At 37.4% G+C, this 125794-nt stretch overlaps 13 protein-coding genes and 2 long non-coding RNA genes across 21 annotated transcripts; 4 read left to right on the forward strand and 11 right to left on the reverse strand.

The window, feature by feature from the left end:
- Positions 7432-18002, forward strand: LOC18773306 (suppressor of RPS4-RLD 1). The gene is made up of 24 exons (XM_007208059.2): positions 7432-8152; positions 8268-8377; positions 9130-9788; positions 9911-9955; positions 10176-10277; positions 10363-10443; positions 10623-10689; positions 11003-11103; positions 11222-11329; positions 11673-11743; positions 11860-11916; positions 12318-12426; positions 12506-12586; positions 12890-12976; positions 13565-13771; positions 14710-15047; positions 15216-15302; positions 15394-15493; positions 15697-15788; positions 15875-15913; positions 16044-16134; positions 17035-17132; positions 17231-17540; positions 17802-18002. Exons 1-24 carry the CDS (start codon positions 8031-8033, stop codon positions 17805-17807), a joined length of 3168 nt encoding a protein of 1055 aa, XP_007208121.2. The 5' UTR covers positions 7432-8030; the 3' UTR covers positions 17808-18002.
- LOC18775004 lies at positions 18589-21801 on the reverse strand. The gene is made up of 2 exons (XM_020565375.1): positions 19868-21801; positions 18589-19431 (listed from the first exon to the last, which is right to left on the reverse strand). Exons 1-2 carry the CDS (start codon positions 21588-21590, stop codon positions 19376-19378), a joined length of 1779 nt encoding a protein of 592 aa, XP_020420964.1. The 5' UTR covers positions 21591-21801; the 3' UTR covers positions 18589-19375.
- Positions 26387-28074, forward strand: LOC18774421 (lysine-rich arabinogalactan protein 18). Its single transcript, XM_007205798.2, has 2 exons — positions 26387-27055; positions 27762-28074. Exons 1-2 carry the CDS (start codon positions 26465-26467, stop codon positions 27834-27836), a joined length of 666 nt encoding a protein of 221 aa, XP_007205860.1. The 5' UTR covers positions 26387-26464; the 3' UTR covers positions 27837-28074.
- On the forward strand, positions 30402-36662 carry LOC18772802. Of its 4 annotated transcripts, none has more exons than XR_002272101.1 (12): positions 30402-30507; positions 31125-31191; positions 31322-31575; positions 31961-32294; positions 32395-33027; positions 33599-34039; positions 34121-34315; positions 34392-34448; positions 34597-34659; positions 34743-34840; positions 35010-35925; positions 36028-36662. XR_002272101.1 is itself a non-coding variant. In XM_007206573.2 (11 exons), the coding sequence occupies exons 1-10, from the start codon at positions 30482-30484 to the stop codon at positions 34824-34826; spliced, it is 2154 nt and encodes a 717-aa protein (XP_007206635.2). In that variant the 5' UTR covers positions 30402-30481; the 3' UTR covers positions 34827-34840; positions 35010-36662. The 4 variants fall into 4 exon arrangements, 1 of the variants encoding a protein (XP_007206635.2); XR_002272100.1 differs by having other exon boundaries at positions 35010-35226; positions 35602-36662; XR_002272102.1 differs by having other exon boundaries at positions 35010-35226; positions 36229-36662.
- LOC18773550 (U-box domain-containing protein 4) lies at positions 35041-36303 on the reverse strand. Its single transcript, XM_020566314.1, has 2 exons — positions 35387-36303; positions 35041-35306 (listed from the first exon to the last, which is right to left on the reverse strand). Exons 1-2 carry the CDS (start codon positions 36275-36277, stop codon positions 35274-35276), a joined length of 924 nt encoding a protein of 307 aa, XP_020421903.1. The 5' UTR covers positions 36278-36303; the 3' UTR covers positions 35041-35273.
- On the reverse strand, positions 39157-46469 carry LOC18773704 (U-box domain-containing protein 4). 4 transcript variants are annotated; one of them, XM_020565631.1, is made up of 6 exons: positions 46187-46469; positions 44375-44427; positions 42994-43274; positions 41996-42112; positions 39637-41700; positions 39157-39540 (listed from the first exon to the last, which is right to left on the reverse strand). In XM_020565631.1, exons 3-6 carry the CDS (start codon positions 43267-43269, stop codon positions 39481-39483), a joined length of 2517 nt encoding a protein of 838 aa, XP_020421220.1. In that variant the 5' UTR covers positions 43270-43274; positions 44375-44427; positions 46187-46469; the 3' UTR covers positions 39157-39480. The 4 variants fall into 4 exon arrangements, with proteins under 4 accessions (XP_020421220.1, XP_020421218.1, XP_020421221.1 ...); XM_020565629.1 differs by having other exon boundaries at positions 44241-44427; XM_020565632.1 differs by lacking the exon at positions 44375-44427.
- Positions 48276-53295, reverse strand: LOC18775218 (aspartic proteinase CDR1). Its single transcript, XM_007208262.2, has 12 exons — positions 52833-53295; positions 52580-52700; positions 51751-52178; positions 51483-51639; positions 51003-51085; positions 50703-50799; positions 50464-50536; positions 50142-50348; positions 49552-49676; positions 49272-49373; positions 49089-49186; positions 48276-48763 (listed from the first exon to the last, which is right to left on the reverse strand). The coding sequence occupies exons 1-12, from the start codon at positions 53108-53110 to the stop codon at positions 48595-48597; spliced, it is 1938 nt and encodes a 645-aa protein (XP_007208324.1). The 5' UTR covers positions 53111-53295; the 3' UTR covers positions 48276-48594.
- LOC18775206 (FRIGIDA-like protein 3) lies at positions 53738-57218 on the reverse strand. The gene is made up of 4 exons (XM_007204925.2): positions 56976-57218; positions 54961-56023; positions 54575-54744; positions 53738-54482 (listed from the first exon to the last, which is right to left on the reverse strand). The coding sequence occupies exons 2-4, from the start codon at positions 56000-56002 to the stop codon at positions 53973-53975; spliced, it is 1722 nt and encodes a 573-aa protein (XP_007204987.1). The 5' UTR covers positions 56003-56023; positions 56976-57218; the 3' UTR covers positions 53738-53972.
- Positions 58517-62365, reverse strand: LOC18771988 (metal transporter Nramp3). The gene is made up of 4 exons (XM_007205001.2): positions 61372-62365; positions 60626-60762; positions 59808-60460; positions 58517-59083 (listed from the first exon to the last, which is right to left on the reverse strand). The coding sequence occupies exons 1-4, from the start codon at positions 61896-61898 to the stop codon at positions 58877-58879; spliced, it is 1524 nt and encodes a 507-aa protein (XP_007205063.1). The 5' UTR covers positions 61899-62365; the 3' UTR covers positions 58517-58876.
- Positions 66949-68844, reverse strand: LOC18772063 (E3 ubiquitin-protein ligase NEURL1B). The gene is made up of 5 exons (XM_020565399.1): positions 68463-68844; positions 68044-68179; positions 67881-67950; positions 67467-67791; positions 66949-67375 (listed from the first exon to the last, which is right to left on the reverse strand). The coding sequence occupies exons 2-5, from the start codon at positions 68128-68130 to the stop codon at positions 67291-67293; spliced, it is 567 nt and encodes a 188-aa protein (XP_020420988.1). The 5' UTR covers positions 68131-68179; positions 68463-68844; the 3' UTR covers positions 66949-67290.
- On the reverse strand, positions 74945-77588 carry LOC18773652 (probable indole-3-acetic acid-amido synthetase GH3.1). Its single transcript, XM_007208245.2, has 3 exons — positions 77189-77588; positions 76972-77073; positions 74945-76761 (listed from the first exon to the last, which is right to left on the reverse strand). Exons 1-3 carry the CDS (start codon positions 77512-77514, stop codon positions 75384-75386), a joined length of 1806 nt encoding a protein of 601 aa, XP_007208307.1. The 5' UTR covers positions 77515-77588; the 3' UTR covers positions 74945-75383.
- LOC109949927 lies at positions 84709-86824 on the forward strand. Its single transcript, XM_020566879.1, has 2 exons — positions 84709-85464; positions 85690-86824. Exons 1-2 carry the CDS (start codon positions 85452-85454, stop codon positions 86247-86249), a joined length of 573 nt encoding a protein of 190 aa, XP_020422468.1. The 5' UTR covers positions 84709-85451; the 3' UTR covers positions 86250-86824.
- LOC109949900 lies at positions 89711-92020 on the reverse strand. Its single transcript, XR_002272223.1, has 5 exons — positions 91746-92020; positions 90521-90690; positions 90222-90438; positions 89980-90120; positions 89711-89834 (listed from the first exon to the last, which is right to left on the reverse strand). It is a non-coding gene; the product is annotated as an uncharacterized LOC109949900 (long non-coding RNA).
- LOC18775189 (zinc finger protein 7) lies at positions 93459-94466 on the reverse strand. The gene has a single exon (XM_007206546.2). It carries the CDS (start codon positions 94268-94270, stop codon positions 93695-93697), a length of 576 nt encoding a protein of 191 aa, XP_007206608.2. The 5' UTR covers positions 94271-94466; the 3' UTR covers positions 93459-93694.
- LOC18773523 lies at positions 97802-99304 on the reverse strand. The gene is made up of 2 exons (XR_002271917.1): positions 98931-99304; positions 97802-98146 (listed from the first exon to the last, which is right to left on the reverse strand). It is a non-coding gene; the product is annotated as an uncharacterized LOC18773523 (long non-coding RNA).

A 125794-nucleotide genomic window follows, 5' to 3' on the forward strand; every position in this document is an offset into this window, starting at 1 on the left:
AACAAGAAGCTGCATACACAATAGTTATCAAAGGCAGGTGACGTTGCTACTGTTTTTCTTAAAGAAAACAACCTTTTTTGTGTTTTTTTCATTCTTTCTAAACACATGGGAGAAAAGTGTTGTTTCATTTTTATTTATTTTAATATTGAAAGAGTTTTTCTATTTAAACTCCATATTTTTTTTGTTCATCCCAACAATTAAATCATTAAGCTCTTAAGTTTTATTACTGTGTAAAAATACAAAAAAAGTCATCCAACTTAATACTTAATAGTACATCTATACACACATTTCACACACTTAGAATAAACATCTATGAGAGCACTGCCAGAAATTACGTCCAAACAGTACCCATATTTGGTGACCAGGCCATGGATTTGCTTGCTTAATTCCAATGTAAATAAATCAGTCGAGACATCAAGAAGGCTGACGAATGTCAAGAGACTTGGGTGGAGCAATCTAAGCCTCATCTTATTGAAAAGATCCAGCGCTTTAGACATTTTATCACGTCTTCAGTAACCTTCAATCATTGCATTGTAAGAGACCACATTATGATCAGCCATTGAATCGTGTAGTTGTAAGAGGTTGACTAATGCTCGCCTTTTAGTTTGGAGGTTTTGGGTTGGAAGACATGGGCCTTGTTGTGACTGAAGAACAGGGCAAGCAAAGGTGGAGAAGTTGAGGGTCTGTGTCTTTGTGATCTTCTTCTGGCAATGTCTTAGGTGCAGTGCAAAGTTTCTCTCATATCATAGGAGAGGATGCTCTATTCAAATTGTATGTGTTTCCTTTCTTTTATAATATTGGTACATGACAAAGGGATGGCTGATTGTAGTTTGCACCCAAGTTATACTTTGATCTGTATTATTGGTTGACAACATTGTGATTACTGGTTAACATAGTTTACTCAACAAATTTTTTTTATTATTATTTATTTATTTTTGCTTTTTGTCTTTTTTTTTTTTTTTTTTTTTAACAAGCGATATTGAGGAAAGGGAGATTTTAATATGGGACCTTGAGTGCAAGGCAAGAGTAACTGCTTCTAACCACTTGAGCTAGCTACAAATTTGGTAGGATGTATTTGCTGGCATTGCTCTCATAGATGTTATCCAACTTAATAATAAAAAAATAATGCTGCTACACATTTGACAACAGTGTTTTTATCTCTTTAAGTAATGTGAGGTTGAGGTGAACTTAGAGTGGTGAAGGGTACGATAACGGGGTGTGGGGTGTGAGGTTGATGAGTTTTTTTAATTTTTTTTATGCTGGGTGTGTATTTAGGGGTAGTTTGGGAAGATAGTGGGGTTTTCTTAGAAATTGTGAAAATTTGAATTAAAAGTTAGGGTGAACTTAGGGCCAGTTTGGCATTGCTGTGCTGTGAAAATAATCGCTGTCAGATTTGCTGTGAGAGAAATCAGTTGTGAGAGAAAGCAGTTTAGCGTTTGGTAAACTTTTTGTTATAAGTGTTGTTTGTACAATAATCAGCTTTTGAGTGTTTGGTAAATTTTTTTGTAAAAGTGCTATGAGCTGTGTATAATGACTAAAAAGGGCATTATATTGAAATGACTTTTCTGTTAAAGTGTTTGGTAAAAGGAAAAGCACTTTCACTTTAACGTATATAATTTTTTTGTATTAAATATGTTTCCATCACACCGTAAAAATTATTTTAATTATAAAATAAATAAAGTATTCAATTAAAAATAAATATATTGTCAATAATATGGTCATAACAAAAATTAAAGTAGTCATAAACAAGCAATCATATACATTTCTAACCAGATGAACTCATTAAACTTGCGGCTATATGATTTCTCAATGCCTCCATTTCTTGTGTTACAGGACCATCTTCTTGTTGTGCATCAACCTCTCTCTCTCAATCTCTTCATCTTGAGTACCATTTAGGTCATCTTCACTTTCATCAAAATGACAATCACGTTTCGCATGTCTTCTTATATAGTTATGAAGTGTCATGGTTGCAATAACTATTTTGACTTGTTTTGCAAAAGGATAACTAGGCATGTCGCGTAAAATACTCCATCTCTTTTTGCATACTCTAAAAGTGCGTTCAATAACATTTCTCAGGGAAGAGTGTGTATGATTGAATACCTCTTTATGACCCATCGGTTGAACACCCCTACGAAAATAAGGAAGATGATATCTTTCACCTTTATATGGTCCTAAGTAGCCTCTCATTTGTGAGTATCCCGCATCTACTAGATAAAATTTTTCTAAAAAAAATTTAATAGATTATTCGCAATGTAAAAAAATTTAAATATAAATTATATGAATTTCTTTTTCTTTAGATAGAAATAGTACTATTTGGAGGTTTAGGAAAATTTAAACTTTGATAACGTAAAGCCGATAGAAATATCCTTGTGTCATGGGCCGTGCCTTCCCATCCGGCACATGCAAATATAAATTGCATGCAGCCATCACATTTTGGGTAGGTATCCCCTTTCTACCAATAAATAGTATTTTATTAGAAGGAGATACTACAGCTTGCACATAAATACCATCTATAACACCAATACAATCCTATAAGTGATAAAAAGACAAACATAATATTAATTATAACATTATAAAACATAGACAAATATTTAATAGTAGATGCAATAGTTACCTTGAAATGAGGCATATATCTAGAATCATGTAGGATTTCCTTTGGAGTGTTGTTAAACGCATTTTCCAATGGTTTAATTACATCCACAGCTAAACGACATACAACATCAAGTAAGATACTAAAATATCTGCTCACAGTCTCACCAGAATGTTGAAAGCGATCTTGTGCTTGCCTATTTGCAGATCCATGTCCTAAGATGTTCAAGAACATCCCTAACATCTCAACAGCACTCATTCTTCTTGAACCCTTTAATCCATAATTGTTTTGCAATTCATCACACAATCTTGTAAATACATCTTTATCCATCCTAAACATATTATGGCAACGACTTTCATTTCCTTGTAACACTCCCATCGACCAAATATTCCCTGTTTGATGGTCATTCATACAAGGGGTCTTATGAATATATTTCACGTAATAAAGTTCAATAAGACGAGCAGTGACATATATAATTTGGTTGATCTCCTTCTCATCTTCTAGAATGGACATGTTCTAAAATAACCTGCAAATGTGTTTATTTACTTCAAATATCATTTTCACTGTGCATGCATGTTTAAAATATCACTAACAAATTCAAATAAATGATCATCCAGCATTAATTCAAATATCAATCACAAATTCAAATAAATTAACAACATAACAACGAAACATAAATTAAAGCTACTAAACTATCAAATTCTAGTCTTTAGCTAACTCATGATTAAGAAATTGAAGTTTGAGGTCAGGATCTTCCATGACAACAAACATCTCTCTCTTCTCTTGAGCACAAAACAATTTAGTTGCAAACCACCACAACTTGTTACCACGCTCTGCCCCAGGTAAAGTTGCAACATCTTTCATCACTTCAGCAATACTAGTTCCTTGTGAAACTATATTAGCCATTGATGTTCCAGTACTCCTACTCTCAACCACCTAAACAAGACGTTCAATTTGTAGTGATAATTTTGCAGCACCTCCTATTTTTCCCCCTCCTTTACCTTTCTTCTCATTATTATCTTGAATTTCAAGTGATTGATTAGTTCTCTTTTTTGGCACATTGTTTGTAGTTTGAGTGGTTTTAATTGGAACAGACTCATTCGAATCACCGTTAACTTCAAGTTGGTTGACATCATCATCACTTTCAATTGGAAGTACACCAGATAAAGGTGCCCAAGAATGATTACCAGTGGCTGTGACATTCAAAAACATCATATCTAACTTCTCCTCAATCTCAGGACTAATACCCTCAAATAGGAATCTTGCATATTTGGGTTCTGCCTGCATTATGACATATACAAATATTATAATGAATTTTTAAACATAGTTAAAAAAACATGGATATTTATACAATATTAAAAATAAGAACAAAAAATTAAAATACCTTAATTTTATCTTGCCACCATTCCTCAGATGCATCAACGGTATTCTTAGCGACATTCCACCCAAGACCAGTTTCCTTCCCTTTTAGATCTTTCCATAATTTCCATTCTTTTTTTAGTAAATCCCACTTGTTTTTCAATTGTAATTTTTCATACGGTCTTCCTATCTATTTACTAATATTTGTAACCAACCTTGCCCATCCAACCTTATTAAAGTGAGTACCGGGACGATTGCCTAGATCCACCTCCTTGATACAAAGGTCAATGAAGATGACTATAGTTTGAGCATTTCACAATGCTGACAATTTTCGAGATCCACTTGCAACATTTTCAGTTGTGGTGAAGTTACTATTCTTCTTTGACATCTTATTGCAACAAAGACATTATATATAAGCACAAAAGAAAATAATAGGAATACAAGCAAATTACAAAACAAACCAAACTAGCCACAACTCAAATGCAGTGCATAGATGTTTATCTAATCTAAACAATGCATAGATGGTTCAAACTAGCAAAAAGATAAAATTAAGGAGAACTATGAATACAACTTTGCTAATAAAAATTAAAGAGGAAAGTTTCATACTGTGAAATAGGTAGGAATTTTCGGAATCACAATCTTGAATTGCTCAGGAGATAGACCCTATCACATAATTAAAGTAAAAATTGGGTAAACCAAAATGTCAAAAGTAATCTTACAATAAACTACCAAGTAAATGTATTCCAGCAATAAAAGTTTCCAAAACAGTGACCACATTTTGGAAAGCAGACTCTGTGTGAAACGACCCAGTGATATAAATTATAATCCAAAAGTCTCATACTCTCCTTCAATCATTTTGTTTTTTAGGATACGAAATACAGAGTATTTCATAAATATCCAAATTTTTATTTACATTGCTTGTGGAAACTAGGCCCTTAAAACAAGAAACAACACCAAACAAAGTCACTACCATTTTAGGATTTAGGGTTGAAAGTCACTATGATTTGAAATGCCTACAAAAATGTCCAAAGTTGAACTATACGCCTCAAGTAATCCCAGCCCCAAACTACCACTTACTATTCAAAGGCTTTGTCATTCAACTCTACAAAATAAACCAAAAGGTTGCCATCACAATAAAATTTCATCACACAGCTTTCTTCCCCCCCTCAGACACACATGAAAATAAAACAAGCTTTCCTCAAAAGTTTCAACGATATGATCAAAGCACATTAACTATTAATGACCCAAATATCTTTCAATCAAATATTATATATATCATATAGGGAAATGTTTGGGATAGAAATATTTCAATTGTTCAGGCTTGCGAAGCTGATATTCAGCAGGAAAGTTTGTATGGACCCCTACATTAACTAAGGTACATGAATTAGTTTGGAAATACCAAAACTCTTCTATAATTAACAGTACCAGAAATAGAAAGCCTCTTGAATTGGCAACACTTCACTTTCTTTATCTCTATCTCCAAACTAATAAAAAGAATTCACCTAACCAACTTGCAACTCAATAAGATACTAAATAACAGTGGCTCACTACTGATATAAAAATTCATCTAGAACCCAAAATTCCAAACTGAAAACATAACCAATGAATCAATAATAGTTTTCCAGGATACAAAGATTAGGAAGAGAAACAAAACAAGACCATAACAAAATCTATCATATTAACACAAATGCAAGCATTTCAAGTACAGTGAAATATAAAAATATTTAAAACCACCGAGAGGTTCTTTAGAGCTTTATGCTTTGAAGGTTATTACCAAGATAATATAGAAAATTCCAAGTAAAAATTAGAGCTTTATGCTTTGGAGGTTTGACCCCCTCGAAATCTATTTGCCCAAATAGAGAGAAACAGCAAGAGAAAGAGTGAGTAAGTGAGGAAAGCTGTGATATTTTTTGCAAGTGAGACAAACAGTAACAGAGCAAGCGAGATAAATAGTAATAGAGCAACAGACAAAGACAACAGGGATGTTTTTCCAAGTGCGTTTTTGCTGTTGGTTTTCTATATCACGTATTGGCATGAGAATGACATTTTTCCATTTGGGAAGATAGTTAAAACCCTAGAAATTAAAGCGAAAGAGGGACGATTGAAATTGAAATTGAAAAGAAATAAACATAATATGCATCTCTTACCTGAGTCTTGTGGCTCAGCAGTGCGCTTCAATTGATCCAACAAGAAAAAACTGTAGGCAGAATGGAAGAGAAGGAGAGGAGTGGGCCCTGTGAAGAGATTGTGAGAAGAAGCAACGTGATGTGAGGGAAGGAGGAAGAGAGAGCGTGAAAATAGATTGGGGTATTTTCGAAAGTTTGTAAAGTTCATTAAAACCCAACACTTCTCAAATCTGATTACCGTATAATCAGAAAATGAAAGCAGGTCATTAGCTGCTTTTATTTATTGCTTTCTCTCACAACAATTTTTAACAATAAGTGATTTTCTTATAGGTTACCAAACGGGTTGGGCTTCCCGAAATTTTTTAAAAATCACTTATTACCTCAAATAAGCAATGTCAAACGGGTACTTAGAATATGGGGTGAACAAAGAGAAGTGCAGAGTTTAAATAGAAAAATTATATTTTAATTAGGGGAATGCTAGCAACCTTCTTTTTTGGACATTCTCTATTTTCCTAATGACATGTGTCACTTTACTTACACTTAAAGCAATGTCATTAATACTTGAGACAAGCTAGCTTTTGTTTTCCAAACTTATCCTTATTAAATATATAACTTTCATGTTTCCTCTAATTTATCCTTTAACTTTTTTATAATTTTCTTACTACTTTGTTAAAAAATTAATTTAAAAGTGATATATCATATATTGATGAAGAACCACGCGTGTGGTGAAAATTTCAAATTCACATGGAAACAAACATGTATGAACATGCCTTGGTCTTGGATGTATGTTGATGTTGAATTCCCTAGAATGATGTAGGTGTTCCAAGAATTGTTTTAGGTCCGCCACCCAGAACTAATTTTTAGGTTGTTTCCTGCTGTATTTTTTTTTAATAAATTTTTTTTGTTAAAAGACTAATCCTATGGCAATTGAATTGATTGTAAGTTTGATTTTGATTTTGATTTTGATTTTGATTTTTTTTTAAATTGTCGTTTTTTTTTCTTATATAATTTTTAACAAGATGATAAGAAATCCTAAAAAATCACAGGAATAATGCCAACAAAATTCAGCCCAAAAATCACAACATTAGTAAGCAAATTCCCGCGTAAAGAAGAGTACTTGATAGAGCTGTGTTACCATTTGGAATTTGGAAAAGTGATCAACTGCTTAACAAGAAGCTACATACACAACAGTTATCAAAGACAGTGACGTTGCTACTGTTTTTCTAAAAGAAAACAACCTTTTTTGTGTTTTTTTTTCTTCTTTCTAAAACATGGGAGAAAAGTGTTGTTTTATTTTATTTTGGTATAGAGGGTTGGGTTGGGCATTTATATTTGCTTTTTTAATTTTTATTATTTAATTATGCCTCTGGTCTGGACCGTAGTTTTGGCTACTTGTTTACTTATGCTTTCATTGCTATATAGTATATTTAGTTGAAATTGAATTCGAACGGGCCGGGCTCGTGAGTATGCCCTTACCCCCCCGGCTCGGGCCAATTTAAGTCTGTTGCGACTCGACTCAATGTGCCAAAAATCTTTAACTGAGCCCGATTCATACATGGGCACTGTGCTTAGCCCGATTGATGCCGGTCCAGCCCGTTGTACACCAATTTTCTTTGACAAACCAAAATTAAAAGAAAAAAGAAAAAAGAAAAAAGGAAGACAAAATGTCAAATAAAGTACTAAAGCTCAACCAATCATGTCAAATCGTGGAACACGTGCGACCCGCACGTATGAACACATACAAGACATCCAGTGACTCACAGCCGTTCCTCTCCTCGCTGCCCCTTTCTCAGTTTTCAACTTCACTTTTTTCCCTATTTCCCTTTTACTCGTATCCCTCTTTAATCCCCACCACTTTCCTCTTGCTAGAGCCGTTGAAGCAAAGAAAGGAACAAACACGAACACAGACCGCGCCTTCCCGATCCATCCGACTCAACTCGCTCCGGTGACTCAGAATGGCCGCAGCTGTCTCCGAGAGAGCGGAGCTCGCCAAGCTCTGCAGCTCACGCAACTGGTCCAAGGCCATCCGCGTCCTGGACTCGCTCCTCTCCCAGTCTTCTTCCATCCAAGACATCTGGTCCGTACACCTCTATCTCACTCGCGCACTCTCTCATTCAATTCCCGCTGATCTTCAATTTCTTAATCGAATTTGATTCTGATCGATTTTGTGGCTCTCAATGTTGGTGTTGCAGCAACAGAGCCTTCTGTTACAGCCAATTGGAGCTACACAAGCATGTGATTAAGGACTGCGATAGGGCGCTTCAGCTTGACCCCGCGCTTCTTCAGGCTTACATCCTCAAAGGTTTTTCTTCGATCATTTTATCGAATTTGAACTATTATTTGACTTGGAAGAATTTATTTCCTTTTTCTTGGAAATTTTGGATAATTTAAGTAGTTAGGTGATAATGATAGCTCAATTATGAAAATGTTAAGCTCCTCGTAATTAGCTGATAATGAAAGGTGCGCAGTTAGTTAGACATTTCGGATAGATTTTATGCAGTCTTAATTTTTATTTTAGGTGTACGGCAAATGTGAATAAGTGACTGGTAGTCGAGGCTGAGTGAAAATCTCATAGAATTTGTGAGCAAGATATTAAAGAAGAGGTTCATTGTTTAGATGAGTTGCAGTGTGGTTTGTATCGGCCCTTGTATTTTGGAGAATTTTTTTTTTCCGTAATCTAAAAGTTACTTATCAATGATTTAATGAACGTTCTGTGGAAAAATTTTAAAGGGGAAGTACACTTATTGAAGAATTTGATAATATAATTACATTTTTGTTTGGGATGGAATAGTATATCTTCTTTGCTATGAGGAAGTGAAAAAAAAAATACTGAAATGGCACAGTACTGATTGAGCTAAAAATTCATTTTGTTGAAATCATATTGCTCTTTCGGATGTATGCACAATTGTGCACTCTCAGGGAGCACTTATTTGACACTTTCTATGATTCGATGTCTTAAATTTTTTAAAATACTTGTATACAATGAATCATTACATGAAGTACTGTTGGAGCTCCGCCATTCTTGCGATCTTAGACTTGATCTTTGTCCTCTAGGTTGTGCATTATCTGCTTTGGGAAGGAAAGAGGATGCTCTTTTGGTTTTGGAGCAAGGCTATGAACATGCCTTGCGTCAGTCTGCAGATCTGAAGCAGTTGCTAGAACTGGAAGACCTTGTAAGAACTGCAAAAGAGGAGAGAAGTATTGGATATGAGACTCATGCAAAACAGTCGGCATCATCTATGTTTGCATCTGAATCAAGATCACATGTTAATGGGAAGTCAAGTGAGACTCATGAGAATCACAATAAATTGAGTGATCAATCTGAATTATGCAGTGAATCAACAGTTACCTCTGAGGTCCATAGCAACTCTAATGGTAATTTGGACGTACCCAATGGAATAGGTGATATAGCCGCAGCGAGTAAGAAGTTTGATAGCCAAATGAATGGGAATCATGATAATCGTGATAAATTGGGTTATGACTCTGAATCATGCAATGACTTAAGTGATACATGCAGTAAATTACCAATGATTTGTAGCAAATCAAGTGATGTGACAGAAACTCCTCCCACACCCCCAAAGTTAAGTAGTAAATCTGATATACGCCATGAAATTAGTGATGACTCCAAGAGAAATAAAAAGTTCTGCGTTGCTAGACTTTCAAAGTCCAAGTCAATAAGTGTGGATTTTCGACTATCAAGAGGTATAGCAGAGGTATGTTATAATTCCTTTATTTGGTAATCATCTTTCTGTTTGAGCACAGTTATTGTTTCTGTTGAATTGCCAGTGTTTTGAACCTTATATTCTCTTCAATGTGTGATGTACCTTTTTTACAGGTTAATGAAGGGAAGTATGCTCATGCCATATCTATATTTGATCAGGTAAGTTTCAGTCCATGTGAATCCTGAAAAATTTCTGGCTATTGGAATTTTCCTTCCCATCGTTATTTTTCCTTGTGTTTCTTTCATCTTCATTTTTATTATTTTCCTCTTTTCATTTCTGGTTTGTCGATGGGTAACAACATGTCTTGGGGGTCGTAGTTTTACGGGGCCTTTAGCAAGTTTTATGAGCATTTGCATTGTTTTATAATTATATGCACAGATATTGAAAGAAGATCCTAACTATCCAGAGGCACTGATAGGGAGAGGGACAGCCTATGCATTCCAACGAGAACTTGAGGCTGCAATAGCTGATTTTACTAAGGTATTTGATGAACTAATATTTTGACAGGAGAATAAAAAATGGTTTGGTTCTACGTGCAAGTAGTTGATCTGTTTATATTTTTCAGGCCATGGAATCAAATCCATTAGCGTGTGAGGCATGGAAACGGAGAGGGCAAGCACGAGCTGCCCTGGGAGAATTTGTTGAGGTGTTATTTCTACCTTAATTTTTTCATGTAAATGTATTCTATGTAAAATAAAGTAATGAATATTTGGTTGTGGTTTTACACTGTTCCTCCAACTTAATTAATGGTAAAAGAAGTTATTGTTACTTGTTATGACACAAGAACTGACATGTACATGCATATATTAAACTCTTGTGATCCAGGCCATTGAAGATCTGTCGAAGGCATTGGAGTTTGAACCAAATTCAGCCGATATTTTACATGAAAGGGGTAACTAGCTCAAACCCAATCATTACATTTCAGCATTCAGGTTCAAATGTTCAAATGCCTTCATTTTTTAAGATAAAAAGATGTTGTTTTAGAGTGTATCTGCATCTATTTACAGATTGTCAGGCTTAGGTGCTGTTAACATGTTAAAACAGATGTAGGTGAACAATTTTCTAGAGAGATCAATAGCTGTAGAAGCTTGACATTGTATTATTGAGACTGCAATGTTTCTTCAGTTATATATTTTTATTAATAGCCCTAAACGACGACTTCTGTCAATAGGCACGTAACAACAGTAGCATTGTCATTTTTGCAGGAATTGCCAATTTCAAGTTCAAGGACTTTTACAATGCCGTTGAAGACCTAACTGCATGTGTGAAACTTGATAAGGATAACACATCTGCATACACATACTTGGTGAGTCTTCAAGATTTGTGTTTCTGTTGATTCTGTTGTCTGGTATTTGTTCTTGCAGCTTACCCTGGAATAATCTTGCACTATTGAGTATTGACTGAACTGATATTGGCTTCCCTAGGGTTTGGCATTATCCTCAATTGGTGAATATAAAAAAGCTGAGGAGGCACATTTGAAAGCAATTCAACTGGATCAGAATTTCCTTGAGGCATGGGTGCAGCTAACCCAGGTATCCATGAGCAAATACTTTGTTTACCAAGGCCAGATGAATTTCCATCATTGTTCATGCCTAGTTCATTATATTGCATATCCTTAATAAGAATGGCAACATCACTAGTGAAAACCAGAATCTCATGGAATCAATATGGGATTTTATCTCTGTTAAATGGCATAGGTATAGTAATAATGTAATACACTAGAATCTGAGGATAGGCTCATAACTAAAGCTTGGTAGCAGTTTATTAGTTCACTCTTAACTACTCATATAGAGTGAATAGGACTTGCCATTTTGGTTGATACAAATCGAGTGTTTTATAACAAGTATTGCTCTTCTGGCATGTGGGTTTTTGCAGTTCTATCAAGATATGGCTAACCCTACCAAGGCTTTAAAATGTCTGCAGCAAGCTCTACAAATTGATGGGAGGTGAGCATTTTGTGTCTGAACTAAGCCATCCATGTTTCTAAAGTTTATGTTGATCCTGATATAACTCAGCAAGAGTGCTAATGCTGGAGATATACTTGTTTGTCTAAATTTGAAAGGTTTGCCAAAGCATATCATTTGCGCGGTCTACTGCTCCATGGAATGGGAGAACACCGGTAGGTTATACCAAATCCTATCTTTGGAATGAATTGTTGACTATAAACACTAACCAGTATCTACTCTTGAAATGTTTGCATGATCTTGTAAAGCATAAATTATTTTGGATATTACTGTGTCTCTGATCATATGGTAGATGTAGTAAAATGTGATGGATTGTTGTCATCATCAGTTGCAATATGTTGTATTTGGTATTACAGTCCACTTAAAGTGGAATTAGGCACCACAGCAGTCCACGGGCACAATAGCGTACTAGGGATAATGACTTTTGGTCATATTCATAGATGAAAAAGTTGCCAATGTCCCTTGTGGTATCTGTTAGTGAATGTAGCATTGTGCTAATTTTTTTATAAATAAAGACACTAGGCGGTGTAATTAATTGCTGGGTTCTATATTGCAGCAAGGCTATTAAGGATTTGTCAACTGGGTTGAGCATTGAGAATACCAATATTGAGTGTTTGTATTTGCGGGCATCCTGCTACCATGCTCTTGGAGAATATGGGCACGCGGTATTAGAAGTTGTTTCTTTGGTTTGTTTGGAACATCAGCTGCATGTTTAATCATATTTCACTTATACATTGATCACAGGTCAAGGACTACGATGCTGTGCTAGATTTGGAGCTAGACTCGATGGAGAAGTTTGTGTTGCAATGTCTTGCTTTCTATCAGGTTTAATTTGATCTGGAATAGCATGGCTTATTTCATGTTGATATTCTTGCACTTATAAGCATTATGTAAGTGCTGATGTGCAGGAACTCAAAGTGTAGTGTGCACTATTAATCTTAGTGTGCAGTTCCATCTTTTAGCATATATCTTTAATGCACCTCGGGCACTTTTCTTCTTCTTCTTTTTTCTTCAGATATATCGAATGAAACATTCCCTTCTTTGAGTAAAAGACTATGCTCGACAAATCACAACAATGACCTTGCTTATGTGTCAAACTTTGAATTTGTTATTTTGTTTTGTTTACAGAAAGAGATTGCTCTGTACACGGCATCAAAAATCAACAGTGAATTTTGCTGGTTTGATATTGATGGAGACATTGATTCACTTTTTAAGGTGATATATTTTGAAGATTATTTTGGTCTTGATTTCCAGTTCATTGTTATAAATTTTCAGCTAATTTCTGTCATATCATCTCAGTAACAGTATGTGCATGTTTGGCATAATTATACCTAAATATAATACAAAAGGCGTTGTGCATGAAATGTCATATAAGAAAGATAAAGTTAAAAAAGGTAGCTATTCCCCTGCCTAGTCCTTTCAACAATTAATTGTGAAGCTGAAGAAGCTGAAATGTCAAATATCCAAAATCATATTTGTTCAATTAAAAAGTGGCCAAAGCCAACCATGTTTAGTTACTTAACTTTAACTTTAAAGTCATGGCGGATCCTCATGAAGAATCTGCACACACTTACACACCCAAACCGATGTGGGGCATTGGAAAACCACCCTTTTTTGGCTATAAAATCCAACCATTGGACCCCAAACAGAGGCTACAACATAACCTCTTATAAATAAGAGCATGTAAGGGGAACATTTAACAAAAGGTTGCACACCGAGAATGTATGTGAAAAAGGCTAGGCAAATTGACTCTTTCCCTTCTCCTACTTTCTGTTTATTGTGTTTTCAATATCTAATATTCAGGAGTACTGGTGCAAAAGGTTGCACCCCAAGAATGTATGTGAAAAGGTCTATCGGCAACCTCCCCTGCGTGAATCTTTGAAGAAGGGCAAGCTTCGAAAGCAAGTTTTTACAGTTACAAAGCAGAAGACTGCTCTTCTACAAGCTGCTGATTGCATTGGAAGGAAAATCCAATATGATTGTCCTGGCTTCTTACCGAATAGGCGTCAGGTGATTTTGATATCAAGAATAGCTTTGAAGTTAATGCAATTCATTGTTGTCACTTCTTAGTTGCGTTTCTTTACTATTTTCCCATTTATGTTTTCAACTTTTTATCTTATTTGAGGTTTATTGTAATTAGACATATTGCCTTGAGGAGATGTTGCACCTCTCATGTTTTTATTTAAATTTGAACAATCCAGATCAAATAGATTCAATTGAAGCTGCAGATGTTGCAATCATTTGAGGCCCATGATATTTCACCCATCTCATATTTATAAGCTAAAATGGTATATGATCTGTTAAACAAAATTCCTCAGTAAGGATTTCCAAAACACTTAACCAGAGGTGAATATCAAGAAGGTTCCACCTTTAACTGATCATTTTATCCGCATCATTGCACAAAAATTGATGAGATAAAAGTGATCAGGCTTGATGCATAGTATGAGACATAACTTTTCAATTTGAACCAATTTTAATATGAGAACGAGACTTTACTTTTCTATTTGAGCCAAGTTTTAAAAAATGAGCTAATATCTGCTCTCAACCGTAAAAACTATTAATTTTGACTCAGTGCGTATGTGTAGACAACCATACTTTTGTACAGAAGAAAACAATCTGACTTTTCTTTTTTGCAATGGTTATTATTACTTAGAGTTTTACGCTGTTTGTTTCCTATTGGTTTTCTGGCTGGTGTTTTTGCCCGGCTTGTTTGTACTGTTCTCTGCCCTTTTGGGTGATTGCAATGAATTGGAACTTCAAAAAAAAAAAAAAGAGTTTTACGCTGTAGCATTTAGCATTCTTCAGTTGACTCATTTGGAGCATTCAACTCTACTTCCATATAACATGATGTATTTCCATGTTTCTCTAGTTTCCTTGCCCTGAAGAGCTTTGAATTAACCAACCAATATTTTTTATTTATTAATTTGTTGACATTCTATGTCTACCAGCATCGTATGGCAGGATTGGCTGTTATTGAAGTTGCACAAAAGGTTTCAAAAGCTTGGCGTTCCTTCCAAGCAGAATGGAAGTATTCTAATAAAGGCACATCGTCGAAGAATGGTAAGAGAGGCCGGAGAAGGGAAAGAGTCAATTTGCCTAGCCAGAATAGAGGCGGTGCTGGTTGTAGTACGAGTAGCTCTTCAGAGACCTCCACTTCATATGGCATTACAGAAGCTAATTCATCCGCACGCTCTATGATGTCATGGCATGATGTTTATTCAGTAGCTGTCAAATGGCGGCAGATTTCAGAACCTTGTGACCCCGTTGTGTGGATTAACAAGCTAAGGTATTCCATTTTATTTTTAATTTATAAATCATTTCCATGCTCAATAGCCACATAACATCATGTTTGGATTCAGTTTCACTCTGATTTTCATTTAAATGGTTAAATAAGATAGTCAAATATTTTCCTATGCTGTTTTCTAATGTGAACATGGATTTCTACTCAACTCAGTGAGGAGTTTAATGCTGGATTTGGGTCTCATACACCATTGATCCTTGGACAAGCAAAAGTTGTTCGCTACTTCCCAAATTTTGAAAGGTGAAGGTCTATAATGCTTCCATTTAGTATGGAACTGTTTAAACAATGCTCTGTCCCCCCCTTGACTGCTCATCACTTGTCAATGTGGCAGAACATTAGATGTTGCAAAAACTGTCATGAAGGAGAGGTCATATGTGTATAATAAGGTTGATAACCTTATTGATCTATCCAGGGATGGGAAATTGAAAGATGTGAGTTCACCAATCCTTTATTTTTACTCTTGAAAATCTTATTTTATTACTTGAAGACTATTGTATCCTTTTCCTATATTATGTTGTCACTTTTAATCTTCTTTTTTTTTGTTTGCTTTTCTTTTGCATGTATAACCCTCGTTGAACAATTATTTCTTTCATATGTAAATAATTGTTTCACTGACATAATTATATTCATGCAGATTTTGGAAGCAAAATCTTGTGCTGATTTACACAGAGCGGTTGGTGAGGACTTCTGGTTGTCTACTTGGTGCAATAGTACTGCCTTTGAGGGGTAACAATGCATATCTTTTTAAAATTGATTTCCGTGCATTTTAATTGCATGTCATGCCTAGTTCTGATTGTTCCTGCTTGTTACAGGAAATATCTTGAAGGGACGCGGATTACCCTAGTAAAAACGTAGTCTCTTGCACCTTGGCTTGCAATATTCTCTTTTTCCTTTTTCATTTTCTAATTTTATTTTATTTTCCCCATCTTATTTAGTCCTTTTTATTTTCTTAATTCTGGATGCATTAAATGATTTTTCCAGGGGGGAGAATAGATATGACTTTGCAATCAGAACACCTTGTACACCTTCAAGGTGGGATGAATTTGATGCAGAAATGGCTAAGGCATGGGAGGTATGTTACCCTACACCCATCTATGCGAGCCAATTTTTTATTGTAATTTATTTCCATACTCTATTTTGTTTAATAGATGCCAGTAATCTAACATGGGTCGAGCCGCTTTCTTGGATCCTTGATATAAGCAATACATGATATATTTGTATTGGAAGAACAAATATCACAATATGAGACATGAACAGTGCTTCTAGTACCTTTACCATTCCTTAATTTTGCGTGTGTAGAATCTTCCCAAGCATTGTGTTGGCCAGTGAAATATACTCTTATGAATATCTAGTGAATGTGATTTAGCTAATCCTCACCTATGAAAAGAGAAAATTTACTAAAAAACTTAATAAGGAAAAGATGAGAATGCTTGACATTCAATCTGAACCCTAACCTGAGCCATGAAACAAAACATGCTCCAAAGTGTTATTCCACTCTCCCAATATCCCTACAAACCTTGTGAACTCTCATTTCACTTTACCCAAAACTGATGCCCTGTAAGAGTTATTCAAGATCCTTCTTGGATAATGCAAGACTCTTAGCCCTAGTAATCCCTAGTTCCTGATAAACTACTTTTTTCATTGCCCATACCTGATAAATTACTTGATACAATTGGTACTTGAGATATTCCAACCATACATTTGGCCACCATGTCCTGCTTAAGCAGAACCTTAGGATGCCATCAACGTTTGTTTTTCTTTAATGGCGAGTCTTCTGGATCTGGATAGACGGGACCTTTAGGCTGGTGCTAGCTAGAAAACCTTTGACTAGAGGCGCTAACAGGCAGATTTGTTTATACTATTGTTTGTCTTTCATTCAGTGTGTCAGCAATCTTTTGTGGTATTTTTTATTAATAATTCTTTGGTTGAATAAATTGCTAATGTTTTGCATATATGGACTATGGATTGGCAGGCTATATGCAATGCTTATTGCGGTGAAAATTATGGGTCTACTGACTCCAGTGTGCTTGAAAATGTGAGAGATGCAATTTTAAGGATGACGTATTACTGGTATAACATTTGACCTTGATGCATGGATACGGCATGTTTGTCATTCACAAAATATATAGTTCTAAATAAGGAGTATCTATACATATTCGCCTTTTCAGGTACAATTTTATGCCGCTTTCTAGAGGCTCTGCAGCTGTTGGGTTTGTGGTTATGCTGGGATTACTTCTTGCTGCTAATATGGAGTTCACAGGAAGTATCCCACAAGGTTTACAGGTGGATTGGGACGCCATTCTGAACTTTGATCCAAACTCTTTCGTGGACTCGACGAAGAGTTGGTTGTATCCATCTCTGAACGCAACAACATCCTGGAAAGATTATCCTGACGTGGGATCGATTCTAGCCACAACAGGTTCAGTTGTTGCTGCTCTGAGCACTTGCGACGATGTTGCTTCTAAAAGTCCTGAAGAGGTGAGTTCACTGTGTCACACATAATTTATATGCATGATATGCCTTTTGTGAGAGTTGAAGCTGCCGCGTCAGTGTACGCATCGTCATATTAGGCATTGTACCAAATCTTGCATTTCTTATAAATAAGTTTGAATTGTAATCAGCTATGAAGACTTAGCAATGACCAAGTGTTCATTTGGCACTTTTAATGTTATTTTGATCACCTAAGAATTTTGTGCTGACTTTCTGAAATTGACGTCGCGTATTTTCCTGTTTATGCAGTGCTGAGTCAATTTGAGGCAAGATATCTGCAAATCTTACACCGGCTTATACCAATGTAAACGCGTATGCATGCTGTATGTTTATTTGTTGTACAGTTTTCTAGAATAATGAAATTGTAATTTTTTAAATACATTGTTTCCCCTTTATGTGTTGTACGTTAATTCATCACAATAAATTTAGAAACCATGTTTTTAATTCGCAGTGGATAGTTGTCATTTTGACATTATCATATATATATATATATATATATTAAAACTAAAAAAAGTTGGGAATATTTATTGGTTAAACCTTAGTTAATTAGAATGTGCTATCAGAGTCGAAATTTCTCAAATTCATGTGAATCTCATATATTTCCAATACATATTGTCATCTGGGTCATCACTTGGTATTTAAACTCTGGTTTTTGTTTTTTAGGTTGGTGCTTGTAGTAATGCTATTACATAATATTATTTGTATGAAAATGAATTTCAGTTTCTCCTTAAGTTGTGCTGAGATTTGATTATCAATTTTTGTTATTCCAGTTTTCGCCAACATACATCGAATTTATTTTGGTGTTTCTAAACCTTGAACCAAACGGACCTAGAATAATGAAGCCGAGATGGAATGGGATGCCATATAATTATGTTGTTCGGGAATGGGGTTTTACCCGGCCAAACAAATGCAATGCAATCAAAGATGTTTTTTCATATCTAACTGAAGATATACACCAATCTGACGGATAATTGTGAAGCCATACAATCATTTATCTTTTGCTAACGTAAGAGCGCAATGACAATTAGGTAAGGCAAGATCCCATATAGATCAAATCTGATACGGGTTAGGAAGGACTTTCTGTTACTAGAAGGTTTTATAATGATTAATCATTTGGTGAAGTGTAAGAAAGTAGTTTTTAATCTAATCTGAAAAGTTGGAGGAAAAGAAAAGAGACGTTGATGTCGACTTTTTTGTTTTTGTCAAAACAGAATATGTCCAAGAGTTCATGTGACAGTATCCCATCAATTAATGGAAAATCTGAATCTAGTATCATAGAATGTAAAAGTAAATGAGATAATGCAATCCATGTCATTAAAAAAAAAAGCAAAAAAAAAAAAGAAAGAAAGGAAAAAGTCATATAATTTAATAGTAAATAATACCTATGAAATGCTGTTATTTGAGAGCTTTTTATAATTCAGATTTTGACAGTATTTGAACAAGCACAAACAAAATTTGTCAAAGCAACAATCCCCAAAAAGGTTTTTCCCCCTCCTAAATTTGAGCTCATGCCCAAAAATCAAGGGCATCATGGTCAAAATGCATGGTACCCACTACTGCCACTGTGTCCAGGAGCAGTTAGAGAATGTCTGTTTTTTTCCACGGTTGGATGGTACCCATGGACAGGACACCAGGTGTTCTCATGAATATGGAGAAGCCAGAGTTTAAAGTCACATAGAGCTGGGTTTCTTGATATCTTGTCTTCTTACACCTCCTAATTTTGGTGTACATAGAAATTTGATAAGGCCTCTCTTCCCTTACCCAATTTTCAAGCTTCCCATCCTTTCTGTGACATTTACACCCTTTTCTCTTCTTCTTTCCCTTTATAGCTTTCTCCATCTTTTTTCAGCAATCGTTTCATCTACAACGGTAGGCCTGCCTGTAAAAGAAATGAATATTTATGAGGGCTTAGCTAAAAAATAAAGAGGCGTTATTGCCTAGTACTTAGCATCAATCTACAATATCTGATACATTGTCGATATTATCAAATATCGACGGTGAAGTAGATAACGTCAAGTAGTACTTGTAGGTATTACTAGATATTGACATTGAACTAGATACGATAAAGTGATACATTGTCGGTATTACCAAATATCTACATTGAATTAGATATTATAATGTGATATATTGTCACTATTACTAAATATCAACAATGGAGCAATTACTGTAGATTGGTATTTGCTTTCCCAAATAAGAAAACAATTATAACATCGACAATGTATGAATTAATGTAGATTGGTATTCGGCTTTCCCCAAAAAGAAGAGCAATGTTAGCAAGCAAAGATTAATAGAATGTGCTTAATTAAAAGACTCACTGAGGCCATGAGATTCTAATAACTCTTCATGGTTGTTAAAACTCCTGGACTTGGCGGGAGCAAATAACCAAGTTTTATTCATTTGCTTGTTAATCATACGTGCCGCGTAGCTTGGGATTTCTGCCCTTTCGGTTTGGCCGGACTTCATACGGCCATGAACAAATGTTACGCAGTCAATCAAGCTCTCTTTTGCCAACCCTTTCATGTCATAAGCCTGTGATCTTCTCCACAGGCTCTTACCATGAGGGCTCACTGCACTGGATAAGCACAGAGCTATGGTTGTGTCACTGATGACGGCCTCTGGGTTCCTCAGCAGCAAGTAACACTGAGCTCTGTTGCTATGGAGCACAAGCCTGTCTTTTCTCATCTTTAATGGGCACATATGCAAGGCTTCTGTGTACTCCATCACAGCCTTTTCTATGTTCCCAGACCAGAAGTTTAGATTTCCTTCTTGTTTCAGCTGTCTCACCATTGATTTTCTCTCTCCGATTTCTTGTTCAGACATCAACTTCTCCCTCCTTTTTCTGTCAACCTTCAAATCCCATGTCTCCTTCAAAGCTCTCTCAACTTTCTTCCTCTGGAATTTCAAGTCCCCATACTTGATTTTATGGTAATCTTGTAATAGAGCCTGTGTGATTGTGTCTCCAACTTTTGGTCTTCCTCCAATACTTCTAAGCTCAACCAGATCAACAAGAAACACAACTGAAGTCTCCATGGCTTTATGTCTGGTTTCCGGGTCTTTGAGGAGTAGCAGAAGACAATCAATGGCCATCAGCTGCCAATCATCTGAGGACCTTGAGAGGTTGCAGAGTGCCTTTATGACTTCTTGTAAATTTGCTACACTTTGTCTTCCAATTTTGGTTTGACAAAGTGATCTCAACAGCCTAATCACAGCAGGTGAAGTTGGGTTTGCTAAACCACCCCACATTCCGCACAAATCAATCAAGAATTCTCTCTTGCAGATCAAATTCAGAGACTTTTCTTTGCATGCAAAGCGGTTGAGAAGATTGAGGGACCAGCACTGAAGTTGGCTAGCCCATTCCTCTGCCTTTCTGTCCTCAATTTCCAACCCTCCAAGCCCTCTTGTAACCAAATCGCAATGGTACTTCAATCTTTTTGAAGGTTCCAAGCCAACAAACTTATCAAACACCTCTTTGGGGCAGGTCATGGCTATCTTCATGGCTAATTCTACAATCTCCACTTCATTTACACCAATGGCTTCTTCAAAGATCTTTTCATGGCTTGCTATATGAGCAAGAGCCCGAACCGCCACTCGTTGCTCCACCCAGGTGATCTTACCTCTCATCAGCTCAATTAATGGAAAAACCACCCCTGATTCTACAGCCTTCTCTGCAAATCGAACCTTGTTCATGGTGTAAGAGCCAATAGTATGGGCAGCATAGTAGGGGATATAGATGTTCTGGTCGCTTAGCAGCCACTTTTTGTCATTGATGCCTTTGTGAATAAGCTTTGCCATGCATTCAAAGATTCCAAGAGATGGGAATTCAGGGTCATTAGGCTGCATCATGGCTATGTTCCAGAGGCTGCTTAGTGCAAGGACATGTTCTTGGTCATTCCTGAGAGGCAAATCTTGGAAGGCTTTGATGATTCTAGCTTTTCTGAGAGAGGGGTCTGGCTCATTCATGGTGCAGAAGAAACAAGAAGGTTTACTGCATACTGACTCTGTGTTCTTGGTGGTTTTCTTCTGGAATTGTGATTTCATGATTTTGTTTGAGAGAGTTAGGGGTTTAAATAGGTTTTTGGGTGTATACAATTGGCATCACAAGAAGAAAAACTTAGTTTGGTAGAGTTCCGGTATTGCAGAAATGAACTTAGATGAACATGGCAAGACTATGAGAGCAAAGAGTGCAAAAGGTTTATTGTAAATGAAGAAAGAGGTGGGGTAGAGAGGAAGTACACATCGCTACGTACCCTACAACAACTGGTCCACATAATTGCTTCTGACATCAGATCCAAACAGCATGAGTTTTGAAAATTTATATTAGATGTTCCGCTCACTCCTAATTTGTCATTCTACACTCTTTCTCGAGTCTTCTAGTTTGTCATTCTACACTCTTTCTCGAGCCTACTAAAATAACAAAATATCAAATTTCGAGAGTACAGAATGACAAATTAGGAGTGTGAATAACAATTCCCAATATTTTCAATTTAAAACCAAATAAGGAGAAGAGGATGATGACTACCAGTTCCATTCTCCGGAACCACCTGCACACTGATCATTGATTGGCCAGGAGTGCTTTGTCCTTTTGATCCAAAGTTACATTTTCTCAAAAGGGGTGTTTTTGGATGGCATGCCTCCTCTTTCATTTTCTGAATTTTCTCAACACCTTATCTGAAGCTGTAATTAATTGGGCAGCTGCATGTTAAGCACTGAGAGATTAGCTCAACCAAGTGTCTCTTACTAAATAGAGACAAAGTACCATGATCCCATTTCAGGATAATCTGCATAATGAATGAACCAAATAATTTGAAATTCAAAAAACGAAAAAGGCACAGCAGTGGACTAGCTAGCCACTATATTATGATTCTGCGTAAAGGGTGACCCTAAAACCTAAAGGGTTGCTCCTGCCATGATATACCCCATCTGCTTCTATGGCTTCAAAGTCAAGCAAGCAACTTTGGTCCCCTCCATAACAAGCCAATCAACAATGGGTATTAGAATTTTTATTATATATATACTGCTCTGCAGATGTGCAGGCTTTTTGAGCTTTGGATGTATACAAGTCAGCTGAACTAAAAAAAGCAGAGTGGAAGTCACCAAATATAATGCTGCAAGTACAACTGGGTTGGTCTCAAGAAAATGCGGCTATATATATACATATATATCATTATGCAAAATCTAAGAATAAGCATTAGCTAGATAGCATAGATTAGCACTTGCTAACTGGGTTTAATAATGCATATTCTGCCAATGACAAAGTGCGCATTCTGAATGCCTTTTACATGGATTATATATATTTATATAGTCATGATTTATGGTTGTTTATAGTTCAAAGTTCAAACTTGTTGATATTTATTTGCATCGAGATTCAGGATGCATGCATGTCCTAGTACTTTAGTTTGGCGTTTTTCCAGGAGCACTACACATTGGAGATCCATCGGCTGCTAGTGGGAAGATAGTGTGACATTTTCCGGTGAAAAGCTTGCCAAATTATAAAGAATATATTCAAACACGGTTGTTAAACAATTGCCTGCGCATGCATCTAGTTTCTCCAACATGAATACGAGATATTGCTTGATATGAGACCGACATGGTGGTGGAACTTCTCCCTACAAAACCAGCTTACAAGGGAAAAATGCCCAAGAGTTATATACTATATTCTCTAACTATATATATATAGTTTGGCATGATGCTTTAGTTGCAGACTCTCTTTAATTTCCTTGTTTTTAGTAATCTTATGTTGTACGGCTGGCATGTAGTACTCTTTCCTATTCTGGGAGTTTTATCGCACGTGGTTTTCCTCAAGAAGGTTTTAACAAGGCCACTTTTTCATGCCCTTTTGTACACACTCTTTTCAGTTGAATGGAATGAAACCTACCGCTTCCTCTCAAAACCCTACATATATCTCTTCTCTTAACACAAGTGAATTTCATTAATAAACAAATATTGGCTTTAAAACAAAGAATTTTGAAGTAAAACTTTCACACATGTTAAGTAGAACCCATTAATACACTAAAAGACCCATTAACAATTTGATAAATAAAACCATTGATAACCCAACCCATTAACAAAACAAACTCACATTGACAACCGAATCCTTTAATACAAGAACCCAACTAAATAACCCAACCCATTAACACAACAAAACTCATAACCCAACCCATTAACAGGCATCAAACTTAATGATAAAGAGAAAATGAGAGACTGAAGGTGAACCAAAAATACAAACCAGACTCATCATACATAAGATAAAAGCTGAGACACAGGTAGAAATCAGACTTCCACCTTGCCTACAATATCACCCACAGAGAGGCAGAGCGAGAGAGAGGACGAGGCAACAAATTTTCTGGGTTATTTGCTGGTATCATAGAAAAAAATTTGGGTTACTTCGATTACCTTCTTTATTCTTTAAGCTGCCCTGCCTCTTTATGGACAAAGTCACAAAGATTAACAAATTGGCCCAACTGCGTTGTGATATCCAAGACTGGCTTGTAAAGGAAGAAAGCCCCCAGTGTTTATTACTATCCCAAGATACTTTTCATCTCTTATACACTCGAGATAGTTTTTTATCAGTCCCGATCTCTTGGACCACAGGAGTCCAAGAGATTGTGGTCACCCACCGTTGGATATTAATCCAATGGTTGAAAAAAGTTTTTTTAAAATGAGTGCAAGAGTGAGTGAACTGTTGAATTTACATCCAACGGTGAGTGACCACAAATTTCTTGGACTCCTGTGGTCCAAGAGATCAGGACTGAGTTTTTTATTGAGGATTATGATCCGACCAGTGTTTTTAACAAAACAGCAGATCCAAAAGAAGAACTGGGCTTCTAGAAGGTGGACCTTGGGCTCTAGAAAGTCTCTACAATGTTGATACGTCTGGAAATTTTAATCACCACACCCAATTAGATTTCTAATGAATTCTACATTTACTCACTACACTCCCGAATATTTTAAAACGTAACTCATCCTTAAACTAATTATAAAACCTAACAGACAATCTCATGGTGGTTGCTTGTGAATATTGATATTCGGATGATGGATGGATTATGCCTCTTGGGACACTTTATTTAAAGTTGATTCTTAATTATTTTGTACGAGCAAATTTGAATTTGAGATCTTTTTTAATATTGGAATAAAAGTAAAACTAAATTAAGAGCCAGTTCATCTTTTATCTGAATTATATATATATAAGCGATATTGAAAGAGGGGAAATCTAACTTAGGATCTCGAATGTAAAGGTAAATACTTTTAACTACTTGAGCTACAAGTTATTGTACTTTATCTAAAATTAAATAAATTTACCATGTTTCTCTGGAAGAGTTTTTCTAACTAAGAAATTTGAGTTTTGAGGTGGTTGCCTTATTAAGACCAATTAGACAAATAAACTAAAATATCTTAAAAAGCTCTTGCTTCACTGGCCTAATAGTAACAGTAAATAAATATTTGTATTGGAATACAAAAGAAGAAATGCATTAATTTCAAATCTCGTCCTTTGAAATCCCAAATATGATATGTAATTATTTCAAATGCATTGTATCTAACCCCCAACTAATTATTCATACAAAAATAGAAACCAACTAGTTCCTATCTAATTACATTTCCTAATATTATTTATGTCAATTGAAAAACTCCTCTTGTATCGCCAGGATTTACTACATAGAAAAAGATACGTTGTTTCGATTGCATTTGACCTAAAATACAAAAAAGATACGTTGTTTCGATTCCATTTGACCTAAAATACAAACCAATCACAGACTTTGCGTGCTTGTGCTTTTGGCTTAGCACTTTAACTACCGAACATGCCAAGCATAGTATTGAAATCGAATGTGTTCCAACTTCTCCAGCTCAGTCCTCATTGTCTTCCATGTCATGTCAAGCATAGTAACAAAACCAGCTCATCCTGTTTGCTATTATTATTATTATTATTAAAAAATAAAAGAAAGAAAAAGTGAGAAAATATACTCATTTTCTGTAAGAAAAGAAAAAAAAAGGGGAAAGAATCCTTCCTGCTACACCCTACAGGCAAAAATATGCGTTACAAAAGCACCTACAGGCAACATTTCGCGGGACCCACAAATTTGGCGGTGCTCCGATAATCCATCTAAACTTACCAAATCACCACGCAATTATTGCCACGACGCCTCATGTGGCCGTCGGTTATTGGTTTGTCAAACTGGCAAATGACCCCACCTTTAAACAATCCAGCTGTATAAGTTCTACAAAAACTAAAAAATAAAAACCTGACTTATGGTTTTTTTTTAATATTTATTAAATAAAGACTTATAGTTTGAATGATTAAGAATATTTATTTTTAAAAAATTTACTAGTGTAGTGATTTAGAGTAATTTTTCTCTCTAGAAAACGTCCTGGGTTTGAGTTTACTTCCCTAATTAGGGGTTCGAGTCTTAATATTCGTATAATATTTATAAATTTAATATATTATCACTTTTTTTAATAAAAATATAAAAAAATTATTTAAACAATCGAAGTTCTTAAATAAAATAATAATAATAATAATTTTTTTTAAAAAAAAAACCCCGCGTTTTAATGTCACAGCCAAAGCCCAGAGAGTATCAATTGGCGGGCGTGTCACATGAACGCAAATGGGCCCCAGCCAGACTGTGTCTAGTCTAGCACCACATTACTTACATACATGGCCTGTTTTATTTTATGGGCCCCGGAAAAGAGGCCGAACCTTCTTTTCGTCTTTGTTCGTTCATCCAACGGCTAAATCCTACCCCATCTAGAACTGGGTCCCGCTTGATGTACGCTCCAGATTAAACCTCTGTTTCTTCCCGTTGAGATCCGGACTATATATATAACTCTCTCATCGTTTTCCAGTCTTACACTCTCTCTCTCTCTCTCTCTCTCTGTCTCTGTCTCTCTGTGTCTGATTTCCATTGTCATCGATAGAGATGGAGCGAAACAACGTGTTCACAATCGCACTCATCTGCATTCTCGTCGCCGGAGTCGGAGGCCAAGCTCCGGCAGCCGCGCCGACAAAGTCTCCGGCGACCCCAGCTGCAACCACACCCACTACTTCACCATCAGCTGCAACCACACCCACCACTTCACCACCAGCTGCAGCTCCCACAAAGCCCAAGTCACCATCTCCAGTCGCTTCCCCAAAATCGGCTCCACCCGCTTCAACTCCGGTGTCGGCAACACCCAAGCCTGCGGCCGCGGCTCCAACTCCGGTGGCTACTCCTCCTACTGTTGCCGTTTCACCTCCATTGCCAGCTCCAGTGAGCTCACCACCTTCTAAGGCTCCGGCCAGCTCTCCACCGGCTAAATCTCCTCCGGCAGCCGCTCCGGCTCCAGTCGCTGAGCCACCGACTACACCTGAGGCTCCGACTCCAGCTCCTAGCAAGAAGAAGTCTAAGCACAAGTCTCCGGCGGCTGCTCCCACTCCAGCTTCGGACAGCCCACCCGCGCCTCCGGCTGAGGCTCCTGGAGCAGCGAGCCCCGGTGCTGAAACCCCTGCTCCTTCTGTAGCTGACGATCAGGTAATGCTGAGTTGGATTTTATTTGGTTCATTTTTTGTTTTTGAATTTTCGTCTAGTTTTAGATCTAATATGCTCAGTGGGTGCAATGCGCACCCAGATCTGGAACTTTCAGTTCAAAATCAACCCAAGTTATTTACAAACATTGATTTAGTTACCTGGATTCCACTCACTCTACTAAAACCCCGACCCTCAAGGTCTTTTCCTTACCGCTGAGAGCCTCTGTTCTCACTCATCTAAACGCTGCGTTCAGTGATGTTCGCGGTGCTTGCTCACTCGCGCTTTAGAGCGTGTAGTTGGCGCTATACTTTGAATCTCATCCAGATCTGTTGATCTGGGATCTGAGTGGTAGGTGGTGGGTTATCCCGCCATCGATGGCCAACCGCCTACACAACATTGTCACGCGCCACCGTCGGTGGTGGGTAAATTTGGCTAGTATGGCTAATTTACTTAATTGCCCCTCGCTAATTTTACCCCTACCCACAGGCATTGAGTCAGAGTGTGTCATTATTATATTCACATGTGCTGCATGAATCATGATGGAAGTAAATAAATAGTTATTGACCAAAAAAAAAAAAGTAAATAAATAGTTGTTGTTTATTGGTAAATATTAAATAGTAAATAAATCGAATTAGTACTTACCCTTTGTATTTTGTGAATTAAAATAAATTATTATACATTGGGTTCTGAAATACTTTTGAAAATGCAGAGTGGAGCAGTGAGGTGCCTGCACAAGGTAGTCGGATACATTGCATTGGGATGGGCAGTTTTGGCATTATTCTAGAGATTGAGATCGGGAGCTGCTGGTACCTGAAATGGAACAAGGACGGTGTTATTTCGTTGTAATGTTGTCCTTATTATTTAAATCTTTTGTCCACCGTTGTGTTCATTATTACAGATCTAGAAGAAGAATTCATATTTATTTACCATTTATTTATCTTTAAAAAACCACTTTTATTAATTTATCCTTTGTATTCTTTTGACACATCTCAATTCACTCGCTCCTTTGTCTTGGTGACTCTGACTTTACTCTTTCCCTTTACTTTCGGTTTGTTTTTATTGTTATGTTGGATCTAACCTAAGGCTCTTTTGATGGTTCGGCCTGGATTAGATTGGATTAGATTGGAGTAGAGTCCAAATCCTTATATTCCCATCCTTTGATGGATCGGTCTGGATTGAATTGGATTGGAGTATGTTTAGTTTAAAAGTTATTCGAGTATGTTTAGTTTAAAAGTCCATTCGAATAACGGTCGATATATTTCTCCAATTTAATTGGAATAGCTCAAGAAAAACATCGATCGAAAGTGATCTAGTGGCACTCCATCTTTATTTTGTTACAAGGATTTGCATCTCTAAATCTGATGGGATGGGTAAAAAAAGGGGGGTGGGCTGTAATTTGCGTCGTATAAAGTTTCTAATCTACATCTGTATTTTGTACGGTTGTAATTCAATTTGGATAATGAATGTGTTTCAAATCTGGTTTTGTGGTCATGTTTGCAACGCCGACATTTATATTGCACCCCATCCTGAATGCATGAGCAGTAAATAGTACCATGGGTTGGGCCAAGAAGAAGTTCATAAGTAGGTTAAAATGGTAAATTCATGTGTTTCTTTTTGGGTGCATTGATCACTGGATATGATCAAACCCATTGATCTGTACCTTTTATTTTATGTGCCAGTTATAATATTTTGCATGCTGGCATTATTTCCTGGAAATGATAGAAGATTTCCATTTACAAAATGAAATGTGATTGGTGACCAGAAGAAACTAGAAAGAAAGAAAGAAAGAACAAGAATCTTTTTCCTTCCAGCTGCAAGTCATTCTGTCATCATTTCTACTTTCAACCGACCATGAAGATGAAGATGAAGCTAAATATGGTGGACATACCAGGCTCAGTGGTGAGGGAGAGGATGGAAAAATTGGTTACAAGTTACAAGTATGATTTGAAAATTTCCAATATAAACAAAAAAGAATAAAATTACGAAAATAATCCAAGGATTATAATAGTTGGTACTCGTAGTATTAAGTTGTTTTTTATATATCAAGCGATAGTATAAATTATTATAATTTAATTTAATTTATGAGAAGAAAAATTCAAATTTAAATACAAAAAGACTGTCTCAGCCAATTGCCGTAACCCAAATACGTGCATATTAGTAGTAATGAGAAAATTCCAGATGCAACGATACTTCAATTCCAAAAGTTGTCTTGAGGGGAAAGGAATCCCAAAATGATGTAAAATAAGTGTTGCCAAATCATTCATTTTTATATAAAAATATATTTCCATTTTAAAGTGATGTAATAGAATGAGCACTAGGACTACAACATCGATCTGGTGATTGGAGGAGAAAAACTTTGAATATACAAATCATCTCTTCACGTTTTTCTCCTTTGTAGGAAATAGGATTGTGCTGTCTTTAACACGTCACTTTCTTTAAGCCCATCCAATTATAATTGAGAAAAAAAACCCATATCATTCATTGCCATTGGGACCATCATATATATATATATATATATATAAATATTTGGGTGGGTCAATGGACCACCTTCATTTTTCTTGAAAATTCTGAGAGATTGAGTTAGTCATGAGAAGCACCACCAGCGCCGGTTCTCTCTCTACCACCTTAATCCTTATGTCATATTTCTATATAATACAATTTATGGAACGACACAGGTAGTTTCATGGAAACTTCCCTTTTTTAAAAAAATCTTCCCCAAAACGAGGCTGAAATTTTTGGCTGCAACGAATTTCGTACCCTATTTTCTCTCACCAAGAGAGGTACACAGAAAGTGAAATATGAAACTCGTTACACCCAAATTCTTCACTATTCAAAGACACGTCATGAATTTTGTTCGATACAGTCGCCATCCAAAACTAAAAGAGAAAAATAAATGGAAAATATCTAGGTTAATGATATTTAGAGATAGCACGTGCAAATGCAATTATACAATCCAAAATTAATGCAATATGCTAACATTATTAAGAAACCAATCGACTCCTTTTAATATGGAGTTAATTATACCAATATGGTTTAATTTAGTAAATAAAAGTCTCGACTTGCAAATTAATAATTTTATATTTAAAATCTCATAATTCTATTATAATGTGTGGAAAAAATTCACTAACCTCTTGTTTTTAGACTATTATTTGTATTTTACAAAAATGAGGATTGAATTGCCACCGCCTTTTTGTGTTTTGTAGCATTTGGGCAAGCAGGACAAATATGCCGAGGTGATGTGAACACTGTGCTTATCTGTTTCCTTTCTTTTTTGACATGTGGTTCTCCTTTCAGAGTGTCCACTTCACTTGTTCCGTACGTTGTCCCATCAGCACATGTCTCACGGGACCTCTATTTACTCACACTACTCTCCCATTGCATTTGCACTCAGAAAACCAGACAAGAAGAAGAAGAAGAAGCAGAGGAGTCATGGCTATCTCCAGCTTACAAGCTCGGTATCTCTCTGCTGCTGCTTTTTGTAGGGTTTTTTTTTTTTTCGGTTAGCAATTGCTGACCACCATTTTAGCTAGGAAAGACAACTGCTGAGAAAAAGAAAAAAAAACTAACCATCTTTTTAATTATACCGGTTATAATCTACAAACAACTCTCACAGATTATCTGGGAATTTTGGGAGATGATTAGTAGACTACTTTGAAATATATATCTCTTTCTGGGTTTACAGAGAATGAAACTGTTTTGGTAGATACCCAGATGTCCAATTACACTGATTTAGAACAAAGATCATTTCTTTTTCTCGTAAGTTGGCCAAAAATTTATAATTCTTTGTTGTTATGTTTTCGTTGGCTTCGAACTGCCATTTCACAAAGGAACTCTGCCCTCTCGTCACGCTTGCCGACAACCCGCTTTCTATCCCCCCAACCAAATTTGAGTCATGATCTGTTATGTAATGCAAAAGATGGTGGAACGATTCTAGAACTGACCTGAGTGCCTTGATGCATATGCTCTTTTGTAATTGTTATATTTTTAGTAAAGACTTTGTTACTTAAATTAGTATTTTTATTCTTTTTAATTTATTTATTTTATTAACTCCCTTGTTGGATGCTCACGCCAGGTACCTTGACTCTTGCAAAAAGCATGAGGTGCAACCCAATTCAGCAGTTCTAGCATGGTTTACTCAGGTCAGGTCTTAGATTAAAAAATTTGCTTTCACTTTGACCTGCTCTGCTTTTGATCATATAAAATTGGTAGTGTTCTAACAAATTGCTTTTACTATATAGTAAATTTCTACTTTCTTTTAATATTGTTCAGGCCAAAATTCGGAGCTCCCGCAATGAGAAGTGTAGAATAACAATTTCGCTAGATCAGCTAAAGGATGCCGATATTTTGCCTCTAACCAACGTACTTTTGTCAAGTGACTCTGCTGATATTGATGCTGTTGATATATTTCTGGAATTCGATAGTGACTTGGCTAAAGAAAATGTTATGGCTTTGATACATGCTGTCAATCAAAAGCTTCAAGTTGTTGATCTCCGGGATTTGTCGTTGGGGAACGAATTTCTAGGGTATGTATTAGCAATTTCCAGTATTGAGAATTTATTTGTTGGGTTATTTTCACATTCAATATCAGTATCTTCTATTTCCTTTCATTTGAGGTCAATTATAAAAATGGAATAAAAGTCTCTTAACTTTTTCATGTGGATACTGTCTTTAAGTGGATACCGCAATGTACTTTTATATGATATTGTTTTATGTTCATTTCTGGAATTACTTTTTCAGCTTACATGATTGTGAAGCTTGATTCCATGTGCCGATGAAGTCTACATGTTTGTTTAGGAAATAACTTGTCTGTTGTTGTAACGAATCTACGACAAGATTAACAAGTGTAGTATTGTATATCTTATATAAATAGAACTTTTGACTTGTTCCATTGATTTGGATTCTCCCCAGGGATCTCTTCCAGGGTTGCTTGGCTTGCCAGGTCTTCAACTTGAGGTCTACTCATGTCCAGAAACTCAACATTGCTGGAAGCTTTTTGCGGCTGCACACCCTCAATCTGGACTTTTGTACTTCACTTGCTAGTTTGCACAAGGACTGTTTTTCTTGCATGCCAAATTTGATGCGTCTCTCAATGTGTGAGACAAGAATTGCAAATCTCCTGACAACCACTGGTGTTCTATCAAAACTTCCTGCTTTGATGGAATTACGGTTCCAAAGTTGTTTGTGTTGCAATGACACTGGGCCATGTCCTGATTTACAAAGACAGCACAACTTACAGAGTGAGGTAAGTACATAGCATGATTATAATTTTATGTGGTTATGAAATTGCTATTTGTTGGTGATGGATTTAACAGTTTATTTAATATGTCTTTGGCAAATTGTAGGTTCAAGAAAAAGACGGGTTTCTTGCGAGTGACCTTAAGAATGCCACTTTTACATTAAAGTATATAACTCATCATCGTTCACCCCTATGCTTTGAGAAACATTACTGGGATTACATGATTTCATCACTCCCTGGTTTGGAAGTTTTGGATAATTTTCCTATTAGAAAGATGGAAAAGGAATTGGCCATGATGGCCTCGGCAAAATACTATGAATATTTGCCTTATAATAGACAGCTCAAAGAAAGTGTTGTTAGTGTTTTGCATAAGCGTGAAATGGGAACAAATGGTGTACATTGCCAAAAACCATTTAAGCCAAAACAGCTGCATCCTTATCGGAATGGCCAGAATTTTTTCTTAAGGTCCCTTTGCGCTGCCAAACTTGGGTCTTCAATGTGGCCACTCTTACATCCACTGTCTAACTTTAGCCACACATTTAAAGCAGAGAGTAAGAAGCTTCGTCCAAGGCAATTTGAGTACCATCCATCAAACCCTAGTCTTATGGTTTTTGGAACCCTGGATGGTGAAGTAATTGTTGTCAACCATGAAAATGGGAAGATTGTTGGTTATGTCCCCTCCATTGGAGCAATGAGCAGTGTCTTGGGGCTTTGTTGGCTCAATAAAAATCCATCCAAGGTATGTGATTTCTTGTATGCATTAACAGTCTAGGCTGTGTTTCTGGTGTTTGTCAAAGCATTATCAATTGTAATTCATATATTCTCAGAGAATTTATATTATCTGGTACTATATGCAAACCTAATAATGTGCCAGAATCCAATGTTACACTAAAATAATACTTGGGCTGTGCATTTGGTGTATTATGAATCCTAAACGTCTCCCGAACTTAAGATATAATATAACTGTGGGAGAGTGTTTAAGTTTATTATAACCCTTTGGAATACTATTAATATGCATTACCTGGCATGATTAAGTCCTCTTTCATGCTTAATCCTGGTACATCATGAAAGTGGACAAACCAGACAGTCTGTTTGACCTACTGCTGCGCTTGTTTGGCCAGCTCACTTGCAGATGCACACAGTGACACAGACAAACATGTATATATGGATATACAAACTCTAGTATAGACCATCATAATACTCAGGGCTGCCGATGCTTTTCTCTTACTCAAATGCAAAAAGTGGTTGTATTTGTAATCCCCTTGTTAATGTTTTTCTTACCCATTTTCCCATTTGTGTTGAAAAAATAGCTTGTTGCTGGTTCAGATAATGGTTCCTTGAAGTTGCTTGACATCAATTATATGTCACCAGAAGTTTCAGACTCCTGTTGCAGCTCTAGTGTTGCAACTTTTGACGATTTCGAGCAATTGACTTCTCTTCATGTAAATTCAACTGATAACCAGCTTCTTGCTAGTGGGTACTCAAAAGGTGTTGCTCTATATGACATAGCGAGTGGAAGACGTATACAGCAGTTCACTAATATTCACCAAGAACCAATCAATGTTGCCAAATTTGCCCACCATTCCCCTTACATGTTTGCTACTTCATCATTTGACCATGATGTGAAGATGTGGGATTTGAGACAGAACCCAATGCGGCCTTGCTATACAGCTTCAAGCTCAAGAGGAAACGTGATGGTTTGCTTTTCTCCTGACGACCTTTATTTGCTTGTTTCAGCCGTTGACAATGAGGTACAGTACAGTAAGGTGCACTTTTGTCTATTGCTGTAGGCAAAAATGAGCAGATAACTTTTATGTGTTGTCACTTTCCAGGTTAAGCAACTTTTGGCAGCAGATGGGAAGCTCCACATGAATTTTGATATAGCTTCTACAGGAAGTTCTCATAATTATACCCGTTCATATTACATGAATGGAAGGGACTATATTGTCAGTGGTAGTTGTGATGAGGATGTAGTTCGCATCTGCTGTGCTCAAACTGGAAGGAGACTTAGGGATGTTTATTTGGAGGTAATCTATTGGATGAAACTTGTTATTTTCACAGGGAAAGCTTTTTACTTGTGCTCACCACTCTGCTCCTTTGCAGGATAAGGAGTCAGGAAATTCATTATTTGTGCAGTCCTTACGGGGTGATCCGTTCAGGGTAAGTTCTGCTGCAAATGTGATGCATGGTTAGTTCTTTGGTTGTGTTCTGTATGATTTTCTTCATAAGGGCTTTGGAAATGTTCTGTTACCAAATATCCACTGATGCAAAATTGCTACTATTTCTTTTATTGTGTTCACTATAACAGCATTTTCACATGAGTATATTAGCAACCTCTACGCGTCCAAGCTCTAAGTGTGAGATTATAAAGGTAATGTTAATGTGCACCCATCATTTGTGTTGTTTTGGACGGTTTTGAAGGGGATGGCTAAAATAGTGTTGGAATTTACGCAGGTCAATTTACTTGGATCAAGTTACTATGCAGAAGAATATTCTTATGGCCAATGTTTACACCCTTCCTGCTGTCAGGGAGGCTGATATATATGTTTGTGGTATGTTGTGCTTTTCTGTGTTTGTATCTGTGTATATGTGAGTGAGTTATTAAAAAGAAATATGGCAGCAGTTTGAGCAGACAACAAAACTTAGTATACTGTACATTGTTAGTTCTTCTACTCAAACTCAACATAATTCACTACTATTTCGGCATCTATTTGTCTATAGAAATGGGATGACTGCCTGCAAAGACGACATATTTCATTGCAAGAATAACGAGAGAGCATGTAACAGAGCCTTTTGATGTGCTACTGCAATCATGCACGCGTCAAAATATATTGATATGAGTACGAACTAGACAAATGGGGCACGAGATACAAAACAATACCAAATTATTCCTTTGTCATCTTCTTTCCCAAGCTCAGTACAGCAGCTAGACTCACAGGTATAAACTCTTCTTCCCACATTAACATAAGAAGCATTTTACAGGACTCATTTACTTAAGACTCTAAGGAGTGACTCTGCCTGCAAGAAAACCAAAAAACTTGGTTATGTTTAAACATAACTTGTAATATTCCATCATATAAAAACATTTTGCATCGTACCTTTTTTTGGGCCCTTGGGGTGCCATATTGTGACAATACCACTAAAGGCGGAACAGCTCCTTCCTGTTGCACCATACGGCAATATCTGTCACTACTTGTGCAGAGCTGTAGAAGAGCAGCAGCTGCATGCTCTTTCCCTTTTGCAGAACCCAACTCAACAGCTTCAACCAGACCAGGGATCCCACCTTCCTGACCAATTGCTGTCTTTCCCTCAGGTATTGTAGAAAGATTGGCTAAAACAGCCACTACCTTGTCAACCAGTCCAGCTGCTGGATCCATCAACTCCACTAGGTACTTTATAGCACCGGCTTGAACTATTGGACGTCGGTTCTCATGAAAAATTGACAAACTAAACAAAGCTGTGGCTGCATCTTTCCTCCCTCTGGGAGTCCCATTCCCCAGTAAATCAACTAGAGGCCCAATAGCCCCTGACCTTCCAATGCGAACCTTGTTGTCCTCAATCACCGAAAGGCTAAAGAGAGTGGCAGCTGAGTTTTCCTTGGCTTCAGCACCGCCTGTCTCAAGGACATGAATCAGAGGTTCAATTGCATTGGCAGCAGTAATTTCTGTCTTGTTCTCAACATTGATGGATAAGTTCAGAAGTGTTGTGACAGCATTTTCTTGAACCCTTTTGTCTGTAGACCGGAGCAAGTCCACCAACAAGCTAATGGCTCCACAGTTTGCAATAACAATCCGATTTTCCATACTCTGCTTTGCAAGCAGCCGGAGTTCAAATGTTGCATCTCTTTGAGCATCAAAAGAAGTGCCTTTCAAGTCCTCAACCAGATTACCTACTTGCGCTTCAATTAATCCAGAATTGTCTACTCTTGTTTCAATGGCAGGAGAAGATGTCTGTGGGACTAAGCTACCAGATGCTCGGCGCCGCCTCATTTGGCCTCAAGGGTCTTCTTGCCTCTGCTACCAATCTGGTTGGCAGCTCAGTTTTTATGTGTGAATGATGAATCTTGGTCTTTCCAAAATAAAGAAGAAGAAGAAGAAAAAGGCGTGAAGTTCAAATGAAAGCTCCATTTTGAATCCTTGGTTGACGATTCAGAAGACAACAGAGACACGTTACGTGGTTACATGCTAAAGAAGGCAGCCTTCCTTACTTCCTACGCGTCCTTTCGGTATTCTTATATATTGTAAAAAAAATTCTTGCTTATAATTTGCGTTAGAATATTGGAATAAGAAATGGGAGTTTATTTTGCCACTCTCATTTTCTCCACTTACCCTCCTTTTTGTTTTTTTAATATTTTTTAATCAATTTTTATTTTTTGGTTCTCTCTCTTCTCTATTCTACCCTTACCTTACATTAAATTCTTTTTACTTCACTTTTTTATTTTTTATTTTTCTTTATATTTAATTTTTCAACTTGTATTTTTTTTCCTTTAATCTAATACTAGCCTCTCTGCACGCACTTCTGCGCTTGCGAGAGGCTTTTTAAAAAAAATAAGTAAATTTATTTTAGAATTAAAAAAGATAATGGGTAGTTGTGTTCCATAAAAATAGGATCCATTATCTGCTTTTTCTTTTTTTTTTAAATTTTTTTAAATATGAAAAAGTGTGAATTTACCATATTATCCTCATTTAATTAATAATTTAAATTCTTAATGTTTGTATTAACCAAGGACATTTTCTGGTATTTTGAATGTTTCACCATTCTCTGTCTTTTGCTTTATATATATAGAAGAAATAATTAACAATGTATATTTATCTAGGCAAGATTGTATGGTCCACCTGCTGCAAAAACTCATGCCCCATGAATAAACCTTGCAGTGATGGTGTTTTTTATTTTGTTTTCAAAAGATACAAATTTTAGGTGGCCACTAGACTGAATGACATCGTGTTTTGCGCCAAGTCATTTTTAAAAAATGGCATCGTATTTAATTCCTAGCACAAAATGGCTTTTTTGCATCGTTTTGGTGCCAAATCATTTTAAAAAATAAGGGATGCGCAGCAGAGCTACTGTAGTGAGACATTTCGTCGAGCAGCTGGTAGGCGTCTCCAAGGGATCACACCAGCAGCTCACCATAACCTCTACAGCCATTTCCATGGATTCCAAGACCCCATGGTAGCTACGTCACTGCCTATTACCCAACACAGAAACTAACTCAAAAACAAAAAACAAAACATGATAAACTCCCAGAAAATTTCCCATTCTTATATGACAACCCAAAGTTCCACTACTACCTGGAAAAACGCCTATTAGAGCGATTCCATCCGTTGTCCAGCCTGAGGGCAGGAGGGGGCCCAAGGCCGTTTTGCGCCTTCTAGCAGGCCAATATTGCCCGGGCAAGCTGCAGATCCCATGTAACCGGGCCAGCCCGAGGGCGAAACAAGCCTGTGCTCCAGCTCGAGGGCAGTTGACGTCATGGCTGACGTCATCACCCGGATTCAAATTTTTTTTCTTTCTATAAATACATACCAATGTTGTTCACTTTCAACACCAAATCCTCATACATTTTCTTCTCATTCTATTAATTTTCACTTCCTACACAATTTTCATTTTTATTCACCATCTTATGGCATCTTCCATCGAAGCCGGAGGGACATGGACAACCATGGAAGATATTTTGTTGGGTCCAAGTTGGTCATTGTCCGGGCAATGAGATGAAATTTTGTCATATGTTGAGAAAAATTCTTACTGAATTTTGTGAAATATCAGGTTCCGCTCGTACGGAAATGGCCTTGACTAGTATGTGGAAAATTTTGAATAAAGAGTTAAGGAAATAGAGAAATCCGTTGGGAAAAGTAAGGGACAACCATCGAAGCGGCAAAAATCTTGGCAAGAAGGTAAATTATTTGTAATTTCGGTTTTATTAAATTTAATGTCTTAATTCTTTTTTATGTTTCTTGCATTTCCAATATTTTTTTTTAAATATTTCGTTTATTTTCAATTTTTTTTTAATGTGTCTTGCATTTTTAATATCTTTTTGTTAATAGTTTAGGTAAAAATAAATAAAAATAAAAACTAAAAGTAAATAGTAACAGCTTTTGCCTTCCCTTACTCTTTGTTATGACAAATAGGTGGAAGTACTCTTAAGCATAAGATCTTAGTAAGAAACAATGCTATTAGTTCACTGATAGCTTGTATCCAGGACATAAGGGGTGACACCAAAACAGATTTCAATGGGGTACTTTACCATGAGATGACACATAAATGGCAGTGTCATTGAAATCGTCAAGCTCCAGGTGGATTGATAGAAGGGATTGCAGACTATGTGAGGTTGAAGGCGGATTATGTGCCCAATAGGTGGGCAAAACGGGTGAAGGTCAAAGTTGGAAACTAGGTTCTTCAGTGACTGCAAGGTTCCTGTTCCTGAAGTATTGCAATGGTCTTCAACAACAAGGGTCTTTGGCTGAACTCAACAAGAAGATGAGAGATGGCTATAGTGACAACTTCTTTTTTTATTTATATTTTTTTTTGTTTCACTTTTCTTTATTTTAGTTATCAAAACATTAATGTAGGGTCAGGGTATAATAGGAAAGAGAAATATTAAAAAAAATAACAAAATTATTTTAAAAATATTAAAAAAACAAAAGGGTGTGTAAGTGAAGAAAATGAGAGTGGAAAAATCAACTCCCTAAGAAATCAACAGTGTTGTAAAAGAACATGTATGTTGAAAGAAAAAAAAGTAATTGATGGCAGCCGAAACACATTTAGACGCTGCATTAAGAAAACTAAAATCAACAGCCTTGTGAAATATCAATGAAACCACACATTAAAATATAATAAAATGTTTACCAAAAAAAAAGAAAAAATAAGTATATATATATAATGTCCACATGAAATACTCAAATGGGGGCACAACATAAGCAATACCAAATTTCTCATTTGTCATCATCATCTTGTCTGAGCACAGAGCAACAACTAGACTTACAGGTATAAACTTTTCTTCCCAAATTCACAGCAGTACTTTACAGAAATCATACAAATCCTCTATGAATCATTTGTCTTTCCTCTTTTTTACAAATCAAATTAAATCCACACAAGAAAACCCTCAATTGAATTATTTTGCACCAACCAATTTACACATTATCTATAGAAGAAGCTGACACAAAACCTCGGCTGACACCAAACACTATTTTTTCAATTATCCTCTACCAGCATTACCATGCCTATGGTTTCTGAAGTAGCTAAGGAGGGTCTGTGCCTGCAAGAAAACGAAAAGTGCTACGGTTCAATACATTATTTGTGATAATAAATAAACCAGGGCAGAGAGAAGCAAACATCATTAGAGGCACTGTACCTTTTCCTTGGCCCTTGGGGTGCCAGATTGTGACAATACCACTAATGGGGGGACAGCTCCTTCTTGGAGTACCATACTGCAATATCTATTACTATTTGTGCAGAGCTGTAAAAGAGCAGCAGCTGCGTTCTCCTTCCCTCTTGCAGAACCTAACTCAACAACCTCAACCAGAACAGGGATCCCACCCTCCTGACCAATTGCTGTCCTTCCCTCCGGAATTGTTGAAAGATTAGCCAACACAGCAACTGCCTTGTCAACCATTCCAGCTGCTGGGTCCATCAACTCCACTAGGTACCTCACAGCACCAGCTTGAACAATTCGACCCTTGTTCTCATGAAAAATTGACAAATTAAACAAAGCTGTGGCTGCATCTTTCCTCCCTCTAGGAGTCCCATTCCCCAATAAATCAACTAGAGGCACAATAGCCCCTGACCTTCCAATGCGAACCTTGTTGTCCTCAATCACCGAAAGGCTAAAGAGAGTGGCAGCTGAGTTCTCCTTGGCCTCAGCACTCCCTGTCTCAAGGACATGAATCAGAGGTTCAATTGCGTTGGCAGTAGCAATTGCAGTTTTGTTGTTATCATTGATCGACAAGTTAAGAAGTGCTGTAACAGCATTCTCCTGAATCCTCGTATCTGTAGAGTGAAGCAAATCCACCAACAAGCTAATGGCCCCACAGTTTGCAATAACAATTCGATTATCCATATTATGCTTGGCAAGTAGCCGGATTTGAAGTGTTGCCTCTCTTTGGGTATCAAGTGAAGTGCTTTTCAAGTCCTCAACCAGACTCCGAACTTGGGCTTCAAGTCCAGAAAGGTCAGGTCTTGTTTCAACAGCTGGAGAAGAAACTATCCTTGGGACTAAGCTCCCAGATGGTCGCCGCCACATTTGGCTTCGAGGTCTTACCTCTGCCATTCTGGTGGGCAACTCAGTCTCTCTCTGTTGGGTGGCCAACACAGTAACAGCTTGTGGTTCTGATTTCAACTCCCCAGAAGCATCACTGCTGTAGCCTGACAGATTGCTTGGCACCTGTAAGACCCCATTGGCATTTACAGGAGTTCCTTGAGTACCATTGGCATTAGAAAGTATGCTGGAAGCTGAGGCAGTTCTATTATGGCTTTGAGATGACTGCTCCGCTTCAATAGAATTAGGAAATTCATCTAGAGATGGTGACATAGAGTGTTGGCTAGCTAGATCTGTACTCCTTTCTTCTAAGTTGGCAGACCTGTCTTCAGAATTTGCTAGTGTTATTCTGGCAATATCCAAAACCTGCCCATTTCCAACTACGCCAGACAAGGAACCTTCTGATGTAGAACGAGGATGCAATGGGGAACTTCTTTCCCGATGCAATGGACCAGATGAGAACAAGTTCTTAGTGGGTGAACCCATGGACCGAGCTGACTCAGGTGACATTGGTTGATTGACCCTGGAATGAGGAAAAGGAGGTGAATCCTTGGGAGCACCATGTTCTGCTTGTCCAAGAAGTTGTGTTGCTTTATTTAATCCCATAGACTTGGTGGGATCAGGCAGTTTCACATTGTTTGACTCGCACCAATTTGCAATTAGTGCCTTTACAGTGTAATTAGGTATCAAATTGGTGTGAGCCAAAGTTTGCCGTGTCTTTGGACAAACGGTGAGGCCTAGATCTATCCAGTGCTTGATGAAAGTCCTCTCATAGGTTTGTCCTGATGCCACAATAACTGGATCTGTCATCAGCTCCAGAGAGAGAGGACAGCAGAAATCAGCAGGTATTGGAACTGGACTGCAGCTCTGGGACTGCTTTATCGTAACAAGGCGCTCATGCATACGGGTGACAAGGGATATCATATGCTCAATATACTCCGCCTCCTCAATCTTTTCAGATTGTTCAGCATTCTCCTTCAACTTTTCAAGTGCTACAGCCTCAATAAGAATCTCCTGGTTTGACCTCAAGCTAAGGCCCTCTGCAATTTTCACTAGGATCTCTGAGCTGGGTCCAACACCCTCCACTTGATCACTTACAGAATCTTTAATGACAGTTGACATTTGTTCATCGACCATATTCTTAAGTTTTTGTATGCAACGCTGCAAACAACCATGGTGAGCCTTAGACATCATAAAAGGATATAGCCTAACCTCTTCCCAAATTAGAAGTCCACTAGAAAGACCAGAAATTACTTCTTCCGCATTCCAAAATTTTGTGTTTAATGATTTCACCATCTGACTGATGGTTTTTCATCTAACCAATGTTCTTCAATAAGCAATGAATTAAAGAAACTGAGTTTTATGCTGTCTTTTTCTTGGTCGAAGTTTTATGCTCTATCCGTAACAAAATGAAACAGGGCAAAAATTAATAACTCTTTTTGCACACATTTTGTACCTCAAGAGATGCCAAACCCAATTCATCAGGAAGATGTTGTTGGCAAGTCTTCAACAGTTGAAAGATATCCAAACCAGAAGTCCAAATCTTTGTGATCAAAGATTCAACTTGCAGAACCTACATGTCATAAAAAGAGAAGATGGTTAGATAAACTGTCACTTCAACAAAATGCATTATATACCTGTCCTTGGGGAAGTTCATTTGTCATTATCTAATTTAGTGTACTTTGTCAGTGTATAAGTACATACTTATGAGATGTGATATAAATATGCATGTGGAAGGACATTAGAAGACACAAGTATATAACTTCAGTAAATTTTAACTTTCCCTCATAACTGATAGCAGTGCACTAAATCTAGTGTTCAGAACTCCATGCATACTTTCAAATTTGACAAAAGCCAACAGGCATCAGGAAAAAAAAAAGTAACTTAAAATTCATTAAATGCCACTAATTAAAAGAATTAGCAATGCAGGTAAGAATTGGGGCTACATACAGTTCCAATTCTAACATTTCTAAAGCAACCTTAGACTCTCTCGAAAACAAAAACTTAAAATCCTCTTAAAAGGAAAGACTAATCAGAAAATCTTAGGACAAGGATTACAAATGGGAGAATAAATGACAAAATGAAGAGACCACCATTACTACTATAAATGCAACAATGCCCTGTTCATCAGCCATTTTCTTTCGTGCTTCTCTCTGTCTAGACTAATAAATCCTCATGGAACAACAGATATGGCAACAAGACAAAAAACAAAAAACAAGTAAGTGCTTTCTTTAGTCAGGGGAGGGAGGGAAAAGTGACCACATTATAACTTACTAAGCATATCATAGTAATATATTAATTCAAACAAAGGGAATACCCAAATTTGTATTGGTCAAACTTATGGTGAGGATTATGACGATGAAATGTCAGTTTTAGATAAATTTACCTTCAATTTCAATCAGATACATTATTCATTCTAATTACAGACTACAACTGAATAGACCAGTAACTTACAAGATTGACTTTGCTCAACAACGGTTGCCAGTCTTCAATTTGCTCCCTCAACTCATCAATATAGTGACCCAGTTCTTCAAATGGCTTATTAAGCACTTCATAAGAAGCTATTTCAGAATCAACAATGGCATCAAGTATAGTCTTCAACAATTTTAATATCTCTTCTGCTCTCTTGTAGTACTTCAGAACCGGGTCCAAGTTTATGTTGTCATTGGATGATAAATGGAAAAAAGAGGAGATGTTCTTAAGAAGTGCTTTGAACAATGATATCTCCATCACACCTGTGTCAATATATAAACAAGTAAAAATAGTCTCTTTGCAGAATGAAAGGAATAGAGACAAAGTCTTAAGAAGTAATGGAAAAGCATACACAAAATAGTTTTCAAAATAATAACGACCATATCGCATAAGCACAATAATGATAACTGATTTCCTATGAAGTTACATTCAAATGAGTTCACCCTTCTAAAAATTGGAATCAACAAAATTGGACTAGTACCAGAAAAGTCCATCTTAATGAAGAGGCTGAACTCGAACAGATTTATAATTCAAATCTAGGCGAACTGACAGATATTCTACTTGCATATATATTCAATATGTAGATTTTTTTTTCTTTCTGTAACTGCTTTCAAGGCTTATCCAACGATATTTGAAATCAGCATTCTGCACAGTTGCAGCATAATTGTCAATTCAATTTTTACAATACACACCCATACACTGGCATGCCTGCACTCGTGTCGTGTTTATAGAGAGAGAGAGAGAGAGAGAGAGAGAGAGTCTCTAATAATTTTGAAAAGGCAAGTACAATCAGTTTTTACAATGCCTTTTACTCCCCTATAATATTCATGTATCTACTCTTATAAATCATTATAATGTGTTTCTTGCAGCATATTAACTTGTTTTACAAAATTTACACACCAACAAAATCATTCCTGAACAAGCCATCTTGTTTTAAGATTTTTTTTTTTAATAACACCCACCCATTGTTCTTTAATATTTACTTAACTCACCAACATTTGTATTTTTCCTTTGGTCTTGCTGGCTGGCTTGACATGCAAGACATGTCCCCTCCATGAAAATAAACTTATACATATATTTGTAGTAGACCCCCTAGTTTTTGTTAAAGTGTATCAAAAAGGCAGATTCTTAACAAGTGAAATCATATTATTAAAGGACATGCCAATCAGTATATCTTCAACTGTACTCCTACGAACAGATTTCAGATAAAAAGGAAAGAATGAATGCACCTTTATTCACCATAAATATATAACTTTACACACCAAAGCAATCTTTCTCATTTCTGATCCTTCAGAATCCAAACAAATCCACAAAAATGAAGAAAAGACTTCTCAAAACCCATACAAAACCTATGCACACTCACTATCAAGTGATAAACTCAAATCCTGGAAATCAAATTTCCCCAACTATTGAACCCTGCAAAAACAAAAAAACCAAAACTTCAAAGTATGAGATCTATGAAAAAAAATAGGGAGATGTAATTAAAAGTCAATAATTGAAGTTTAAAACTTTAGTAATTGCCTTGGGACCTCAATAATGTGAAGCGGTTGACAACAAAAAATTCCACCCCAGAAGTAATACACAGACAACTTTCCTACTATCTTTTTTCATCTGCTTTTTCATTGAACATGAAGGAAACTTAGGAAAGTTAAAAGAACATCATTTTCCGCAATGCATTATCTTCTTTCCTTCTACCTTTCCAGCTGGAACTGGTGGAAAAGATATGCTAAGCATGGACCAAAAGTGTCCTCCCTGATTTTCACTCCTCATTCCAACCCAACAGAGGAATTTAGTCTGTCACCACCAGATTTTTATTGTCTCATATATTTCCTTCCGGGCTTTTGCCATAAAAAACCATACCAAAAAGAAGAAACAACAACTGACTGCAGGTTGTTGGGTAATTCCACATTCTTCTTATTTGCTGAGAAAAGTTTTCATTTATTTTTACCATATAATTATGGTACGTTTGTATGTGGGGGTATAAGAGTACTAAAGAAATTCAAAAAATATGGGATTTGAAGCTCTAGGTTTCATAAAATTCATGTTTGGGAAACCTATTAAGCATAATGGGATTTTAAAACGAAATTTAACGCTTATCTTTATGGAGGTGTCAATATGTAAATAAGTGGTAGTGGTGGTAGTTGTGGTAATAGTGGTGATGGTGGTGACAACAACGAGAGTGAAGTTGGTGGTGGTGGTGGTGGTTGTTCGGAGCGAGGTGGTGGCGGTGCTAGTGGAAAGGTGGGATTGGTGATGGCGATGCTTGTGGTTTAATGATGGTGACAACAATGGTAGGGTGGTCGCAGTGGATGTGCCGACGATTGTGGAGGAAGGTTGGTGGTGATGGTTGTGGCTTTTTTTGTCATACTCTCATTGTCTTCGGAATTTGGAAATAATACCTATTTAGCTGAAATTTAAAGTTAAGATTTATGATCCCCAAGTCAGAAGTTTTTTTTTTTTTTTTTTTTTCTCCACATAGAATTTATAAACTTCCTTGTCTATGAACCCAAACAAGGAAATTAGGATATGTCATTTCATAAATCCTAACTTTTGTTAAATTCTCAGCTCTACTACATTTTGACATATGTATATCATCAGGGCATATAATCATATACTGATACCAAATTTATTAGTTATCTGAAAGTCTCCCGCTTCCCGCCTTGATAACGTCTTGCCCAAACCAACAACTATGATCTAATAAAAGTAAAAGACCCCAAGAAGCATAGCCAATTTAATTATACCACTTATCCAGGTCATATACACATCCCAAATTTCCAATTTGTTGTATCCCATATCTGCTTTTCATCACAGCCAAAAAGAACCACAATTCAGATTATAAAAACAAAGCACATATACAATTACCAATTTAAAAATGAACAAAGATAATTCTTTTCTTTAAATTTATCTATGTTTGCGTGATCTTTCTGAAATACAAAATTCAAAATTTGCACACACCCATTAGACCCAGAATGGGATTCGAGTGCTTGAACTGAGTAACAGTCCAACCAACTAAAGCAGGAATAAATTGGAAAGCAGATTGACCAAATTTGAACTCTAAATGCAGGCACAAGCAGTCAAACAAGAAAAATTGGCACAAAGAGTAAAATACAACGTTCATAGAATTCAAAAACCCTAGCTGGATCAAGATGAAGAATATGAACAAATAAAACTGTACCTGGATTTGGCTGAAAGCCTCAAACGCAGAGGCAAATGACCAAGAAAAGGTCGTTTTGGGCAACCCTTCTTTCTCCTTTGCCTTTCTCAAACCCAGACCTCCAGACCAGCTACTAGATTTTTCCTAATTCTCTGCTTGAGATTTTTCTTTTCTTTTTTTCTTTCTCTCTGTGTAATTTTCTCAGAGAGTCTCACTTTTTAAATTTCTTTTAGTATTTTATTATGTTTTGGAAATGAAGATATACAGTTGCTGCCTGCTCGAGCTGGGGCTCGTTGCATAGTTGGAGAGTGGGACATTCTCGTCATTACATGTTAATCTTGTAATAAATAAATGAATTATTTTAGTAAATAATAATATGATTACTTTATGCAATTTGTCAAATGAATTTTTTTGACTGAAATTGGGATTCATTTGGTAGCCGCCAAATGGGCTGGTTTACCTGTTTACATTATGGAAATACCTTCATTGGCACAGAAAAAAAATTGAAGAAATGGAAAATACGTTTTTTCTACAAAAAAGAAAATGCCAAATATATCCCTAAATGGTAGCCTATCCAAATACAGCGTTCATAGATTCACCCTCTCACGATCATTTTTCTTGTCATGTTTAATTATCTTGGTTTCCTAGTACAGAACAGATACAATTTTTGCTTATTTTGAAATACGTTTTCTTCTAGAGTTTCGTGGCAATGTCACTTTTATCCCAACCTTCATACGACGTTAAGGAATGAATAGAGTGAGAGGAGATATGCAACCAGAAATAAATATGTTATCTTTAGTCTACTCGGACAAAAGATAATAAATAAACTAAAATAAAAAAAAATTAAAAAAAGTATGATTGAGAAGTGATATGAGTTTTTGAGTTTTACAATCAAATATGTGGAGAGTGGGACACTATTGAATCAATTGAAATTTAAAAAAGAAATCTACATTGTTTAAATGAATGGCAATTATCAAATTTATAATAATATGTTTTGAAATAAGAGGAGGAAAGAAAAGGCTAGAGGAACCAAAATTAAAATAAAAGGTAGACAAGACCAAAATGATTGAAAACTGACAACTCAGCAGTAATTCTATTCCATTTGCTACCAGAATGTCTCAATTTTTCTTTATATATATTCTTTTGGGTTTATTATCATTATTATTATTTATCAGCAAGTAGGGGATTTTCTTCCAATATTGTAAAGATTAAATTAAGAAATAATTGATGCTAGCAATTATAGAAAAGTGTGAAAATAAAGCAAAGGCAAAAAATTATTAAGAAGAATACGATGCAATACGAATTCCTGCGTAGAAGAAGGTAGCAATGATTTCTATAATTGAGAGAGAGAGAGAGAGAGAGAGAGAGAGAGAGAGAGAGAGAGAGAGAGAGAGAGAGAAATAGAAGAAAGAAATATTCGTGTTTTAACTTTTTATGAATGGCACCCTGTGGCCAGTGGCCAGGCATTTCATACAAAAATGGCCATTTGGACTTTATGTCGCAAAAAAATTCATTTGACCAGAAGAAGAAGATTCTTCCCTCCACTCCAACAAGATAGAGAAAGTTAGGGACCGCCCCAAAATGTCAACTTTGAAGCTTCTATTTTACTTCCCAGAAACTGCTTCCCACTTGTTTGCGAGGACGCCTCCCAACGACTCATATAATCATATTAGGCCATTAACTAGACTTACGTCACGTGTGTGTGTATGTATATATATAATATGTGTGTGTGTAGACTAGACATACATCATTTATTATTTCAGTCATTATCATCAATATAGACATATTACAGTGTGAATTCACGATGCATGTCAACATAGTTATGGCCGTTAAATTAATAGATTAACTATTCTGTTTTAGGGTATATTCACACTCACTTTTAGGGTATAATATCAATAAATTTTCCACAGGGTATGATCATTTATGTTTTATCACAATTAGATGATTTCATATTGTTTTAAAAATAATTTTTTATTTATGTATATGCATTATTTCTCAACATGAGGCAGGTCGATTTGCATTCGGTTGTGAAATAAAAATCATTGTCCATGGTGTCACATGACCTGTATAAAACAGGAAAACAATAATAATAATAATTCAAAAAACAAGAGATTGAAAAGAAGCCTTTTATTGGGAAAAATTTTTATTCACTTGTGTGTTACAATATTCATATACAAATTGAATGATGTCTACAGAACCAAAGTGTGAGTAGTTCTACCTATCTCTCTCTCTCTCTACTATCTGAATTTATGGCATCCTTTCATGGGCATTGCAAAGAATGATTCTTCAACCTAAGGAGCAAGAGTCTTGATCAACTGAGTAATTGTGATTACAGAATTTGGTTGGTAACTAATCATGTGAATCAAAATGCAAATGGCAGACATGCCATGCCATGCCGTCAACCACAAGCAAAGACAGCTACAAAATTTTCAGAGAGGCTGGAGTTCTTGCTCTGGAACAGCAGCATTGACAGGCTTGTATGGATTGACTGTCCGTTGTCGGTGTCTCAAAAGAAACAACAATCCAACAACTGATAATGCAATCACTAGAATTCCTAAAATGGATAAAATCACCACATAACTGTGCTGCCACCATGACCTGCACAATTTCAGAATAACAAAATATTACGAACATTGCTACGTATGATACCGTGATCTCTATTGAACTACTCTGAATGCATCAACAGGAAATTTGGACCTCCAGTCATGCACCAGTACATAGATGGCATGCATCTTATTGTTACATATTATTCTTTGTTGGATGTAGGCATTGCATCCTAACTCTTAAACAGCAAGATAGCTAAGCTAATTCGTTAAAACCATTATCTATATGCCAACACTTGTATAAGAGATTTTTCTCGATTCCATTATATTCTAGTATTAAAGGGGGAAGGACATAAGAAAGATGTGTAAATATAAACTACCGTTTTTCCTTAGGCTCAACTCTCCATCCAAGCAACTCATAACTTCCAAACATAACAGGAAACTGCAAGTGATGTTCAGCGAGCCTGGCAACTATAACCTGTGGGCAGACCCAATCATCAAGCAAACAAACACTTATGAACGTCGGCACAAACACTAATTGCAATTCAAAAGCGCAAACTTACCGCTGCAGTTGTATTGGAAATGCTTTCAGTAGAGTCTGCTGGAAATACGGCCCAACTAATGAGGGAATCATTTCCATTAGCAGCAAATTTCAACATATGAACCTGAAATAATCCATTCAAATTTGGCACCCTAAGCTGAAGATGCACTTAAAAGTCATAAAACTTGATTATCAACAGAGGATATCTATCTATTTATTTGTCAGTATGACAGTATTGAACTATCAGTGAGAAAATATAAAGTAAATATCAATCAAATAAGCGCATGTGGTTTGTTCCTGACCTGTGATGTATTAACTTCTAATTCCTGAGCTATGAATTCAGCTAGTTCTGTAATGTGGGGCTTCAGATCAGAGTAGCTTATGTTCAATGACATATCAAATGTTATTTTTCCAATTTGGAGTTCCCCTGTCCATCAAGGTTAATGAGACATTGTAATTCATTTGTGTTTAAAAATAAAACCAAAAAAAAAAAAGAAAAAAAAAAGGGAGATTGCAATAAGTCTGTCTTTTCGAAAAAGATGCAGCATAAAATCACATTTCTCTTATTAAAAATCTACACTTGTGTTGACATATAAAATAATAAGAAATGATAACAAAAAAGTTCACAAATTAAACTTAAGAGGAGAAGAGAGTTCCCAAAAATGTTATTTTCACTTTCCCCTGTTTGCCTCAGACTTATCTCCATTTTTACATTTGATCAGGGTTTTTTGAAAATTTTCATTTTGAACATTACCTCAAACATAACCTCTGAGTAATTGGATAAGTAAACCTACACAACTGTAAGATGAAAATGATATAACAGAAATAATTTTAAGGACAAGTAAAAAAATGAGGCATCCATGCCAGTGAAAAGAAAGACTTGGAATACTACCTGGAAGTACATAAGGTGGTGCTCCAGTTGGAGCTAATGTAGGCGTCACTCCTGGAGTTGAATTCTTGTCACCAGAAGCAGGAGGCATTGCTGGCGGCGAAACAGATTGGTGAAGTCTTTCCCACAACTCCGAACAATTAGTTTTCCAGAAACCAATTTTGGAATTCTCACGGTCGTATGTTACAAGAGTATTGCGGACAACAATTCCTATCATAAACATGGCATAACAAGATTAATTGAGAGTGCTGCATAAAGTTAATGGGATAAATTTGATAATTCACAAAAGCAAGATAGAGAATTCTGGACCATGTAAAGCATTTACCTCCTAAAAGAGTAGTTGGATCCTTTCCATTTTGGAAAAACCCAAGGCAGTAAGCACCACGGACCTTTGAATGCTTTATAATTGATGATGTTACAATAAAGTAGAAGAATTCAATTAGCGACATCGAATAACCAATGGAAAAGTCATAAAGTTGCATAATAAAAATTACAATTTATGTGGTTTAGAAACAAGTGTTTTGAGGAAGAAGGGAAGGGGCAAGCTTAAATTTCAACACTTACCCGGAACAAGTAATTTTCAGGAGATAATGTCAACTTTTTCCCACTGCCAAATACCATGTCAACTGTTGGAAAGGTGTCTGATGGGTGGGAGACCTCACTGAATCAAAATTGTTATAAAACTATTAAAAAGGGCTTGTGACCTTATTCACAACTTACTCATGTATTTGAACAAATCAAAATTTTAGTGTAAAAAATTGCAATTGCGACCTCGATGGGCTTTCTCATAATCTAGTTTGCACCAGAATAGGCAATAACTTATCTGTATAAAAAAATAAGCTCTTAGTTTTCTATATGTGATACCTTTCATCAGTTGAGAAGCAAATATCATTATAGTTTGGATCAGGGCCACGGATCTGCTTGAGGGAACTAAGCTCCTTCATGATCTGCAATCACATATAAGGATAAGGAAAAAGGGGAAAAATAAGTTACAATGATAAAAGTGGAGACATTGGTAGTACTTTGATCGCCCATTCAATGAAATAATACATAACTAAAAGCTCTAGGAACAGCTAGTCATGGATTTCTAGGAAAACCAAGGTGTTTGAAATACCAAATTTCATTACAGATTATTGCTTGTCCGCTTTGTCAATTCTAGTCGACCACATGCTCATCAATTTCAAATGAGACTTTTAATAATTATCATTCAGAAAGAACTGCAAGATATCATCTAATAGAATGAAAAGATTGAGGACAAGCAAGAATATTTTATTATATGGTCTTATACAAAATTAAGACAATATTTAATCTAAAGTAATCAACAAGGGCAGAAGAGGATCTTACGCCATCCTTAAATGCTAGAAATGCTGCTTCTGGTAGGTAAGCATATGTTGTGCCACTGTCCAGGACTGTTCCATGTTTTCCATCAAAGACACTTGGATTCAAAGACAATCGCTTTCCCGCAATATGTATCTCCTTCAAATCAAGATTGTAATATGGACTGTTTCCATCCCGAAACTAGAGTAAATGTGTGAGATGTATTGATTGTATTTTCTAGGAAATTGGACATGTTGCAGTATATGTAGGAGATAAAGTTTTCTAAACCACACACCTTCGTACAGGGTTCGAATGGATGAAGACCATGTCTGATGGGGTAGTGAAACCACCAAGAACCATTGAACCTCCACCAATGTCCATTCCACCATAACATAACGAGAAAGAATCACTTATTACACCTTTATCAACAAGTTGATCCACCACACTTAGATCGCCACGGCCCAATCCCATTATGCCATCCGCATGCTGGCTGTAGAGGTCTCCAGTTTCAAGATTTTCACAACCGAAAACTGCACGTTGAGGTGCAAGTTCACTTTGATTGCCGAAGGATACAAGATCCTCACCAAGCACACCACTGCTGGTACTCATTTCGGCATACTGTCTCTCATAAATACAATTCACCTTGTCACTGTCACAAGTGCAATCTATGTTGCACTTGACAGCTTTGTAGGTGCTCGATTCTTCCGGATCGAACTTGGGGTCCTGATGAAAAGTTGAAAATAAAACACTAATATTGTTTAACCCCCAAAATCTATTATGTTTAGTCTGCATACAGAACTAAATATTCAGTAGAGGTTTGGTAGTAAAGAGAAATAATCAACTTCAAGGTTGTTAAGATCTTTTTGGGTTAGAAGAGTGATCATGACCAACCCCCTTTCCCCCCGAAATTTCCCCGGTTTATACTTTTTCATGTGAATGGAACATGTTTAGCTAGATTTCTTCTTGTAAGCAAGGAGATCTGATCCTAACCTCAAATGCAACCCGCAACAAATGGTTTCGATATCAAGAGAGAAACTTATATTAACATATCCCATAGTTAATACAATTGTTTGATCAGAGAGTATGGTAAATGTAGCGGATGAATGTGTTGATGCAGAACTGACCTGGTGTCTGCCACACATTTCGCAAGAAGCGCAAGGCACATAGGTGACAGTGCTCCCAGTATCCACAATAAGCGCAAATCTCTGAGGAGGCGTTCCGATCCAAAGCCGCGTCGTATAGTACCTTTCACCCGCCACCACACAATTTCAATGCCAATCCAAATACCAATCTCAAACTCAACCAGAAAAACTGAGAATAACAATAAAGATAATAATAATAAACAGAGAAGAATGTAAGGTGTTTTGTGGTACGTACCCATTGCGGAGGAGATCGTCGTAGAGTCTCATGCGGGCGTTGGGGCGGTTAAGGGACTCGGATCTCTGGAGGAGTCGACGAGGATTGGAAGAGGTCCTAGACGAAGAATTGGGGGTGGAGAGGTAGAGAGGTAAGACCATGGCGGGGAGTGAATGGAGAAGAAGCGCAGGGCTGGTGGGATTGGCTGAGGCCAGAACCAGAAACTCCATTAGCGATGAGAAGATGAGGAGGATGATGGAGATGGAGGTCGAGATGAGGTGACTTGGTGTCGCTGCCATTGAGTTGCAGCTGAGAGATGTCGAATGGTGCAGATGATGCCAGATCGGGAAATGAGCCTTTTTCACAGAGAGAAGAAGAAGAAGAAGATGATGACAAGGAGAGAGTCTCCCACAGCTTTTGAGAAGACAGGGAAAGTCAGCGTGCACAACGAAATTCGTTTTTCAGTTTCTGACCAGATTGCTCTCATCAGAGAGAAACAAAAATAACATGTATAATTTTTATTTTAAAAAAATTACTTTAATTTTAATTTATCCCTATTTTGTTTTCTTGTTTGAATTAGACGGTACAACCGAAGTAGGTGTTGGGTTGGGTTGGGTTACTTGGTTTTCAATCTATCAAGAAAAATTAATTATGGAAAAGATAAAACTTGATTAAAATTAATTACACAATAAACCTAATTAAACATGGTTAATCAATAATCAAAGGTAATTAACAAAATAAAAGGGGCTTGTAACTCAATTAATTATGAACAATTACCTATTCATATGAGGTCTTCTGTTCAAATCCCCATCTCCTAATCTCATTTGAATTAAACAAATAAGAGGTAATTAACAAAATTGTGCTTTCAAAGAAAACATTTGTTGGCTCATGGTTCCCCTCCCATCCCAAATTACAGTTATCTGCTATGGAGTGAGCAAAGCGTCTCTTACAACAAATTCATTTCTCACAAGTTTATCATGAGCCGATGTCAGCTAAACAAAATATTTTTGTTGATTAAGATTCAGAAGAGCAAAGTACCATCTGTGCAAGGCATATCAAAATACAAGCCTACATAGGAGAAGCAAAATGGTTAATCCAATGTGTTTGTCCCGCCTTCTGCCATACGCTGGCCTACTATTCTACAATACTTGCATATGCAGATTACATGTACGGCTGGTGTTGCGACGGCAACCCACTACCAGCGTAACTGCCGTAATTAGGAGGAGTAGCATTATAAGATGTTGGTGGAACTCTGTCATCTTGGGAAGGATAGTAATATAACCTTTGATCATTAGCTTGTGAAGCATATGCAGGCTGGCTGGGAACTTGGTAATCATAGGCGCGTGGACCTGCAAGAGCATACCTCTCCGATATCCCGGCATACGCTGCCCTCTCACCAAATACTGGTTGCACATGCCTACCAGCAGTGGGGGCAGGGGCAGCAGCAGCACCAGGGCCACGGTATCCACGCCATCTTCCACTGCCTTTCTGCTTCTTTACTTGTTGGCGTTTACCAAATTCACCAGTTCTCTTCTTATCAGCTTTGGATCTCTCTAGTTGAACCACCCTCTTAAGCAGTGGATCAAGGGGGTAGTCCACTTCAAGCTTGTACTCTTGAACGCATCTTATTACAGCCTTCAGTGCAGTAAGTTCTTTTGCATTAACATCGTCCTACATTTTTGTTTTTAAACACCAACGAAAAGAGATCATCAGAAAAATATTTCTATTGACAAGCTTTGAGTCTGTGGTCGACTAAAATATACCTGTGCACCAGTAGCATCTCCCGTGTTGTCGCCTTGGGAATTTCTCCTCAAGTCTTTCAAGTACGTCTTCAGAAGTGGCACAAGGGGATAACTTTCAGTAAGCTGGAAGACATGAATAAAACGTACAGCATCAATTTGTTTCCCACTTCTGACCATTGATTCAACAAGACCTGCAAGAGACTATGGAGTTTCAGAAAAATCTGCATCCAAAATTCGAATAACCCATCTTACCAGAAGAGAATTATCATTACGTAGCAAAATGAATGTTGCACCTGCCTCGACTTCTCAACTAACATAATTTACTACGAAGGCCGATAGGACATCTTATGGAAACAAAGACTTAGCCTCCAGACCGCATCAGGTCAGTTAGTTAAAAGATGACCAACCTGGCATTTTCTGTGTTAACCCAAGGGAGCGGCAGAGCTCAGGTGTCTGCCTGCGGTGAGCAACTGCAAGAACAAGCTTGCAGAGTTCTTCTTCATCAAACTCTGAAGCAATACTAAAAGTTGCGAGGAGCTGCAAGAATGCCTCTGCTTCCAATGAATTTCCATTGGCAGCATCAATGCCTGCACTAGCCAACTTAGGCTTCCACTCATCAGCAATTGCTTTGGCTTGCTGCTTGGTCTCAGGGTTCAAAAGGTGATCAGCACCTGGGTCAGCCTTTGCCAATAAGGTGGCCATGGCTTCCATAAACATGAGACAGGATCTGCGCATGCCCTGAAGGGCCGCATCCTTCTTACCCTCTGGTTGGTTAGTCTCATCAGGAGGGTAAAACCCCTCCAGTGAATCCAGCACTAAACGTGCTGGTTCACCTGCACTTTCTAGTGCAAGAGAAAGTTCCTCACGAATAACGCTTAGTTTTTTAAGATTCTCAGTAGCATAACTCAGAAGCCCTTTTGCATCCATCTGCTCACAAAATTGGGTCAGCTCTGGGCGTGGCTTAACCTCAAGAGCCATACCCTCAGCATTATCAACTGTTTTATGAGGAAATTCCTCCTCTGGTGAATTTGTATCACCGAGAGAGCTGCTTACCTTGCTGTTTTTGTTATCCCCATCCTCCACGGGTTCTGAAGTTGTTGGCTGGTGAATGGCTTGTGCCTCTGCAATAGCAGCAACTGCAGCATCTTTTAGCTCCTGCACTCGATCCAACAGGTCTTGCTCCTTAGCAGTAACAGCTTCCTCTCTCTCCATAAGCAAAGCACAGGTTTCAGCTTCCTGCTCCTCAAATTTCTTCTCCTTGACTTCAAGCTCTTCAAATCTCTTCTTCAGTGTTGTTTCAAGGTTGCGGAAGTACTCTTCAATTTCTGTCCACTGAACCCTGCCCTCAGACGTTTCCTTGTGAGCATTTAGTTCCAGTAATGCCTTACCAAGCTGATCTATTAGACAGCTTGACGCATCACCTTCCACAACTTGCTCTGCATCAACCATGGTTACTGCAAATGCAGGCTTCTGTTTCAAGAGACACAATGGAAACATGAAAATAAACTCTCGTTAGCAGAACAATAGATATGGAACTGTTCACCTATGGCTCGAATGCTAAAAACCACAGATATTCCTTGATAGGATTCTAGGATTATTAAAAAAGTATGGGTAAACTTTGGAAAACTGTCACTGTATCAATTATTCAATACTTCTCGATGTTGAATTAAAAAACTTGAATGTGCAAAAAGTTTATGCTTCATGTTCAAAGTTTATGATGCTTTCATTCAATGCTGAGCAAGAAATAACAATGATTTGTGATAGCATTAGTGTATACAATTTCCTATTAAATGGACTTAAAATTGCATGCATTTGACTTAATTGACATATCACATTTTCTGATAAGAAACCAGTACCTTCATTAAAAACAGAAAGAAGTACAAAAATGGACTAACAGAAAAAAAAAAAAAAAAAAAAAAAAAAAAGACAACAAAAAGGACACCAGACGAGCCAAAGAACAAAACTGTTCTATTCATGATTCATTCTTCTCATTTTGGAATCTGTCATTCTTCTCAATGCCATTACACAGATGTTTCTGTTTGCAATATGTTCACATCAAGGACATTTACTAACATTCATCTCTCTCCTATACCACTATACTTCACATTTATTATAATCAGAACTCAAATAGCATCCAAACCTATATTAAAATACAAAAAGTGAATACACAATTCCAAGCTCAACAAAATAAAATTTGAAAGAAAACATATTTTGCATTCAATCCAAGGTATAAAATATAAACCCATAACCCATTAGAACCAATTTTGTCTCAAGTTGATTGATTACTCGTTTTTCTTTTATCTCAGAAAGAACACAAACCTAGGTCTCAACAAGAAGTTCATGCGCAAGAGCCATGCAAAATGAGTGAGCAATGAATAAAAAAAACAAAACAAAAAAAGAGAGAGGGGATGTAGTAGCGTACCTCGATAAGCAGAGAAAGATGTATATAAACCCTAAAAAATTACAGGCGCAGAAGCAGAAAATGTACGGAAACCCTAATACGAATGTTTGAATTTGAGAAATGGGTAAGCATGAAAATGCAATCGTAGGCGAAGTCGGTAATTTCTGGAAAACGTTTTATCGCTGGCCTTGAGCTCGAGCTAATTTGTTCTTTCTTGCAACAGAGTACAGAGAGAACGAACCCTAAGGCTCTGTTTGTTTATGCAGGCGCGTATAACCGCAAATTTAACTTGGCAGTTAGTTTTGGGTCGGGTTGGGCCGGGCCATCCGTCGAACCCGGGTAGTGAACTGATCATTAATGAGCCAAATTGAATTCGTCCATGACAAAAACATAAATGAATAAATACTAAAACTAAAAATAAATAAAAGGAGCTGTTATTTACACTCTAAAATGTGATCGTGCACTCTTTTTATGAGTGTTCTATAGTTTTAAAATAATAAAACATTTTAGAGTGCGGATAAGAGTTGTCTAAATAAAATAAAAATATGTTGTGAAAATATTTTATTTATGCAGCAAATGATGGATGGGAAAGCAGGATCTATGATGGGCAGTCCTAGATAGTGCTTGGTGCCCTAGAGCTAGAGATTGAGGGTACATTCTTCCTTATAAAATTTGGAGGATTTAATCAATGAAATCTAGCTAGTGAAAAAGGGCCTTAATTTGTAGACCAGCAGTCTCTAGTTCAAACCCCAATGACACTTTGATAATGTGTATATGTGAGAAACCTCCATCCCCTTGTAGTTTAAACTATCACTTGTATTAATAAATAAATAAAATTTGGAGGACTTAGAGCATCCACAATAGACTCCCCTAAACCACCTCATTTAGGGACCTCTAGTAACTCCTAAATCTGAGAAGAGAGAGAGAGAGAGAGAGAGAGAGAGAGAACTCTTAGTAGCTCCCTATAATTAAATTCTTCTTTACTATAATGCTATTTTAAGAATTTATTTCATGCTGATTAATTTTTATTTTATTTTATATGAAGAGGGACAATTTATGCAAAATTAAAAAAAGAAATAAATCATTTATGATTTGCTAAACTAGGGAGCATGGTTGGAGTTGAAATTTTATAAAGAGCTCATAAAATAGCTCTCTAGTGTTTTTAGTTAAATTTTAACTACAAAATAAAAAGCATGATTGTGAATGCTCTTAGGGCTACAACACACTTAATGTCGGCTTCTCAATTTTCCCAATACTCTTGCAATTTCTCCCCTCTTGCATTTCAAACCACCTACCCTTTATTGCCAGCTGGATCAAAGGTTGGCAGCCTCCTACGATCAGCAATTGCCCTTACTTTGAAGGAGTTTGGTCTTATCTTATTATTATTTGTGTGACCACTTGGGCAAAATGTCTCTTGGCAGCCCTCATTGCATAGGCTTGCTTCCTCCTCTTAGGTTTGTTGTGTTCATCTGTTTGCTGTTTTCTCCTCTTAGTTTAGTGGCTTGGTAGTTCTTTTGTTGTTGCATACCTTGTTGTAATTATTTGGTGCAACAATTTGGAAATTGAGACAACGAAAAATCAGCTCCCTTAAAAAACCCTTGAATAAATGGTTTCCGTACATAGTGTCGAAGGCTAATTCCAACATTTTGCCAGGATTTACTTGATACAATGTTACAACTACAGCATTATGCTACTACAAGTATCAGTAGCATAACCAGTTTGCCTTCTAGCCTCCTCTGTTCTCTGGATACAACGAAGGCAATAAACAAGTTCTATCATACAGAAGAAACACTAAGCTTATGCTTCTTATCAGCAAAAGTTGTGTGTATATGTAGCCCCGACAGCCCTTGAGGTTGTGGCAATTACACTAAATACCGCAAGATTTGTCATGCAACTGAAGTTGGCATTGGTGATTACTCAGTTCACTGGATCTGCAACCTCTTTGATCCGCACCAACTTGAAAAGTCGATGCCCTGGAAAACAAGGTAAACTATAAATCCTAGATACCCAGCTGTGAAAGCACACACTATGAAGCCAACAAGCAACCCATTCACTTCAGCGGAGAAGAAATCCAGCAGAAGATAACCATTGATCACCATCACCAGGGCAGCCACAAGCCACGCAACAATCTTCATAGACAATAAAGAAAAAGATGTGAGCAATTCAACCATAATTTGCTTATTTCTGACTCATGAACAATTTTTAAAAACAAAGAAAACGGAGAACAGCTTGAGTACTTCATAGTATAATCAATTTGAGGTGCTTTTATCTAACAAAGGAACTGAAAACTGCCACAGCGTAATCAGAAACTGAAATAAGATATCAAGCAACCATTCACCTCAAAGGAATATTCCTTGATTCTTGATCAAATAGATCCTATCACTAATGAAGTTAATCAACATAAGGGAAACGAGTAATCTAAACTCTATTTTCAGCTAGACTATGAAATTCAGTGCAGGTGAGACACTTTCTTTTCTCAACCCCATGGAACGGTAAAGGGGGAAAAAGAACAACATTCAACCAAGTATTACAGAATAATTAATGAAGCACTTGAACTTTTGTCCACTAAAAATGCTGTTCTATCACCAAATCTGCAGCACAGAGCCATGATTTATCTCACAATTAGATTACGGCGACAGTTACCATATTATTCTATCAGTGCAATAGATTCTCAAGTCATGGGGCAGTGCACTTGTTTTTGCGTTTTGCTAGTTATGTATAAAGGGAAACCTACCTGATTTGCATAGACAGAAAAATCACCAGGCATTATTGTTCAAATCTATACAAAAATTTGAAATGCAAATGCCATCATGGACTTTATGCCCTAGATGCAGAACAAAGGAAATAGCATACCTTGAGAACAGGGCCAATTTTAAAAACTCCCATGATTTGCTCCTTTGACACCAAGAAAAGCAGGGGAATAAGTGCAAAAGGGATCTGAATTGACTGAAGCACATTAAGCCACTCATTCATAACATCTAATGTGTCCTCTGATGTATCAAATATAAGAGCAACTATTATAGTTGGGATGATTGCACAGCTTCGTGTAATCAAAGCCCTCATCCATTTTTTCAATCTCAAGTCTAAGAAACCTCCCATAATGAACTGCCCTGCATAGGTACCTGTAATAGTGCTACTCTGGCCAGCAGCTAACAACCCAATACCCCAGATGTACAAAATTGGGATCACCCCACCCCCATACTTCTCTTGAAGATACTGCCCTGCATTTACAAGGCCTATACTGTCTGCCAGATCTGTACCATAAAACCCCTTGGCAAACACAGTGGTAACAAATAGGTTGATAACGAAGGAGATAACAAGAGCAATGGTGGACTCTATGCTATAGTAATTGAGAGCTTCTTGAACTCGTCCTCTCTTGCTGTGATCAATCTCCCTTGATTGTACAAGAGCTGAGTGCAAGAATACATTGTGAGGCATAATTATGCAACCAACAACTCCAACAGCCTGCTTTATTGTTCTGGAGCTAAGTTTAGGAACCAAAATACCTACAAAGAGGAATCCACATGATAGTAGATTAGATGAAGAGGTGCAAAGTAGCACGACCCTTTTGGCCTGAATCACCTATTGCTATATATATATATATATATATATATATATATATATATATAACTGATAAGAAAAATCACAGATAGAGGAGTAGAATCCAATACCAATAAGAAGTTCGGTGCCACTGGGTTTAGCTTCCCCAAACATCCATGCAAATGACAGTGCCATTGTTGCAATCAGAACCGCGAACACTGCTTCCAGCTTCCTCACACCATAATTTTCAAGAAAAAGAAAGATGAAACTGTAGCAAGGAAACAAATGAAATTATTTTCGAGTTATCAATTTTAAAATAGTTGCAAGTTCAAGGAAAAAAAATTTGGTTGAGTTCTAAGACAATGCAGGAAAAGAAAGAAACTACAAGCTTGGACTATCAGAAACTTTATTCTTTTGAACCTTAAAAACTGAAAATTAGTCAGCGAGAACTAATAAATCTATTCGGCATGGTTGAAATGAGCTTCACTTTCCAGAAATTAAATATTTTTAAATCTTGGATTTTCCAGGCAACCAAGCAGGATTCAATCCTTCACTTTGAATAGACTCTCAAATTCCTGATTTCAAACAACACTACATCTTTCTATAAACTGAACTAAGTCAACTGGCTGACTAAGAACTTCAAATCTTTAACACAACTACAGAAAGCGCCGAAACCAGTGGCCCTCTGAAAATTGTGAAAGAATCAAACATACTCATATCAAAGAAAAGCCACAGAAATTGCTTGCACATTAAATTTAATTTGCACAAAAAAAACAAAATTCATAACAAAGAGGAAAACCCAAATTCAGATTTTCAAGAACTGAGAAAATTCAAAGAAAGACGAACCATAAACACAAAAGGGTAGAGTTCAAAATACCAATCCAAAGCGGTTATGACGACCCCAGACCAAAGCGGCAAAGCCCCATTACTCAAAATCTTAATAGCAATCGCACTCCCAATAACCTCCTGTATATCAGCCCCAATCAAAGCCAACTCCGCCATCACCCAAAGCACCATTCTCGCCCACGTCGGGTACTCATCTCTACACAGCTCAGCCAAGTGCCGCCCAGTCGCCACGCCGAGCCGAGCCGACAACAGTTGAACCAAGAGCCCCATAGCCGTGGCCCACATGAGAAGCCACAGCAGCGAGTTTCCAGCTATCGCACCCGCCTGAAGATCGCCCTCCAAATTTCCAGGGTCGAGGAAAGCGATGCTCATCAGGAAGCCAGGGCCGGTGAAGAGCCAGAGCTTCTTCCATGAAAACGGCGGCGTCTTGAAGTCGTCGTCTTCCGGTTCGTCGATCCCGACCACGTGGACCTTATCGGCCGAGTCGTAGGCCGTCTCGGGCTGGTCTTGTTCTGAGTCGACTAAGAGTGGCTGCGAGTGGTCGTGAGTCGAAGGCATGGTATATTGGTCTGGAATTGCGTGCCGGTGAGTGTACGGATTGTCTCTGTGCGCTCGCACGATGGTCTCTGTGTGATTTTCAAGCTTTGGGTTGCTTCTTCAACTTTATCGTTATGGGATAATGGGAGAGATGAAGCTCGGAAAACTGCCAGTTCCTCTCTTCCTTTTTCTTTTGCTTTTCTCTTCTTTTCTTTCTTTTTTTTTATATTGTAATTTTTGTTTTAATTATTTTTAGTGTTACTGCTGTTATGGTTGTTTTATTCAATTTGTCGCGTTTTGGGATTTCTAAATATAGAGCTGAGGTTATTCTCTGGTTGACGAATCATAGCTTGCCAAGTAATGTTCTAAATTCATTCTGCAGACGTTATTGATGGCACCAGAAAACTTGTGTGAAATTGTTTTTGTCGTGTGGTGGAACAATCTAGTTGAAACATAAGGAATGCTAATTACTTTCCATTCTTTCCTTTTGTACTCAATTTGTGCCATCTATATTTCAATCACGTATAAATCCATGTATTTCGTGTGCATTCCACACAAGCTCATAAAGATGAGAAATTATAGAATATTATGATAGTATGATTATGTAATATATTTTGTACACGTGTTATAATATGGATGGATGATAGAAAATAATATCACTAAATATTCACTTATATTATAACATATGTATAAAATATACACGTGATCGTACTAATGTAATATTCTACAAACAAAATATTAATACATTGCATTAAATATTATAAACCTATGTTTTCTACATTACATTCATGTATAAAGATTTTATTCTCTTTACAAGCAAAATATAATATTTTGTAATCAATATATAGATTTATGTGTGTATTTCATTCATAAATTTATTTATTCACGTACACATAAAAATTTATATCCATTTTACAAGCAAAACATTCGTACTTTACATTAATATATAAAATACATGCACATAACATAAACTGAATAAGAAAAGTAAGAGAAAAGATAACTAACATTTCTTATTGAAACACTGCAGCCTGCAGGCATCTAAAATTGATTTTTAATCGAATTGTAATACCCTTTTTTTGCTTTGCTGTGTTTATAAATTAAAATTTAATCAATACCCATCCTTTAGTATGTCATATTTTATTCTTTTTGCAGGGGTTCATAAATTTTTATTATTTTCCTTTCTGAGATAATACTTCATGCAAGAAAATCACAGACGACTCCTCGTCGTGGTGGACCAAAAGGCCCATATGTCGACATAATGACACCACCCTAGACTAAAACAAAATATCTGTCTTCACCTCCACTTCACGTCTATAAAATCATTCATCCTCGCCGTTTAATAAAGCTTTCGTGTTTAAAGTTATACTCATCAAATCCAATCACAGCTGCGTGACTGTACATACCACACACAGAGCCCTTTGTGGACCCCACAGAATAGTGACATGTCATTCTTATGACTCTTCTTATCTAAAAGAAATTACAAGTTATATTTGTTTTGAGAAAAATTACAAGTAAAATTAGATAAACTAACGTACTGTATTATCTTTAAACACCAACTTGATTAAAAAAATAAAACTTTTGAACACCGAACTAATAATGTTTCATTTGCTTTTTGCTGTCGATTAATAGTGTTTATCTTTACACTCGAGTACTTAAGTTCGATCTCTTTTTTCAATTATAATTATATTGGAAAACAATAGAACATTAATTGATATCTAAATAGTTGATATTAATTCGTTTAGGAATAATTCTAGATAAGGCATAACTATTTTTAGGGAGAAGCATGTCTAATGTGCTTCTTCATATAATCATTTTTTAGTTAATTTAAATAATTTTGGGAAGAAGCACCTTATATGTGCTTTTACATAAAATTACTTAAAATAATTATATCGAAATTGTTCATAATTTTTTTTAATAAATTGATGTTTTTAGTATGTATGTACTGGAATAGGATCTCCGACAAAATTAGTTCATAAAGAGTGAATTTTTATAAATACGTAAATTAAGTGAGTTGATCATAACATTATATTCGCCTTGAATTTAATTCCCTTACTCGCACATTAAAGTAGTCTTAGAATAAATTTATGGTGAAAAAACAAACGCGAATAACCACGTGGGAATCAATTATGAGGGGGGAGCCTGTTAAAGTAATTTGCAGAGTTGGGAGGGCGTGGGAAGGGTGCGTGTAATGGCGCCAAGTGTGTGGACAACGCGTGTTGTTGTGATTTTGTCGTGGATGGGCTTGTGGATGCACGGGACTTTCCCGGCTGCTTCGTCTGACCGCTTCACGACAAACCCAACTACCACCAAGTTTCGAAATGCTCCACGGTTTTTTTAATTACTGTTTTCTGTACTCTCTGTACTAAATATATCTGCACATGGATGTCGCCGGTCAGTGGTTTCTCTTTTTGGAGCGCCATCTGTCTTTTGGTGAGATATGGAGATGCCATGGTCCATGCCATGATGCCACAATCCAAAATCCCCAAAATAATGCCCTCCCTTACACTTGATGCCAAAAATACCATGCCATTCATTTTCTTATGGTAATGTCAATCTCATATTTCAAATTTATAAGTCCAAATTATTGAGAAATAAGTAGATGCCATACTTGATGCCAAAACTTGTATTCCTCTAATAATAATAATTTATTTTCTATTTTATTTCACTAAATAAGATATACTTTAATTTTGACACTTTTTCAAATTATTTTATTTGAGATACACTTTGTTGTCATTTTATTGAACCCCATCACAACTCATAAAAAAATTGAAGATAGTCATCAGTATGAGTATGCACACGTGATATATTTTGTTTGTGCTATAATATACGTGGACGACATGGTTAAGATTTTTCATTTTATGATATAATATCATTAAATATTTATTTATATTATAACAGGTAAATGAGTTATAATACCGAGTCATATCTATTTCCAAATTATAATTATAAAAAAATTGATATAGATCCAAATTTTCATTGAAAAGTTGGTTTTAATTCTCGGAATTAGTAACTCTAATACAAGTCATTGACTTTTATGCCACGTAGGATTATATTCCTTTTTTATGTTGCTCCTTATACCTTGAATTGGGTAACTGTAATTTATGTGATAATTACATAAAAAAAATTGTTTATGACCATAATTAATTAACAAATTAAGTGCTTATGACCATAACGATATTGGTATATTAGTTACGTTGCCTTTTTTTTTTAATTGTTTTAATTGCATCCATGAATTCTATTAATTGTATATTGTCTTCTTCTTCTTTTTCCTTCTTTTAACCCAAAAAGATCGTTGGCTTTCTTTCTTATTCTTTACGACCTCTTTATTAGGTAAATTGAAGAAACCAAACAAAATGTATTTTGAAAATTACAAAATACCTATATGTCAGGTAGATTATATATTATCTCATACTTTCCGGATAATCAGGTACAATCCTATATTTACCTAGTAAATTATGTAAATAATCTCACATTTACCTAGTAATTATGTACATACTCTTATATTCACCTAGTAACCATGTAGATTAGAAAATTATACCTATATATATACATATATTAATATAAAGCACACTAGCTTATAGTGCCTATATATTAGGTACATAAAATGTCACCAATAGATCTCTTGTTTATCTTGTTTTTCTCAAGTTTTTAATTTGTTGTTATGCTTACACGCCACGAATCAACTTGATAAGTATTAAATATATTGTGTTTTTAATATTTGGGTGTTTACCTAATGCATAGGTACATAATTTCATGTGGGTGATTGTCTCATCAATTAGTATAATATGTGGGTCTTTATATTTATTGATTACATTGTATTTTATTATCCATATATTAGGTAAATATTCACAAGAAAATAATTCAAATTTTAAATTATACAATTCAATTACAATAAAATAATGCATTTAATTTGAATTTTCAATGTGTTTCTTTATTTACCTCAAAGGTTAAAATTTACACAACAACAAAAAGTAATAAAAATCAAAGGTCTTGCATCTAAAACCAAAACAACGAGGATTTAGTCTAACGACAACTAATCATTTTGAACCTAAATCTAAGAAGCCCTTATAATTACTCAATGATTAGTTGATACAACTTCACTTGCCACCTCATTTGTCTCATCTCATCATCTAGTATTCATTCAACGTATGTTAATCAACATCTGTCTAATTATAAATCTATATAGATTTGTTGAGAGCATTGACTTAATGTACGTTTTAAAATTCTTTGTTACACTCTGTAATGATGATTTTTTTTTTCTTTCACAACATATAGAAAATATCTGAGTTGACATCAAATAGAGCCGGACCTTAACTCGTTTATCTAATGGATCTAAGTTGGCCCGTTTCCGACCCGAAATGTTTAGATGACCTAGGCATGCACCCACAATAACATTTTTGTTCTTCATCCTAGCCTATTGGCTAGTGGCTAAAAGTTACCAACAAAAAGGTGAGAGGAGATATACATTCTTCTGTCACATCTATCTGTCATTTTTTCTTCGTGGAACCAACAGCAGCCTTTTACCCCTTTCCCTTTCAAATCAATGACTTGGCTTCAATGCCGAAGGAAAGGTAGATTGTGTGGAGAGAAGTGGCTGCAAGTTGCAACTTTGCTTAAATACAGTTACATGCTATGATGTCTTGAGATCCCTTTCTCAGAACTTCATTGTGATATTTTTCTTTTACATTTTATTTCTTTATTTTTTTGGGTTTTTGTTCATAATTGCTTTGTGCTCCACTTTTTGCCAGGGACGTGACACATATCCTCTTACTAGGCTTTCAAATTAAGCTTACCGTATAATACAAGTAGCTATAGCTGTCGATAATTGATTTATTCGTTCTATCTCTCTCATCAGGTGTGTGTGATGCACCTAATCAAATGTTTCGTATAAGTTTTTATGCGTCTGGAGTTATCCGCAGTACAATCACTTGTGGAACTTCATAAACATTGGACTTGGACTTTAAATTGGTAGGATCGACTTAGGCCTATTGCAAATAAAACAATGGGCCTAATTTATTGTGAATCTGGCTTAAGGCCCAAAAGATGTCATCTTTTTTATTTTTCTGAAAACTGATCGCATTAAGCAATGAAAATATAAATTATTCATCAGTCATTTGAATTAATTTACAGTCCGAAGGACTGGGGACATATCCCTCAATTTGTCCAGAAAAAAAAATCTAAAAATTACAAGAAAAAGAAAAAAAAGAAAAAAAGGGACATGTAATTAGTTCTCTCTCCAAGAGTAAAATGTTTGGTCACCTATAAGAAGAAAAAAAGAAGAAGAGGAAAATAGGAGGTTTAGTCTATGTAGCACGGACACCACGTTGACCGTTACACACGGGTATCTGAGGAGTGTCCGAGGGTCCAACACTCCAACACTTGAGCTTAGTGGAATATCCGTGTAACATAGGGTTTAGTCCTGTGCTGCAAATAACTTTCTAACTTTGCGAATGGATCTTCGGCATATTGGACATATTTTGCTGTCCCCATAAAAAATCCTGCAACATGTATTCTCTGTAAGATAACAAAATTCAACACAAAGCAACATGTTCTGAAACGTTTCTAAAGTTTTAGGCTAAGCACACACACCTCTGTGCACAGACGTAGCAGGTAGCACAATGTCCACAAGGAACCAAAAAACAATCCCTTTGCTCAGTGTAGCAGATCACACATATTTTCCCATCATACAAGTCCTCAGAGGAGCTTGTAATTGGGCCATTGCTACTATTACTGCTGCTGCAATTTCCGGATTCTATATCCCACTCGTCACATGTCCCGTATGTTACTGGCATCGTCTTTCCGGGTTGTAACGTGCTTGTTTCAGTACTTTCTCTTACATCCTCTATACCGCCCTCCTCACCATCGTACTCATTTATGTACTTCAATATCATGTATGCAACAATCACAAGCAATGCTGCATTAATATATGGTTGAAGCTGCATTAGTTTGTAGGCATAAGTTATTAACAAAAATTTTAATTTTAATTTTTCGACAAAATCTTACTTAGAATTCCAACATATGCAATCAAACGGGCTAGAAAGGTAAGCGTAACGCACCATTCCACCTGATCATCCTGTAATTGTACAAGGAGAAATCAAGATTGGTTAAGAAAGTTCATTATGCAGATACTATTGCATCAAGAAAATGAACATATGTAATGCATTACGTTATAGGTGGTACTCGTTAAATTGTATGATTGAGAGTTGATCGATTGAAGCTTCCGGTGCTTCAGTCCATCTATTATGGAACACATTCCTACAGCTCTGCTGTGATGCTTCCTGTGGTTATAATAATTTTTTCCCCTGCAGTATGAAAACAGAGATTTTAATGACATGCATCAATGTGTATGTGTGTTCCTAAATATAAAGTAACAGACAATTTTAAGATCTGAGGCCTCAACCAACGTTAGAAGCTCATGAACCTATAAATTTAGTTTAGGTAACATGAAATGGGTGGGACAAGTCACAAGGGGAAAGATCTAAGTCAAATGTTCATATAATTAAACACAAAAAAAGAAGAAAAAAACATGAGCAAAATGAAAATTTGAAAATTCATAGATATATATCAAAAGCCTTTCTGCATTACCTCAAAAGACCTTGAATATAGACCCGAGTTCAACTCCGGCTTTCGCAGGATCCATGGAGAAACGCAGAGCACTTTGAGTACATTTCAGAAGGGAATGTCAATCTCCTCAGTTTTCATAGAGATCTCACTGACAAAATGTGAAGAAAAGTTGCTGCTCTGTGGACAACTTTTGCTAATAAGATGAAATACTTGTACATTTAAGAATATATTAGCAATGTGGGAATAATATGCACACAGCCTGTACCAAAAAAATTTGGTAGAAGCTAACAAGCCTTCACTTGAATGGCTTTGAACATGAGCAGCAGAAAGGTGGTCCGTAGAAGCCAGACTAGGTTGGAAAAGACAGTGACTGAGTTGTGATGGGCACCAAAGATAGACTGGTAGTTGTTCATCTGGGCAATCTTCTTAACTAACCATCTTTTGAAAAAGTCTGGCGGGTAAGGGAAAATGCAAGACTTTCTGTGTGTCTTGAATGGTAGGTTTGCCGTTTTCGGGTAGGAAGGTGAGCACCAAACTCCAATTTTGGAATTGGAACATGGTCCAACTTGAAAGTGAGATGAAACTACAAACTGCTTTGACCTTACTAATTTATTTTCAGTTAGTGTAATGGTAGGGTCAGTTTGGAAGGCCCAAAGACAATCATATCAAGCTGACCCAAATACATCAATAAACTCAAGGAAGGCCCAACTATGAAGCAAGAATGAAGCCTTAAGAAAATAAAATAAACACCAAGTACAAACCCAAATCAGAAGCCCAACAAAAAATTGAATTTGAAATTTAAAATTTGAAATTCTAGTACTGAAATCAGCCTAAGCAGAGATATCTTAAAATTGAAATCCTAGTACTGATTTTTTTAAAAAAAAAAATTGATATCTTATTACATTATGGTTTAGGTCAATAATTATATATTAACCTCAAATGAGAAATCCTTAGGGCTCGTTTGATAATTATTTTAATTTTAGTTTTTAGTTTTTATTTTCTGTACTAAAGTATAGAGAAAAAAAAAGGAGAATGAAAGTGAGAATGAGAGTGAAGATGAGATTGAGAGGAAAAATGAAAAAGGACAGAATGAAAGGGAGAAGTAATAAAAGTGAAAACCAAAACTAAAAACTGAAATCCATTTGAAATTGTTTTCACTTTTGTTTCTACTTCATCTCATCATCCCCTCTCATCCTCATCCTCATCCTCATTCACATTCCCTTTCAAATTGACTCTCATTTTTCTTTAGAGCATAAAAAAATAAAAAATAAAAAATGAAATGAATTAGCATACCAGCCCTTAATTTGGTAATTGTAGATATATTAAATTTAAAATAGAAATGAATTATCATACCAGCCCTTAATTTGGTAATTGTAGATATATTAAAATTTTTTTTTAAAAAAATATTCGAATTTGAAATATTTTCCAATGAAACGGACAAAAGTATCACTAAATGGACAGCAAATTGCACTGGTTTTGTCCTGAATGGATTTTGTACAGGTGGCCCTGCCACATAAAGTTCAAAAACCCAACAGAGGCTATGGGGGCCCAATATCCCATGCATGCATTGAGCAGTGGGGAGGCAACGACGGGTTTACTTTTGGCATGCATTGCATGCTTTGTTGTTAAAAGGCAGTATTATCTTCTGCATGTTGTTCATCAAGTACACAAAAGTGATTGACAACAAATTCATCAAGCAGTCGATTCAGATGACCCCAAAAAACTGCCCCCATAATTGGCTTGGGATTATTGAGGAATATATCAGATATATGTATGCTTTCTAGCTGGAACTTATTTTTACTTTTGATAAAGAATTTAGAATCAATTATAAATATACACGCATTATAATATTAGTAGATTACTAAAAGCCACGTGCACTAAAAATTTACACGCTGAAGAGATCCATCTTTTCGGGGTGGGCAGGCAGGATCCCTTTTTCTCTAGATGATTTATCAGACACTTTGCATTAGTTGCATTAGTGAAGCAAAATATAGAAATTAACAATTACAAAGTGTGATTAGATTGTTCGTTAAATGAGAGACAGTGGAGTTAAAGTTGGTAAAAGTGAGAAATGTGAATGTGAACAATTACGCATTTAGGTCCAAACCAAACCCTAAAATTTCTTCTTTTGAAAAGAAAGAAAGAAAAAAAGACCCTAAGATAAAACTGTGGGTTGTTACAGATGTGTCCCCATAGACACACACATTGCTTTCACCAAAGTGCGTCTTGTCTGGAAGTCTCATCAACTTTGCACTCTTTTTTGACATAGACACTTGCCTTTCGTCAAATTTTGTTTTTTCTTTCTTCTGCTCCAAAACCTCAACCTCAAATTTGGTTGTCTATGTCATATATCCATGTTCAATGTCCTGTGAGTGACTGCACTTTAGTGTCGATCTATATTCAGAGTTTTCTTTTTCTTTTTGTGGAAAAAAAAAGAGGCAAATTCAACATAAAAAAGTCGACCAAACAGAACCCTCCTGGAAACTTCATGCATTGTACATTAGCATGAGAAAAAGGAGGGTTTAAAAAGAAAGAACAAACAATAAAGGTTGCAGTACGCTTGAAAGAAAAGCACCAAATCATATTAAAGATATGCAGCTTTAGCTAGCTTTGCTTAGATATATCCAGTTGTAATTTCTAGCCTTGTAAAAATAGATTTCAGTCTCTATAATTTACAGATTAATCAAATCCGTTACACGAGGCATTGCATATTAGATAGCAGGGATAATAAGGAAACAATGTCCTAGATAAGAAAAGTTGGTATTTGATATCAGCCAATCATTCTCGTAGGTAATATTTTTCTTTTTTGTATCTGATTAATTGCATTGTATGCACGTGACTTGAAATTTAGTAAAGATTGGGCCGCCCCTTGGCCAGGGCAACTAGGGCCACTGCCTAGGGCCCACAATTGAGAGGGGCACACAAAAATATATTACTCTATATATATATGCATATGCATATGCGAAAAAATAAAATAAAAATAAAATGTCCTCATAGAAAGATAAAGTAAAACTAAAAGTAAAGGGACATGTGTGATATTTATTGAGAGTCTTACTTGGTAGTATAAAACAATAATAAATAAAGGCATACACATATGCAAACAAATCTAGAAGCAAAGGGAGTCTACATTATTGTATTTCCAAAAACCAGACGGAGACTTTTCAAAATCAATCGAATTTTATTTCTGTTCTCTCCGAAACTAAGTGAAAAATCAAAGCCATTTTGAGTTGGAAATTGATTGTTCTCTCTGAAATTGGGAGCACCAGCACCCGAGCATAACATCCAGAACCTAAAATACAGGTTTTATTGTTCTTTCTAAATTAAAATTATTAAAATCTTATTTGCGGACCATCTTGGCTCAAGATAGTCTAAATGGACTAGCAATATTATGCATTGAAAGAGATATGTTGGAAAACATTAAATATGATAATATAATTGATGATTTTGCTTCTAAAACTACAACAAGAAGACATTTTAAATGATCTTTTGTGATCGGAATTTCATTGCTATTTTTATTTTGTAAGTGCATATGAAAGTGAAGCATGGGGACACATGCAAGTTAATTTGTTGTTGAATGTAATGTTTTTAATTGGGTACTCTTTTTTCTTCTTTTGAGGTTTTGTTCCCATTAGGTTTTTCTCAAACAAGGTTTTAATAAAACCCAAAGTGCTCTATATTATCGGTTTTTGTACTCTTATAATTAAAAAAAAATTTATTATGTATCTATATATATAAAGCAAAAGGCAGAGAATGGTGAAACATTCAAAATACCAGAAAATGCCCTTGGTTAATGCAAACATTAAGAATTAAAATTATTAATTAAATGAGGATAATATGGTAAATTCATAATTTTTCATATTAAAAAATTAAAATTAAAAGAAAATTCAGATAATGGATCCTATTTTTATGGAACACAACTATCCATTATCTTTTTTAATTCTAAAATAAATTTAAATTTTTTATAAAAAAAACCTCTTGCAAATGCGGAAGCGCGTGTAAAGAGGCTAGTTTGATATAAAATTAAAATTAAAATTATTTATTTAACATACATGTATGGTGTGAATTGATTTACACATGTATGGTGTGCATTGATGCAGTTGCTTTAGTTACTTCAAATTGTATATACAATCACACTGCGAAAAATAAAATATAAACAGAAAATTAATTACTTGCTTAGTTACACTAGAATTAATTTGAACCTAGCTAAGCTTCTATCACTTCCCCCATCCAATCCCAATATATCACATAAATTAAATCTCGCAAGAAATTTACATCAGTGTTTGAGTGCATTCAAAGATTAATGACATCAAAAGGTCACAAATCAAGGCTCGGGATCAATTAAAGGCAATAATAATTAAGCCTGTGTGGCCGCCGACCACAACAATTTATCCTTTGGTTGACAAAAGCTGGACTTACTTGCGGCAGTCGATTGACACCTTTTGTTTCTTTTTATTCCACTACAGAGCAAGAGACACACTAATTAGTAACATGATGTTATAGTATTCTATTAACTTTTGAATTTGAGTTTGAATACAACTTTTTGTACCTTTCGAACTGACAATCTAATTTATCATCTTTTTAATATAAGCAAGACTCATTCATTCTTGTTGTCTTAATATAGAGAGCTTCGATGTAATGGTTAATAGCAGTTATTCATGTACGCAAAGTCTTGTGTTCAAATTCCTCTTTTAATATCGCTTATATTAAATAGAAGCTCAATGCCATTGTCAAATAAATGGTGCTACGAATCGCTTTAAGAGAAAGTGAGGTGTAGATAGCTATATAACTTTTTGCTTTATTAATGATGTAAAAATTATTAACTGACATAATACTTGACCAATATTCGTTGTTAAATAATGATAAGAAGTAAGTGTACATGAAACTGAAATCTAAACAACAAGGCTGTCATGGCCTGCCACAAAGTCACCCCCGCCATAATCCACTGGCTAAAAGCCCTGCGATGTGCTTCCAAACAAGTACTTGAAACTCTGAAGTGATACCCTGTGAAACATGGAGAATACTTTTTTAGTTAGATTAGACAGAGAATGAATTAAATATAATGTGGTTAGGTATACTTAGATGCAAAAGCAAGCATGTTTAAGTTTCATAAGTAAGAAGTCTTTCATCAACTAATGAGAAGTCAAAATAGTAATTAACAAATTTATCCTCTCTCTAGATCGATCACCTCACAGTCATCACTCACCCTTCTTCTACCCTCATGACATTACAGTCCGACCCTCATGTATCTTTGTCAAAGTTCAAATCAATCAAGCAAAGCCACATCTTGTTCATGTTGGATAAATCATGACAATATATTTGTCAATCTGACTAAGAGAGACGTGAGAACGCTTCTCAAAGATGATTGGAGTTAAATAAGGAAAAGAAAAAAAAACACAAGGTAGAGTCTTCTCAAGATGCTTAAATAATCAGCATGGGCGTAGACAAATTAATTACATCAAACTCTTCTCAAGATGCTTAAATAAGAAACTCCAAAATATAGAATAATAGAAGATCAGAAATAACGTTTGTTAAGTGTTAATTACTAATGATGCACATGACAATGTCCTTTTTTCTAATAGAAATAAATGTAATTGTGGTGATGAACAACTAATTAAGCATTGCCACATCAATACAAGTGATATTAGGAGAGGGGGAATCGAACTTAAGACCTCGGATACAGGGTAGTTCAAGCATCAAACTTGAAGTTCGATTAATATCTAATTTCTATTTAGTATGTTAGTTTGAATCATTTCCAACACAACATGATCATTGACAAATTGAGCGGCATCGATCTTGCCATGCTTGCTTGCGAGGCTACATTAGCTAGAGGGGATACAAGTCTCCATCATTGTAGCTGGAGGACACAACTTTAAGTACTCGATTTTATGATCATATACAAGTGGCATGTCGATTCTTTTGTTAATGCACTATTTTGGCCTTGATTTTCATAGGCAAGTTGCATGCTTATTAATATTTAAGTGGAGCGAGTTATATATCAACCTTGATTAATTAGATTTTTGGTTGACATTGCTCAATGTTGGACAAAAGTAGGTGATATTTTTTGTTTTTTGAATACGAAAAACTTGGTGATATTGGGGTGCCGTGATATATTGTTTTTTTGCTAGAATAGGATCGCTGTGATTTTGTAAGAACACAAGTGAAAACCAATACTTAAATTAGTTTGATCTCTCAGAAATATGACAGTAATTTTGTTCCTTAATTAACCATTAGGGAGGGCTAGGGTTAGAGGTTGGGGATATTTATGTAATTTCCCCTAAGTAGAGTATAAAATCATACGGCTGCTACATCCAGAATGTTAAAACATCGGCCCACGACTTTAATTTAGCATCCATATGTGAAAGTGCTCGTGATATGCTTCCAAACAAAAGAGAAACCTAGTTGTTAATCACTGTCATATTAACTTGTAACTTACATAATCCCCACCTAATTATATCAAGATCGAGTTAACACAGAGGAATAGTTAGCACGTGCACTAAAATCCATGCAAGTAAATCCCACACACTTAAATTAAAATAAACAATTACACACGCATGAAACATCACAACATTACATCAACACATTTGTACAAATTGTTGGCAGATATTTAAAAACAGGAGAGCATTACAACTCTCTGCAACGTCTCGTCCCTCAACTTCAAGAAAGCTGAGAATCGAAAGCAAAGAGACAAACGATACGGTGGACAAACGAACAAACATATCTATATATCAGTGACAATTATATATGGCACATAGATGCCCGCAGAATTACTTAGAACTTATTGCACAGATGCGGACCCACTAGGATTCAAAATAAAAGAAAACCACCCAAAGAAAAGACACTTTTAAAAGCTATAGCTAGGATGATCAACAAAAGAGAAAGGGGCCCTGTCCTTTTAGAAATTTTTTCTTCTTCCCCATTTGTACTTATGTAGTACTACTGCACCTAACGACGTCGCTCTGGGGTCCAGTGCGGTGCACTTGGGCTAAAGTGCACCGAGAAGACCCTTGAGTCCAGGAGTTCCATGATGGGTGAGAAGTTCACGCATCTTGGTGCCTTGTACTGGTTGATAGACGCACCTCTAGATATTGCGTAGTCCATGAGTTCCTCAAATGTCCCGTTTTTCACCACCCTTATCTCAAGTGGTCCAATTGAATTGTCAGCCACTCTGCCTTGTCTGTACACCGAGTTCAACGACTCTTCCATGGCCAGACAACACTTGTCCAGAACCTCGTGACTCGGGGAATTATTCGCCGGGTCCTTCACAAGCAACTCCCAGTAAATCACATAATGTCCTGGGATTGTCTTGGTGTCAGCAAAGCTCGTGTACTCAACCACGCTCGTGTTGAACTCTCTCAGCAACACCGATGCGTTGTCGATGGCTTTCTGCAGCTCAGCCTCATCGGTCTTGTCTGAGTCAATGCTCAACAAGACGTTCTTCCTCCTCACAAACCTAAACTGAGGCGCCGCGTTGTGGAAGCCGGTGACCTCAAGAATGTCACCCACTCTGTAACGGCACAATCCGGCGTAGGTTGTTATCACCAGCTCGTACTCCTTCCCGACTTCCACGTCAGCAAGGTCGACAAGGTGGGGAGGGGAGAGTTTGGACAGAGGAGGAGCGGAAGGGTCGTGCGGGATGAACTCGAAGTAGGCCATGTTTGGCATAATTGTGTAAGATACCTCAGAAGGCTTACACATTGGCTTGAGGTTAAGCCCAAAGTAACATTCGGAGGAGGCGTACATGGTGCAAGCCAACGGCAAGCCATTGCTGTAGTAATCAAGGGTGGGGATGTACTGAGCCATTGCACCGGTGACGATCACATCCAGGTACTTTGTGTTTGGCCAAATCCTTGGGATTATGCCTTCCCAATTTTCTTCACAACACTCCTTTGTGATGAAACTGGACAGCTCCGGATCCGGTTTTAATGTCCCGGACATGGATTCGCGGAGAGAAGGGTCGGTGATTTTAGGGTTTAAGGTACCATTGTGGATGTCATGGGCTAATTGGCGCCAGTTCAATTGCAGGAACCGAATTGCTCTGAGTAAGCCGGAGGCAAACACCGCACCTACTCGGAGCACTTGGTGGCGCATGACGAGGCCACAAACCATTTGGGTGTACATGCTCTGGAATGAGTCTGCGCAGAGGATGGCCTCGTTGGGGCTGGTGTAGTCGTTGTAGGGGTCATATGGCCTGGTCTTGAAGTGCTCACTCTTGTAGTAGCTTGTCAATACCGGACGTGCCACGAGCCCTCCCGGAGTCTTGCTCTCCGCCTTCACGAACAAGAAGTAGAGCCCCTTGCCCTTGTCCAGGTCCGGGACATAACTGTCACATTAAAACAAAATTCAAACTCATCAGAAAGTAGTAAATCGCATTAATTAATGAACCCAAAATAAAGGAACTAATCACTTTGTGAAAAATAAAAGCGAGTCTTAGTTCAGGTGACAAGTGGAGCAGATCTCAAGTTCGATTTTCTCTACAACAAAAAAAAGAAACAAAGAAAAGTGGAGAAATTAGGAATGAAGAAAAGTTTACAGGTTCATCACTGGCATAAGCAAGCTGTATAGCAGCGTACGACGGTCCAACTCTTCATGAATTGTAGGCATTAGTTTTCTTTCACCAGCAGAAGTCCCAGAACTGCATGAAATAAAAACCATTAATTATTCTACCATACTAAAAAAAATTCCTAACAAACTTATTGCGAGAAAGAGGAAAAAAAGAACACTTAAATATATGGTATGTTTATAATTACCTGGTGAGGAACTCAGAGATGGGATGAGAGCTCAGGATGAGTGAGCGGTCACCATTAGCGATACGTTGGATCTCTGGCTGAAGATCCTCGTATGTAACAACTGGGACCTTGGACTTGAACGTGTCCCGATCGGTGGCACCGAGGAGGCCGAACCGCTTAAGGTACTCGGTCTCTGCGTTGCGACTGAGTATCTCACTCAGAACCCTCTCCTGCACGGAGTCCGTGTTCCTGGTCGTCTCCTCTATGAACTGAAGGGCCTTGGCGTCCTTCTCACTGGCAGTGGCAGGTGGGGCCGGCGGGGACGATGTCACTGAATCGACGGCCATGATTGATTTGATCTCGCAAAATGTTACAACACAAAAGCAAAGCTTAAAAGAAATGAAACGAGAGAAAGGAAATGTGATGGATGTGGTCAGAGGTGTGGTGTTTTGGAGGGTTTATATAGGGAGCTCGTGCTTGGTTTGTTTCTTGGTGCCACGTCACGTTCCACGCCACTGGGTGCCACGTGGACAGCCGGACCCATTGCTCCTTGGACGGACGCTGACGGATCCTAGTTGGTCAGAGCGGACATTGGAAATATTGTTGTCTGAGAGAGTGTTGGGTCAAGAGGGGGCAGGTGGGCCCACTACACGTCGAATAGCTATATGGATCCCGACAGGTGGGGGCCCATTAACTATTCCAGCTCAGCAAAGGCGTTTGTCTGGGCCTACTCGTCAGCCGGACCACGCGGCCTTTTTTTGAGTGAGCTTGTTTGCTTCTTTGCAAACTATTACCAGCCGGCTAAGTATATATATATTGAGAGAGAGAGAGAGAGAGAGAGAGAGAGAGAGAGACGACGGCACAAAAGCAATGGCAATTGGTGTTGGAGATTAGGGAGAGAAAATTTGTTGTTGAATTTTAATTGGTATTATTATTTTCTTAATTAAGAGTTTGATTAAGATAATGATGTATTATGGGGCAGCAATCACGTGAACATGACCTTAATGATTTTTAATTTTTTTTGGTTGGGTTGGGAGAGGGTTTTGATTTCTACTTGTTATCAATGTCTGCTTAGGGTAGGCTTGTGGTAAGATTTTAATATGGGTTAATTAGGGGTAGGTGAGCTCTTTGCATTTTTTGTACGTCATGACAGTTGCATTACAACGACATTGTTTTCTTCGCTATCTTTTGGGAATGATTAAATTAAATCTTTCGAGTATAATTAAATTCAGATAATCATATGTGGACATTTAGATTAGATTAATTAGTATTTTTTAATGATGAATTTACAATGACATCAAGGGAATCCTATGGAATATTGTTCATTTTTAAGAGTTACAAGGTTGTCATGGTGACATCAAGTACATGTTTTTATGCTGAATGATTTCTAGTTTAACTTTTTTTTTTTTTTTTTTAAGGATAACCCTCACAAAAGTTCATTTGAAATTGACATTTCGAATAACTAAATCAATTTTTAACAAGAAATTGTCTTTAAAATATGTATTTATATGTTCAAATAAGTAAGAGTCATCAATTGGTATATATAAATAAGGAGATCGAATTATAGTTATGTCAAGCTACCTTTTAGTAAAAATCTCATTCCTAACAAGAATCTATTGGTGCCCTATGTGTGTAGGCACGTACATGGTTGGACTTTTAGGGCTGCACCATATATATTAAGTGGTACTAAGAGCCTAGGCAGTGTTTGGTAAGTGTTGTGTGTGTAGGCATGTGTGAAGGTTTATGGTCGGACTTTTCAGCCGGCTACACCATAATAATTAATATAAGTAGTATTATTTAGAGCTTAAATAATATTTGATAATTTGGAGTCTTTTGTAGCTTAATATTTGGTATTTACATACCAACGAGACGTCTAGCCTAATAAAAAAGAGTCCTGACTTACAAATCAATGGGCTAGACCTATCATATATAAAAAATAATAGTATTTACACCATAACCAATGAGCGGTTTAAGAAAATACAGAAGAAAGAAAAAAAAGTATGGAAAGATCTATATACATTTATATGGAATTGACTTGGAACATGTCACTTTTCATGGAACAATGCTTACACTGAATGAGCCAATAAGAACAAGAAGAATATAAAGTGACACACAATTATGTCGGAATAATGATATATTTGAGGCAAAAGGAAAAGACAACTTGGCAATTATAGTTTATTTGAAGGGTTAAAAAACAAAAAGAAAAGAAGAAAAATTCATAATCTGTTGCTCTCACGAAAGGTACTTAATACTTATTCAGTGAAAGGACCAAAACAAAAGCAAAAATGTATCAATTTCCAGCACTAATTAAATTAGGCTTTTGAGATTTGAATACCTTAATTCGGATAATACTTGTGCATGCAACAATATCCAGAAAGAGAAACTTAGAAAGAGAGCTTTGTGATGGCCAGATTGCGTGTAGAGCACCATCCTTCAGCTCAACGCCAATCAGAATATGAAGTGGCTCTTTTCAACTTTAGAGCATCATCGTATAGCCATTATAATTGTCCTGAAAGAAATAGCATATGAATATGATGACGCACATTAACTCATTCAAATGGCAATTTGGGCGATGACTTGTAGACTGTTTGAATTAATGAAATATAATGCGGTTGGATTAATGAAATACAATACGGAGTGAGCGTTATACATATATAGTGTTTCGTCACAATTGAGGTAAGGTGTTAATATATGATAATGGTTCTCCTAAAAAGGATTTAAAACTCAAGTCACCCATTGCAAACCAAGTTATGAAAAATAAAGGAAAATATATGTGTAGAATGGCTTTTCAAAGAGCAGAGAGTGGGGCTTCTTCAGCCATGGAGAAGTCGTTGACATGGCTGAAGGCAAGCCATGGAAAACGTAATATTGTTTGTTTGAGAACGTTTTTATTTTATGATGTTGCTTATTTCTCTTTTCAATTATGACATGGGAGATGGAAAAGAGAAAAAAAAATTGTATACAAAGGAATAGAAAGAACGCGTTCTAGAATTACTTTAAAGTACATTAACTTATGGAGCAAATCAATACATGGAGAGATGTTGGTTCGTTGAGATAAATTAAGGAAATTTTTAAGAATAATTCGATGAAAAAGCATTAGAAAAAGGAAAATATTTTTGCTCACCACTTTAATCCAAGGTGTACTTTCATCATCTTTATCAACATTTGACATGTGTTTATTGGCATAACCATAGTTAACTTTTTACTTTATATTTATGGAACCATGGTTATGTCAATGAACACGTGTCAAGTGTTGAGAATAATAATGAGAATACACGTTAGTTAAAGTGATGAGCGAAAATGCTTCGGAGCATATTTCTAATAGATCGATGACTTGACAATAATGCTACTAGCTAACTCATAAATCTTCGTTTGCTCCATATACCTTCCCACAGAAGGATTTCAACCTTTAAAGTTGTTTGATCTATTGTAGTATTGTAGTTGTGTGATTGAGTATATCTTTTCGCAAATTTCTTTTGGTAATTGTCCTATATATGCAATAGGTCTAGCATCCCACTTGTTAAATTGGATGAAATTCTCATTTATTTGTCATTATTATGATTTGCTATATGAGATGGGAAAAACTTACTTTAGCATATATCTAGATGTAGGTTCATTTTTGGAATAGATATAGATGTGGTTTCTACAAGTTTCACAATTCCAGCTAAGAAAGGAGATGAAATTATTGTAGTTTGAAGTAAGAATGGAAAATTCATTTTCCGTTTTATATAAATTTTTTTTTTGGTTAAGTAAATTAAACCATGAAACTTTAGGGTTGATTTTAAGTTGACACACAATCTTCGAAAACCCTGCAAACTCATATATAAATTCACGAAAAACCTACATTAGCACATCCATCAATCAAACAATTAATAAGTCTGTTAAATGCTTACATATGAAAAGAGAAGTCCCACTTTTTTTGCTTATGGTGACTCCACATAGGGCAAAAAAAATTTGTAATCTTATAAGTTAAAAATAAATAAAAAAACTACTTAAAAAAGATAGTAAGTCCTTTTATTATAATTTTATTTCAACATTAATGTCGACTGTTCGAAATTTCTCTCCATTTTCTTTTGTTGCACAAACATTATGCTATGATATTCCCATGTTTCACATTTAAAAGTATGAAGGTTTGTGAATAAGTGTATTGACTTGCAGACCAAAAATTTCATGTTCGAATCCCCAAAGTATCGTAGTTGTGTATAAGTGTGAGAAATCTCCCTCCCCTATAATTTTGACTATTAATTATACTAAAAAAATAAAGTAAGAGATTTTAGATTAATATGACTATTAATATGATTTTAGATTGGGCTGAAGAGCACGTGGTGGTTTAAATATCCTATAGTGGATTGTGATGAACCAAATGTCACATTGTAAAAATAAAATATATTGGTTAGAATATACATGAGTTATTTCTTCTTGCACATTTTCAATTATTTTTAATTCCAGATAATCAAATGTCTATACTTTGTGGCTGTTGTATTCTTGGAATTATTTTCTTTAAGAGAGTAGTTATGTTGTTATTCTTTTGGGAACTTTGGTTTAAACTTAATAGGAAGTTTATTATTGTGACAGATAATAATTCAGTTTCACATAATTTAGATAATATTATCCATTATAATATTTAGAGGATATTTAAAATGGATCAATCTAAAAAAGAGAGAGAAAGGGTTAAATAAATATTAGACATTTATGCAAATGATCCACTAGTGTAGTGGTTTGGATTAATTGTTCTCTTATGTAAGGATCTGAATTCGAGTCATAATATTTGTGTTGTGTGCGTGAATTTAGTGTATTATCGCTCCGCACAATAAGAGAGGTTAAAAAAAAAGATATTTATGGAAACAGATTTTATGGACATTGACCGGTCAACAACTACCCAATGCAAGGACTTGGTCTTGGACATAATAAGAAGGCATGCCAAAGCATGTTTGACTCGTCCTCATCCCGACCTTAACTTATTCTCTCAAAAAATATTCAACGAATTAGGTTTTACTCATGCTTAAAAATTGAAGTAAAAATCCACTTGGCCTAACTCTTGTCCCGCAATATTACAACACAAGAAACGGTCCACCCCTTAATTTTCCAAATAATTGACTTTTTTCCTTTCATCACCTCCAAAGAAACATAAAACGTGGTCAAGATGGTTAACGTTATAAAATTCCAACAAGTAATCCAATCCGAAGAATAAAAAAGAAGAAGAAGAGGTTAATGCTCAGAGGAGACCAATATCTTACCATTCCAGAATAATCAACAAATAATTTAAAAACATGCTGAAAATATGTGTCATGTTTTATGGGTGCGATTCAGGGACGGATTCAGCATTTTAAAATGGGGTGGGCTAGATTTACCTTATTAGACTGTTAGATTTTAGGCTTGACTAAATTCTTAAGGGAGGCTTATTGAATTAATTATAAATACATATAAATTTAATTTGAGAACATATCATTTTTATTTTATTTGTTTAAAAGGCCTATTTTACACTAACAATGTCAGCAACTTTTCATCATATATGCTTAAACATTAACACTAACTTTAAGAAAAGACAAAACCTAACCTAGGCTATAGCCCAGGTTGTACATAGCATAGTCATATCTATGGTCCAAATAATATGCAGCTTCTAGGCGAAGGAAAAGAAGAAAAATGAGAGATGCACGTTTGCCTTGGTTCTCTGCATTTTCTTGCCTTGGTTCTCTGCATTTTCTTTTTTGGGTCAATATAGCTTGTAGGGAAAGTCGTAAAACTTTTGATGATGTCCATGAAATACTTGTTTCAGCAAAGAGAAAAGCAGTTGTTGCTTTGGATGGATTGTACAGCTCGTTTTGCAATGAATGTAAACAACAAACATCAAACATCATCAGTTATATGCATGCAGTTCTTGTTTTGGAGAGACATCAATCATCCCCATATATGTCTCTGACATATTGTTCACGATCCACACTTTTTCCCCTTTTTATTCATTTATTTGGTGTTTGCTTACCCATCGCCTATTTTATCTCTTCTCTACCATCGGCAGAAATCTTAATTTTAAAATTTATCTGCAAAATCCAGTCAGACCAGAGTGGGTTATAACACATCCATCACAACCCATCTTCAGTTCTTATATGTGTTCTATTATTATATTGTTTTGTGGTATTGTATTGTTATAGTGAGATATGATGTGCCATAGATATGTATGCGTAAGCCACATTTTCATTTGAAACAAAATGATTACATTATGGACCACGCAATTTCCACAAAAATTTTACGTTTGTGAGAGATGTGACCAACGATATACGATCGCTGAATATTAACTATATATATATTGAAGAATATAAGTTCACATTGGAAACTTAACTAAATTTGAAATACAATATATAATGAATGACGCCACTCCTAATAATACAAAGGCCTTTTGTGATAAAAATTTACACATACTGGGTTTTGTAGGTGGTTAAATTGGAGATAATATTGGTGTTGTTAATAGTAGGCCGATTACCCGTCTAATCATGAGCATGAATAGAAAGATTTTCTTCTCAACCTCAAATTCATATCCTATTTGTACTTGAATGAAATTTTAGTAAAGACTACAGTGATCACTGAAGCTAAGCCTTTCAATTTCATGAAAACTTATTTCACTTCTGGGTAGTGATCGTGTTGTTTTTGCAGGTATACTCAACTACATCTTTTGCCACTCAACAACTTCAATTGGTGAATGCATATAAGGTTTTTGAAAGAGACAACATGTTGTTCATTAGGGCTAAAAACAAAATTAAAATTGAGGGGAATTCTAAAGTCATATTCAAACATCATCACAGGCACATCATTAGAATATCCCTTATTTCTTCATATTTCTAGATTCTTCATTTCACGCCTAGAACATGTGGGGTCACAATATATATTTTTAGAGAAAAACTAATTCCTTAACGCATGCTCTTCAAACTTGGGTCATGGTCTATAGAGATTACTCGAACTTGGACCTTAAATATCTCATTACTAGTAGCCAATCATCTTTGCTTTGATTCTCTTTGGGGCCAATCTGCATCCTGGGTTGCTATCAAAGTTGTCACCAACCAAAAAAAACACACACACACACACACACACAGAAAAAAAAAAAAAAAAAAAGTTTGGTAGGGTTACTAGCTAGGGTTGTGGATAGACTCCGGCCAGTTAAAAATTGAAGACTAATCCAATTCTAGTTGGACCCATTTGTAGACTTTGACAGATAACTAGTCTATAGATCAAAATTCTTTCGAAAATGTCTAAAAATATTGAGCCATGTCTTGTAGACGACCAACATGAAACGCAAACTATGTCCCAGAAGACTAATTAATACAATATTAACCAAAGTCTTAGTGGCCTAATTGGGTTTTTTTTCCCTAGCCATTAGCCAAGGCCACATGATTAATTGTCCCCAAATCCCAACCTAGCTATGTGGTTAGAATTAAACAAGGAGAGAGTTGGTGGGCAAAGATGTTGGCTAAGCTACATTGGTCATATTATTTTAATGGCATTTGGCACCGAACATGTATCTTGGTCGGAAAATTCTGTGGTGCCTCAGCTGTACCGGTACAGCCAGCTATCCAACGGTTGAGGTTCCATGTTAAAAAAGGATGGCTGAGATTCAATGACCTAATGACCTCTTCAGCCATTGTGATTCAGCATGTGAGTGGCATGTGAGGAAAGAGAAAGGCAGGTTTGGAGGAGAAGAAGACGCGACCAGTCCGCTCCATTCTGGTTTCCCAAATCGAACACAACATAGGGAACTAGAGGACTCTGTGAGACCCCATTTCTGTCTACCTCTGTGAATACTGAGTTTTCGGAGCAGTAGAGACTCGGGCTTTAGCCCTTTCATCTGAAGTGAAGGGGGGCTTACAGAAGTCACAGCACCAGAGGAAACTGTACATGAAGTCGATCCAATCCGTAGCGCCTCCAGGAGCTCTTCTCTGTGCTTGCCCAAATTCAATCCTTAGCAACTCCTGTCTGTGCTTGGGCAAAACGCATCTGCAAGAAGGTAATGGTAATAGAATTGAGGTCCTCAACTCTTCTCTCTAGTTGCCCGAAACTGAAATGCAGATACCAAATTGATGGTGGGTCCAACCTCCATGATGAAATGGTCACCAAATTGGAGGGATTTAAGTAATTTAGTATGGGCTGTTGGCATTGTGTGATATATAATTAAAATTTTGCAGGGGAATGGATTTGTAATAATAATGTGGTTGTAAAGATTTTGAAGATCCTTGGCTGCTAACGACGAAATTTGAGGTGGTGGCAAAAGGAAGTGAAAGGAGGAGGCTTTGAAAGTATGGAAACATCAAGTAAGATGTCAAAGAACCCTATTTTCTGGTTTAGGACTTGAATGTATTTTGGGTATTGAGTTTATGCAATTGCATGTTTTTAGTTGCGAAACAGTTATACGTGGTCAATTATTGACCTTAGTATGTGCAATAGCATGACATTATTCATTTGAGTTTTTTTTTTAAGAGAAAGTATGTTAGCACATAGAGTATAATGTAATTTCAGTTTGAAATTATGTTTCTCAGGCATGGAGAGGTCTGGTAAGATGGACAGGGGTGGAGAGACATCAAAGGGTGGTTATAGTGATTCAGGGTATTTGGATGGTTGTGAAAGGTCAAGTCACAGGGCACCGGCAACAGAGAGTGGGCATATGTCGGTCGAACATATGGTTAGTGAAAGTAGTGATGATAATGGTGTTGACATTATTGCACCGAGGAAAGAAGATGTTATGGGGAAAGAGTTTAAAACGATAAAATTAGCGGAAGAATATTATATGAGTTATGCGAAGGGCATTGGATTTAGCGGGAGAAAAAACAAATTGGTTCGAAATTCGGAAGGGAAAGTATGTAGGAGACGGTGGTGTTGTTCTAAAGAAGGTTTGAGAAATGAGAAGTTTAATGATCGATCAAATAGGATGGTAGATATTTTAATAAGCATAGTTTTGTTTGTCTTTGCGCTATACATTAATCAGCGTAGCGTTGTTAAGCTTTGTTCAGTTTGCACACAGGGGATCAGTATTTGCATTGAACACATGCAATTGCATGACGATGATGCAATGCAAGTCCTTCTGTGCGCAAACCCCTAATTGTTCAGAAAAATGAATCTTATTCTTTTGTACAGGCATAATTACACCTGTTTTTTAAACTATAAATCGAAGGTCAAAATTAACCGAAATACAGAGCATGAGAAACGATAAGGGGCAATAAGCCGAACATATTATATTACAAAGCGACCAATTATCGAAATTACGTTGTAATACACATTGTCATGTAGCACATTTGACTTGAGGGTAGATCCCGAATTGTGTAAAACACAATGTCATTAACCCTAATATTGAATAATAGACATAGGGTCAACTAAGTGTTTGCTTGGTTTTGTTTGTCTTTGCGCTATACATTAATCAGCATAACGTTGTTAAGCTTTGTTCAGTTTGCACACAGGGGGTCGGTATTTGCATTGAACACATGCAATTGCATGACGATGATGCAATGCAAGTCCTTCTGTGCGCAAACCCCTAATTGTTCAGAAAAATGAATCTTATTCTTTTGTACAGGCATAATTACACCTGTTTTTTAAACTATAAATCGAAGGTCGAAATTAACCGAAATACAGAGCATGAGAAACGATAAGGGGCAATAAGCCGAACATATTATATTACAAAGCGACCAATTATCGAAATTACGTTGTAATACACATTGTCATGTAGCATATTTGACTTGAGGGTAGATCCCGAATTGTGTAAACTAATATTGAATAATAGACACACATTAATATAGAAGTGTATTTAGTGGATTTGGTTTCTAGTGCATATCCCTTGGTACAAGGCCTAGGTTCGAGTCATAGTCATGTGCATATATTTGTAATTTTATTCCCTTTTTATTATAAGAACAAAATTTTAAATAGTTTTAAAAAAGAAGCACGTGAAAAATATAAGAGGATAGATCCAATTAAACCAACAATAGTATATATCGCACCCATACATTTTTTCCTTAAAAAATAATAATAGTAATTTCTTCAACTCAAAACAAAACACCCATTCATGTCTTCTTCTTTCTCGTGAACTTTTATTTACTTAACAAATGCACTCCCTGCGTTCGCCTGAAAAATAGCTCATTTGTTTGAAAAACTAAGTTAGTGGGGTCCATTTTCCAAGGGAACGGTAACTTTACTCAACGAAAGTGCCCATTGCGTTCGCGTGAATAAATATCTCATTTGTTTGAAAAAGTAAGTTAGTGAGGTCCATTTTTCCAGGGAACGGGCAACTTTACTCAACGAACGCAACCCCTACGTTCGCGTGAACAAATAGCATGTTTATTTGAAAAAGTAAGTTATTTGGGCCAATTTTACCGAGGAACGAGCAACTTTTCTCAACGAAAGCAACCTCTGCGTTCACGCGAACAAATAACCTGTTTGTTTGAAAAAGTAAGTTATTTGGGCCCATTTTTATGGGGAACGGGCAGCTTTACTCAATGAACGCAAACCATTGTGTTCGCATGAACAAATAACTCGTTTGTTTGAAAAAGTAAGTTAGTTGGGCCAATTTTTCCGAGGAACGAGCAACTTTACTCAACGAACGCAACATCTGCCTTCGTGTGAACAAATAGCCCATTTGTTTGAAAAAGGAAATTAGTTGGGCCCATTTTTCTGGGGAACGGGAGATTTTACTCAACGAACGCAACCCATTGCATTCGTATAAACAAATAGCCCGTTTGGTTGAAAAAGTAAGTTAATTGGGTATACTTTTGGGGGAAACGGGCAACTTTACTCAATGAACGCAGCCCCTGCGTTTGTGTGAACAAATTGCCATTTGTTTGAAAAAGTAAGTTAGTTGGGCTCATTTTTCCGGGGAACGGGCAACTTTACTCAACAGATGCAACACCTGCGTTTGCGTGAACAAATAGCTCGTTTGTTTGAAAAAGTAAGTTAGTTGACCCATTTTCTCCATGAACGGGCAACTTTACTCAACGAACGTAACCCCTGCGTTCGCTTGAACAAATAGCTCGTTTGTTGGAAAAAGTTAGTTAGTTGGGTCTATTTTTCCGGGGAATGGGTAACTTTACTCAACAAACACAACTTTTGCATTTGCGTGAACAAATAATCCGTTTAATTAAAAAAAGTAAGTTAGTTGGGCCCATTTTTCCTGGGAACGAGAAACGAGGAACGGGCAACTTTACTCAACGAACGCAACCCCTGCGTTCGCATGAACAAATAGCTCATTTGTTTGAAAAAGTAAGTTAGTTGGGTCCAATTTCCTTGGAAACGCCAACTGTATTCAACGAACGCACCCCCTGCATTTGCGTGAAAAAATAGCGTGTTTGTTTGATAAAGTATTTTAGTCCGTCAAATTTTCCGGGGAACGACGAACTTTACTCAACAAGCGCTCCCCTTGCGTCTTCGAAGTAAAATACCTTGTTTGTTGAGTAAATCAAGGAGTTCGTTGGGTAATTTGGTCAACGAACAACATTATTTACTTGACGAACGAGTCGCTTAGCGTTCTTTAGGTAGGTTTGTTGGGCATAAATTACTGAATATAACTTTCATAATTTACAAAGAACCAAGGTAAAATGAAGGATTATTTAAGGAGTTACTTCCTCTACATTTCAACTCAAAGACTTCCACCTCTTTTGTACTTAATCCATTATTCAAACACAATCTGAGAGGCAAAAACAGAAAACCCAAACAATGTCACATTCAATGGTTGGTAGCTCAAGAGGCTCCACCACACCTAAGAACAAGAGGTTGGGTGATGATGGTGTTAATTCTTCGAATTATGTCCGCCAACAAGTCAAACGAGCCCATGATGTCACGAAGCCTCCCACCGAGGCTAGTAACATCTTTGATGAAGGAGATTCAACGACCAAGTACCACATTTACAATGGCGGGATTGAGATCGGCTTTGAGATGTTTAGGAAATACGCTCAGCTTGATGGTGGTTCAACTAAGTGGGACAAAATCCAGGTATACGAAGCAATTGCTACTTTGGAGAAGCGAGCTCCGTGAAACACCGGTATTGTATGATTTATTTGGTGTTGGTTGTCATCATTTCTGATGTCATTTCAGATGTTATAATTTCAGCCATAATATCGGATGTTAAATGTTAGAATCGGTATGGTAGAATAGTTTGAGGGTATAAAATGTACAAAAAAATAACCCCAAAATATGGTTACGAGACCTTTATTATCAATCTAGTAGGAACTCCTGTTTGGTAAATGAAGTCGGGGCTTCAATACCCTGCTATCATGTTCCCATTGCGGCAACAAAAAAACTCTGGTGTGCAATGTATTACGTGAAGTAGATAACGTCCAATTGGCCGTCACATAATGCAATTGTCCATGACATACTGCAAACACAACGTCCCTGTATGCAAACAGGAATACGTACATGCAATTGCACAACCTTAACCATCAACCTTATGTGCATGCAGTTACAGTATATGGAACTAATAATAATAATAATTTACTATTACATATATATTATTCTATAGATAATATGTCTAATTTATATAATTCATATAGCAATATATATAATATAGAATTTATATATTTTTTACCTTTTTATTTTCTACTATTTCATATATAGTTTCCTAACACATATAGAGCCCTTCCGGAACCCCTTCTTTCTTCTTGAACATCACCTTTTCCTTTGCCTTCTTGAAGTCTATATGTGTCACCTGATGCACACAATTTAAATGTAACACCCACGTTAATTACAATGATTAAGCAACCAGTTGAATCAAACACAGTAAGAAATGATAAACAAATTTCAGAGATTCAAGATGGGGAAGGGAGGTTGGAAGATCAAAGTGTCTTTCTCACCTTCATACGGCGCTCTCTCAAAGCAAGCAAACCAGCTTCAGTACATATTGCCTTTATATCAGCCCCAGAGAACTCATCCTTGGTCATAACAAATTCTTCTAAGTTGACATCATCAGCCAACGTCATCCTGGATGTGTGAATCTGCAATCAATAGATCCAATCATCGTTAGTCACAACCATAAAAACTTGGCACGTTTGATGTTGAATTTGTTTCTTTCTTATAAACAGTCGTGTCAATTTACCTGGAAGATGCGCCTCCTTGTTTTGATATCAGGAAGAGGGAATTCAATCTTCCTATCTATTCGGCCAGGACGAAGCAAGGCTGGGTCAAGACTCTCAATTCTATTTGTTGCCAAGATCACCTTGACATCTCCTCTTCAATCAAAACCATCTAACTGGTTCAGTAACTCCAACATGGTCCTCTGAATTTCACGTTCACCACCTGAATGGGCATCATACCTGCAGACAAAAGATCATCTGGAACATTTGATTAACAGTAATTTACAATCTTTTCATCAATGTTCAGCGACTTGCAGCTCACCTCTTTGTACCAACTGCATCAATTTCGTTGATGAAGACAATGGAGGGTGAGAGGTCATCAACAACCCTAAAGAGTTCCCTCACTAATTTCGGACCATCCCCCAAGTACTTCTGAATCAACTCACTACCAACAACACGTAAGAAAGTTGCTGATGTTGAGTTTGCCACTGCCTGAAAGAAGTGAAAATATGCTTACACGCTGAGAAGATAATTTGACAAGAAGAGTGCAGATACAACAAATATGCCATAAGCAAACATCATTGAAAGGAACTCTGTGGGGCACGCATAATTTTCGTTAACTGTGACAATAAAATTTTGAAACTAGACAGGTCTTTGCAACAAATTTTGTTGGTGCCTGCTCTGACCCAAATGTCTATTGTGAGTATGATATCGGTGGGTGCATGAGAGAGAGGTGCACCCACAAACATACAAACAAACAGGAAAACTAGCAAAAGCAATTGCTACTGGTGTCAGCATTGCAAAATACACAAAAATGGTGACAGAAATAGAGAGCAAACTATAATATCACAAAATGAGAATAGATGCAGCGACCTGTTGGAAGGAAAATATCAGTTTGATGATATTTGACACCCAACTAATGACAACTGCATCCCTACGGCATGTTGCATACAGAATATGATACAAATTGGAAAACAACATGGGAGACAAGTCTGAAATCTTGCAACTTAATTGAAACAGTGAAGCAGGTGACTGCACCCTGATTTTTTTGTAACATGTGCAAGTGGGGAGGATATTCTAGTGAACAAGACAGAACAAGGATACCAAAAGAACAAATAAATACAAGCAAAAGTTGAGATACGTGCATACTTTGGAAAAAAAAAAACTATATACTGTAATTGCATTCAATGACTTGGATTTGCATACAGGCTATTAGTAATTGCATACAGAAATATGCAATTGCATGAACATTACAGCCATCAATGTCAGATACCCACTTCACCTCACGCCACTTTCAGAATCACAAACCCACCACAATCAAATCATACACAATCAGAGGCCTCATGGGTATTCATATATACAATCAGATCAAGAGGCACTATAACAACCCAGCAGAAATGCACAGTGGGAAAAGAAATACAAAATTTGAATAATTAATTTCTGGAATTGTTCAATGAAAAAACTGAAACAACAATTCAAAATCACTAGAAGAATAAATTAAATAGAACCATCAATTACCCATAACGAAAATCAACACACGAACTTACCGAGATGGAGGAAGCAGCTGGAGAAGACGAAGTGGGTTTCTGGGTTTTGGTTGAAATATGCTCCTCAGATGGAGAAGACGAAGTGGGGGGAGCTTCTTCAGGCTGTACGAAGCTGTGCAGCTGTGACTTCACCGAAATAGAGCTGTGGCTGTGCAAAGCTATGGAGGAGGAGATAGACGAAATCGATCTGTGTGCAGCCTAGGTTTTGAACGCGCGGGAGCTTTTTTTTCCTTATTTTCACTGGTTAACCAAAAGAACCAGTTTCACTTGTTTTTAAAAAAAGCCCACGTGACTAGCATGTGATGGGTTGTACAGGTACAGCCGGCGCACCACAGCCAAACTCATCTTGGTCAAGGTCTTGGGCCACTCATGAGTTCTCAAATTTTTGTGTGACATGGCTTTTGCAGGAGATTATATTCGATAAATCCAGCTGGGCCATTGCATATCATTCTTGGAAGATGGTCCTCATACAAATGAGGAGCTTTGTCTAAGCTCACATGGCTGCTGGGCCTGCTGCTAGAGACTATAGAAAATCATATCATCGTCGTAGCACAGGCTAATGGATTCCATTTTGCTTGTGATTGTGCATGCCATCTAATTATTTGCTAGCTTTAAATTATTGGCAACAAAAAGTTTCGTACAATACATCTATTTGGTGGGAATCCGAGACATTATTTAGTGAAGCATTTTTTAATGGAGTTTTACTGTGAGGAATAAAATAAGCAATAACAATATTCTAACTTATTTGGAGGTCAAATCATGGCACATCAAAGTATGTTCTTTTTCATGTTGATCAAGTTAGAACACTAATTTGTTCTTTTAAAGTTGGTTTTGTAGAGGCAACTTCTATTCACGGACTTGTATCGATTGGTACTAGAGCATGATTTCACCGTTTAACTAGTTCAAGTTGCACCGAAGTGACTGACGACTTATAGGATAGATGAAAATGATCGGTATTATATTATGGATTTTGATAGACGAGTGAAAGTTGCTTGAAACGGAGGAAAATACTACTATATCAAAGCTATTACCATTGAAGTGGTTCGTTGAGTACGAAAGTCTAGTGGAGAGGGGACTCCATTCATGTTGGGTTCAAAATGTAGCTTGGACAGTTTGTCGTAGGTTTCTTCAAAAATAAAATAATGGCTGGCTGCCAGCTGACCTGACAAACCCAATGAAGGCCCAATTCAGTAAATGTTCAGAATGGACAATTCAAAATTTTGTTGAGGCTTAGGAATTTTCGACTGGGCTTTGAGAGGATAGGCCACAGACAGACCTAGGCATGATTATGATTGTTCTGCTTCAAAATTTTGTGAGGCCTAGGAATGTTCGACGGGCCGTTTGGCTTGTTTATTTACCATTTTGTTTTTGTTAAAAACGTTTTTTACTAAAAATTCAAGGACTTTTTGAAGAAGTATTTGAATGTGCTTCCTCAAGAAGTCTGAACTCGTACAAGGTGCTTTTTAATAAAGCATCTTTATGGTCCAGAAGTATTTTTTTTTCTAATACTTTTAGAAGCGATTCCAATTATTAAAAAGTACTTTTAGACATTTATAAATCGTAAGAATGCCCTGAAAAAACCAATTATTATGGTCCTGAAATTACATTAGCGAAAAGGACAACTCAAATTTTTGTTGCCACTTCAAATAGAATTTGTACCTACAGAGCTAAATTGCACAAATTGGCAACCTTTCTTTTCACAAAAAGCAGAAACTGAATTATTTTTCAAGTACAGTTGAAAGTTTGGCGTTATAGCACTACGCGCACACCATATTATAAAGTATGAACGACAGCAAGTCCCATCAACTAAAGTTGATGATTAAAGTTCATGCACCAAAGTGTTATTGTTTGTATTATTTAGATGAGATTTAAAAAGAAAAAAAGGAAAAAAAGGAAAAAAAGAAGAAGAATTTAGATTGAAATACAAACACTAGGATCAGATTTTAGAATCACAGTCGAAGATTTAAGTCCAGCTGCTTATTATGTACATCTGATTCTTGTGTTGGAAATTTGTCCACACGAAAACTTCCTGGCCAAATCAAATCCATGGTTTCTTCAAGCATGAACGGTGTCCATGCCATCCCAAAACCTGTGCTGGGGTCACTAAATCTTGCCACCATTGAAGACCCATCTGATCTGCTTGGCTTCTGCACAAGTGAGTGAGGCTGGACACCCAGTGACCTTGCTGCAGCTACAGGGTTGAATGGAAACCCCATTGATGACATCATCATTCTGTGAGACTGGTACCTTTTGGCAGCTCCTCTTTCTCTTTTGTGTGCATTTTGATGACCTCCCAAGGCCTGTGAGCTATAGAATTTCCTCAGGCAAAAGTTGCATGAGAAAACCTTGTTGCTGCTAGTTGATGGTTTTGGTGACAGAGGATCACAGTCCCCAGCTGCAGATGGCTCATTTGAGTTGAGGCTTAAACTCAACCAATCTCCCAACTTATCATCTTCCTCATTATCACTATCTTGGTTGTTTTCCACCATCTCATTTGCTTCTTCTTGTTCCCTTTTGGAAATCATTGCAACAAAAATAAACACACACACTCAATTTGGGAAAAGGTAGAATTAATGAAGAGTTTGAGAGAGAGAGAGAGAGAGAGAGAGAGAGGGTTGAAGAAATGGAGGAGGTTGTACTTAAATAAGGGATGGGGATAAAAGAAGGAAGCTAATGTTTCAACAGTCCAAGAAGAGAAGGCATATATGAAATGATAATGGGGGAGGAAAGTGGCAGTCCTTATTAAAATATTTTATCTCAATTTATCTGGTGCTCCCACCTTGTGATGCTTGAAACTTTTAAGGGGACCAGTGCTTATGTCATCTAAGAGTAGTGGCCATTCAAGCTTAGGATTCCTTAGTTCGTTGCTCATCTTTTCTTTCACACCTCTTCAATCAAGTAGGCAATGATTCCATATGGATGAATTAATCACATAACACTTGTAATTACCGAAAAAATTGCAGCTGCTGAGAAAGTGGTGAGAAACACTTACATGAAACGGCCAATCATGGTATGTCACATGTGATAATTTTTTCACATCACATGATTAACTGGATATAGCAAAATAGTGTTATCCTCATTTCATACAGGTTTATCTAGAGAAAATGCCATTAAAAGCATGTAGTTAAACTTTCTCATTTCCAAAGCACATCTCCTTATAAACGTTGCTTAGAGAGAGAACATGGACAAGTTGAAATTCTTATCTACAAGTCCAAAAAGTGCCATAGTAAATGAACCTTCCTAGTTAGATTGATATATGTATAATGTATGGTCCCCAACTCTCAACCCAAACAAGAACCATATGTTTTTTTTTACCCCATACTGCAGATTTAAAACCTCCAATATATATAGTTATATGCTGGACCACTTCTTTGATCTGTCATGCTGGTCTTGCCAGAGGTTAGAAGTATATTAATATTAACACTCAGAGCTTACACACAGAAAGAGATTATTGATTGTTCTGTCTACTGCAAGAAAATTATAAGTGTTACAGGGCCAATATTGATTAACATGTGGCCTCTGTCCACAGTGGAGGGAGAACAGGTGGGCCAATTTCAGAGTGTTATGTTGTTAGCTATAGGCAAATGATTCTTTGTGAAAAAAAACGCCATGCCTTCTTCCGGACAAATTATAATTTGACACTTATGTATGACTGTTATCCGGCCACAGTGGCTTGAAATACAAACACAATGACATTCCTTTCTTTGGGAAGTTCTTCTCCCTTCTATGATCACAAAGAAGGAAAAAAAGTAGTTACCATAAGAGAACACACAGACAGACACAGGCTAATCCCCACAATGAGTTCATACATGATATGTACCAATGAGGACAGTGGAGTCGTTGAAGATGCTATTATTAATAATTTATGCATTATGATGCCATGTTAACTTACTTTATAAAGAGTTTGGAGGACCCAGCAAACTGACATTTAATAATAATGGTGATAAAAAGTAAGTGAGATTGGTGGGATGTCTATTTCCCAATTGGGTTTCTTTCAAACTAGAGGATCATTGTGGGTTGTTTTTGATGTAGTGGGCTATGTGTATGTACAATAGGAGAAGAGCAACCGAAACCACATATGCTTTATTCTCAGACATCAGAATCTTGCTGCTCTGATAAAAAGAAGTTTCATTTAATACAATATAAGAACAAAACAGAAGCCTCAGTTTTCTCAAGGGTGCGATTCTAAAACTTCATTGAAATAAAATATTTTTTGTGTGTGGTGGAATTGGATTGATGAGTCAGATGTGTGTGTGCTTGGAGATTGGATTTGTTTTGTCCATACTACTACTTGGTTCCGGCCTTGGCTTGTCCCTTTTAATCATCAAGCAAAAGAATAATAATTTTTGATTAGTTAATACGAAATGCTTATTAGGTTTTTTTTCCCCTTCTCTATTCAACAACTGTTGTCCTGTCCATGAGATTTGAACTCACGATCTTCTTCAACAAAGCAGAGACTGAGTGCAACTAGACCAAACGGTCAAAATAACAGAATTAGGGTATTTTCGTTTCAAATCTTTCTTTTGAACTCACCACACATACAACTAAGGCCTCCATACAAAATACCTCTCCATGATTCTTGATCTCTTCCCCAAGAATCACAGAAGGAATATGCAAAGCATATTTAGGGGAAGTGTTACTGATCTTTCTCTGTGACAAGGGCTAATATCGTATCATATTGAGCATTATGATGCAAATTATGCAAAGAGGCACCATCTTATACCGGCATCAAGTAAAGCAGTTGTTGATAAAGATCCAAACAAGATCAATTATACATGGATTTATGGATGCTGAGCAAGCAAGTGCTGATTCGACAGAGAAAGGAGCAAAATATGCCACTCAGCTTATTCAGAGACGCAAACAGAAGAGATGCTGCAGTTAACTCCAACCTGGTGGGAAGACGGGCTCTTTTAAAGTAGTAATTCTCAACACATGACTTCTTAAACTAAACCCAAGATTCTCTGCACTAATATTCTATTTGGCTTACTCTGGTAATTTATTGGGAAATCTCTATTATTTGGTTGAATAACTTGATTTCTATGATATGAGAATATGAAGACCCTTTTTGGCTCCAAGAAAAAGACCACATGCTCTATGAATCTTTGTTCTTGTGGATCTAATTCCTATCTAGGATAAAAACATGATGTCCATTTTGATAATTTTTCTTCCATTCGGTACGCAGTCTGAGATCGAACCCAAGACCTAACCTAATACTTAACTTAATGTCTTGACAATTCCTGTCTTCATTATGTTGGACCTTGAACAATCTGTCACGATCTCAAGTTATATTGGTCATGTTCTATTTCAGAAAACATAAGTTGTAAAATGTAAGATTCAATCTTGACGGAATACACAAATGTGGAAGACAAAGTTGGAATATTTATAATCTGAGTGTTAGGAATGGTAAGTGATTTGGAGATTATAGGATTTTCATTCTGTATATATTGTATTGGAAACTTGGAGGGACAGCTAAAAAGGATACTTCCAAGCTTAGATTGAATTCATATTGAGCTAAAGTTGGTCCTCCAATTCGTCCAAATTGCAAATTCATGTCGGTTGCAACATGTGAAACAGGAGACAGGTCACGTAGTGGTTTCAGTGTTGGAGGGGCAGAGTGCCTGGTGCGTTTCAAACACTACATGTGAAGGACAGTAGCATAAATCACTGATTTTGTTCCTTAACGCATATACTTATACCCATATCATCCCCTGTATGCCACACACTACTGTGGTCTTTTCCCTACTTGCATACATAGAGCAACCAGATTGATCTTCTTCTATACAAGACCACATACTTAAAATGCAATCTTGACTACACTAGTTCATAATCCCGAGAGAATGAGAAACCTTCAGCTCCGTAAAGAAGAAAAGAAAACATTGAGAAGGGAGAAATTTCTGAGCAAAATTCAAACCAGATTGGTAAATAGGGTTCGACATTTGGTTAAGAAGATGTACCAAAAATAACCTGAGCAATCATGACACCCTTCTAGGGATGGTTTACTCTCTCATTCACTAAGCCGGTGAAAATATATAAGAATAAGGCAAAACAGATGCAGCTTAGAGGGAACACAAATTGAACCCCTTTATGTCATGCATTAAATTTTGATTTGGATCCACAGAGTCAGATAGCAACAAATAACAGTAAAACAACATGTTCAGACAGATTAACAAATAGTTGTATGATCTTGTAATTCTGAACATAAAAGCCTACACAAGTAAAATGGCTTACAAGAGAAAGAACACAGTAGCTGTGAAAGTAAACTTATCCCTTACAATCTGAAATTACTTCCTACACCCACCTTATCAAAGATAAGGAGTATGGAAATTCTTTCACCCTCGGAACCCCACCTAATGTAGCAACAACTGCTGCTGTGTTGATCCAACAGAAGCATGTTCAAGTACCTACAACACACCCAGAAGACTGATAAGTCGATATGTAGAACTAAGCAGACACCACTAAACTAAATAGACAATAACCCAAGAAGCATTCATTTGGGACAGTTGAAAAGAGAGCAGTCCCAGTTCTGTTAATTGGAGGAAGAGTTACACATATGAGAATATTTTCATTAACCACCACCACACTCCATAGGGACATGCAGACGCAAATGCTAAATCCACCTGAGAGAACTTTAATTTCAAAATATAGAAACTCCCTGATCAATCAAATGGTTATTGGGTTCCAAAATGACAATATGCCTGACATGACATACTAGAGTAGACTAGTAAAATGCTTACATTTCATGTGCATTCAAGGCATAACATGGATATTGTTGGCTAACTTGGAGGATTAAGGAGGACTAGTCATAAGACGTTAATGACTAAAACTTATTCATCAACCTCTATGACAGTCCTCTATCCTCCTACAAGTTAGACAACAATATCCATATTATGCATTGAATGCACATCATGTAGGCATGTCTAGTCCTCCCTATCAAACAAGCTTATAGTGCTAAGTATTAGAAACCACACTAGCAGACAGCTGAGCAAACAGTGCATTGCACACACATACATACATATTCAAAGTTTCCATTTTTTCTCTTTTCTATTGAAATTCCTTCTCATTACACTTGCAGTTCAATAAATCTAACACACAAATGAAAAAAAAAAAAAAGACGATGAAATTGAAAATTCCCCGTACAAGACGCACCGCAGAAAGAGAAAAACTACGAGGGATCAATGGAGGTACCCTGAGACAGCTCGCAACAATGGCGCGCTTCGACGGAAATGTGGCTTGTGAGCCGGGCCGAGGCTAGTGCGCTGTGCAATGGCATCAGCGATTGCGCGCAGGCTAATTGGCTCACATTCACTGGGAGGGAGAAGAGGGAACGGCGCGAGCTGGTCCGGAGATTATGAAGCGGAGAGCGAGGAAGGGACGAGATTGATGGAGATGACCGGATTGTTGAAGCTCTTGCTGTTGAGATTAGAGACCTTGATAGCGATGACCCAGATCGCCACGCCATTTTAGCTTGCTCTCTGAGAATTTGGGAATTTGGGAATTTGGAATAGGAAGCAGGGTTTTAGGGCATTTTGGATTTAAACCCTAGAATGGAAGCAGCTCGCTCCAGTTGCAAGGCCTGTTTTGGGATTGGCCCATGAGAGGTGGGTTTGTCAGACCCATACAATTCCTGAAACATCCCTATAAAGAAACAAAATTACAACCGAGCCATGCAGATCAAATAGATTCTAGTATGAAGATGAAATTAGGTTCAAAGTTAGCGAGGCTATCTTAGGAAGAGGGAAATTCTAAGTAAAATAAGTGAATATTTATTGATATTATTCTTTAAATTGGGGGATGTGAGAAATAAATTATGTTCTTCTTCTATATTATAACACGTGTATAAGATGTACCATGTGACCATACTAACATAGTATTCTATAATTTATCATAACTTATAAGTTAATCGCAGTACAATTTTTTTATAGAGTTTTTTTATTTTAAACCCCACACTTTTCTTTTCTTTGTTCACCTAAATACTTAAATCATTAAGCTCTTAAGTTTTATTATTGTTTAAAAAGATAAAAAAGGTCATTCAACTTAATACTTAATCCTAGTACATCTATACACACCCCATATACCCTGTTACTCTTCATATTAAGTTTTAGAAAAATCACAAACTCCTTTACACCATATTGCCAGATTACTCTTCTCTTTCAATCTAAAAAACCTATTACACTCTCATTTTCTCTTCGCAAATCCTAAATACGGCAAATCATAATCAAACAAACAAATAAAAAATAATCATAATCATAATCAAAGAAACAAACTTGGAGGGGGGAAAAAAAAGCAGACCTTGATTGCGAAGCAAAGAAACAATGACGGCCTAAGCCTTTAATGATATATAATTTGAAAATTACCATATGAGTTTGCTTTGTTGAACAAGACAATAATTTTTTTTATTTATAAAATTAATAATAAAATAATGATACTACACATTTGACAAAAATGTTTATATATTTTTTAAGTAATGTGAGGTTGAGGTGAACTTATAGTGGTAAGGGGCAAGATAGCAGGATGTGGGGTGTGAGGTTGATGAGTTTTTTAATTATTATTTTTTCTGATGGGTGTGTATTTAAGGGTAGTTTGAGAAGATAGTTGAGTTTTATTAGAAATTGTAAAAATTTGAAATAGAAGTTGGAATAAGCTTAGAATATAAGGTGAACAAAGAGAAGTGTGACGTTTAAATAGAAAAACTCTTTTTTATATGAGTTTGTCACCCAATGCATCTCCTGCAAAGCGAAGCAAACCCATTATGCAGCCCAACAAGCACATACACATAAATCATGATCAAACTACCTCCTGTGACGTAAATTCTGCAAAGACCAACAGAGAGAGCCACCGTGCACGTATACGTCAATAAAATACCGAGAAATCCTTCTTCCTCAATTGGTGGCAAAATATAATGGCAAAAAGTCACTTTTGGTCTCTGTAGTTTGGCACTTCAACCACTTTTGATCATGTAGTTCCAATTTCGTCAATTTTGTCATTATAGTTTCGTATTTCTAGCAATTCAATGACATGTTAGTATTCTTGTCAATTTCTTTAATGATGCAAGGGGCAATTTCGTCAACCCAAAACTCTTAAGCGTAAAAACTTGTTTGAAATTCTTCCCATTTCATATTAGGGCTCGAAATTCAACCACTAATCCCAATTTTTAAATAACCTTAAACTCAAATGACCAATTTCAAGACCTAATATGAAATTATGGGAGTTTCATACGAGCTTTTATGCTCAAGGATTTTGGGTTGACGAAATTGCCCCTTGCATCGTCAAAGAAATTGACAGGTTTACTAACTTGTCCTTGAATTGCTATAAATATAAAACTATAGGGTCAAAATTGACGAAATTGAAATTACATGGTCAAAAGTGGTTGAAGTGCCAATTTACGAGGACCAAAAGTGACTTTTAGCCTTCTTAAAATTTACTTGGCTTTGGTGCTAAATTATAACCTCAGGAGGCCCGTTTTATAAAACTGGACCGTATTGAGCAATGTTTAAATGAGTGGACCTATTTGAATTCATGGGCTTCTATTTGTCCTAAATTGTCAAGGCCCCTTTTCTTTAAAGTCAGGAAAAAGAAAGAAAGAAGAAAAAAAAAAAAAAAAAAAGGAACCGACACCTAGGCGCCCGCCGAGCTCCTAGGAGTCTCCTAGGCCTATTTTCGAACACCAGAGGCCAAACAATGCCAGAGCTTAAGCGTTTATTCATGCTGCTGGACTTAGAGCTTTCCTCAGCGCTCTCTGCAGTAGCTCTGACCTGAAAATGACTTGTTCCGGAATTAGAATCCACTAAAGGCACGGAAGTCCATGGCCTGAGCTTGAAATTAGAAGAAGATGAAGAGAAAGACCAGGATCAGCGAGGTAGAGAAGCAGAGAGGGTACCATTCACAAGAGGGGTGAGATTGTTAGGGTTCGAAGAGGCTGATGCACGTATAGAATCGAATCTAGGGTTCAAAGTTGCTCTTGATTGTCTCCGAGGCTTCGGAAGCCAGAGATAAGGTGAGAGAGTGAAGGTTGCGCTCTGCATTTCCAATGCAACATTGATTCAACATCCTTTGTGCTCCTGTTCTTAGTGAGAAAAATAATGGCCCCAAGCTTCTGTTGCTAATGAGGAGAAATATTTTGAGACAGAGATGCAGTGAAGTGAAGTAAAGAAGGAGCTGGATATTTGTTGGAGATGATATCTCAGTAAACTAAATAAGCTGATGATTTTATCGTTGGCTGACCCGAACAAGTGAAAAGCCAAATCCTTTGTTGCCCAAAAAAATGAAAAAAGAAAGACAAGTATCAATCAATTACCTCTGTCTGCCTTCGTCTGCAACTTATCAAATGAAATATAAGCGTATCAAGTAGCACCTAAATTCACTTCTCAAGGTTCAAGATAACTGTGAGTGAGCTTAACATACCTTACCATTTCAAAGAAGAAGCACGCATTGCTCATACAACAGCCACAAAAATGAAGATAATAAACCAGAAATGGCGATTTGCTCCTCCCTTGCAGTTGTCTGCCCCTGCGCTGTGCCCAAACTCAGCTCTAAGCTATCGAAAACTAGGGTTAGGATTTCCTTAGGTGATCAGAGTTTCACAACCTCCAAACTGTCAGAAACCTGGGGAAGAAAAGGCTCACTAGGTTGAATGCATATAGGTTCACGAAGATTGAGCTTGATCTCAACGAAGACCCCCATGATCGTTGGGAGACTAACAGTAGTACAACCGTACAAACATTCACAAACTATAATATATAAAATTAGAATATTCTACCCCAAAATAGAATATTTTAAAGCCGATCGGCTATACTCTAAAAATATGATATCTTAAAATTATAGTCGTCAAAAATAGAATATTTTAAAAGTATTGTCATGCGGTTATACCCTTTAAGTAGCATAATATGGATTTCTGTTTTTTTAATTAATTTAATTAGTAGTTATGTTTTAGTTATTATTTACTTAATTAATAATTAGTATTTAAATATTTTTATTAAAGAAAAAAAATATAAAAAATATAAAAAATATAAACTATTTATTAAGTAATATAATTCATGAAAGTTAATTAAAATATTTAATACTAATTTTTTACTAAAATAATAATAATTAAAAAATAATTACTAATTTAACTAATTAAATAAGGCAAAAGATATTATTTAATTATAAAACTAAAATTAAAATAATTTATTAACCTAAACATACTAAGTTTATTATATATATATTTTTAAATCTCTCCGACCGAAATGTCGTCGGCACATATCTATCCCGGAAAAATTCGCCGTATTAGACCTCTACAGACAAAAGTTCATCCGCACAAGTAACTTTCATCTGGAGAGGTCTAATCCGAAAAATTTTGCCGGCATATACATGGCCGACGATATTTCATTGGGAGAGGTGTTTTTGTATTTTGTTTTTATTTTGAAAATATAAATTGTTATAAAGTAAGGGGAATTGTAGAGAGCAATAAGAGAAAGAGAAACAGAGAGAATTTTTTCTATGAACTTGTATATCATTCATCTTTGATACCAACTATTTATAGGCTTCGGGGATAGACAAACATTCACCACTTATTATTGGTAGGTTACAAACACATAATTACAACCCATAATGTACTAAATACAATCATTAGTGCATAGGTTACAACGATATTATGATGTGTTTTATGGTAGGTATTATGAGTGATATTATGGTGTTCATCCACAATCAATAGATTTGCAACAAAAATTAGTTTCTTTACCTTTTTTTTTTTTTTTGGAAAACTTCTTTAATTTAATATATGTGATTAAATAATATCTTAGCCTTTTTAAATTACTTTAATTAATAATTATGTATTAGTTATTATTTTTTAGTGAATTTGTAAATATGTTATTGATTTCATAATTACTTAATAAATAGTAATTAATTATTTTAAATTATTTTAGGACTTCGTTTTTTATATTATTTATATTAAATACTAATTAAAACATAATATTTTTAAAGAATATAGAATCACTGTATTAATACAATGAGCAATGTGTTTATACAAGAGCAGATTATACAAACTTGCACAATAGAATAACACAGAAAGATAAAGAATACTAACTTTATTTTTAAATAGAGGCTTGCGTATTGACAATGTCCTAGAAACAGAGAAATTCACATTTTTATGGCAAAAAGTCACTTTTGGTCCCTATAGTTTGTCACTTTTACCACTTTGGTCTCTGTCATTTCAATTTCATCAATTTTGTCCATGTCGTTTCAATTTCAATTTGAAGCAATTCAAGGACAATTTTCAATTTCTATCAATTTTTTATAACTTTTGTTAGAAGTGGAGGGGCAATTCACTCAGCAAATTATTAAAAAATTCATTCATTTAAAAAAAATTAAGACAAAAAAAAAATCTTAAAATTGAGAAGAAACAAAAATCTTTAAAATTGTGAAGAAACGATCATGGGTCATCATAGTGCTTTGTTTATAAATACATTTATAGGAGTGTGGATTTTTTATGTAGGATTTTCACAAAGGGCACCTCAAAAGATAAGCCTACAGAGAAATTCATATTTTTATTGTTGGTGCAATGTGGAAATATATTTAAATAGTATAGCTATAAATAGAATATTTTCAAGGTGTAGCCGCACGACGATACTCCAAAAAAGAATACTTTAAAGGTATAACCGCATGGCGATACTCCAAAAAAAAATACTTTGAAGGTCTAGCCGGGTGGCCATACTATTTTGTAAGAAACATAAAAGACCCTCCTTGCAATTAGGCGCGCACGTGTTAAAATAAGTATAGCCACGCGACTATATTATTATTTTATATATAAAAACAGAGAAAACCGGGTATAGCTGAGTGGCAATACTATTTATATAAAAAAAGAGGACCCGCCTTGCGATTAGGTGCTCATGTGTCAAAATACATATAGCCGCTCGGCTATACCATTTAAATTTTTTTTTATAAAAACTGAGCATAGCTGCACGGCTATATATATATATATATATATATATATATATAAAGGACCCTCCTTGCGAACGTGTCAAAATACATATAGCCGAGCGGCTATAATATTTATATATTGTCCCCTTTTATTTTTTACTTTTCCAGAGTCATTACTCGTATAAATATTTTAGCACTTTCACATTTAATAATGTATTATACACGTATGTACGTAGTTTTTAATAATACATACGTGTTTTGCAAATGTCATAAAGACTCGGAAAAGTTCACGTTTTTTAAAAAGCAAACGTACAATAGTCGTATTATATAGGTACATATGTATTTTTTATGTTTGATACATGTAATTTTTTACAAAAATTTCAATAAGACACACAAAATTCACGTATTATACACATAATTTCAAAAATATATATTAAAAAAAATTCTTTCAAAAAATGGTACAGCCATGCAGTTATACACGGATTTTTAAATGTTAAAAAAAAAAATAGTATCGCCGCCCGGCTAGACTTGGTTTTTTTCCTAATTTTTTTATATAAAAATAGTACAGCCAGTTGGCTTTACTTTTTTGACATGTGGCGTCTAGGCAATGGTCGGATCTTTTAAAAAATATATATATATATATAAAATATAGCCGCCCGGCTAGACCCGGTTTTTCAAATTTATTTTCTATAATTAGTATAGCCGCCCCGCTATACTCATTTTAAAAAAAAATTAGTATTGCCGCGCGGCTTTACTATTTTGACAAGTGATGCCTAAACTCTATATATAAATAGTATAGCTGTGCGGCTATACAATTTTTTATTATTATTTTTTTAAACTGCAAATTTCATCGGCGTAGACCTTTGTCGATGATCTTCAGTCGGGAAAGGTTTTTTATTTATTTCATATTTATTTTAGTTTTTAAAATATAAATTTAGTTTCTTCACTTGTGTTTTTTTGGCCAACTTCTTTAATTTAATATATGTAATTAAGTAATATTTTAGTCTTTTGGAATTACTTTAATTAGTAATTATGTTTTAATTATTATTTCTTTAGTAAATATTTAAATATGTTGAAAATAATTAGATTTCTCTAGAGCCCAAGAGGTATGCGGCTAAACTCTTTATATAGTGGGATCCTTTTTTCCCTAATTTTCGTTTATCGATAAGAGTTATTTAGAGCATTATTCATTACTATTAGGCCATTACTCGAGTTTCTATTCTCCCCTTTTGATTTTTCCCTTATCCAGAGTCATTATCCGTATAAAGATTTCAACAATACATACGTATTCTGTAAACATCTTAAAGACTCAGTAAAGTTCACATTTTTTTAAAAAGAAAACATACAATACTCGTATTATACAGGTATGTAAGTATTTTCCATGCTTAATACACATATTTTTTACAATAATTTCAATAAGACACACAAAATTCATTTATTATACACATAATTCTCACATATTATTGAATAAAAATAATATATATTAAAAAATATAAATAATTTATATTAAAATATAATATAGTGGCCGAACTTTTAAGTTGTAATATGCCAAAATTTTTCCGTTCCATATTTTACTGACTATGAATGAATGTGAGAGGCTAAGATTCTTATGAATGTGAGAGGCTAAGATTATTTCTTACTTATTGTAACAAAAATGCAAGATGGTGATTTTGAAACTAGCAAATTAATATCTATAAATAGTATAGTAGGGCTCCTATACTTGGATTTAATAATTTTTCTTTCAAAAAATAGTATAGCCGTGCGGATATACTCGGATTTTTAAATTTTGTTTTAAAAAAATAGTATAGCCGTTCGGCTATAATTGGGTTTTCCCTAGTTTTTTATAAAAATAGTACAGCCGTTTGGCTTTATTGTTTTGACACGTGGCACCTAGGCGACCTTTTTTACTATATATAGCCGCGTGGCTATACCCGATTTTTTAAATTTATGTTTTTATAAATAGTATAGCTGCGCGGTGATACGGTTTTTTAGTAATTTTGTTTGAAAAATAGTCTTCAATTTATAGATACATTTTTTTTTGAGTCCATAAGCCATTGTTTAATTATGATCATATATACAACACATAGAATATGAACTAACCAAAAAATAGCATAAGGGTAAAACTCAAATCAAAGAAACCACTAATAATAGATTGTAAAACTCTTTCTGATTATACATCCACATTCACTAATAATCAGTTTGATCAGTTGTAGGATTATGCAGATGCACAAATGCCATAGCTTTGAAGGTTACTGTACTAAATTTGGAACTCCAACTTCTGATGATATAAAGCGCATTTGAACTTCACAAATTTCAGATTGCATTATAAAAAAATTACTGGACATATAGTATAATATTCTCTACTATCTCACAATGTAGTTGATATGAAACCCTCTCTCTCTCTCTCTCTCTCTCTCTCTCTCTCTCTCTCTCTCTCAACCATCTTTTATGTCTAATTTTCTCTTCTAAAATTATGCATGTAGCATGGATTAATTGGTTATAAAATTCCTTCTCATGTTCACATATCTACCTTCACGTAATGCAGATATATATATGATTAGTGTCTGTAAATTTGTCTGTCGATGTATGCAGATGTGAGGGAGTTTGAATTTGGATTGGCTAGATATTATCTATCTTTATATATATATATATATATATATATATATGTATGTATTATTCTTCGTATGTCTTAATTATAAGTTACTAGTTCATTTGGTCTTGCATGTCTAATAACTTTTAGGCAACCAACAAAACTTTTTCCCATGTCAGAAATTTGAATCTGACAGAGTTTCAATTTACAATACATGTTTATAGACCTCACTGACACATTTCAAGTCCATTTATGCTTTTGCCTCTACACAGCTTTCCCCCCTCCTTACCCGAAAATTTTGAAGAGGAAACTTGGACAGATGTTAAGTCGGCCATTTCCAAGATATTCTTAAAGAAAGAGGCTGCTCTCCGTTCTCTTGATTGCTTGAATCTTATTGAGGTAGAATCAATCACATTTGTATTTATTTTAAATATAATAGCTTTTTGCAACTTGGATGCATTATGACAAAACATGTAATATTTTCTCTTATTATTCAGTCTAATAGTGAGGTTTCTTGGCTTGAGATGGGATCAAGTCGTCTATATCAACGGATTCATGATGAGTGCAACAGCCACATAGTTGCAGAATTGGAATCTTAAGTTCAGTACCAAACCCTAGATTCTGTAGCTCTCTTATCCTGCGTCGACACATGCTGGCAGGATCATTCCGAACGGATGTCGTTGATCAATCGTATTATGGGTTCAGCCTTATCTCTTTTTAGAGTAGAAGGGAAACCAACACCAAAGCTGCCTAAATTGTCGGACATGGGGTTGCAGCTTTTCCGCAAATATCTTTTCCGATCTCCAACAGTTGAGTCTGATATCGTTACTGGTCTTTTAAGGATGGTCGATAAGGAAAGGTAAACTGTATTCTATCTTGTTTATTTTAGTATTAATTATTCAACTTATTTGATTTCTTCCCCCATCTCAATTTGCTCATTTGATTAGTACGATAATCTTGTTTATTATCACATAATCCTCTAGATCTACAAGAAAAGGTTGAACTAAAGCACTAAATTTTCTCAACTTTGACAACATTTCGTCGCTATTTGGTATATATTGAGAATAAGAAGCTAGTGTGTAATCAAAGGGGCCATAATTAAGTTGAAATACTGGAATCTTCATCTAATTCTAAACTTCCCGTTCAACAAGATTGAGCTTCTGTTAACTTGAATGTTTTTACCATTAGGCCTGTTTTTAGTAGACTTTAGTCATACTTCTTGTCCCGCTAATAAAAAGTCATACTTATTATGTGTATTTGTTTTTTTTAATTTTTTTAATTTTAAATATTTGAGTCATGCTCACGTGCACCAAAAAAATGCAAATTTGAGTAATAGCATAATATTTAATTCAATAATAGTACAAACAATTTGATTATATATATGTATATGTTAATACAAGTGATAATTTAAATTACTCTTAAATTAATCTAATTTACTGGCAGAGAGATTCGAATTTGGGTGCAAGGGAGTGGGTCACAACTATGACCAACTGGTCTAACCGACATATGTCATTAAGGGCATGTTTGAAAGTGATTCTAAGAAGGCGGCTAGAATCACTTTATGGGAAGAAGCACCTCTCAAATAATTAGACTAATTTGATTTTTAATACCCAAAACTAAAACTAATTCAATTAAAAATTTTTTAGTACAAGTGATAGTCTAATCAATCCAATTAAATTAAATATTAAATTTTTTTATCCAATCCAATCCATCAAGTTTCACCAATCTTTGCTCAACATTTCCAGAGTCAATATAAAATTCTTTGATGGCGCCAAATATTTGAGAAATAACACAGAAAAAATAGAAAGAAAAAAAAGGAAAAATAATTGATGGGGCCAAATAATTGATAGTCTAATTAATCCAATTAAATTAGATATTAAAATTTTTTATCCAATCCAATCCATCAAGTTTCAGACTAAAAAAAAAAGGAAAATAGCCCTAAATGCCACCAATTTTATAATTTTTTGTCAAAATACCACCCCTCCCCAAAATTTTTAAAACTACCACTTATAAATACATCTTTATTGTAAACTAATTGCACCCATATCACTTTTTCAGAAATTGGGTTCTCCCTCAACTCTCTTGGCTCTGTCTCTCTCTTTAGCCTAGCTCTCTCTCTCTCTCTCCGACATAGTCATCTTCCTCCCTCAGCCATCCAAGCTTAACTCCACAGTTCACATCCACGAGGTACTGTTCACGTTCCTTTTCTTAGAAATTTGGGGTTTTTGTGAATTTGGTTTATGGTGTATGGATTTGTATGAAATTGGTTTAGGGGTTTCTTCCAAATTGGTTTGATAGGAAGGTGATGTTGTTGTTGCTGTCGCTGACAGACTATTTTTCCTGGGTTGTGGTTGGTGGGTGTTACTGCGAATGCTTACAAGGTTGCTGATTCTCCTTCTAAGGTCTCTCTTTCTCTCTATTTCTTATATATTTTTGTTTTGCCTTCTATAGGGTAGTTCCAATTCTTCTTTTGTAAAAATTCAAGGCATAATACCTCCGAATTAAGCGTTCTAAGCCGCAGGGGGCAGCTGCCTTTTCCATTTACGAACTTTCAACAAAGTCACAATCTTTTGGGCACAAAACAAATCCACCTCTGCAACAAAGTCACAATCTTTTGGTTTACATTGATGTAGTTCCAATATGTAAAGATGGAGTTTATATATATATTGTGGGAGCCTAATTAAATCAAAACCCTAGGTCAAATAATTCCTTCCCTTTGGGGATTATTTGACCTAATTGGGAATTATTCAATTTAATTGGGGATTACCCAATTAAATAGAATACTACCTAATCGGGTCGAGAATTAATTCTATTCCTACCCCAATTCCCAATTAAAGGAGGAGTTACCTATTTAAGTCGGGATTTGATTTGATACCTACCACAATTAGGGATTTGATTTACCCTAATTAATCAAATCCCTAATTAATCAAATCAATTCCAAAAAGGGGAGGAATAATTCCCTTCCATCTACGGAATTATTCCTCTGAAACCCTAGCCTCCGAGACTACTATAAAAGCATAGCCACACACAATGGTTGAGGTACGTCAGAATTCCTACTGAAACTCTGCATAAATTATTTCGCAAAAACCCTAGCCACCTCCTCTCTTTCTCTCTCTCACACAAGGCTCCGGCCACCACACACGGCTCCGGCCACCCGGTTTTCCTTGAAATACCCTACCTAACTTAGGCATCGGAGGGCCTTTGGCCAACACCCCTCGGGTGTGGTCTTTTTACTCCGATCTGTTTTGCAGGGAGAAAGAGAGGCGGAGAAGACGAAGGGATCTTGGGCGAATATTCTCCCGTGAGATTATTTGCACAAACAAATTGGTGCTTTCATTGAGAGCGCGAGATATATTCAAAGCGTGCTCCAAATCCATCTTTCACACATTTTTTCAAACAACCATGGTTGATACAAGACGTACGAAGAGTAACGCCACCACAATGGGCCCATCTCATGGTTTTGTGGTGGAAACCTCAATGCAACCGCACGGAATCGTGGCTGCCAACGCCTTGCAGTCGTCCTCTAGTGCATTGCAGCCGCCTTCAGCTGCTGGAATTGCAGAACAGCCGCCGCATGACCCTGGGACCTCCACAGCCTTGCAGTTGCCAGCGCCGACTACCGGAGCTGCTCTGCCTCGCTGTCCTGCCGTCGGATCACCACAGCAGCCACACCACTCAACTACCGGATTTGCTGCTCAGCCCCGTGGCTACTCCGACGCCATCCCAGTCTTGGAGCAGATCCATTCTCTCCCTCCTCTGCAATCACACTTGACTTATGCACCTGTGTACGCGTCTAATGGAGCCCTAGCCCATATGCCGTTTGGCCCAATGCACAACGCTCTACTTGGCCCGCGCAGTCAGGTGGACCTTAACTCACGGGTTGATCAACTCACACAGAAGGTCGATGATCAGAACAACATGATTGGACAGCTACTCAGGCAGATCAACTTGAATCAAGGCCCTAACCTTGGACCCCGTGACGAGGAGATGAGGGCACACCAGCATGTCGGCGAGCAGTTCGAGAGGTCCCAAGCTGGTCAGACAAGGGCAAACCGGCAGAGGAGAGATCGAGATCGAGATCGAGTAGATGAGACGCAGACAGCCGCGAGCCGTACTCTGAGCCGTTCGGGGCTAGAACCAAGGACCAATGTGCTCGAGAGACTAGGCCCACAGACCAATGTCCACGCCCGCTTGGGCCCACAAGGAGCTCGAGTTCGTGAGCAGTCGCGTGACGAGCGCAACGACCGACGCCCACCAACCCGTTCGAGGGCCAACGCACGGTGGCAAGCTGTAGAAGAATCCTCACAAGCTCAACCTCCTAATCTGCCCCATGGGCAGGGCACCCAAGGGGATCGACCCTTGGGAACCGAGGAAGGAGTTAGCCAGTCACGCTCGAGACACCAAAGACGTCGACCTGAGCGACCCTCCTTGCAGGCAGAAGATGATGATCGACGCCCACCAACCTGCTCGAGGACCACACGAGGCGACAAGATGTAGAGGAATCCTCACAAGCTCAATCTCCTAATCTACCCCACGGGCAGAACACCCAAGGGGATCGACCCTTGGGAACCGAGGAAGAAGTTAGCCGGTCACGCTCGAGACGCCGAAGACGTCAGCCCGAGACTCCAGTCCTGCGAGCAGAGGACGTAGAGAAGCTAGTGAATGACCGACTCCAAGCTCTCCAACTTAAAGGAAGCACGGAAGAAGCCCTGCACAAGGAAATTGATCGAGTTGACTGCTCGCCCTTTACTGACAAAGTGGAACGAGCTCCTCCACCGAAGCGGTTCACAACGCCATCCATCACTCCATTCAAGGGAGACTCTGACCCTGAGAGCCATTTGAGGCACTTCAAGAGCGCCATGATCCTGTACAAGGCAGACGATGCCCTGATGTGCAAAGTGTTCGCGATGACCCTGCGAGGAGCAGCTCAAGACTGGTTCCACACTCTACCGTCCGCGTCGATAGGAAACTTCAAGGAGTTGGCCTTCATCTTCACAAAGGAGTACACCTCCTACAAGACGGTCAGAAAGCATGCAGACCATCTGTTCAACCTGCGCAAGAAGCCAGACGAGTCTTTACGAGACTACCTGAGACGGTTTAAGGCTGAAAAGGCTAACATCATAGGATGCAATGACCAAGTTGCATCCTCAGCTTTCAAGAAGGGCTTGCCAACCGAGCACGAGCTATACCGGGAACTGGCCATAACACCAAGTCAAACCTTGGCAGAAGTGTTCGCGACGGCAGAACGCTACGCACTTTGGGACGATGATCGAATCGCCGCAAAGAAGGCCAGCAAGCAAGTTGATCACCCGACGAAGCAGGCAAGCCAAAAGAGCAACCAGTTCGAGCAAAAAGCCCGAGATAAGCGCAGATCGCGGCCCCGAGAGGGAAGCTCAGAAACAGGGACCTTCACTGAGTTCGCTATCCCAATTCATCAGATCCTGGCTCAAGTGAAAGACAAGCCGTGGGTGAGGAGACCGCCACCCATGAAGGGAGACCCCTCTAAGAGGGACACCAGCAAATACTGCGCATTCCACGGGAAGCACGGACATTACACCAACAACTGCAATGCTTGGAAAAGGCATCTTGAGGAGCTGGTCAGAGAAGGTCATTGCACAGAATTCGTCGCAAAGAAGGCCATTCAGCAGATCGAGGATCGTGATGCGGCGGCCAAGGAGCCTCCCCAAAAGGTCATTCGAATCAACACCATTCTAGCTGACTCCCGGGAGTCTGGGCTGACCACCAAGGAGCGCAAAAGGAAGATCGCGCAGGCGGCTTATGTCTCCCAAGTCACAACTGGAGTACCAGTCATTGTGGATACACCCATCATTGGTTTCCAGAAGAAGGACTTGATCGGGCTTGACCTACCGCATAATGATGCGCTAGTCATCTGCATTCAAATGGAACAAGCTGTGATCGAGCGAATTCATGTGGATGAGGGCAGCGCAGCTAACATCCTGCAACTATCTGTCATCCAACAGATGGGATTGGAGCCCAAGATTAGCAAACTTGCCAGGTCGCTTACCGGCTTCAATGGGGCCACATCAATCACTATTGGAACGATCGACCTTGACGTCCACTCACCCCCAGTGCTCTGCTCGCAAACCTTCATGGTCATCAACGAGATCTCCCCCTACAATGGAATATTGGGCCGACCGTGGATCAGCAAGATCGAGGCCATCACATCTGCTCTGCACCAGAAGATTCGATACCCCATCCCTGGAGGCGAAATCGGGCAGATCAATAGTGACCAAGCCATGACAAGAAGATGCACAGCCCAAGGGCTCAAGAAGAGCAAGCAGTTGCAGTTCACACCAGTAATGCAAGCTGCTAACGAGGCACGAAGCGTTCCCAGCAAACAAGCAAGCTCAAGCGAGAGGGGAGCTGTTACCCCACAATAGCAATTAATGAGCCAGGATCAAGGCGAGGGAATCCGCCCGGAAGACTCCCCTGAAAAGGGTTGGAAGCCTGAGGATGACGTCGAGTTAGTACCCCCTGATCTTGGCCAACCAGACAAAGAAGCGCAGATCGGCTCGTGCCAGAATCCAAACAAGAAGGATCGAGAGGAGGGAATCCGCCCAGAAGGCTCCCTTGAAGAAGGTTGGAAGCCTGAGGAAGACGTTGAGTCAGTACCCCTCGATCCTAACCAGCCAGACAAGAAAGCGAGGATCGGCTCGCGCCTAAGCCCAGATGAGAAGATGGAGTTGACCATCTTCCTCCAAAACAACAAAGACATGTTCGCGTGGTCACCATCTGACATGCCCGGCATCGACCCAGACATCATCTGCCACCGCCTCCATGTCAACCCTGCCAGCAAGCCCGTGGTGCAGAAGAGACGCAACTTCGCTCCCGAGCGAGTCGCGATCATTGAGGCCGAGATCGACAAGCTTCTGGCAGCCGGATTTATTGAAGAAGTCTCATACTCAGAATGGCTGGCCAACGTCGTTTTGGTGGCAAAACAAGAAAAGGGCAAATGGAGAGTGTGCGTCGATTATACTGACCTCAACAAAGCATGCCCTAAAGACAACTTCCCATTGCCGAGGATCGACCAGCTCGTGGATTCAACTTCCGGCAACCAGCTGCTCAGCTTCATGGATGCCTACTCAGGCTATAATCAAATTATGATGTACGACGATGACAAGGCGAAGACCTCTTTCATCATCGAGAGAGGGACCTACTGCTACAAGGTCATGCCCTTCGGGTTGAAGAACGCCGGAGCAACATACCAAAGGCTCGTGAATAAGATTTTCAAGGAGCAGATCGGCAGAACCATGGAAGTCTACGTGGATGATATGCTGGTCAAAGCCCCCAAGCGTGGAGACCACCTCAAAAACCTCACCGAGGCATTCAGCCTGCTCCGCCAATACCGCATGAAGCTGAATCCAAGTAAATGCACGTTCGGTGTATCATCCGGCCGATTCCTGGGGTACTTAGTCACACAACGAGGTATCGAGGCACACCCAGGCCAAATTAAAGCCATCCTCGAGATGAAGTCACCTTCCACGGTGAAAGAAATACAAAGTCTGACTGGCAGAGCAGCAGCTCTCAACCGATTCCTCTCGAAGTCTACCGACAAGTGCAGACCATTCTTCAAAGCTTTGAAGAAGGGGCAAAAAGACAAGTGGGACGAGGAGTGCGAAGTAGCTTTCCAGAGTCTAAAGACCTACCTTACTGCACCTCCCCTGCTCTCGAAGCCAGCTCCTGGTGAAGACTTGTTCGTGTACCTGGCAGTGTCCGACTCAGCCATCAGCTCAGCTCTCATCCGAGAAGAACTTGGGGCCCAACATCCGATATTCTATACGTCAAAAGCTCTCCTCGATGCAGAGACTCGCTACCCAAAATTGGAGAAGCTCATTTTGGCCCTTGTCGTTTCCGCGCGAAAGCTGCGGCCTTATTACCAAGCTCACCGAGTCATCGTTATGACTGACTTTCCTTTGAGATCAATCCTCCACAGCCCTGATGCTTCTCAGCGGCTTATGAAGTGGGCAATAGAACTAAGCCAATACGACCTCCTCTACCGGCCAAAGACTGCTATAAAAGCCCAGGCCTTAGCAGACTTTGTTGCAGAGTACACACCATCAGCCGAAGAAGAGAAGCTGGTCAGCAAAAAGAAGGAAAGTTCGAGAGCAGACAAGACCTCCGAGGAACCTGACCAACCCAGAGACATGTGGCAGCTACGCGTAGATGGAGCGTCGAACCAGAAGGGAGCTGGAGCAGGTGTCGTCATCGTCACCCCAGATGGAACCCTGTTAGAGCAAGCTATCACACTTGGCTTCCCAGCTTCAAATAACGAGGCAGAGTACGAGGCATTGCTCGCTGGCTTGCGCCTGGCAAAGGAGCTATCAATCAAGAAGCTGGCCATCTACTCAGATTCCCAGCTGATCACAAGTCAAGCCTCAGGAGAATACATGGCGAAGCACCCAAGGATGATCTTGTACCTTGACAAAGTCCAAGAGCTGTTGAAGGCATTTCCCACCTTTACCATCCAGCAGGTGCCCCGAGCAGAGAACGCGCACGCAGATGCACTGGCAAGCTTAGGATCAGCACTGGATACCCAATTCAGACGCTCCATCCCGGTCGAGCACCTTGATCAGCCTAGCATAGAAGAGGCAGAACAACCAGACCTGATGCAAATCGACGAGGATCCTAGCTGGCAAGAACCCATCATTGACTACCTAGTGAATGAAAACTTGCCCCAAGACAAGTCCGAGGCCAGAAAAATCAAGCAGAAGGCTGCAAGATATTACATGAAAGGCGACACGCTTATCCGCAGATCATACTACGGGCCTCATCTCACTTGCATCAAGTACCCGCAAACGCTCGAGGTTCTTTGCAAAATACACGACGGCGAATGTGGAAATCACGCTGGAGGCAGGTCGCTTGCTCAGAAGGCTCTCAGCATCGGCTATTTCTGGCCTACCATGCGTAAAGATTCCACGGAGTATGCTCGAAGATGTGATCGATGCCAACGGTACAAGCCAGTCCCTGGCTTGCCAACTGAGGAATACCATCCGCGGAACAGCCCATGGCCGTTCATGCAGTGGGCCATTGACTTGGTGGGACCTATGCCGACAGCACCTGCCAATAAAGAGATGATGATCGTTGCCACTGATTACTTCACTAAATGGATCGAGGCCGAGGCTTTGTCTTCTACCAAGGAAGCTGACGTTGAACGTTTCATCTGGAAGAACATCATCTGCAGATTCGGTTGCCCGCAATCGATAGTTACTGACAATGGTACACAGTTCGTGGGCAGGCAGATCACTGCATTTTTTGCGAAGTATGGCATCAAGCAGCACCTGTCAACTCCCAGATACCCGCAAGGCAATGGTCAAGCAGAGGCATCCAACAAAATCGTGCTGGACTGCCTAAAGAAAAGACTGGAAGGCGCAGAAGGAAAATGGGTCGACGAGCTGCCAGGAGTTCTATGGGCTTATCGCACAACCAAAAGGAGATCGACCGGAGAAACACCGTTTTCCTTGGCCTATGGGACGGAGGCAATCATTCCCCCACACATCACAGTCCCTTCCATGAGCATTGAAGTGGGCAGTCTTGACCAAAACTGCAGGCATATGAGAATTAACCTTGACCTGCTCGAAGAAGAACGAGAAAAGGCCATTGTTCGAGTTGCCGCCTACCAGCAGCAGTTGACATCCTACTACAATAAGAAGGCCAAGATCAGACAGTTTCGGCCTGGAGACCTTGTGCTCAGAAAGACTTTTATCACATCACCAAGGCAAGGATCAAAGAAGATGAAGCCAAATTGGGAAGGCCCCTACATGGTCAGCCGGTCTGGGGGCAGAGGAAGTTACACCCTCGACACTCTAGAAGGGAAGGAAATTCCAAGACAGTGGAATGCCCACCACCTTCGGAGATACTATCCATGAAGCTATTCGCTTACCAGCTCGACTCCTAGCAGACAACGAGCCTCTCGTACTTCTATTAAAGGCAAACTGCTTTTGATGTTACCTATGTTATTAATTTCCTTTATTCAATAAAGCGATGTATTCACACCAACATCAATACAAAGCAAGCTTTTCAATGAAGTACTTTTTTCGAGCTTTATGTCCCACAAACATATACACAAAGGCGAGAAGCCTTACCTCCATTGCAGACGAGCTGCTCTCCGGAGCACGAACTCAATGGAGTCCTTTTTAAGAGCTATGTCCCCGACATACGCTCACAGGCGACAAGTCTTACCTCCATTGCAGACAAGCTGCTCTCCGGAGCACGAACTCAATGGAGTCCTTTTTAAGAGCTATGTCCCCGACATACGCTCACAGGCGACAAGCCTTACCTCCATTGCAGACAAGCTGCTCTCCGGAGCACGAACTCAATGGAGTCCTTTTTAAGAGCTATGTCCCCGACATACGCTCACAGGCGACAAGCCTTACCTCCATCGCAGACAAGCTGCTCCCCGGAGCACGAACTCAATGGAGTCTCTTTTTTTTTTTTAAAAAGAGCTATGTCCCCGACATATGCTCACAGGCGACAAGCCTTACCTCCATTGCAGACAAGCTGCTCTCCGGAGCACGAACTCAATGGAGTCTTTTTTTAAGAGCTATGTCCCCGACATACGCTCACAGGCAACAAGCCTTACCTCCATTGCAGACGAGCTGCTCCCCGGAGCACAAACTCAATGGAGTCTTTTTTCAAGTGCTATGTCTTTCAAGTGCTATGTCTCCGGACGCACACTTACAAGATACAAAGAGAATTGAAGTTTGAAAAACAACTGAAAATTCAATAACAAAGCGGCCAATCAGCCAAGTTCAACAAGAAGTAAGGTGGTCAACCAAAGACCACTTATTGAAAGAAAAATAACAAAGTTCAAAAATAGCAAAAATGGACTACAACTGCTAAGGAACTTCAGCAGGTGACCCTCAGCCGATCACATCCTCAACTGCGCTGGCAACAGCCTCATTCTACCCAACTGGCACAACTGGCTCAACCGCCTCGGCTGCCTGCTCCTTCGCATCCGCCTTAGCCTCATCAGTTGACCCACCTTGGCATTTATCTTCCTCAATTACCGCTGCTTCTGCATCCACAACATCCACCTGCTCACTCTGAGCGGGGGGCAGGTCAAGACCAGTCTGCTCACCGTCATCATCTTCGAGAGAGCAGCAAGGAGAAACACCATTCTGGCAATCCAGGTATCCCAGCTTGTACGCGTTAGCAGCAATCTCCAGTTTGGATGCTTCCCTGGCTTCCACAAGGGTGTCAAACTTGACCAGCAGTTTGTCACGATCCTGGGCCAAAGCAGCATGCTTGTGTTCAAGGCAGAAGTAGGCTTCCTTACGTTCGAGCAGAGTAGCAGCAAGAGACTTGAGTTCACCATCCTTTTGGCCAACAGAACTCTTGAGCACGGACAAACTCTCATTCATCTCGGAAATCATCGCATCATGGCGAATCCGCTCGCTCGAGAGCTTGCCAGTCAAGTCGGCATTCTTCTTCACCAGCTCGTCAAGCAGGGCAGAAGAGGGGGCAACATCACGCGAGTTCCGCATGGCCCCAACAGCAAAAACCATTCCTTTTTGAAGATGATACATAGCAGCTTCTTCTTGCTTATCCAAAGGAAGGTTCGAAAAAGCACAAAGGTCGCCGGCTCGATACACGTGATCAGCCAGCTTAGCGCAAGCAGACGGACTTGACAGAAAGCCTGTTTTCAGCAGATCAGACACGGGCTCCCCCCCCAGCAGAGCTATCACCAATTTCCGGACCAGCAGTTCGCACGATTGGAGGACTCTTCGCTCGAGCAGACGACTCTTTAGCTCTTTTGACTGCAGCTTGCAATATTGAGTCAGCCCCGCGCTTGACTGCTCGTGGCCCCACAGATGAGTCATGGTTGCAAGGCAGAGGTACGGTCCTCTCAGCTTGATTCCCAGATTGGCACGGACGACCCAAACCTTGCTTCCCAGCAGTTTCCTTGCATGACAGATCACGGGTCTTAGGCGGTATGGGCAAGGACTTGAGCAGAATTTCCCGAACCTCCTGCATGCCATTGGCCTTCTTGCTGATCCCGGCAGATGGAGTAGGAACAATTCCCATATGGGCTTTCTGAGCAGGCGAGACCTCCCTGGTGGAAGACTTGTTCGTGGCCAGAGAAAATCTCGGCTGCTGTCGCTGTGGAGATGTATCTACTGATCGTGAAACTGCAACTTTATCCCGAGCAGAGCTGCTGCACGTTTTCCCACCCTCGAGGGACTCAGTCGATGACTCCTGCTCAACTGGCAAGTCACTTAGTTTCAAGCAGCGCGACTTCCACCTTTCAATATCTTCAGCAGGGGGCAGGCCACTGACTTTCTTCCGGTGTTCGCTCAGCAGCCAGCGCCATTCACGGAACTTAGCAGGGATGCTCAAAGCTTGTCGAACCTTCGTCATGTCCGGGTCGAGAACAAGCTTCTTTCGAATGGCATCATCTGCAAGCATAAGACAAAAGTTAGTCAGACGCACTAAAGAATCCCATGGAAAATAGTAGCAGATCAGAGGGATGCAACTTACCATCACAGTAGGTGAGAGGAACGAGCGGACCGTCGCCAACCTCTCCTTCCCATCTGCCACTGACCTCTAGCACATCCTTGCTCCACACATGATCGCCCTGACTGAGATTATCAAACAACTTGGGTTCGCATGCGCGGAGTTGGGCATATTTCTCGAAGCGTCTCACCTCAAAGAAGTAGAAGAACTCCTTCACGGTCAAATCCAACTTGAAGAAGCGGCTCAAATTTTCAAAGCAGATGACCGCCCGATAAACATTCGGAGTACACTGACTCGGGGCGCATTCCATGGCGCAGAACACCTCCCTGAAGAATTTCGACAGCGGAAACGTGAAACCAAGCGAGAAATAGAAGGGGCGGAACGTGATAATCCTGGCGCTTGGATTGTTCGGATCCACACGAGGTATACTGTCAGACGAGGGCTCTGCCAACTTGACGTGCACATCCTTGGGTATGGCAGAGTCGAAAAGGGCACGCCACGTTTTGAACTGGGCCTCGGTGGTGACACGGTGCAAATTGGCCACAAACTTCTCTTTGGGAACTATGGAGCCTCCCCATAAATACAAAGGGGCCTGAGAATTTGGAACCTTGCTACCATCTCCGGAAGACATGGTTGATTAACAAGTAGCTGCAAAAAGAAAAAAAATTCTACATGTTAGAATGCAAAAAAAAAAAAAAGGAACAGCAGCAACCAAAACAAAAAACAAAAACAGAAAGCAGCCCAGCTCGCAGCCCAGCACGGAGGCCCAAATGACTAGCTCCAGCTCGCAGCCCAGCACGCGTGGCCCATCATCTCCAGCCCAGATCGCGCAGGCCAGCTCTAGCTCTCACCTTGGCCCAATTCGGACGAAGCCCAGCGCAGGTGACCCGTCGCCTCCTGCCCAGCAGCGCCTTCAGGCCATTGCTCGAAGCCCAGCGCCTTGGGCTTTCCGCGCGCAGCCCAACCGTGAGCCAGGCCTAACCCTTCCTTGCCTCGGCTGCAGCCAGTTTACTCCAGCAAGAACCCATAGCCCTGGGACCTCCATGCTCGAGCCCAAAATGTACAGTCCCAAGCCTGCTGACCTCCCTTTCAGCTCCCCACATCAGCTAGAAGCATGAGCCAAGCTGCCAAAAATGGGAGCAAAGACAAAAAAAAAAAAAAAAAAAAAAATATGACCCAAGTCTAATTACCTTGGGTGTACGATGAAGGCAAGAACTCAAGAAGAAGGGAAAAATTCTCCAAAGCTTACTCTCTCTCACTAATGAAATCGGAATGGATTTTGGATGTGAAGAATAAATTGGAGGAGCCCTACATTTATAAGGATAAAAAAAAATTCCTTGACCTACAAGGAATCGTGAACTCTTTCCAACCTAGGAGTTCATAAAATTGGCAAGTCAAACACCTCCTCAACTCGGGAGCCCAAGTCCACGAAGGAAGCCCAGTTACAGCTGGACAGCCCAACGAATAATTTACATCTCCTACCTGCCGTCACACGCCACGCAGAAGCTGGGGGGCATTTGTGGGAGCCTAATTAAATCAAAACCCTAGGTCAAATAATTCCTTCCCTTTGGGGATTATTTGACCTAATTGGGAATTATTCAATTTAATTGGGGATTACCCAATTAAATAGAATACTACCTAATCGGGTCGAGAATTAATTCTATTCCTACCCCAATTCCCAATTAAAGGAGGAGTTACCTATTTAAGTCGGGATTTGATTTGATACCTACCACAATTAGGGATTTGATTTACCCTAATTAATCAAATCCCTAATTAATCAAATCAATTCCAAAAAGGGGAGGAATAATTCCCTTCCATCTACGGAATTATTCCTCTGAAACCCTAGCCTCCGAGACTACTATAAAAGCATAGCCACACACAATGGTTGAGGTACGTCAGAATTCCTACTGAAACTCTGCATAAATTATTTCGCAAAAACCCTAGCCACCTCCTCTCTTTCTCTCTCTCACACAAGGCTCCGGCCACCACACACGGCTCCGGCCACCCAGTTTTCCTTGAAATACCCTACCTAACTTAGGCATCGGAGGGCCTTTGGCCAACACCCCCCGGGTGTGGTCTTTTTACTCCGATCTGTTTTGCAGGGAGAAAGAGAGGCGGAGAAGACGAAGGGATCTTGGGCGAATATTCTCCCGTGAGATTATTTGCACAAACATATATGTACATGATATAGAGTCAATTTCAGACCTTGTTAATGGTATTAGCCTGTTAGGCTTGTGGGAGATTCATTTTGTTTTCTTTCATTTTCTATAAATGATTCTGATTATTTACAACGTTGGACAGACTTCCCTACATCATTTGGGGGGGGGGGGGGGGGGGGGGGGCCCCTCTTTCGTTACAGGGTTTATCGACTGCATTCTTCCTTGTTCTGGAAGACCTCCTCAGTTCCATTGAGCCGACAAACCTTATGAAGTTGAATGTGAAGTGTTACCTTGCATCTACATGTTTCATCTTTTAACTTTATTTTCATGTTTCACACTGATGCTTGTAGTTATTTCTAGTTTTGCGTACAGATTAGCAAATAGGTTATGCATTTACTGTTTAGTCATCTAATGATTTGATATCTAATATTTAGGCATGTGGGAATTTATAGATGTACCGATTATGCATACATATAGGTCTTGTGCTTGTATTAGGAAGTTAGATTCTTGTGGTTCCTCTTCAATGGCATGAATTTAAATTGTTGTGCTTCATGATTAGGGTCTGAAGAACAACTATGTAGTAAGAAAGTTGGAGAAACGTCAACAGATTTGCACCCTTGACCAACATATTGAAGAGTAATTTGGTGGTGGTCGTCTATTGGCTTCTATCTCATCACGACCTAGATAGTGGCTGTGCTGATGGGTATGTGACTTTATTTGCCTATGTCTGTTTCTAGTCAGCCGATATGTCATTGGCATATTAGTGTAGTTACCATATTGCAAGGGCTGAAATCTGGATGATAACAACTTCTTTTTATTGTTGTTTTAAAGTGAGGTATGTATGGATCTTATGAAATTTTTATAGAAATATATTGGAAGGCAAATAATTTTATTTTAGTTTTGTTATTCCCAAATGATACCCAAAACATGTAAGCTTCACACTATGTTAATTTCTGCAGGATGGGAAAACATTGGACAATGAGTTGGAGGTTGTTAAGGGAATGAAGCTAGACAGGGGCTACATATCCCCTTATTTCATCACCAACCAGAACAATCAGAAATGTGTAAGTTTTGGTTTGATTCAGCAATGACTATGTCTTGAAACTGTTAGAGGGCTACTTGTTAAAGTTAGTAGCACCTCAAGTCCCTTTTTGATTGATGCTGATTATCTTCAAACTTGTGTATGTGCTGATAGGAATTGGAAAATCCTCTAATCATAATCCATGAGAAGAAAATCTTGAGTATTAATGCTGTGGTTAAAGTATTGGAGTTGGTCTTGCAGGTTATCATTTCTCTGGTTAGATTCACTAGTTTCTTCTTTTTTATCATGAATTGGTTGACAAACTTTTGCTCTTTTTTAAAAGCAAAGGTCTTTGCATTTTGTTATATCTTTCAGAACCAAAGTTATAAAAGAAAATGGTTTTCCTCTTTGTTAATTGAGAATCATCTGCAGTTATGATTTCAGATCTATAGATAACTTGTTGTTGCTGATATTGCTACACAGGAGGAGAATAGAACAGCTTGAAAAATGTGCAAGAAGAGAGAGCTAACTCATACACCGAAGAACAAATTGGTGAAGTTAAGATCAAATTAGTAGAATTTGTGAGCTCTCCATTATTTATAATTATAGGTAGGAAGTATGTATGTAATAGAGTAAAGATTGGTTGACTATGTAATAACAATTGAATTTTCAAGTTTTATGAAAGAAATAATTTTTGAGCATATATATTCGTTAATAAAGCATTATAATTGATTTTCTAGTTAAAATCGTTGTATAGAATCGTAGGAAACAAAAACCTAAATGTAACAGCTTGGGAACTTATTAGACGACAGATTTAAAGATAATAAAATGTAGTCTGAATTGTTAGGGTTTGGTGGCGATTTATTTTGCATGTCTAAATTGTAGTATGTAATGGATGTGTGTGTATTGTATGTAGATTGACTTAATATTGCTATCCTATTGCATGCATATTGTACTAATATTGCCTTTGTATTGCATACATATTGTATGCATATTGCCACCCTATTGATGTATATTGTGATGTTATTGTTGTTGTATTGACGTTATATTGCCCTAATATTGCATCTCTAGTGTATGTATATTAGCCTAATATTGCCATTATATTGTATGTATATTGACTACGACTCATCAATGGGTTTACGGTTTAGGCCCTACTTCATTCAAAAAGAAGACGACGACGAGAAAGAAACAACGTGCCTTTCAAAAACAGGCAGTCAGGTGCATTATAATTGCACCGTAAGACATTGTAAGAAATTATTTTAAAAAATAATAACAACTAAAAAATAATTTACCAAAAAAGGAAGGTATGAATAAATATGCAAATGCTTCGTCATGAGTTGAAGAAAAGGATGATTACATTTGGTGGTTTGATTATGTTTGGTGATACGATATGTTGTTCGTCTGAATCTTCATATATGTAATTGTTATGTTAATACTTGACACAAATTCATCTCGTAATCATCCAATTATTAAAGCTATGTAAATGAAATGAAACAAAAGAAAAAGCCCAAAATAAACAGAAACAACAATTTCTAGCACCCATTTATCGCTTCTGTATTACCACTGTATTACCAACGTATCACCAGCTTAGCATTGATGACCATTAGTTCAAACATTATGTGATCTAATAGGGATAACTAATTTTTGGAACAACTAATGAATCTTCAAAAAGATAAAGAACAACTAGTAAACTAATGTATGCAGTTTAACTTTACACGGGTCATAGTGCTCAACATGATATTTGGCAACCATCTCTACACTTGGTGTATATTGCAGGCTTCTATGCATTCCAAACCTTCATTCTTCTGTGATAAAACTGTTAAATTACCAAGATTTCTAACACATGGAAGTAAACAAATGAATCTGCACATTTATTTGTACATACACACTGCGTATTGTACATCTGCGCATCTATTAATCACCACACCAATGTTTCAAAGATTGATTCAGAGGGTAAAATGATTGATTACATATTTCAAATTAGTCATCTGCTCATACGAACTTGGCCCTAAAACTGTACTAATGGTAAATATACTGACATAATAGCTATTAATGAAAAATTATAAACAAACGAGGGACTTATTTTTCTAATATTGTAGTGGAAGCATGTTAAGTGATTTTCCACATTTGTTCATGGGGGTAAAGTATATCTTACCCCTTTCTAAACATTATGAGGTTTCAAATTTCAATAACAACAGAATGCTAAGCAGAAAAGTAGAATTGCTACATAAATTATTTAGAATGAACAAAGTCAAAACTAATTTGACAAATCTTAAGAAAGCTGTATGCTTCACTAAGTCAACTCACAGATTCCCAGTGCAGGAAATGAAATATACCTATATCACATAAATTGCAAAGAAAACCACAGAGACTAAATGTTAACAATGGATACAAAAATGAGTAGAATTCAGTGGAAACGAACACATCGTTTCAAACAAGTAAACTGTTATATGTCCATAAAGAGTAACTATGTTTATATATGGAGGTGTACGAAATAGTTCAACTTCAAAATGGAAACAGTTTATGTGCCATGTAAGGCAGTGAACATATAACAAGGTGAGTCTTCAACAAATTAAAAGTAGACAATTATTTTCAAACAATCTGACAGCTGCCCGAGAAAACTGAGGGAGTTAAGGCATGAGATGCAAACATGATAAACACCGTTAAGCACTCAGACGAACCCATGCTATAATACAAGCCAACAGACAACCACCACCAAATTGCTCTTCAATATGTTGGTCAATGGTGCAAATCTGTTGATGCTTCTCCAACTTTCTTACTACATGGTTGTTCTTCAGACCCTAATCATGAAGCACAACAATTTAAATTCATGCCATTGAAGAGGAACCACAAGAATCTAACTTCCTAATACAAGCTCAAAACCTATATGTATGCATAATCGGTACATCTA

Source organism: Prunus persica, chromosome G6 (genome assembly GCF_000346465.2).
Source record: "Prunus persica cultivar Lovell chromosome G6, Prunus_persica_NCBIv2, whole genome shotgun sequence".
Classification (NCBI taxonomy): Eukaryota; Viridiplantae; Streptophyta; class Magnoliopsida; order Rosales; family Rosaceae; genus Prunus; species Prunus persica.

Bases quoted from the DNA above. Each gene is read 5' to 3' on its own strand.
- LOC18773306 (XM_007208059.2), top strand. From the start codon at position 8,031: ATGGCCGCAGCTGTCTCCGAGAGAGCGGAGCTCGCCAAGCTCTGCAGC. The intron at 11,917-12,317 runs GTAGGTTATACC...TCTATATTGCAG, and splicing joins CATGGAATGGGAGAACACCG to CAAGGCTATTAAGGATTTGT. The intron at 16,135-17,034 runs GTATGTTACCCT...ATGGATTGGCAG, and splicing joins AAATGGCTAAGGCATGGGAG to GCTATATGCAATGCTTATTG.
- LOC18775004 (XM_020565375.1), bottom strand. From the start codon at position 21,590: ATGAAATCACAATTCCAGAAGAAAACCACCAAGAACACAGAGTCAGTA. The intron at 19,432-19,867 runs GTGAGTCTTTTA...TTTCTTTTACAG, and splicing joins ATTAGAATCTCATGGCCTCA to GCAGGCCTACCGTTGTAGAT.
- LOC18774421 (XM_007205798.2), top strand. From the start codon at position 26,465: ATGGAGCGAAACAACGTGTTCACAATCGCACTCATCTGCATTCTCGTC. The intron at 27,056-27,761 runs GTAATGCTGAGT...TTGAAAATGCAG, and splicing joins CTTCTGTAGCTGACGATCAG to AGTGGAGCAGTGAGGTGCCT.
- LOC18772802 (XM_007206573.2), top strand. From the start codon at position 30,482: ATGGCTATCTCCAGCTTACAAGCTCG. The intron at 31,192-31,321 runs GTCAGGTCTTAG...AATATTGTTCAG, and splicing joins TTCTAGCATGGTTTACTCAG to GCCAAAATTCGGAGCTCCCG. The intron at 33,028-33,598 runs GTATGTGATTTC...TTGAAAAAATAG, and splicing joins TCAATAAAAATCCATCCAAG to CTTGTTGCTGGTTCAGATAA.
- LOC18773550 (XM_020566314.1), bottom strand. From the start codon at position 36,277: ATGAGGCGGCGCCGAGCATCTGGTAGCTTAGTCCCACAGACATCTTCT. The intron at 35,307-35,386 runs GTACGATGCAAA...GTTTTCTTGCAG, and splicing joins CCCCAAGGGCCCAAAAAAAG to GCAGAGTCACTCCTTAGAGT.
- LOC18773704 (XM_020565629.1), bottom strand. The intron at 42,113-42,993 runs GTAAGTTACTGG...TATGACATGTAG, and splicing joins TGTTGAGCAAAGTCAATCTT to GTTCTGCAAGTTGAATCTTT. The intron at 41,701-41,995 runs GTACAAAATGTG...GGTTGTTTGCAG, and splicing joins TGGGTTTGGCATCTCTTGAG to CGTTGCATACAAAAACTTAA.
- LOC18775218 (XM_007208262.2), bottom strand. From the start codon at position 53,110: ATGGCAGCGACACCAAGTCACCTCATCTCGACCTCCATCTCCATCATC. The intron at 52,179-52,579 runs GTCAGTTCTGCA...ACTTTTCATCAG, and splicing joins AAATGTGTGGCAGACACCAG to GACCCCAAGTTCGATCCGGA. The intron at 49,374-49,551 runs GTCAGGAACAAA...GGATTATTTCAG, and splicing joins TAGAAGTTAATACATCACAG to GTTCATATGTTGAAATTTGC.
- LOC18775206 (XM_007204925.2), bottom strand. From the start codon at position 56,002: ATGGTTGATGCAGAGCAAGTTGTGGAAGGTGATGCGTCAAGCTGTCTA. The intron at 54,745-54,960 runs GTTGGTCATCTT...AGTCTCTTGCAG, and splicing joins GTTAACACAGAAAATGCCAG to GTCTTGTTGAATCAATGGTC. The intron at 54,483-54,574 runs GTATATTTTAGT...ACAAAAATGTAG, and splicing joins GAGATGCTACTGGTGCACAG to GACGATGTTAATGCAAAAGA.
- LOC18771988 (XM_007205001.2), bottom strand. From the start codon at position 61,898: ATGCCTTCGACTCACGACCACTCGCAGCCACTCTTAGTCGACTCAGAA. The intron at 60,461-60,625 runs GTATTGGATTCT...TCCTCTTTGTAG, and splicing joins TGGCACCGAACTTCTTATTG to GTATTTTGGTTCCTAAACTT. The intron at 59,084-59,807 runs GTATGCTATTTC...TTGTCTATGAAG, and splicing joins AAATTGGCCCTGTTCTCAAG to ATTGTTGCGTGGCTTGTGGC.
- LOC18772063 (XM_020565399.1), bottom strand. From the start codon at position 68,130: ATGTGTTCCATAATAGATGGACTGAAGCACCGGAAGCTTCAATCGATC. The intron at 67,792-67,880 runs GTAAGATTTTGT...ATATTAATGCAG, and splicing joins TGCATATGTTGGAATTCTAA to CATTGCTTGTGATTGTTGCA. The intron at 67,376-67,466 runs GTGTGTGTGCTT...TACATGTTGCAG, and splicing joins TGCTACGTCTGTGCACAGAG to GATTTTTTATGGGGACAGCA.
- LOC18773652 (XM_007208245.2), bottom strand. From the start codon at position 77,514: ATGGCCGTCGATTCAGTGACATCGTCCCCGCCGGCCCCACCTGCCACT. The intron at 77,074-77,188 runs GTAATTATAAAC...TATTTCATGCAG, and splicing joins ATCTCTGAGTTCCTCACCAG to TTCTGGGACTTCTGCTGGTG. The intron at 76,762-76,971 runs GTAAACTTTTCT...TTAATGTGACAG, and splicing joins CTTATGCCAGTGATGAACCT to TTATGTCCCGGACCTGGACA.
- LOC18775189 (XM_007206546.2), bottom strand. From the start codon at position 94,270: ATGATTTCCAAAAGGGAACAAGAAGAAGCAAATGAGATGGTGGAAAAC.